General features: G+C 44.4%; 1 long non-coding RNA gene across 2 annotated transcripts; it reads right to left on the bottom strand.

Annotated features, from left to right (window-relative positions):
• Positions 1-38,441: 38,441 nt before the first annotated feature.
• On the bottom strand, positions 38,442-139,992 carry LOC144668187 (uncharacterized). 2 transcript variants are annotated; one of them, XR_013573448.1, is made up of 5 exons: positions 139,887-139,992; positions 128,974-129,120; positions 84,051-84,223; positions 53,330-53,402; positions 38,442-39,248 (listed from the first exon to the last, which is right to left on the bottom strand). It is a non-coding gene; the product is annotated as an uncharacterized LOC144668187 (long non-coding RNA). The 2 variants fall into 2 exon arrangements; XR_013573447.1 differs by lacking the exon at positions 84,051-84,223.
• Positions 139,993-144,179: the final 4,187 nt, after the last annotated feature.

Below are 144,179 nucleotides of genomic sequence, written 5' to 3'. Positions count from 1 at the left end.
TTTACCTGTTAACATTGGAGTTTTCTAAATGTTTGCCGCTCTGCCAAATACCCAGCCTAAAATGCCATGGACCATTTATGCCCTGTTAAACCTTCACGTAAATTGAACACGAATGATATCGTGCCAAGCCCATGATGTCATTTCTGAACAGCAGTAAGTTCAGGTCAGAAGCCGCTCATTACTTTAACGGCTGTAGCCTTTCACTGTTTAATGTTCCTGTCCAGTGCCATGTACCTAGACAACATGCTCCTTTTGCAGAAATGCCTGTGCTGTTTTGGGATACTTTCCTGCACCATTTTAAAGGGAACAAAGCCAGTTTAAATGTCAAATAAATCAGAATTGATGCAACCCTTGTGAAGTAGCACTGATCTAGCATAAACAGGGCTAGCTCCAGGAAAATTAAAAATACCATGACGATATTTAAAGAGATATATAAACAAAGGACGTGGATGGCTTTGCTCTGCCAATAGCAAGTACTTCTCCTGACAAGGAGGCTGTGGTTTCAAAGAACTGAGGTATCTGTCACTGGGATCCACCTCCCTAATTTGGGTGAGTTTTACCAGCTCCCAGCTGGGCTTCTAGATGTAGCATCAAGGAAAATTAGGTGTTCCATCGAAAGAACATAGGCAGGTATGGAACAAGAAAAGGTTAATTGGCTCATCAAACTTGTTCCTTCCACAGACCGCGTACAGTTTGGATTCCATCTGACTTATTTGATCTCTTGAGGCAAGTAACTAACCACAGGTAAAACTTTTGAGATGATAAAGCTGTGTAAAATTCCTCTTCAGCCCCCAAGGTCATCGAATGAAACTGCAAAATATTGATTTAATATGTTTATTCAGCCCTGACTAATTGCATACCGTAGACTGTCCGTGTTCTGAATAGCTCAGATTCCATAGTCTATCAGAATATTTTTGATCATCTGTGTCTGTACTTAGTGACATAGCCTCCAGTACCTCTTAATTAGATATCAATCCAGCTCCTTTCTAAAAGAGTTAATCAGTATAGTAACAGTTACCTTTGACAGGCTCTAGTTCACATATCTATCTATCTATGAGGAAAATAGTGCCATTGGGATGACAATATTTTAAGGTGTGATTCCATGATCCAGTGGCGCATACAGATCCCATTGCAGACAATCACAAGTGGGCAGACTGTAGTCATGTGAAATTTTATTTTATTAAAAAACTATATATTTTATTATAAAATTTAATTTTATCTATTCATTTATTCATTTTAAATGTCACCAGTCCATGGCTGTGTGTGTCCACAATTTCCAATGAGGTAGTCCATGTAGGCTCCGCACTGGGAGTGTCGGACCATGGAATCACCCCTTTTTAAAGGAGGGAAGCATCCTGCTTTTAGCTTTGGTAACTTGCACGATAAAGGTAGGAAATTCAAAGCACAGGTACAATGTCTCAAAAAACTTGCAACCTCAGAACTGAGACCGTGTCAGATTTTGGATCTTGCCGGGTTTCAGGTCGGGTGGTTTGGGCGTGGGGGGGCTGGGGTTCAAACCAAGCCGGGTCGGGTGGGGTCAAGGGTCACCTGGAGTGCGGGAATAGCCTGACATGCAAGGTGGGAAGGGGATAATCAGGCAGGCGTCACACTGCACCAATGCAGTTCCTAGCCAAATTGTCCAGATAAGTTTTTTTTCTACTTTGCTGAATTAAAATTGATACATGGCACATTCTAAAAATGTCCAGCTTTCGGGCAACTCTGCTTTTTGGACAGCCGGATTTGAGATGCTGTACCGGTAGAATCTTAACATTCTTGAGGCTTGTGTGGAGGATAAACACTAACACAGAGCAGCTGGGACTAATGGATGTTTTTGTGCTGTATATAATTCTATCCGACATAGTCACTAATAAGGAATTCAGAAGCAACTTCTTTACCCAGAGAGTGGTTAGAATGTGGAGCTGCTACCATACAAAGTTGAGGCGAATAGCATTGATGCATATAAGGAAAAGATAGATAAATACATGACGCAGAAAGGAATAGAAAAATATGCTGTTAGGGTTAGATGAAGTAGGGTGGGAGGAGGGTGGTTGTGTGAACAACTACGACTGTCCCTGCTAGAATTATTATTACACTGTTCATGCCTAAGAACTATCTGAGCAGTTTACAGACAGGCAGGTGCTTACAGAACAGGAATGGACATGAGACAAAGAGGGATGTGAAGACAAAGTGCATGAGGGAGTTTGTTAGGAAAGTTATGAAGCCAGGAAGGGAAGCAACTGATAAAATCATTCTGGGAAAGAATTCCAGAAAACAGTTCAAGGGGCCTGCACAGGCATGATGGGCTGATAGGCCTCCTTCTACGTTGAAAGATGCTATGATTCTGCGAACAGGAGTAAAGCGACTGAAGGATTTGTTCTCAAAGATGAAACCAGGAGGGTAACAGTCGAAGGAACAGAGGGACAGAGGAAAATCAGTATGATGGCTTATTGCATCTAATCGACATGTAAAGGCTTAAACCATCTCACCTTCTTGGCTGATAGGAAACAGAAAGTGGAAAAGGGAAATTACAGTAACAGTTCCATTGCTGTCTGATTCACTAAAGCCAACAGTGTAATTTTAGTACTAATATATGTAAGTATCAAATGTACTTCTATCTAAATGGTTTGGCTCTCTGCTTTTATCTGATGTTTCCCCTTAATTAGCAATGTAGCTTACCATTTCTAAACTATGCCATAACTTAGTCATATCAATACAGTTGAGGCTGCAGGAGTTGCTACTGTCTGAACAGCATGTTCTTAGCATCTGGGCCCAAATTTTTCGCATAGCAAGAACACCTGAGCATGGGTTTATTTCATCCATCCCATTCTCTCAGTTCCTTCACCTCGGTTGCATCTGTTCTGATGATGCTACCTTCAAAAACAGTTCCTCTGACATGTCCTCCTTCTTCCTTAACCGAGGTTTTCCACCCACGGTCGTTGACAGGGCCCTCAACTGTGTCCGGCCCATCTCCCGCGCATCCGCCCTCACGCCTTCTCCTCCCTCCCAGAAACATGATAGGGTCCCCCCTTGTCCTCACTTATCACCCCACCAGCCTCCGCATTCAAAGGATCATCCTCCGCCATTTCTGCCAACTCCAGCATGATGCCACCACCAAACACATCTTCCCTTCACCCCCCCGGCGGCATTCCATAGGGATCGTTCCCTCTGTGACACCCTGGTCCACTCCTCCATCACCTCCTAGTCCTCAACCCCCACCTACGGCACCTCCCCATGCATACGCAAAATATGCAACACCTGCCCCTTCACTTCCTCTCTCCTCACCGTCCAAGGGCCCAAACACTCCTTTCAAGTGAAGCAGCATTTCACTTGCATTTCCCCCAACTTAGTCTACTACATTCGTTGCTCCCAATGCAGTCTCCTCTACATTGGAGAGACCAAACGCAGACTGGGTGACCGCTTTGCAGAACACCTTCAGTCTGTCCGCAAGCATTACCCAGACCTCCCTGTCACTTGCCATTTTAACACTCCACCCTGCTCTCATGCCCACATGTCTGTCCTTGGCTTGCTGCATTGTTCCAGTGAAGGTCAACGCAAACTGGAGGAACAGCACCTCATCTTCCGACTAGGCACTTTACAGCCTTCCGGACTGAATATTGAGCTCAACAACTTTAGATCTTGAACTCCCTCCTCCATCCCCACCCCGTTTCTGTTTCTTCCCCCTCCCTTTTGATTTTTCCTATAATTTATATAGATTTTTCTTTTCCCACCTATTTCCATTATTTTTAAATCTATACCTTCTATGCCCTTTTAGTCTTGTTTCACCCCACCCCCCACTAGAGCTATCTGTACCTTGCGTGTCCTGCCACCCATTCTTAATTAGCACATTCTTTTAGATAATATCACCACCTTCAACACCTCTTTGATCCTTTTGCCTGTGACATCTTTTGATTATCTGCTCCTATCACTGCTTGCTTGTCCCTACAACCATGCCCCCTCCCCACTTCTCTCCCCCCACCCACCACCTTAAACCAGCTTATATTTCACCCTTCTCCTATTTTTACTTAGTTCTGTTGAAGGGTCATGAGGACTCGAAACGTCAACTTTGTTCTTCTCCGCCGATGCTGCCAGACCTCTGTGTTTTTCCAGGTATTTCTGTTTTTGTTTTGGATTTCCAGAATCCGCAGTTTTTTGTTTTTATCTCTGGGTTTATTTATGCCTGGCAAATGCACAATTGAGGCTCAAGGTCAGTGCTGCAAACACACTGGGGCACAAACACAGTTAGTACTTTTCAAGGGAGAAGCTCATTGCAATTCACCCTCAAGGTAGCTATTCTCAGATTTATTGCATGAGGAGATTTTGATGCTGACACAGGCTAAACCAAACCCTTCATGGTGCAAGCTGAACTGTTCCAACATTAAATAATTAAAAACTTCTCCAGGTTGTAAACAATTAAAAGTGAACTTGTATGCATGACATTACAACAGCCCCAGATTAGACTACAAAACAAGATCAGAAACACTTGTAGTGAAGAGATACCCCCCTGTGAGTATTCCTCTGCAGTGATGGCAGTTGGATCAAATCTGTAGCTTCAGCAACTTGTCTCTTTGACTCTTTGACTGAATTTGAAGTTATTCTGGTGCAGTGCAAAATCAAATGATCTCATTGAAGCATGCAAGATTCTCACAGGGCTTGAAAAGTTAGAGGCAGGAAGGATGTTTCCCCTGGATAGGAGAGTCTAGAACCAGGGGAAACAGTCTCAGAATAAGGGGCAGGCCATTTCGGACTGAGATGAGGAGGGATTTCTTCGCTCAGGGGGTGGCGAGTCTTTGGAATTCTCTACTCAGAGGGCTGTGGACGCTCTGTCATTGAGTATATTCAAGGCAGAGATTGATAGATTTCTTGACGTTAAAGTTATCGAGGGATATGGGGATTACGCAGGGAAAAGGATGTTGAGGTAGAAAATCAACCATGATCTAATTAAATGGCAGAGCAGACTCGAGGGGCCAAATGGCCTACGCCTGCTCTTATATCCTATGTTCCTATGAGTTTTTCCACATAATTCAGAAAATAAAAACATTCTTACTGATTATCACTCTGAAGACCACAACCCACATTGCCCAGTCATTATATGTTTCTCACGCCTTTATATCAGGAACCACATCTGCAGCCCACAAGAACCTGCACTGTTTATACATATAACACTGCAGTTGGGAATGCTTCTTGTCTTTCCATTCATCATGAGCTTGGCCATACAGATCTCCAGTTCTATTTTTGATATTAAACATTCAATGCCTCACATCAATTTCTCTTAAAATATACTTTTGTCTTAAATGAAGCTGAATTGATCAATATCAGAAGAGTAAACTCAGAGGAAGTGAAAACAATGTGAGAACTTAAGCAATGTGGTTTCAGTTTATCAAAGATCAGGCTGTTAAATCCAGGTTCGAGTGCTGAGAAATTCTAACTGAAAGTGAATATATATGTGCAGAGTAAGTGATCTGAACAATGTTTTCAAAATCTAATTTCTGTAACTCAATTCAAATTGATCTCTCTTTTATTTCCCAATAGGTGCTCACTCATAGTAAAGCTTTACAAAGGCTGAAATTTGTAATATCTATCTTTACACTATATGTTTCAATTAATATTTAACCTGGCTTGTTTATCTATCAGTTATCCAGCTAACCATTAATATCAGTTTACTGAGTGATGGCCCTCATGTACCAGTCTGGCACCCCATAAAAGTCAACATTTTTATCAATGCTCTATTGCTATCTGAGCTGCCTATCTGAAAGAAAGTCGGAACTGAAAAGTATGGTGCCCTAGGTGATACAAACATGGTCTTCAGTATTTCTGCATTGATTGATTACTGGCTCTGTTCCTTTCAGTGATAGATCATTTATAGAGATCTCTGTTAGAAGTGAGATGTCTTGACTTAGTTAGATCTTTCTGTGTCCTAGAAAAGACAACTAGACTCAATTACAATGTCAGTGCATCCACCGATTGTCAAATACAACGAAACTCCAGTGATAAATAACTGCTGGTCTCACACTGGGACACGCATGTATAAAGTCAAAGGTTGTTATGGGCGAATGTAGGAGACCAATTTTCTTTCATTTGGAGCATCTGTCAAAAACCGTAAATAGTAATATGGTCTATTTTTGGTGATGTACTACTTTTTGACCAACCTCTCATCTCCCTCTCTCTCCTTGTATCTCTTTATAGCTGAGGCGCATTCATATTTCTCACTTATCCTTTACCAAAACTCCTGTTAGAGTTTGAAATTGGCATCTATATTTGATATTGAATGTTTTTTTCAAAAAAGGTTAAGGAACCCTTTTTGTCTCATTACCAGTTTTTTAATAATAAACATTTATTGCAAATGATTTCGAGCTCATGTACACAACATAAAGTAATTCTCTCCACCTACCATATTGATATTCATCCCGGGAATACAAACCTCAAGTATAAACGTTTAATCTAATTTACAATACTGCATAGGTCAGAGAATATTTTTATTCGTTTTATTATGAGTTGTATTGTCTTTTAATGTAGTTTGATACAGAAAAATCATTGCATTTGATTTTAATAAATGTCTTACAATTCTAGTTGCTTGACAGCAACCAAAGTAACACCTTTAAAGGAATCTTTACAGTCAATCGAGGCAGATAGTGAGGTGCCTTCAAATCTGCCAGTACAGTGTTGAGAACAAAAATTTAAAAAATAAAATATAAAATAAAAAGCATGAAAAGCTCTCAGTCTCTCCCCCCACCCCCCGCCCCCACCCCCCACAACCCCCACCCCCCGCCCCCACTGCACCCCCTTCCCCAGCCCCAATCATTTCTCAAAACAGCCTGGAGCTGGAAAACATCACAAGGAGGTCAAGAAACAGAAAGAACAGGCCAGTGACAGTTTCATTTGTTACTTGAAGCACGTGGCCAACAGTCACCAATCCTCAGCCGCGAATGGAGTCCAGAATGTCACATCTGGAAGGAAGAGACACTCACAGGAAGGCACTGATGTGAATTTATCAGCAAAGACAAACTAGCAAAGGAATGACTTCATGAAAAATGCTCTATCAGGTTAAAGATGAAAATCATTGTATTCTTTTCACTGAGCTGTCCTTGTGACTCCTGCAGTTTGTTACAACCTAATTCTGATGTTTGGGCCAAAGCATGTTAGTTTAGGAAAGGGCATATTCCAGAAAAGAAACTCCTGACTGATTATTTTTAAATATATATGTATACATACGATTATAATGATTTAATTTTCTAACATTTATCTTCCTTTGTTCAATATTCAGTGACTATGTTGTGCATAGAACTCCAATGATATACTATAGTGTGCACTAAAATACTAATATCCCAAACATAGATGCTTATAATATATTGCCCTAAATTTCAATGATAAATACGAATGACAATATTATGAAACATGTTCAGTTTAGGAGTCAGTCTATAAATATGGGATAATAAATAAGAAAGTGTTATAAGGCAGTAATAGATTGAGGGATTCCCATCATATGAATTACAAGTGCAAAGCTTAAGTAGTTTATCATGTCATCTTAACTCTGCTCTGAAATAAGTTCATTTATTTATTCTGCATGATACACACAATAGGAAACAATCTGAAGACTTCCTAGATGGAGTTTGGGAGCAGAGGAGTTTAATGCAGCTACAGTAAAGTAGAATGGAAAAATAGTTGGGGCCCCCTCCTCCCTTGGAACTAGACAGATGCCATACAGCCTAACTCCTCAGGCCTCAGGCCTCGGATCATTGCCCCCCCACCGCCATCCAATCAGCCCGCAAACCAACCCCCCCGCCACCCCCTCCCGCACCCCCAAAACGGCAAGCCAGCAACTGGCCTCATTCATTAAAAAGGGGGAGGCAAGTGAAGCTTGCTTGGTTGCTGGTCTCAGGGCCTGAGGTTATTGCTTGAGATCAGTGGTCAGGAAGCCCCCAAATCCTAGCTTTCAGCAGGATTACCTAAAACTGTCATTACCTGTTTCTGGAGGCTAATCTTCAGCTGGCTGTATGCATCCTTAGACAGTGAGATTTGAAGAGGGTCCTGGGCCCAGTCCCATTACCACTGATTTCTGCTCGTGGCGTCAGGGGGCTCCTGGGCTGAAAGGTAAGGGTGCTATGGTAGGAAAATTGGGATTGTTTCAATGCACTCATTTGCATTCCTATGCTGGACGCCTGATCTGCCCTCGGGTGAAGCTTGCAAGTCCTGCTGGAATGTGATCAGGGTAAAGAGCATGGAGTATTGGTGCGATAAATCTCTGCCCCCTTTTTCCTAACTTAAAGCCTGAAAAATAGGCATTTCTCCAGGGACAAAGGTCAGGAAAATCACTTCCTGTATGTCATAGCGACTCAGGCTGCAGTTGAGCTTTATGGTTCAATGTGAAGTTATATGGAGTATGTTTAACAGTTGAGTAGCCAGAACAAAGTGAATATATTAAATGTGCATGTTGTTACGTAACTGCATTGCAATAAAATTCCAGTGAAGCTCAACACAAACTGGAGGAACAGCACCTCATCTTCCGACTAGGCACTTTACAGCCTTTCGGACTGAATATTGAATTCAACAATTTTAGATCATGATCTTTCTCCTCCATCCCCACCCCCTTTCCGATCCCCCCCTTTTTTCCAATAATTTATATAGATTTTTCTCTTCCCACCTATTTCCATTATTTTTAAATGTATTTCCATCCATTGTTTTATCTCTGCCTTTTAGCCTATTTCGATCCCTTCCCTCCATCCCACCCCCTTTAGGGCTATCTGTACCTTGCTCATCCTGCTTTCTACCCTTAATGTCACCTATTAGCACATTCCTTAGATAATATCGCCACCTTCAACACCTCTTTGTCCTTTTGCCTATGACATCTTTTGGTTATCTCCACCTATCACTGGCCCTCTATCCAGCTCTACCTGTCCCACACCCCCCGCCCCCTTAAACCAGCTTATATTTCACCTCTTTTCTTTTTTTCCTTAGTTCTGTTGAAGAGTCATACAGACTTGAAATATTGACTGTGTTCCTCTCCACAGATGCTGTCAGACCTGCTGAGTTTTTCCAGGTATTTCTGTTTTTGTTTTGCATTGCAATAAAGACTGAAAGAACAATAACTTATTGCATTTATTTTGAGTCTGTCACTGTTGTATTTCACGATGCACTTATCCTGTCCTCTCCATCCTTCAGTGTACTACTGATGAAGGAGCAGACACTGATTAATGCTGTGACTGCAAACTGATTTTATTCCAATAAAGATAGTTCAGGTGTCCTTCCACCTGATGCTTCACTCCTCCATGACCCAGTGGGTCAAGTACTGAAAGAGTTGAAGCTTAAAGATGATGCTGAATGTGCTGCAGTGCTGCAGTGGCACAGCCGGTAGTGCATTGGTACATTTCAGGTTTAGGGGCCACGTAATCTGAGACCCTCCCCCATCACCACCCCCACCCCCGCTTGCATACAGAGGGATGCTCTGATCGTAGTTTGGGTGCCAGCTGGGAGTGTTGAGCGCATGAACTTATAGGTACTGGTGTGTTTCCTTAAAGAGGCACTCGCGTGTTTTAAGGAGAACATGTTTTGTCTTCCTTTGCTGCACATTTCACAGCATCAGAAAGAAGACTGGCATTTTTAGATCCCCCTTCATGGTCTCAGGATGTTTCAAGGTGCTTTACAGCCAATGAAAAACCCTAGAAAGTGCTTCCGCGGCACATCCCAGATGCAGATAACCTGTGTCTGGTTTTCTGACCATTTTCCCATCCCAGGTGCCCAATATGAACCAGCAACATTACCACGCGGAGTTGTAGTTTCACCCTTTTCTTTTACTCACAGAGTTGTAATGGTAAAGTCTGTGTTATATTGTGCAGGCCAACTCTGTCTTTGTGCTCTCCTGAAACTTCAAGGGTGCTCAAGAAAGAAAAGCAGCAGATATTCATTTAAACTCCATACTAAATATTTTGTTGAATCCATGAAATGTCAGGACAACAGGAGTAAGCCAATCAGACAACCAAGACTCCTCTGGTCGTCTACAGCTACACATTGCATCCACGATCTATAAAGCATAATAGGGTCAATTTTAACGGGAGGTGGGATTCCTTTTATTCTTTAATGGGATATGGGCATCACTGGCAAGACCAGCATTTGTTGCCGATCCCTAATTACCCTTGAACTGAGTGGCTTGCTAGGCCATTTCAGAGGTCAGTTAAGAGTCAGCCACATTGCTGTGGGTCTGGGGTAACATGTAGTCCAGACCAGGTAAGGGTGGCAGATTTCCTTCCATAATGGACATCAATCACATGGGTTTTTATAACAATCAATGATAGTTTCATAGTCACCGTTACTAAGACTAGCTTTATATTCCAGATTTTATTAATTGAATTTAAATTTCATCAGCTGCGGTAGTGGGATCTGAACTCAGGCCCCCAGCGCATTAACCTGGGCCACAGGGCTACACCTTTCTCCCCCAAATCAGTGATCAGCACAGGGCAGTTGGCAAAGTGTACATAAAACTAAGTGAGGTCTGGCTGAGCTTAAGTGCGGGAACTCACTTACATGGGGCTGAATTTAATGGCCGTGGCGATTGCCCCATCCTGTATGGAAAACCGATGGAAACCCCATCATAGAAACATAGAAACTAGGAGCAGGAGTAGGCCATTCGGCCCATCGAGCCTGCTCCATCATTCATTATGATCATGGCTGATCATCCAACTCAATAGCCTGCTCCCGCTTTCTCCCCATACCCTTTGATCCCTTTCGCCCCAGGAGCTATATCTAACTCCTTCTTGAAAACATACAATGTTTTGGTCTCAACTACTTCCTGTGGTAACGAATTCCACAGGCTCACCACTCTCTGGGTGAAGAACTTTCTCCTCATCTCGGTCCTAAATGGCCTACCCCATATCCTCAGACTGTGACCCCTGGTTCTGGACTCCCCCACCATCGGGACCACCCTTCCTGCTTCTACCCTGCTCATGTTCGGAAGCCCGAGCAAAATCAAATGTTAGTCAGGCAGTTAGCTGCCTGCCATCGGGGCCTCCGTGCATTGAAGTGTGAAGATTACATCTCAAAGGGCTGCTGGCTACTCAGAGAGCCCCAGGCCATTCAGTATGGAAGACCCCCAAAGTACAGGTAAGTTGGTTGGGCTCACTGGGGACAGTAAGGTCAGTGGGAGTAGTCCTTATCATCAGGGATGGGCCCACTGTGAGCCGATCAGGTGGACCCGATCATTCAGCCCGCAGGGAGGCCACCAGCCTTTACTGGACAGCCTCCTTGGGAGTCTTAGGCCACCCTGGAACTTGGAAATCCTGAAATTCCCTCCCTAACAGCACTGTGGGTATACCTACAACACATAGACTGCAGCGGTTCAAGAAGGCAGCTTACCACCATCTTCTCAAGAGCAATTAAGGATGGACAATAAATGCTGGCCTAGCCAGCGATGCCCACATCCCATAAAATGAACAAAAAATAAATAAATCAGACCACTGGTATTGGTTGGGATGAGGGCCTCTTTTGGCCTCCAGATGGGAAGGCTGTCCTTCATCTTCCCTGCTCCTGACTTAATTGAAGGGAGTCAAGAAGGCGACAGGCGCTCCACCCCCACCCTCTGCCTTCTTTCCTGATCTAATGATCCCCAACTGCCTCCCAGCCCGCTTCTGTTGGGGTTGTGGGGGGGGGAGTGGTGTTTAAATTCCACCCACGAAGTTTACCCGGCTTCCCCGGATGAACAACTGACCTGGGCAGGAATCAGATTTCACGCAGTTGGCAGGCAGTGACAGGAGCTTGAGGGAAGGTTTCCCGGCACTAAGGTAGGTTGATCTGGGGAGCTGCGGGAGTCGCCAATGGCTGCGGTCAAGGGGAGGTGAAAGCCCAGGGAAGGGGAGTCCCAAAGTTTCCTTGTGGGGTTCAGAGGAGCATTCCTGTTCCTCCAAAGGAAACATTCTTTTAAAAACTACTGAAAATTACCTTGCTGGGCCTCATCTGGTGGGCTTTGGCCCAATGGGAAAACCACCATTGGTTTCTCACTCAGGCCTCAGGCGATTATTGCAATTCGACAGTCCTTCCATTCATACATTTAAGGAAGGGCCCCACCAGCCTTAGGCAAGTGCCCTTGCTGTTTCAATTTAAAATTGCAGTCAGCCAGCTTGGCAATCACAGATGTCAGTGGGTAAGTGCCTGCTCTCCAAGGTTCTCCCTCTCTGCCCCACACGCACCCACCACCCCCCAACCCCCTCCCCCCACAAGATATCAGTACCTGCAGCAGGAGTGTTTAAGTCCATCAAAAAACTTTCCTGGGTGGCGGGATGGGGGAGGGTGAGGGGGGGTCATGCCCCAGACCTTGCGAGTAAATAATTCTCATTCCTCACACACTATGTCAGTTAATTTCTAAAGTCACCTACTGCTGGAAAATGATGTATCTGGATACTTAAAACCCATCTCTTTGATAAAGCTCCTGGCTATCTCCCCAAATATCTCCTCAGTGCCAAGTTTTTGCTTTATACTCCTGTGAAGTGCCTTAGGACATTTTCTCCTGTTAAAAGCATTATGTAAATTCAAGTTGTTGTTTCAATGTTATCCCCCGGAATACAAGTTTTCAAATGTTTGGCAAAGTTTAAGTATTGACAAGTTTGTGTCTAGCTGTGTTGTTAGTTTAAAGCCTTGAAGGTAATTTTAATTCCGCTCGCTAGAAAACTTACAGGATTAGTCCGGCTGCCAGTTTCGTACCTTTCCTGATTTTACCTCCCATTGATTTCGATGGGCTGTCTAAGTCAATGCCTAGTGCTTTGTACCATCCTCATAAAGATGCTGGAAATCATGGGAGCACGTGGCCAAATTTGGATTTTAATCCACTTCAACTCTGGGGTTGGTGTAAGAGTGGGTGGTAGACCCACTAAAGGAGTGAGGTTTACGGCCAAGTAATTTAATCAATGCTGAGGTGTTTGACACCAAAAGGGACAGTCTCGGAGTTGTTGTCTCCAATATTTCTACAAGTATTAAGGCATTTTTTTTTTTGTGGGTGTTGCAGCGGACATTGTATTGATACTGGGCCCACCTGGAGTTCTAACATACTCTAGCCCTGGTCCAAATCAATGGGGCTAACCAGTGAAAATTGGTGACAGGTACTGTACTTTTCATAGCTCCAGATGGGGACTAACAAGGACAAGTACAAAGCACCTGGCACTGAAGTTCCATATATTCAACTGGGGAACAGTGGCCATGATGTGGTCAGGGGGATGCAAGTAAATGCACGCCCTCATTTCTTTGTTGAGATGTGCTGCCATTCATGTTGCTCACAAGGAGCCCCTGGTGACGGATGTTTGCTTAGTGAGAGCTCACAGCCACTTTTTATTAGTTGTCCAATGACCAATTGGTGGCTATTAATCCTCACGGATTAATCCTCAGGGAGAAGTCAGCAGGTGAAGTCAAGGTGGCTCCAAGAGAACATAACAAGCGATTCAACCTATTCAACGCTCTTATCAGACCCAATGCTTCGCTTGCTGAACCATGCAATTTTCTAGGTAACTGTTGTTTTCTGACCAGCCAGCCTGGCTTGCTAATCAAACCAGGAAGAATAGTTGTCATGGGCTGGGATTCATTCATCTTGTCTCCTGTGTGGTATTTAATTGTTCAATGCTTGATTATGTATGTATGTTGAGTGTTCACTGTGCGCTGTTAGTCAAGCCTGGGTATGTTTACTGAGAAAAATAAGATAAAAGTAAGCTGGAATATTGTGCTGCAGGCATTTTAACGCACTGAATAAAACCCCTGTTCAGACATAGAAACTGGTGTGTCATCTCTGCATATCTCCAAGGCATAAGACACAACAATTGGCGATGAGATAGAGAATAGTTTAAATTTACCAGCTCCAGTATCTTTCCTTTCTTCACCAGGAGATCCACCTATGCCATGGGATCGATGGACTTTGGGGTTCAAGATCTACTTGTTATGGGAGGTGGACTGATTAAATCTCTATCGTCTACTTCCTACCTGTAGGAAACTCGTTCGAGTTACCAACAGTCACAGATTGCAACTCTTTTCGAGTACAATCACAGTTCTTGGTTTCCGGGAGTGGGACATGAACCCACAACCCTCTGATTCAAAGGCGAGGGTGCTATGAACTGAGCCACAGCTGACAAAGGTACATTACCTGAACGCTTGGCAGTGGTGGGATTCGAACCCACGCCTCTGTAGAGACTGGAGCCTTAATCCCGCACCTTAGACCGCTCGGCCCTGGGAGGTGGACAGTCCAGGTGTAGCAGCAGCCCACAAGAAGGTGAAACTCATCCATTATCTTAGAACTGAAGGTCAGTGGGTATTCAAGCACCTCACAGAAGACATGTCTACATTGGAAACAGCAGTAAGTGCTCTCAAAAAATGCTTTGGGTCAAAGAAAAGTGTAATCGAATTACATGCATTCTGGAATGGGAAATGGTGAGCCCATAAAACAACACATGGCAGCATTGTGACAATAGGCCTCTATGAATAAATTTGGCACATTAGCCAATGAACTAACTCATGACCAATTAATTGAAAATAGTTCATTTTCTAGAATTAGGGAACGCCTCATCATGGAGGATGATGATTCAACCTTCGAAAAATTCATCACCTTGACAGTCCAAATTCCATTTTTGATTCGAAGAAGTTATACAGAAATACACTCTCAGACTTAGGATCAGAGACACAGCTTGCCCAGTTGGCACGAGTGCTTCTTCACCTTTCCTCTAAACTTTCAACATTCATCTTGGTTTTCAATTGTGTTTTCTACCTGACGCCTGTCATGTGCACATGTTTTCTTCTTTATCTTAATTTCTATCTTCTTTGTCAGCTAGGGAGCTCTGGATTTGTTTCCCCTATCTTTCCCTTTCAGAGGAATATAGCTTGATTGTACTCGAATTATCTCTTCTTTGAAGGTAGCCCAATTGCTCAGTTACCATTTTTCTTGCCAACGTTTGACTCCAATTTATTCGGCCCAGATCCGTTCTTGCCGCATTGAAGTTGGCTTTCTCCTGATTAATTTTTCTTACTCAGGACTGTTCTTTGTCCTATGTCACAACAGATACATCACGAAATGCAATTGGAGCTGCACTGTCACAGTATATTGAAGGAAGCGAAAGTCCAATCACTTACGTGTCATGCCCATTGTTGGAAAATAAACACAAGTACTCTGCTGGAGAGTGGGAAGCACTAGCCTCTGGTAGCAAGTTCATTCTCTGCACCAATCACCAAGATCAGGTCATCGACCTGTACACATCCACAGATGATCATATTGTCTTCACCAGTACAATTTTGAGGTCAAGTATCTTGCAGCTCACGCAACCAAGTAACTGACATGCTTAGCCATACTACAATCATGGACAGAGTTGGTGATAGTGAAGCAACTCAGAATTGAACACTAAATAGCCATAGTGAGTTCACAGGTGGCTGTGAATCCTGTTACATGAGAGGAGTTGAAGGCAGAATCGGCAAGACAGCATACTGCAGGAAGTAAGTGAGTACTTAAAAACTGTGTGGCCTGGTGAAATAGAGGAAGAACTCATCCTGTACTACAGAGTACACAATTAACTCACATTGGTTCATGACAACTGTATTGAACACAGAAATCGGGCATCTTGCCCATGAAGGACATTTGGGGGTGTTAAGATGAAACAACGATCCTGTGAAGCAGCCTGGTGAGTGGCAATAGACTGCCACTTAGAAGCATTCATTAGAAACTGCATAGTATGTACACGGTGAAAAATCTGTTAAACCATGTCCCGCACCTCAACAACTGATCCATGGGCCGGAATTTTCCAGCCCCTTGCGTTGGTGGGATCTTCCAGTCCCACCGATGTGAATGAAGATTTCAATGACTCGCCAGTCTACTGCGGGAAAACCCACTGCGGTGGGAGGGGAGGCTGGAGAATTCCAGACATGGCCAACAAAACCATGGCAACAACTGCAGTAGGTATTTTTGAAGATGTGCAAACAGGCCCTAGGCATCATGATTTTTTGCCTGTTGTTCTTGATCTACATAACAAATGGCCAGAAATCACTACAACACTGCTCTTATGAATAGTTTTCCCCCTGGCTAAGTAAGTGGCTGGAAGCTTACCTGTGCTTGTGGGCTACCTGGCTTTAGCAATGGAGTATTTGTGCACACGTTTAAAAGTCACAAAAGTTAAACACTACCGATGTGCATTAAAGCTCTCTGGACCATGTTCCTAAGGGGAAGGAATTTACATTTCATTTTGAGAAACCAGAAATCCAACTGTGTGAATGTTTTAATAGCCTTTTTTTGAAGATGCTTAAATATAGATCGAGAATTTCCTCAGAATTGCTTCCACTTCCCTGCTGTAACTTGGCTGGAAAGTGTAGCAGAAACTCGCAGCACCTCTGCCAAAGTTACGGTGTGCTGAGCAGAAGCAGTTCCAAGAAAATTCTTGTCTGTGGCATTGAGTTTCTGTAAGTCAAATGCCTAAAGAAAAGTTCAGAAAAAGTCCCGCTTGCCAATCATCTGTTTAATCTTTCACAGGTAGATGCAAACAGGGGCAAGCAATTAAGGAAGAACCTTGAACATCATTCAAAATACACATTTCTTTTCAATGATTACACAATGGTAGTTTTTTCTATGACTAGTTTACCCTGTAGATAAGTTCCATTTAGTCCCTGTGATGTCAGTGTTATCAGTCCTTTTAGGAGGGAAAACCATTAAAATTGTTCAGAGAATTTTGTAGCTTGTTTATAATATAAAGGTGGCATTGTAAGGCCAAGAAGCGTAAACCTTTCAGTGCCAGTAGAATAAATCCTAAATGAACCTATACCATAATGACTGAAAATGGATCAATTCAGTTTCTTGATTACCTGAACATGAGATGCTACTTTCCCTCCCATGCAATTCTTTTCATAAGTCACAGTGGGTGGTTAAGGGAATAGGAAAAGGGAATATTTATCATTTTATCAGTGGTAATACCATTTTATCAGTCAAATGGTGCAATCATAAAAAAATAAAGACTTGCATTTATATAACACCTTCTACAACCTTGGGCTTTACCACCAAGGAAGTACTTTTGAAGCATCATCACTTTGTAAAATATATAACGCGCCAGCCAATTTGCACACAGCTAGGTCCCTCTAACAGCCATGTGATTATCTATTTTGCAGGTGTTGGTTGAGGGATAAATATATGCCAGAAACATCGAGAGAGCTCTCCAGCTCTTCTTCAAAATAGTCCATTGGGATCTTTTACAACTACCTAAGAGGATAGCCCCCAATTTAACACTTTATCCAAAAGACAGCACCTCTGACAGTGTGGCACTCCATCAGTACTGCACTGAAGCATCAGCCCAGATTTCATGCTCAAGTCTCTGTAGTGGGACTTGAACTTACAACCTTCTGACCCAGCGATGGGAATACTGCTAACTGAGCCACAGGTACTTACGTTACACTCACAGCCTTAAATGTTTGGAGGCAGTTCTTCAGCCATCCGAAGTTTATTTCCAAATACACATAAACGGTGAGTCTGAGTTTCAATAAGTTGTTGGAACTTGCATTCCTTAACAACTGAATAGAAGAGAAAAAGCTTTTTGTTAAGGTGTCGGATGGGACAAAGAATGAAATGGAGCTGGAGACAAGGATAGCTTTGAGATAGGGTGAGTTGGTGCTGCTGGAGAGTGAGGTTGAGCCTGTATATATGGTGGTGCGTGGCACTGAGTGTAGACCTTAGGATGCGGCGAGAACAGCAGTCCGGGAGCTGCTCACAATGCGGTCTCCTCTACACTGGGGAGACTAAAACACAGATCGGGTGACCACTTTGTGGAACACTTTCGCTCAGTCTGCAAACATGACCCCAACCTTCCTGTCACTTGCCATTTCAGTTCACCATCTTGCTCTCATGCCCACATTTCTGTCCTTGGCCTGCTGTAATGTTCCAGTGAAGAACATCGCAAACTGGAGGAACAGCACCTCATCTTCCGATTAGGCACTTTACAGCCTTCCAGACTTAACATTGAGTTCAGCAACTTCAGACCATGAACTCTATCCTTCATTTTGATCATTTCTATTCATTTTCCAACCCCCTCCCCCTACAGGACCACCTGTAACTTGTTCTTATCTTTTGCTTTCAGAGAGCGCTGACCCTTGATTTGAACCATAGAAAAGTTATGGTGCAGAAAGACACCATTCAGCCCATCGTGTCTGTGCTGTCCAATAAGAGGAAAAAGAAACTAGCCACTCATTTTAATCCCACTTTCCAACACCTGGTCTGTAGCCTTGCAGGTTTCAGCACTTCAGGTGCAGACCCAGGTACCTTTTAAATGAGTTGAGCATTTCAGCCTCAACCACCAACTTAGGCAGCAAATTCCAGACACTCACCACCCACTGAGTGAAGAAGTTTTTCCTCATGTGTCCTCTAATCCTTCTACCAATCATCTTAAATCTATGCCCCCTGGTAATTGATTCCTCATCGAGGAGAAACAAGTCTTTCCTGTCTATCCTATCTAAGCCCCTCATAATTTTGTACAGCTCAATTAGCTCACCTCTTTTTCTATTAACACATTCTACTATCTGACCTTTATGCCACTATTAGCACCTGCCTTAATCTTTAACACTATCTTTACCACTCCCTTTCTCTTGTGTCCATGACATCTTTGTCAACTCTCTCCTGAGCTCCCATTTATACCTGACCTTCTATTTTGCTCTACCTGCTCCACACCCTCTCTTCAATACTATAAAATCCATCACATTTCTACCTCTCTTCAGCTCTGAGGAAGAGTCATATGGACCTGAAATGTTAACTCTGTTTCTCTCTCCACAGATGCTGCCAGACCTGCTGAGTTTTTCCTGCATTTTCTGTTTTTGTTACACATAAACAGAAACTTAAATACGAAGTGTGCTAGGAAAATGGAAATGGACAATTAACAGTAAATCCAACTTAACATCAGAAATATCCAATTGCACCAATAATTAATTCAGTGTAATACAATCTATTATGGTAAAATAAGATTTCTCAAGAATAAATCCCACTTCATATAATTCATATTTCCATTCTGGGAACTATCTTTGTTACACTTTGAAATACTATTTAGCTCCTGTTTAGATTGCAGAGCGTAGGACACGCTTTCCTCTTATGTATCATTATTTTGCTATTTTAATATATGCCAATCCTAAAAGCAGCTGACAGGTATTTTCCTTGTATGTAATTTGTGAAACATAAATTTAATAAGATTAGCAGCAGAAAAGTAGCTAATTGTGACTTGTTTCCACACATCTCAATCACCTAAATTGGCACTTAACCAGGAAAACTGATCAAAATGCCTTAATTCCAGATGTGTAGTGAGTCATGATACAACAAAAAGATGTTGTAAGTTCACAATGACTCCGAAAGTCTACCCTGCTAACCAAAACCGCCTCCTTCTCACTCAACCCAGCAGTTCAGACGTTTGAGTGAATTAACTTAAAGATGATGAACAAACAACTCTTAATAGAGAGAGGCTTGATACATATAATGGATAGAAGTATAAGTGTTAGTGATTTTTAGGATATAAATGAAATCAGTAAAATACTCATACAGCCCAATGAGAAAAATGTGTTCCTTTTCCCTCTGCACATTTTTACACAACTTGCAGTCACACTGTGTAATTTGATTCGAATTTGTCCAAGTAATTTTATATCACTTTGAGCCCTAGTTCCAGGAATCATTTTGGTTTCTTTTGATAAATTCAATGCATCAGCAGCTACTGACGTACTGGTTGTCCAGTACGTCACACAATATCCTTAAAATGGCTTTGTCAATGAGCTAAACAGAGTTGGAAATAATGCTTTGACTTAGAATGAAATGGCGCTCAGTTTGGGTTTTAGCATCCAATTCACCTTGTTGAGAATTTCACACTTCTGTTGAGTGGCTAATAATCATCCAGGACTGAAATCAAGAAGCACTTTTACGTGCCGGGGTAGAAATTTGGAACACCCTCCCCTAACTGGCTGTGGATACTAGGTCAATTGAAACCTTCAAGACTTATGTTAGATAAGGGTATCAAGGACATAGAGCAAAGCTGTGTAAATGAGGCTGAGGTATAGATAAGCCAAAAGCTAATTGAATGTTAGAACAAGCTCGTGGGGCTGAATGGCCAAATTCTGTTCCTATGTAAATCACACCTAAATCCTTTTCTGCTTCTGCTTTTGTGAATGGCCAACATTTATCATAACTGCATCCTTCCCGATGCATTCCACTGGTGTTGGGCTTTGCTTGACCCATAATACAAATGCTAGTTTCAAACCAGGACCCATTCAATTCGGTGGACCAACATAAACATGATTCTTTTTTTTTGCAGCAAGGGAGGGCAACAGATGTAAGTTGATGGGTCTGCATTTAGTCTAATTCTACATTTACCAGCGGACTACAAAATAGGACCCATTCATTGTGTACGCACGTTTTATGTTTCTAGTACCAATGTGCATTACCTTACATTTATCCAGATTGATATCCATCTGCTGTCCTGAGCCTAACTGCTTAATTTATCCAGGTCCCTTTAGATAACATCAATTTCATTAAGTGGACGAATACAGGAATCAGCTTTGTTCCCCCTTTACATTCAATGTTGTTACAAAAACTTATGAAAATCAATTAAAATCAAATGCTATTTAAAAAGGACCTTATTTATTTGATTGATGCTAAATGTTGTAATCACTTTTTCCCTGCCACCCAGGAGACAGTGGGCTCTGGCAGCAGTTCCCATTTATGATGTAATTCGAGTGTAATTTCCTGGTGTTACTGCCAGGGATTTTTCTACACATGGTCTGTACCCAAACTGCCTCTGAGCAGCAGTTTTAAAGCATAAAGCCCCACGAACAAATGATAATTCAGAAGCAGCAATAAGAATCCAGTTTTATAACACTTATGTCAATTAAAAAAAGAACAACTCTTTAAGGTTAGCTTTGCTAAAACATGAACAGGCGAAAAGCGATTCCTCTCTTCTGGATACAGGGAATGAGTCAGACAGTAATGTGATCTTGGGATTCAAATGACATGGATTTATTTATAATGTAAATGGAGTCTTTCAATTGTGTAACTATCTCGTGCTATCCCCTGTACGCTTGTTTATTACTCCCCACTATTTCTTTTTAGAATGACGATGAAAACATTTTTAGCTTGCATCCAGTGTCGATACTTGATACAATGATATGAGGCTTGGCACAGGGCAGCAGCTGTGCCATCTTCATTTTCCTGATAATTACTTCTACCCCAGCCTCAGAAGAGTGCTCTTTAGATTCAACCGTTATTGCACAAACCTTCATAAAACCCTGAGTCGACAAATCGTTTCCAGGGACCCAGTACTTTTGCAGCAATTTTAAGGATTAATTTCCTCAGAATGTCAAAAATCTCATGTGGTTTTGGTTTCTCGGTGCAAGATTAGAGAACTGTGGCAGCGACAAAGAGGACAATGATTACCTTCTCTCATCCCACTGAGGAGCAAGGTCTAGGGTATGGACTCTGGGGAAACGAGTCAACTGCCAAATGTTATTTTTCCCTTTACTTTCAAATTCTGCTGTCAAATATATGTAGTGATTAGTTTACCAGCCTCCTTGCAGTGATTTCCCCCCATCTATGCTACCTCTCCTTACCTTACAATGCTAGAGTATGTACCATCTATAGGATGCAGTAACTCATCAGGCTTACTTCAACAGCACCTCCCTGCCTACTTTATCACCAAGAACAGTAATATCATGGGAACATGATGCAATATCATGGGAACATGATCATCATCAAGTCACACACCATCCTGCATCATTGGTAGTTCATCATTGCTTGATCAAAATCCAAGAGTACCCTACCTCATATCTTTGTGGGACCTCCATTACTACAAAGACTTCAGTGGTTCAAGATGGAGGGCCACCATTTATTGAGGGGAAACTAGAAATGGGCAATAATTGAAAATGCTGGAAAAACTCAGCAGGTCTAACAGCATCTGTGGAGAGAAAAAACACAGTTAACGTTTCGAGTCCAAATGAGCTCTTCTTCAGAGCTCAAATCCCATTACAGTAGCTGGGGAATTTATATTCAATTAATTAAATAAATCTGGAAATAAAAACTAGCCTCAGTAATGGTGAGCTTGAAATTACAGAATTATCATTAAAAACCCATCCAGTTCACTGATGTCCATAGGGGATGGAAATCTGCCATCCTTACCTAATCTAGCCTATATGTGACTCCAGACCCACCACAATATGGTGGACTCTTAATTGCCCTCTGAAATAGCCTATTAAATCACGAGGTTGTATTTAAGAAGGTCTGTGTTGGGCGAGCTGGGTGGGAGTGGGCAGGGGAGGGCGCGGAGTCGAATGCCGCTGTGATCGGCCATGCGCCGCCATTTTACGTGGGCGGGCCAATTAAGGCCTGCCCAGCATGATGCACAGTCGGTAGCGCCTTTGCGGGCGGGGGGAAGAGGGAGAGCCGGGGTCCGCGCTCTTTCGCGCACAGAGCTGCCTCAGGCAGATCAAGTGGATAGTACAAATTTTTAATAAAGGAGGAGAAAAATTATTTAAACATGTCCAATCATGTGACAATGTCACATGAGCTGGGACATGTTTGTGAATTGCGCAAAAATTTAATTCATTATTTTATAAAAACCTTCAGGAAACCTCATCCCACCCGTGGATGAGGTTTCCTGAAAAACGTGAAGGCCGCTTGGGCTCTTCACCTGCCCGCCCACCTTCAGGTTGGATGAGGCAGCATTGCTAGCAACTTTAATTGTTTTTTTTAATGGTCTTAATAGGATGCTGACAGTTCGGTGGGTGTGCAGCCGCCCTTGGTGCGCGCCCGCTGAACAAAATATCTAAATGATGCGCGATGACGTTGGGACACACGCCCGATGTCATCGCGCGTCATTTTGCGCGTCAACGTGTTGGGCCCGCCCTCGCACGCCGATGGCAATATTTTGGCCACAGTAATCCTCAGCCTGAAAACTCACCTATTGTATTTCCAAAATACATCACACATTTAGACCATAAGACCATAAGACATAGCAGCAGAAATTAAGCCATTCAGCCCATCGAGCCTGCTCCGCCATTCAATCATGGCTGATAAATTTCTCAACCCCATTCTCCCGCCTTCTCCCCATAACCTTTGCTCCCCTTACCATTCAAGAACCTATCTATCTCAGTCTTAAATACACTCAATGACCTGGCCTCCACAGCCTTTTGTGGCAATGAATTCCATAGATTCACCACTCACTGGCTAAATAAGTTTCTCCTCATCTCTGTTCTAAAAGGTCTTCCCTTTACTCTGAGGCTGTGCCTTCAGGTCCTAGTCTCTCCTACTAATGGAAACATCTTCCCCACGTCCACTATCCAGGCCTTTCAGTATTCTGTAAGTTTCAATCAGATCCCCTCTCATTCTTCTAAACTCCACCGAGTATGGACCCAGAGTCCTCAAACGTTCCTTATATATTAAGTCTTTCATTCCTGGGGTCATTCTCGTGAACCTCCTCTGGACCCACTCCAGGGCCAGCACATTCTTCCTGAGATATGGGGCCCAAAATTGCTCACAATATTCTAAATGTGGTCTGACCAGAGCCTTATAAAGCCTCAGCAGTACATCCCTGCTTTTATATTCTAGTCCTCTCAAAATAAATGCCAACATTGCATTTTCCTTCCTAACTACCGACTCAACCTGTAAGTTAACCTTAAGAGAATCCTGGACTAGGACTCCCAAGTCCCTTTGCACTCCAGATTTCTGAATTCTCTTCCCATTTAGAAAATAGTCTATGCCTCTATTCTTCCTACCAAAGTGCATGACCTCACACTTCCCCACATTGTATTCCATCTGCCACTTCTTTGCCCATTCTCCTAATCTGTCCAAATCCTTCTGCAGCCTCCCCGCCTCCTCAATACTACCTGTCCCTCCACCTATCTTTGTATCATCTGCAAACTTATCTAGAATGCCCTCAGTTCCTTCATCTAGCATCTAGATCATTAATGTATAAAGTGAAAAGTTGTGGTCCCAATACTGACCCTTGCGGCACTCCACTAGTTACCGGCCGCCATCCTGAGAAGGACCCCCTTATCCCCACTCTCTGCCTCCTGCCAGGCAGCCAATCTTCTATCCATGCTAGTACCTTGCCTCTAACACCATGGGCTCTTATCTTACTGAGCAGCCTCCTGTGCGGCACCTTGTCAAAGGCCTTCTGGAAGTCCAAGTAGATAACATCCATTGGCTCTCCTTTGTCTAACCTGCTCATTACCTCTTCAAAGAATTCTAACAGATTTAACAGGCATGACCTCCTCTTGATGAAACCATGCTGACTTTGCCCTATTTTACCATGCACTTCCAAGAATTCTGAAAACTCATCCTTAATAATAGACTCTAAAGTCTTATCAACGACTGAGGTCAGGCTAATCGGCCTGTAATTTCCCGTCTTTTGCCTCACTCCCTTCTTAAACAGGGGGGTTACATTAGCGATTTTCCAGTCCTCTGGGACCCTCCCGGACTCTTAAGGAGTTGTCCATTCTATAACGACATAAAACAAAAACACAATGGCACTATGGAAACTAATTCTTGAGATCCACTGGAAACATTTTTTTTTGAGGGCAAAAATTTATGGCACTTTGGCAGCAGTCTATGAGGGTGTTTTGCTTAGATGTTGAACATAGGACAAACTGTACTTACCGGATTATAGGAATCTGTCAGAAACTAAAGCACAAAAAAATAACTCAGGAAGCTTTCTGTTCTAAAACCATCACTAAACAGTTAAGGAACCTTAAAATGATGACAGGAGCTTGTAGAGTAATTTCCATGATGTCAAGGGCACATTAATGATTAAATGTGCATTAGGCCCTACTTGCACATTCTGTGCCTGTAACTCAGTGACATAAATTGGCAGGCAACACCTAGTATTGGCAAACTTTCACTGACAAGTCATGGAGATTCAAGGTGGTAGCAAAATGATACATTCTCACAGACCTGGCTATGTGGAAATCCTCTTTTTAGGGTGTAGAAGAATAGCAAAAAAAAAAAGAAATTACCACAAGGTATTGTATAGCAATTGAAAAAAAAAGGAAGAGGTGTAACTGAAGTAAATATAATAAAAGCTTGGTTGATGAACCACAGCTGGATTTGTCCCTCACAATTTACCAGAAATCATTGATTGTTGTGGACATAACCTGGGATATGAAAACAGGCCGGTTGTAGGAACCTAACAGAGCAAAAATGGGTTTACAGTAAAAGAGGAAACAGCTGGATATAAATTCAGGGGAGGCTGGGCAACACAGCTTCATCAGGAATGGGAAACATCGGCCGAGAGGAGGACTGGTGGGAAGGCAGCCATGACTGATGGGAAAACAAAGAATCATTAAAAAAAATGAAAAATGGAAAGTTCTAGAAAGCCAAAGAAAACAAGTGATAAATAGATTAGGAAAAAGCAAAGGAAATGTGAAGCAGGGACAGGAAAAAGGATGCATGAATACACTCAAAAAGATAAATGCAAGTTAATGTAAATCTGATCAAAAAATTCACTGAAGAGATGTGGAGGTCACAGTCAGCTAAGATTTAGTGTTGTTCTTAATTAAGGAACTGTTTGGCAGCAAATGGCAACATGTGTTGGGATGTTTAGCTCCAGCCAAAAATGTTTCTTATTAAACTTTGAACTGCTTGAGCAGCCTGATCCCGAAATGCTTTGTTCAGATATTATGGAAAGGAAAAAAAACCCTGTAATAATTCATCTTGAGCAAGAGCTGTATGACTTTCTGAAGTCCTGTTCAATGAATAGTTCTGTAAGTATTCTTGCAGGGCTCTTTGGAAACTTTATAAATCCCCCACCCCACTACAAAAGTTGACAAGTTTGAGATCATAATGATGCACTGTCTCTTCTGATGCATGCGAATCTTGCAATTATTCACAACTGTATTCATCAGGTTAATATGTGCAAAATCATATTTTCCAAGAAGATTCTTAAGTAAACGCATAAATAGGCCAGGGCTTTATCCTCTTATACAACCATCAGCTCAATAAAGAACAAACTTGCATTTATAAAGCACCTTTCCTGACCTCAGGAAGTCCCAAAGCACTTTACAGCCAATGAAAATGGCATTCTCAAAGCCATACTTTTTGCACCAAGAATGGAATTAAGGGGTGTATGTAATACAACAAAGTGGGAATTTAAAAATTAAATTGTAAAATAATTTGAAAAAAAAGACAACTTATTTTTTAAATGGTTTCAGTTGTATTTAGGGAAATGCTGCAACAATGAGATGTTCAACCATTTGAAATACAGCTTATTCTGTCAAAAGGATCCCAGAAAAATTGCACTCAATGAGGTTTAAGCTGTAACATGCTAGTGAAATGGTAATTTAATAAGCACGCAAATGACAAATGCTTTATTTCAATGGTTAAACTATTGATATATATCATATTACTTTATTACGCCAGTAATTCTGTTGTATGGAATTGAATTAATAGTGTTTACATTTCCTTTCATATTTCTGTGGATATGTTGTAATCTTATTCACAATGCTATTTACAATATCGCCATTTAGATCCTTAAGGGAGCAGCTTTTTAAAGTTTAATATCATCTAAGTTTATTTCACTGCCAACTATATGTAAGAAAAATCTAGCAAAGTTGCCAAGATTATAAACTAAGATTTAAAATATTTCCACTTCTATCTAGACTGTGTGCAGTTGCATATTCAAATCTCCTCCTCTAGATACCATGCCCTAAGAAGGCATTGACATCCATTGGACTGGTCCATGATTATGCTTGGCAAAGTACTGTAGTGGTTTGCCATTGCCTTCTGCAGTATGGCTGATCCAGAAAACTCTCCCACTCTTATCACGTGCGATCAGGCAAACTGGAAGGACTTGTGAGCCATGTTATGAATGAACACATGTTCCATGGCATCTGTAAGGACAAGAATGATGACATGACTTGCAATTGAGAATTATTTCTCAACAGGTTCCGGAACTAATTGGAAGCACAATCAAAATTGTAAAGCAATGTGAGCTACACAATCAACGTTGGATCCACGAAAGTGTCTTCAAGACAAGATTCAGAGAATGTTGTAAACAATGAGATTTGGATCTCTCAGAACCACAGAATTGTTACCATAAGACCATAAACCATAAGATGTAGGAGCAGAAGTAGGCCATTTGGCCCATCGAGTCTGCTCCGCCACTCTATGGTATCATGGCTGATCTGATAAATCCTCAACTCTACTTTCCTGCCTTTTCCCCATATCCCTTGATTCCCTTACTGATTAATGGTGCAGAAGGAGGCCATTTGACCTATTGGCCCGGATTTCCTGTGCCCGCTGGCGTCGGACGTGTTCGCTGGTGTGAGCGGACAATATGGCGAGAAGCCCAGAATGCGACTGTCCACTCATCCCATCGATGGCTGGTCGCGTTCCCTGCCATCGGATGTTGGGAACCTCATTGCAATACATCACCATATCATTATAAGGCCAGCCCACCGGACTCAACCCCCCTGCTGGATAGTCTGCCCACGTCGGCAGGAAAACACACCGAGGTGTTTCACAACAGCATATATAAGGCTGCACTTGATGGGTACTTGGCAGGCTGCACTTCACTCAGGACTTCAAGGTTTGTTTGCCTAACTTACTTCGGTCAGCACTCGCAGTCATGGGTGCAAGGCTTCACAGACAGCACCACATTGCTTTTAGGGGGGTTCACAAAAGGTCTCTACCTACCAGATCAGCCATATGTGGGTGGCTTTTCAATGGCTGCAGGGTTAGGGCTTGCTTAGGGAAAGGGGAGAAGTGACCTCAGGCAAGGGAAGGGCTGCAGGATGAGGGCAGTACTCGGGAAGGCGGGTATAAGGGTGTGTGTGGTGCCACATGTCGATCTCTGCAAGTGGCCTCAAGATGGTGTTGGCTGAGGAGGCAGTCTCCAGAGGAGATGAGGCCAGATGGACATGTAAGGGCGTGTGTGTGAGAGAATGAGTGGCGATGTCCCTTGAGCTGGCAGTGAGTGAGATGCCATTGAATATGTGATGGGCTTGAGTTCATGAGTTTAGAGTGATGAGATGGTTGCCATACCCTAGCTTCACGGCTGAGTTCATTGATCCTCTATCTGCATTGGATGGCCAACCTCTTCTGTGCAGCATTGGTACTGATCACCACTTCCATCGCCTACCAAGCCGGAGTGGTAATGTTGCTGCCCCTCCTGTGGCCAGAGTGGGGCTAGAGGACATAACAGCCAGCCTCCACAACGTCCAAATGGCGCTTGAGGGCTGCAGTCTTCTTACCTTTTGGGGCCTTGTCTTCTTTGCTGCAGTCCTGGGCTGGAAGCACTGAGCACAGCTGTACTTTAAATGTGGTGCCTGGCATGATGAAGTGGCGAGGTGACGAATTGGAGCCTGCCCTCCATTGAAATGGCGTGTGTCCTGGGAGTGCATAGTGAATGCAGCAACTTTGGGATGATACAGTGTGAAAAGCCACCATGGCGGCCTACAGGAAAAACATTGTTTTTCCCGCCCAGTACCGCACATGTCATCTGAAAGCAGCGTGCAAATGCATTTATGCGCCTTCTTATTGCGAGGGTGAGCCATGCTCTCACTCAGTGATCGCCTTCCTTTGTGAGCTTCACATTGATGTGACGGTGACTCATGATAGTTACTCGACCCTTGTGTTAAGTTAAGGAGATGTGTCAAACTCTTTATTGGAAGTGTTCGCAAAATGTGTTAGTAACCTCTACTCCCTAACAAGACAGTTAGGTGTGCTCACTAGCTTGGGAGGGTTAGCTGTAATTGCCTCTCAAAATGAGATGGCTGTCTTCATTGATAAAACCAATGCAAAAGACCTGCAGCCATGATAGTCTCTCTAACCATGCGCGCAGTGTCCGCTAGACGTTTCTCACTAAGGTGGTGACAACAGCATCAAGCCCTTTGACTCAGCATTTGTGCCATTGTGCTGACTTTCACTTCTCAGAGCGCACAGATACAGGGTTCACCGCTGAGCTTCCCAAAGATTAGGGCCTGGTGAATCATGAGGGTTGAAGGTGCAAGTCAGAATGTTGAATTTGATCTCGATGTCACAGGTTGTAAAGACCTTTCAGTGCACTGGCCTGGCACTAAGGGGCATGTCGTGTTGCCTCCTCCTCCTGGAATCTTGTGGCTGTCAGTGTGGTGGGGGCACATCTACCATGTCGTACTTCTTTGATGGCATCCTCATGTGGAAGCTAACCCTCATCTCCTCCTTTAGGTCCCTGCCCTTCCTGCTCTTCATCACCCAAGGAATTCTCAGCCTCCTCCATGTTTCTCTCTGGCAAGGTATCCCCCCTTTAAAGCTCAGAGTTCTGAAGGGCACAACAGACCATGATTATCTGGGACACCCTCTGTGGAGAGCACTGCAGAGTCCCAGCTGAGTGGTCCAAACATCAGAAGCGCATCTTCAGGATGCCAATGGCCTGCTCAATGATGGATCGTGTTGAGCTTTGCGCCATGTTGTATCTCTCCTCTGAGGCACTCTGAGGATGATGCACGGGTGTCATGAGCCATCATTTGAGTGGGTACCCCTTATCCCCAAGCAGCCAGCCCTGTATTCGTTGAGGACCTTCTAATATGTGAGGCACCTGGGAGGTGCTCAGGATGTATGAATCATATGAACTCCCAGGGTACCTGGCACAAATGTGCATGATGTGCTTCCGATGACTGCACACCAGTTGAACGTTCAGGGAGTGGAACCCTTCCCTGTTAATGACCATCAGGGGCTGCTGCCATGGAGCTCGCAAAGCCACATGTGTGCAACTGATTGCACCCTGTGCTCTAGGGAAGCTTGAGATAGCTGCAAACTCCAGAAATCTAGCAGCCAGGCTAGCTTCATCCACTGTGAACTTCACACATAAAAACAAACACCTATTCACTAACTGCATCAAAGGCAGCTAATTCTTTAATAGCCTCTTAAAACTCAATCAAAATGCGAACTCAGCCACCACCACCCCGTGCCCCCAAACCCCCTCCCCCCACAACACCGCCTCGAGGTAAGTAGCTTTGGAGCTTTTAAAACTCATTCCTAATGGACTCCGATGTAATAAAAGCCCTTGGGCTCTTCCTGTACCTTATTTAATATTGAATTCAACCGCTTTAATTTAGACTTCTCTCTCAGCCCTTGTGCTGCTAATTTTACAATTCTTCAATTTGATTTTGGTTAAGGAGATACTGAATCGCCTGCCTTGTTCACTCAGGTCCCAGATGCCTGATTTCCCTCACTGCCCCATTACCAGTTTGCCCTTTCTGCAACTAGTGGTGCAAAGGTTTAAAAAAACCTAAACACGCAAGAGCAAGTGTAACTAATGGCAGATGCCATTGGATGCCCTGTCACAGCAAATTTCGGCTCAATACTTGCCGATAATTTTGCAGTTGAACTTTTCAGGGTAAACGTCCATCACAATTTGCGACTCATTCACAATTAATGGAAGCTGAAAAAACTGGGAACTGAAAAGGTTTAGAAACTTAAGACCAAGCGCTTAGGATTGGAAATCCAACGCAGGCAGATTTGATTGGTGCAAAACCGAGGTAAAGGTGTCATCATCCGCTGGTAACTATTCCCCAGACTATTTCTCGAAAATATCTCGGAAATTGATTGACTTGCCTCGTTTCCTGGCCTGTGTTTCCATTGTTATTTATTTATTGTCTCTGATGACAAGAACAGACTGTCATAAATACCACTAAACAGCCTAATTTGATTGGATGACCACACCTGCGCAATGCTGACAAACATTTAACAGTTTTACACCAGTTGCCTAACATGGGAAGGTCAAAAGTCAATTGTTTGTTTGCCTTTTGTTTGGAGAAAGGAATCTGACAAAAAGTTGTTGTGCCCTTTTTGTGTTTGGGTTATTCTGACCTTATGTCATTCGTATCTCCTCCGTTAGAGAATGTTCCAGCTTGCTTTTCACCGTGCTTCATTTGGAGTGATACCTATTTTTGCATGTTCGCTGTCATATTGGACCACATTTTTATACATTCCCTGGAATGACCTCAGTGAACCTTACATTTGGACTTTGCAATCGTGTACTTTGTGAGATCTGAGATAGGAGAGTCGGTTTAGTTCAAACATCGTGAGCTCGTGATGCTGCCTTTTTTTTGGCTCCCCACCCACATCCAATTTCACCTCCATGTGATTTTTAAAATTACACCAATTTGTTGGTGGGTAGAACACAAGGGGCAGAATCTTTCATATGGTGAGCGGGCTCGGTGGGAGAGGGCGGGGGTAGGCGGGCAGCCGATCACGGGTGGTGATTGGCTGCGTGCCACCATTTTATGTGGGTGGGCCAATTAAGGCCTGCCCAGTGTAATACATGGCCGGTAGTGCTCAGGGCTACCTGTGCGGGCGGGGGGGAGGAGGAGAGAGTCAGGGCCAGCGCTCTTTCGCACGTGCGCGTGAAAGAGCGCTTCAATCTCCCTGAGGCACGGAGTCACAGGCTGGTGGAGGAATACCTGAAATTAAGGTTCTCACAGACTTTGAAAATAGGGTCACCCAGCTGGCCTGCTGGTCCTGTGCTGACGGTGAGGTCGGTGGTGCCCAACAAAGTGAGGATCCAGCAGTCCAACATCTATCAGACAGCCATGCCCTGAGTCAGTTCCCGTGTTTCGCTGTCCCCTGCCGTGCACTAATTATCTCTCCTTGCTTCCTTAGTCACATCTGGGAAGCAGCCGAGTGGGTCCATGACCCAGGCCCTTGACTCAAGTCCCGAAGACACCTCAGAAGAAGAATCTGATGACGCCCTAATTGAAGACCTGTCACAGCGCTCACCCACACCCTCCACCAGCGCAGAGACACACACCTCGGGACCTATTTCAAGAGTACCCTCAGGGTCACAATCTGGTGAGCACATCACATTGTCTGATCCACAGCAGGCGGCTGCAGGGACTTCCCAGGTTTCCAGCACTCGGAGGATTGCTGGAGGCTAGAACGTTGCTGAGTCCGAGCCAGATGAGGAGCCTCTGGATTCGGTCATGTCCCAGTTGCTGGAGCTGCAAATGCAAGCTCGGGAACATCAGGAAGGGGTGTCCGCTGCACTCCTCAGATTGCAAGGCATGATGGAGAAGTCTGTCCGCCTTCAGGCTGAGGTGATAGCGCTGGCATGCCAACGCACCAAGGTCAACACTGGTAGGATGGCGGCTTCCATGGAAACCTTAATCCAGGACATCGGTCCTGCACTGCTGCGTGAGCTGAACTCCATCGCAGACACCATAGTTGGCATCCAACAGTGTCAACACAAGAGAGGAGCAGGGCAGGTCGATCTCACTCCTGCTTCAACTTCCCCTCAAGGAGTCAGCCAGGGGCCCTCGGGCACCCGTAGGGAGGAGGATCATCCAGGTAGCTCCGGGAGTGTCTGGCCCGTCCGAATCCCCTCTTCCTGTAACCCCAGCAGCTCCAGCTCCACAGGCCGAGGAGGATGCCACTGTCACACAGCAGGATCCTAAAAGTAGGCCGGGGCCCTCCAGGTCTCGGCCCTCCAGAGGACAGCATCACAGACAGGGCGTAGCAGTCAGCAGGCTGCCTCCATCTCCACTGTGGATGTCAGGGGAGCGCCAAGATGTATTGGCAGGTTTAGGAAGGTCGAGAAAACATAGTTTCACTGCCTGGGCTCGGGCTTTAATAAATTGTACATAATGTTGACGATTATAACTGAACTGCCAACAATGTCAGCCTGTCTATGGCTCCTTGTTATGATGAGCAGCGTTTATGTCACTCAGATGTGAAACCTTGGTTCCTGCACAAGATAAAGGCTGGTCTCTCAGTCCAGGGCCTCTTCCCTGTGCTTTGTGCAATCTCTCCAGCGCGCTGATGGTGCATCTTCACAGACACTGAACACATCACTCTCTCTGTGTACTCTCAGCACCTTTAAGGTGTGGCTGGTCCCCCATCTCATCAGCACCTGTGTCCGGTGACCCGTGTGGTCCTGAGGGGTTCAGCTAACGAAGGATGCCATAGGATCAGGAGAAGTTAAAGTTTCCTCGCTGCACATCCATGATATGACTCTGTTCACAGAGTAGAAGTGAGCTGCCATCAGCCAGACAGGAGTCAGACATTCACATAAGCTGTGTGAGGATCTACGGAGTGTCCCCACTGCATGTTATCATCATCCTCCTGGAATGTAGGGATGATGGGAGTCCACTGCATCTCCATGAAAGGAGCCTTATCACAAGAGGATATGTGCGTTGCAACAGCCAGACAGGAGTCCAACGTTAAATGACGCTATGTGAGAATGCACAGAGTCCCCTCACTGCATTTTGCCATCATCCTCCATGAAACTGGCTGCTATGAAGGCCTCCTGAGTACACCTGTCTCATTTGGATAACATGTTGGCCTCATTGCCGTCATCCTCACCTTCAAGGATCTCATGACTCTCATCCCCGTCGATGTCCTCCTCATTGGAGAAGACATGCAGCCCCTCCATTACCTCCTCAGGCAGGTCCCCTTCCCCCGCTCCAGGCGATGATGATGTGTGACACTCTCTGTGGACCATATTGCAGGGCTCCACCAGACTGGTTCAGGCACCGAACCTCATTTTCAACATTCCAATTATTTGCTCCACCAAACTGTGAGTTGCAGCATCAGCCTCGTTGTACCTTCACTCTGCTGCAGTCTGAGGCTGCCGCATGGGCGTCATGAGCCCCATCCTCTGTGGGTAGCCCTTGCCCCCAAGGAGCCAAACATGCAGCCTCTCTGGACCCTGGAAGACGTCAGGGGTCTGAGACCTACTGAGAATGTAGGAGTTGTGTGCACTCTCTGGGAATCATGTGCAGACCTATAGGATGTGTTTGTGGTGCTCGCAGACCAGCTGAACATTCAGCAAGTGGGAGCCTTTGAAGAAGATGTAGTCTGTATACCTCAGGTCTAGCCAAGTGCTGACCCACAGCAGCTCACTATGGCTCTTCAGCAGCATGCGCGGGAGCCCCAGCCGCTCTTTCTGCCTGAGGGTACTACTCCTCCCTCTGCCCAACCAGGTGCATCTGTCGCTAACTTCTCCTTTGTCTCCCCTCCCTGTAGGCCATGAGACATACAGCTAGGTCACCTGGCTCCATGCTTCTGATTTACTCCTCCTGCAGGATGAAAGAGAAAGACGTGTGGGTTAGTATTAGTCTCCTAGGGACCTCACGTGCTTATGTGCGTGGCCTCATCTCCGTCTCAAGGCCCCTTAACACATGCCAGAGAGTGCTGGCTATCACTTGGATGGCCAGAGATTAGTGTGATGAATGGCTGCCCAAAACCCCATCCACCTCCACCTACTACACCTGACCAATTCACAGCAGTTTTGCCCACTGGACTGCAAGCTATGCTCTCAGCTCAGGCGCAGGCATTCTCCTAACCCACACTCCAAGGCTGTGCTGTTAGCTTGAACTATGGGGGAGGCTGGTCCAAAACCTAATGAAGACATTGCAAGAGGCTATGAGTGCCTGCAACAGTGACTGCTCCATGACCAGCTTTCACAAGGAGATTGCCCAGTTGTCCAATTGTTCTACAGCCCCCTAAAACACTTATTAATTTGCAGTCTGTGCCCAAGGCGTGCAAAGTTCAGGTTCTTCAAATGCTGGAATTGGAATTAAAGGTGCCAGCTTAATTACTGCTTGTAGTTTCCCTATCACCTGACATGTGCGACATGTTCTACAGAATCTGACTACACTCCCTATGCAACCCAGGCTAAAAAAAAAATATTTGTATCTTTGCCTGTGCCTTTCTACTCCCTAAATGTCCTCCCATTGGAATTTCATGAGCTATCCTCAGAATCTCATTTCTATATCCAAATGGTATTAAAATCTGATGCACCCCCCCTCCAGCTTTCATTTGCTGAAGCATGATATGGCATCTGTTTTCTTATTAAAATATTATCCTTAAGGTAATAACATTCTGGAATATATTTTGCCCCTATTTCTGAGTAGGCTGCTTGATATAAATGTTATATGTGCAAATCCTTTTTCTGTAACTCCATTAACCTCCTTGAGTTAAAAGCTTCAGCTGAATTGTCTTCCAGTCTTTCTTCCTGAACAACCGTATCAAACACAGTGTCAGCTAATTTGATTTGCAGAAATTCTCTCTGCCTTTGAACTCCCTGTTGTTCTTCTTTTGACCTAGGAGCCTGTGATCTCATTAACACACAATCTGGATGAAATACAGGATGCTTTCTCTGTTGAAGAACACTTCTGTTGAAAACACTTCTACAGGCTGCTCAACCACCATAGGCATCACCCACATCTATGATCCAGCTATATCATTACCCTGAATAAATTGAACCCCTGCAATTTTTCCATTACTCCAACAATCACCTCACCTGTTTTCTACTTACTCTTTAAACTAACCTTCCACAATAGAATAGATTTAGCATCTACATGAACCCCACATATTATCACCTGCTCCTGCAGTACTCTCTCTGAACAACAAATGTCACTATCCCACAACATTAAGGATTGACTAGCCCCCGTGTCTCTTAAGGTTTTAACATCTTTACCTACTCCACCCTGTACACATGGAAAGAATTTCCTTTCACATACAAAATCTTTAAACTTTTCTGCAACCTGCTCCTCAGAATTCTCTTGGGTAAATTGTGAACACATTCCCACTTTTTAACTTATCACTGATTCTCCCTCTTTTATCTGTACACAAACCATTAGTTTTTCTTCAGCCTGAACCTCAGAACTCACAGTACTCTTACTTCCAGTACTTTTCTGCACCCCTATAAGTCTAACAGATTTTCCCTGCAATTTCCAGCACACTGACTTTGTATGTCCAACTTTATTACCATAAAAACACCTCAATTTTCGAATGTCACTTCTACCCTCAGCAAGTCTCTTTTTATCCTGAGGAAAAAAAACTTCCTGCAAATTTCCACCTACCCCTTCTCTTCCCTGATCACCCACCTTCCTTTCACCTTCCCACTTTCTATCCTTTTCTGATTTAAAAGGGTGATGAAAAAAAAGGTTTAGCTCCATGAACTAACTCATAATCATCAGCTATCTCTGCTGCTTGTCTTCCTGTTTGAATCCTCTGTTCCTCCACATGAGTTCTCACTACCGAAAGAATTGAATCTTTAAATTCTTCCAAAAGCATTATCTCTTTAAGAGCTGCATGTGTTGTCTCTATCTTTAATGCCCGTATCCACCGGTCAAAATTACTTTGTTTTACTTTTTCAAACTCAATATAAGTTTGCTCAGGCTGTTTTCTCATATTCCGAAATTTCTGCCTGTAGGCCTCAGGAACCAACTCCTATGCACTCAAAACAACCTTTTTTACCACATCATCGTCAGGATTTTCCGCACCCACCAGCGTTGCGATCTTCTGGTCCCGCCGCAAGTCAATGGGCTTCCGGCTGGGGCACCGCCTCACCCACAGCGGGTCTCGCCCAGGACAGGGGCCAGAAAATCGCAGCCCATAGCTCACCGACGTTTCTTCTGACAGTGAAGCGTAAACCTCAAACCTTGCGTGCCAGCTTGTCCTGCATGAGTACAGATGGAGACTGTATAAGCAGGACACCCGCCAAACCAGATGATAAGTATGCATGGCATGTGTCCGTGCTGAGTGGTCCCACGGACGGGTTAAGGACTATAAGGTGTGTGCGACAGAGTGAATGGTGATGTCCGTTGAACTGGCAGTGTGTGAGATCCCTGTGGATGTGTGATGTGCTTGTGAGTGTGTGAGTTGAGAGTGATGAGAAGAGTGACTTACCCTGGTGGAACATAGGAGATCATTCATCCTCTTGTGGCACTGGGTGGCTGTCCTCTTTTGCAGGGTGTAGGCGCTGACCACCGCAGCCACCGCTTCAGAAGCTGGAGTGGTGACCTTGCTTTCTGGTCTTCGCCCAGACCAGGGGTAGAGGACGTTGTGGGGGGGCTCCCAGTGCACCCAGAGGGCACCTGAGAGAGGCGTCGCTGAATTTGGAGGCAGCACGCTCCCTCCCTTTGGCAGCCATGACTTTCCAGCAGCTTCCAATTACTGAAGGCCTGAGGTGACAGTGAAGCGGGCAATTCACAAGCCACCCCGCCAGCGATCCGACATATTTCCTGGGAATGTTTCCTGCCTGCTACCACACTTAGTGCAAATCTTGGACGATTCCGCCAATAGATTTAAACCCATCATCATTATTTTGCTACACAAAGTTGTCTAAGACCCCAAACTTTCCTTTGTATGTTTTCAATAAATTGCTTATTTAAATTTTTTGAGTGAATGACACAGGCATATTCTTTATATTGGAAAATTTCTAGTTTTCTAAGAAATTATGTATCTGTGAGACCAGAAAGCATCTCATTGTTTAATGGCAAGTTCCTGCACATCTGGATCATATGCAAAAATCACATAAGGAGCTCAAGCTGGATTTCAATTTGCTTTGCTCAGGTCTGCCAGCCCTTTTATAGATCTGAGGGGTACCTCTATTCACAGCATTGTATTTTATGTGCTCACTTCTTTAAACTCTTCAGTTTAAAAAAAGTCCTGTAAATTATGCAGATTGGATAATAGGGCCATAGGGAACCATACAGAGAGTATGGCTTAATAAAGGTCACGGTACAGATAGAGAGTCATGTAGAAACTTTGTGCTGAATTTTAGCACACATAAGTGGGTGAGTTGCAGTCTGGACAGATGTTACAATTTTAAAAATCGGAAACCTGGCCCCAACTTTCCCCAATCCACCCCCTTTTGGTATTTAGAAAGGGGTTCAAGAATTGGGCAGTCACTACTCCCAAGTGATGTGTTGGCAATTTAAATATTTTATTGAGTCTGGCAGCCTATGTTTTAACCTGGTTTGCACATTTTATAGTGGGTGGCTGGGAAACCCAGCAAATGAAATAAGGTGAGGAGAGCTTTGGGGAGAGGGTTGATGCCTGCTCAGCCCTTCTTGTGTGCCAACAGGAGCAGGAATGTACACCCCACGGTATCCCAAGCTCCTCCCTCCACATTAGATCCTCCCACCACAAAAGCTCCCAAAATCAGGGAAAGGACACCCCCTTGGGGGTCAGGGATCAGAAACCCCTACACACTTTCTTGCATTAAGGATAGAATCCCATCCTCCCACCCCAGGATCGGAACCCTGCCAGTGTTTGGGATTAGGTTGTCCACATCCAACAACTCCACCCCCAGGATCTGACCCCCAGCGTCAGTGTTCCGGCATCTCCCCACTGCCCCCCAGACCCCAACATAGGGTTTGCACCCAACCCCGCCCCCCAGAACTGGACTTCAGGTCATGGATCAGACCTACCTGGTAGAGCGGCCTTCTCTAGAGTCTGCCCTGCCTGACTGGAAGCCAAGCCTATGATTCCGGATCTGGGGACCTACTAAAGCCAAAAGTCAGATGCTGTGGAATGAAAACAAACAGCATGCATGGTAACCGGAATCTGGTTTTGCACCTGAAACCCCACACAACCCCTCATCCTGGCAGTCCACACCTGTTAATATCCAGGCCTTTGGCACTGAAATAGCCATTCATAGTACTTGTTCTATCTGCAATTATGGCACATTGTCATATGTTAAAGCTAGCTTGTGAAAGGGTCAGGCACGGTGTCACTGTGCTGATGATTCATGTTTTAATGTCCAGGTAGAAAATAGCGACTTTACATTAATGACCAATGAGCTCTCAATCTATAAAGTGTTCCTTCAGCCACCAGAGGGAAAGGGATAGCAGTGGCCAGATATTACCTCAATGGAAAGAAGTAAAAGTCAAAGGGTAAATCACCCATGGGTCATACATTCTTACACAAGGATCCATTCTCTGCAAACAAAAGGAATATGTTCAAGCCTTGCACTTTTTTTGAATTATACATGGGCTTGGGGAGCCTGTAATTCCCTGTTGCTTTCTTCATGGCAACACTTCGGTCAATCAGCTTCGACTTGCCAACCAATCAGCAGCCTTTTCTCCTGTGGTGTAAATTGTTGTGATCATTTGAAATTTGGCATTCTTGCGTTTGTCCTGATGAGAGCAAGACAAAAGCTTTGGCAACATGTCTCTCTTTTCAGCAATAATATGTTTCACTTGTTACACAGATTAATTGTTCATTTTACAAAATAAGGAAAAGAATTTAATGAAAATGCAACATGTTGCATAGTTCACAATGCGAAGAAGGACCTAGCTGAATATGTTATGAAAAATACTGTAATAGTGAAATTTTTCACCACCAGGTGATGCCATTGGTGCTTCGCCGTGCAATGCATTCTGGGAGATATGATGTTTCTGTGGACAGCTTAAACGTGTGAGCTACAATGTCCATCTGAATTTTTGTTCATAACATGGTCTTTTGCTGACAAACGACAGATCTCAGACATCTTATGTTACTCCCTCAGGAATGAAAAAAAAGAGGTTTACCCGAGGCCCTGATGATGAAAAATAAAATATATTAAATTATGCAATTTGACGCACATAGGAATGCTGAAGCCTGTCAACATGGTAGTTTACAGCAATTCAAACATATTTCACGAGTGTTCGGTAAATCAACATAATGGACTAAGAATTGCAATTGTCAGACACTAAACAATCACGTCAGTCATTAAAGCAAACTGGGGTTAATTTTAGATATAACTTGGTGAGCCCTCTGAATACAGCTGATTTCGGTATCACTAGATGGCTTAGGAGTCGATACGGGAGGCGCCTTGTTGCAGTGAGCCTGCCCTACTTTGTGATAAGAAGCTCAAGGTTACCTCCCTGGCTGGAACATTGTTTACATTCAGAAGGCGGGATAAAGCCAGCTAATGAGATTGCCACTCCATGACATTTTCTGCAGTGTGTTCTGTCTAAATGAGTTAAAGGTGGTATTCATTTCTCCTAGTTTCGGAAAAGAAATGCTTGCTGCTTTCAGCTCCTTCATGTGGCTGCTGTCCAATAGACTAGCCTTCACCTTTCTTGGCAATTTGATCTAGGATAGGTCTCCATTTTTCTCACTTTGTCATCTTAATTAAGCAATAACTTCAGCCTAAACTAAAAGGAAACATCACTTAATGCTGTATCCTGTATTGTTTAAAGCACAGAGGATGCCAGTGGATATCTGTCATTTTTGCTGTAGTGCTGTCTTGTGTATTCAAATTCTTGCAGGTGTAAATCTATTTCTTTCATCATTTGCATCAACAAAAAAATACATTGGATCTGATTTTACTCCTCTTCTGGGGATACTCCATTTTCTGTTTGTTTTGAACAGATACGTCTCAGCATTCTTCAACAGCAGTTTGACTTTCCTTTCCAGAGGAGAGGGTCAGGCAAATTTTTATCTTCACTGTTTGGGCAGTGATCTGACAGAGTCGACCATTTGCCCATTATGGCAACCACATGACTTTAAGTCATCAAAACGAGTAGAATGAAAATTGGGCAGCTTCTAGACCAGCAAGGCCAACAACTTTACCAGATCACCATCCGGGCAGTGAAGATGATCGCCCCCGGCATGTCAATGCATTCTTTCCAATTCATCAGGACAAAGATAGACAATGTAAAACTGGCAGGATGTGTCGCCCAGGTATTACACCATAGAAGAATGATTGTTAAGTGAGGAGCTGGATTTTGAGTGCCCATCAGTGGCATTTAAAAAAAATAAGTACAAAGAAGAAGGAGAATCGGGTAGCAGAGAAATCATTGTTCTTTCACACCACATAGTTAGGCCCATTCATAACCTATGTTGGGAGAACAGAAGCCTTTTCCCAACAGAGTACTATGTCAGAAAGTTGGCTTCAACCAATGGTTTAGCAGGTATAAATCCTGATCACTGAACTCCCTAAAATATGGCATTAAAATTGATGCTAAATCATTAATAGCTCTAAGGTCATTAGGGTGGACGGTGTTGGAAATTAAATTGTGGAACAGTATTAAAAGTACAGAATAAGCTTTATGTTGCTTGCACTCTGTGCTACACTGAGACTGAGAGCATTTGAACTGTCAGAGCCATGAAGCAGAGAAATATTTCAATCTTTGTTGTGGACTTACTTCACTTTGATAGACATTAAATATTAACTTCAAAGAAGCAGGCAGTGACCCTTGTGTTTAGCAATTTATCTGTTGATTCATGCCTACATATTCTGGAGGTAATTTTAACTACAGGCAATAGTGGAAAATGGGGGCACATAACTTGGCTTCCGATAATATACCCTCTTCACTTTTTTCTTCCATTGATTTCAATAGTTCGATACTGCTTTAAGTTAAAATGATCACCTCTGAGTGACACAAGCTGAATCTAATGTACATGCAGGGTTTGCAGTGCTATGTGGGACATTGGAGAACTGGATAAGGTTAACAATCTTTTGCTGGAGCAGACACTTGCACTCAGGCTTTGCATTTATTGGTCCAGGTTGTAATGAAGGTCAATATCGACATTTCGGCACTGCATGGGAAAATGACAATGGGCCGTCAAATAATACTAAACAAACTTGAGGATCGCGATGTAAAATAGGAACAAAGTGCTACAGTCAGTGCAGAGCCAACAAAGGCTATTATTTTTAAAACCTATACTAATGTTTAATGGAAATGACAAATTTCAGTGCCATGTGTCTAAAGTTTTATCCAATATTGGCTAATTTTTACTTCTTGCTTCAGCACTGTGGCAAAAAGCATTAAGTTACTTTTCCACATTTAGGAGACATTAAAATATGCAGAACATGACTCATTTTGTTAGTGTTGCAGTACACTTCTAATATTCCTGATATCATTCAAAATATTTGATTAATCAAATGAGTTCTTGAATGAAGAGTTTTAGTCCAAGAATTGAATTTTTCATCTCATTTATTCAGTGAGCCTATACATTGTCCTTAATCTGCTCAAATAATAGCAAACTGGTTATTGAATATAATGAGTATTTTGCAATTATGGCCTGGATTTGAACCCGCAGGCGAGCTCTCTGAGGAGGAGCTGTAGTAAGGCCGGAAACCTGGAAATATGGGTATCCCAAATGTCCTGCAGAATTTAACTGTAGGGCTTCTTACAGTGGGGTCCCTACCCACTGGCAGCCTGATTAAGAAGCTGAAGGCTTTTGGGAGGCCTGCTTCAGCAGGCCAAACCCTACGAGAGCAGTTAGATATGCTAGGAAAGTGAGAGAAGATCTTAGGGGGCTTGAGGGGAGAGGAGGCCTGATCCCGGGGAGATAGGCTGCCTAGATGCACAGCTAGTGGAGGAAGGGGGTGAAGCATGGGGCATGTGGAGTGTCAGTCAGGAGCTCCCGATTGAGAGGCGTGGTGCAATGGTGGTTACAGGGATTCTGTTTGCAGGGCGGGGTGGTGAGGAGGTTGGGGAGGGGGGTTGTGTAGGATATTGGTCAGGAGGAGCAGACGGTGGTTGATGGAAAGATGGCGTTCGAGGGGAAGATGGTGGACCATAGTGTTGGCGGGGAGGGGAGGTCCGATGGTTGTCGGTGGGGTACACATGAGACAGTAGATGGTGGTTGGGGGCGCAGAGAGATCACAGGGGATGTACGTGGGCCTGGATGAAATGCTCCTGCCCACAAACAAAACCATTTACTTCATGGATTCAGCCCTTCTCACCTTCTTTCAACTGGCGGCTTGTCTAAAGCCTCGGAGTCCGAGCAGCTGTGTTTAAAAATGGAATGACTATTACAATAAAGGCAGGCAGCCTTAGTACGGATAAAAGCAAAATTCTGCGGATGCTGGAAATCTGAAATGAAAACAGAAAATGCTGAAAAATCTCAGCAGGTCTGGCAGCACCTGTGGGGAGAGAAACAGAGTTAATGTTTCGAAGCCATGTGACTCTTATTCAGAGCTCTGAAGCAGTCATATGGACTCGAAACGTTAACTCTGTTTCTCTCTCCACACATGCAGCCAGACCTGCTGAGTTTTTCCAGCATTTTCTGTTTTCATTTCAGCCTTATTATTGTGTTTAAATGATCCACTCGCTTTCTTGGGGCAGATTAGTCACCCACCCTCTAACCTGCCTCCACTAGAACCGAAACTGGACGGGTTTGAGGCAGGTTTGGTTCCTGTTCCAGGTTTTTTTTGCATTTTAACCTCTGACACAACCCCAACCCGCCAATTTCTGGGGGGGGGTTAAGGTTCAGTCCTATGTATCTCTAAAGGACCGTGTAACATTCTCAGCCACACTGCTGGCTCAAAGACTGAGCTGCCTATTGTAATAATCATAATCCATACTGATTTATTAGCTGGTATGGCTATTAAATGTCCTCCCCTTTACCCATTCATATCAGTAAAAGTTGCTGACATTCTGCAGTTCAACCAGATGTTCAAATTAGGGACGAGGCTGAGTGAAAAAGTCCAAACACATTTCACAGCTAACAGCTGAACTTTGTACAATTTGGGTGGCAAAAACAGACAGCAGGTTTCAGGAGTAAACATTGGTGAAGATAAGCAGGAAAAATGCTTCAAACAAAACTTATCATTGACCCTTTGTGCACTGCAATGGTAACATAATAGTGGAAATTAAGTAAACCTGCAGTAGTTTTATACGTGTATTGTATTACATGATGATGAAGTGATAAGGCTTGTTAACTGAAAACAAGGGACTCAAACTGAATCATTAACAGTGTAGAGAACTAATACAAGATCATCGCAAACATAACTGACCATGGTTTATGAAACTCTCCCAGTAACTCATCAAGTTTATCCAGTGATAGGTGAGTTAAGGTGGGCCAAATTGTCTTCCTCATCCATAATTATCTTGAGAACAGATGAACCACACAGGCCAGGAAAGTCTAATGTTCGATCATCTGACTAGGTTGAACTAGTTGATGTCAACTGTAAGATAATATCACTCTTGGATTAGCATAAGGTTGCCAACTGTGATTAAACATATTCCTGGAGGTTTCATCACATGACTTGCCCCTATGCTCCAGCCAATCCTCGGCCAACACATCCATCCTTGTGATGTACTGTCTTCCTACACCAATTGGAAAGCTAAAAGACTCATTACCCAATTGGATGCTGCTTGACAGTCAGCCAAATAGCTTTCCCCCCACCCCATTATTATAAATATTTTTATATCTGGTAAAGAGAAATGTTCAAAGAAAATGTTAATTAACTGTTTTTCTTAATGTCCCTATGATTTTTCTCCAGGGTAGCAAACAGCGCTGTCCTGGTGATTGATCTTCAATTCCTGAAGAGTTGGCAACACTAGATTAGTGAGGGGGAAACCAGCTATGACTCCTGATTGGCTCCAAATAAAAGGTGTGGCTATGGGTACCCGCATGGGCCCCAGCTATGCCTGTCTCTTTATGGGGTATGTGGAACATTCCTTGTTCCAGTCCTACTCCGGCCCCCTCCCACAACTCTTTCTCCGGTACATCGATGATTACTTCGGTGCTGCTTCATGCTCTCGTCGGGACCTGGAAAAATTTATTAATTTTGCTTCCAATCTCCACCCCTCCATCATTTTCACATGGTCCATCTCTGACACTTCCCTTCCTTGACCTCTCTGTCTCAATTTCTGATGATAGACTGTCCACCAATATCCATTACAAGCCTACCGACTCCCACAGCTACCTCGACTACAGCTCCTCACACCCCGCTTCCTGTAAGGACTCCATCCCATTCTTTCAGTTCCTTCGCCTCCGTCGCATCTGTTCTGATGACGCTACCTTCAAAAACAGCTCCTCTGACATGTCCTCCTTCTTCCTTAACCGAGGTTTTCCACCCACGGTCGTTGACAGGGCCCTCAACCGTGTCCGGCCCATATCCTGCGCATCCTCCCTCACGCCTTCTCCTCCTTCCCAGAAACATGATAGGGTCCCCCTTGTCCTCACTTATCACCCCACCAGCCTCCGCATTCAAAGGATCATCCTCTGCCATTTCCGCCAACTCCAGCATGATGCCACCACCAAACACATCTTCCCTTCACCCCCCCTGATGGCATTCTGTAGGGATCATTCCCTCCGGGACACCCTGGTCCACTCCTCCATCACCCCCTACTCCTTAACCCCCACCTATGGCACCTCCCCATGGCCACGCAGAAGATGCAACACCTGCCCCTTCACTTCCTCTCTCCTCACCGTCCAAGGGCCCAAACACTCCTTTCAAGTGAAGCAGCATTTCACTTGCATTTCCCCTAACTTAGTCTACTGCATTCGTTGCTCCCAATGCGGTCTCCTCTACATTGGAGAGACCAAACGCAAACTGGGTGACCGTTTTGCGGAACACCTGCGGTCTGTCCGCAAGAAAGACCCAAACCTCCCTGTCGCTTGCCATTTTAACACTCCACCCTGTTCTCTTGCCCACATGTCTGTCCTTGGCTTGCTGCATTGTTCCAGTGAAGCCCAACGCAAACTGGAGGAACAGCACCTCATCTTCCAACTAGGCACTTTACAGCCTTCCGGGCTGAATATTGAATTCAACAACTTTAGATCTTAAACTCCCCCTCCCCCCATCCCCACCCCGTTTCTCCCCCCTCCCTTTTTTTTTCAATAATTTATATAGATTCTTCTTTTCCCACCTATTTCCATTATTTTTAAATCTAAAACTAAAACTTTGTTAGTCTTTCCACCCCATCCCCACTAGAGCTGTACCTTGAGTGTCCTGTTTTCCATTCTTAATTAGCACTTTTCTTAGACAATATCACCACCTTCAACACCTCTTTGATCCTTTTGTCTGTGACATCTTTTGATTATCTGCTCCTATCACTGCTTGCTTATCTCCACAATCACCACACCCTCAACTTCTCTCTCCCCACCCCACCCCCCACCTTAAACCAGCTTATATTTCACCTTTCTCCTAACTATGCTCCAGTTCTGCCAAAGGGTCATGAAGACTCGAAACGTTAACTGATTTCTTCTCCACCGATGCTGCCAGACCTGCTGAGTTTTTCCAGGTAATTCTGTTTTTGTTATGGCTCCTGATTGCTATTTAGTGTTTCCTGCTGGAATGTGCTTTTGGTAGATGCCAAATGAAGACAGAGTTGGGTTCAACTTGATTCGGATCTGCCCCTCAGGGCACATAAATGAATCATGCACTTGGGCAACATTCTCCACCTTAGAATTGTACACCAGGAAGGAGTCAACACCTTTAGGAGACATAGGGGAAAGAAAAATTGGCAAATGAATAAAAAGACCCATTACATAAATTGATGCCAGAAACATGACATAGTCATGAAGGCTGTTGTGTTTGCAAATGAAGCATGATTTCACCTATTTGTCATTTGCAGTAGATCAAACCATATGCATTGTCTAAATTCCTTTCCTAATGTATTTTTCCCACCAAACTACATGAGGAATGTTTTGTTTATGAAATCTGGTTTAACAAGTTCAACTACAGGCTGTGCTGAAGGTGCAAGCAAATTAGCTGTAGGGTAGTTTCAAACACAGGTCCTCTCCTGAGCTGAAACAATTTAGACAGTTTAGCAGAACCTTTTCTTGATTAAACTGTTTTACGAAATCCAAGGCTGGCAACATTTTTCAAGCGAATCTTAGAATGAGGCGTTTAACGAACCTGTAAAATATTTGTGTTGAAATGAAAAAAAAGGCTATTCCATGCAGTAAAGCACAGTGTTTAGTAATAACTCAGTAAAAACACAAATGAATAATTCTCCAATTACAGCTCCCTTTATTACTGGGTTCATTCTTCTGAATCTTTATGCAAAGAAGGAACATGTGTTAACTATTTCCATGAACTTTTTGTTGTCCAACTTTATACAAGCAGTTAATCCGGTCCTTGGAGTTTGCTATACAGAGAAAAATGGATGGCTGGAAGTGATTATAGGACAGCAAGGTTTATTTGGGGGATTTGGACAATGTCAAAAAGTCATCTGAATTTCCCTATCTGAATATAGTTATTATTTAATGTTTGTGACTTTCTATAACATATACTGTTCCATCCTTCCATTCTTATATATTGTATATAGGCAGATATACATCTTTATCTATATATACATATAACCATTCATGTACACATGCTATGGGAGAGAGGTTTCAGTCGTTCAGCTTACAGCAACTATTAATGCTGATGCTAGCTATCAATGAGTTCCATTTTCATGCACAATGACTTTCAGGCCTCAATTCTCCTCTTCTCACTCAAGGAGGTGTCACGATAGGAATTTCACTTCCAACCAACCGAACAATGACTCAATCCATTTTTCAGGTTTATGGATTATTATGGAGGTGGGATTCCTGCTGCACCACCAGATGTTGTCACTTACAGGGCAGAAGCCAATCTTTTTTTACAGGCCTTCAGTTAAGAGGAATCACCCGAAATGGAAGGAGATTTGCAGCTATTAGGCCTTTTTCCCTCGATTAAGAGACTTTCAGGCATTCTAGCCATTATTTCAGTAACTACTGCTTGGCTTCTCTTGGCAGCCCCAGGACGTGAGTACAAAAGGGGTAGACAGCCATGAGACCTTTGCCAAGCCTCTTTCCCTTCGGGACTTACCTTCCAGTCAAGTCTTGATCCTGGCAGGTGGCTATTGGGCCTCCCACTCTTCATATTTCCCTCTTGTTTCCATTTCTGTACTAATGGCATTAACATTTGGTGGGCTATGTTTCCATGGGTTTTGGCGATCATCCAGTACCTTGCTCAAGGGAACATTCTTGGTTTGTAAGGTCAACCACTGAATTTCAGCAAACTATTCAAATGCAAAAGACATCACAGACAAGCACATTCCTTTTCTCCTCTAACAGGAATTCTCAGTATGGACCATTGGATATAATTGTAGAATAATAGTGTAGGAAGAAATCATTTGCCTTATCAAGTTGTGCTGGTATTTTTTCTCTTCATTAGCCACAAAGTCAGCTCCTACTCTATTGCTTGTTTTCTGTATCTTTTACCATTTTGCTTTCTCATGCAAATATTTTATTTGCTTCTGAATAGTACGGATTCTTCCTTAATAATGGCTTGCGACAGATTGATTCAGTTTCTCATCACCCTCTGTGTAAAGAGTTGTACCCATTCATTATTTTATGATTATTTATCTTAAATTTTTGCACTGTCATAGCTGTCTCACTGACCAATGGAAAAAAATCCATCATAACCAACGCTATCAAAAATTGCTGGAGTCTTGAAAATCCCGATTCTCCCTATGAAACCTAGGAGTCAATTTGCCTATTTGTGGTCTTATATGCTTGCACTGCCACATTTATTGTCCTATCTCTTAACTTCTGGTCCTACTTCCTACTCTTCCTAAGTACATTTCTCACTGATCCTTTCCCTCTTGAGGAGCCTTTGTACCTGCTCTGTTAGCTCCCCTATCCTCATTCCTGAGAAGCAATTCATCATTTAAGAATCCTCTTTACATTACCATCACTAGCATAGCATTCCAGTAGTTAGTTTTTGCTGCTGTGGTTACCACTTACTGGAAGATGATTACTCAATTTGTTTGACCTGCACCACTCTTCATCTTTCATGGTGTGGAATCAGCTTCTCACAATGTACATTTAACAGTTCTTCCTTGTATATCATGCAAATTGTCTCTTATTGTTTCTCAAGCTCAATGGCTGGGTTGAGTCCGCCTGGAAATGTTTCTCGTACTTGTGGTTGGATTGAATGCTCATGAGGGTCGGTTTTCAACTTGCCACCTGGACATAAAACTGGCAATGTGGATCGCTCATTCGTTATAGAAAGCATCCGGTTTTAATTTCCATTAAGAAACACCAGTTCTGTACATGGATGGCAAGTTGAAGATCTAACTCTCCGAATTTCCAGATATCCATACATCACGATCATTTAACAAATGACTAGTTTCCAGCATTCCAACATTATGGATGGACTCGCAGCAACTCAAGTAACATAAAAGTGTTTCAAGGCTAATGTAAAAAAACAAAGACTTGCATTTATATCGCACCTTCTACGACCTCAAGATATCCCAAAGTGCTTTACAGCTAACAAAGTTGCACAATCAGCAACGTGTTAATAGCCAGAAAATTTGTTTGCAGTTAACTGAGGAATAAATATTAACCCAGAACACTGGGAATAACTCCCCTATTCTTCTTCAAAATAGTGCCATGGGATCTTTTACATCCACCTGATAGGGCAGATGGGGCAGAAGCACTAACAGTGCATCCCTCCTTTGGTTATGTACTGGAATGTCAACCTAGACTTTGTGCTCAAGTCTCTGGACTGAGACTCGAACCCACAATCTTCTAACTCAGAGGTGAGAGGGTTACCAATTGAACCAGAGCTGACAGATGGCGATCAGCGCCAAATACCAGTTCAGGGCAAACTCCTTGTGCTCAGTCGTTGGCCTCGCAGAACTCAGTAAATCAGGTCTGGGAATCCTGACTGATCTTTCTGTCTGTCAGGCTCAGAATGCTGAGACCACGCTGGTCTGCAAAATATATATTTAGAGACCGACAGCTTTCAAAAGAAAGAAATTCGAACTTCCAGTTGATAGCTGAAAGGATGACACGACAAGGGGCAGAAGTTCCCGTGCCCGCTGGCGGCGGGCGTGTTCAGCGGCGTGAGCGGACAATATGGCGAGAAGGCCAAAAATCAGTTTCACGACGTCGTGAAGCCAGTTTGCGATTGTCCGCTCAGCCCATCGATGGTCCCGCCATCGGACTGCGGGAACCTCATTGTAACACATCTGCATATCATTATAAGGCTCAGCCTTCCGGAATCATCCCCCACCGCCCCCCACCACCTCCCGGCTGGATCGTCTGCCCACATCAGCGGGAAAACACGCCGGAGTAGAACACAAAAACAAAAATACCTGGAAAAACTCAGCAGGTCTGGCAGCATCTACAGAGAGGAACATAGTTAACGTTTCGAGTCCGAATGACCCTTCAACAGAACTAAGTAAAAATAGAAGAGAGGTGAAATATAAGCTGGTTTAAGGTGGGGTGGGACAAGAAGAGCTGGATAGAGGGCCAGTGATAGCTGGAGATAACCAAAAGATGTCACAGGAAAAAGGACAAAGAGGTGTTGAAGGTGGTGATATTATCTAAAGGAATGTGCTAATTAAGGGTAGAAAGCAGGACGAGCAAGGTACAGATAGCCCTAGTGGAGGTGGGGGGAAAGGGATCGAAATAGGCTAAAAGGTAGAGATTAAACAATGGATGGAAATACACTTAAAAATAATGGAAGTAGGTGGGAAAAGAAAAATCTATATAAATTATTGGAAAAAACAAAAAGGAGGGGGAAAATCGGAAAGGGGGTGGGGATGGAGGAAAGAGTTCATGATATAAAATTGTTGAACTCAATATTCAGTCCGGAAGGCTGTAAAGTGCCTAGTCGGAAGATGAGGTGCTGTTCCTCCAGTTTGCGTTGAGCTTCACTGGAACAATGCAGCAGGCCAAGGACTGACATGTGGGCATGAGAGCAGGGTGGAGTGTTGAAATGGCAAGCGAAAATGTGTTCACCCATGCAACGAACTGTGATCAGAATTTCATAATTTTTGAACACCTTAACTTCTAGTTGCTGCCCTGATAGCAGGGGTGGAGACACCCTATGCAATGGTTGGCCCTGTTGCCTCTGGTGCCTTTGGCATGGGTTCTCTGGAGGGCTGAGGCCGTGGGGGCCCCGGCTTGCTCTGGCTGTCCTCCTGTGGGCCAGCTGCTCTCTCTGCAGTGACAGAGGATGAGGTTGAGGGGGACACAGGCAAAGGGGACTTGGAGGTAGTGGACAACCTCTGAAACCCCCGAATGGATAACCCAGGGATGTCCAGCTGCAGCTCCCCCTCCCTTCGGGTGCCCGAGGGCCCTGGTCTGACTTCTTGAGGGGAAGGAGCACCTGGGGGGGGTGTCGAGGTGCCCTATTTCCCTCTTGTGCCGCCACTGCAGGAACTCACCCATGGCTTCCGCAATGGAGTGCAGGTCTGCACACATCTCCGCATTCTGCTGTTTCAGGGTCTCCATGGCATCCACCATCCTTCCCATGGAGATCTCCGTACAAGCACATGTGGGCACCACTCCATCAGAGAGCAGGCAGACACACTCCTCCAACTCAAGTGCCATTCTGTTGAGGGCTGCCAACAGCTCTGCGTGATGTTCCCCCTCTTCTGCTGACTCTCCATGATGAGTTGGAAGGCCAAATCCAGAGGATCATCATCTGACTCAAACTTCACAGATGCCTCCTCCTCAGCAGTCCTCCAAGTGCTGGGGATCTTGACAAAGCCTGCCCCCTCCTGCTGCTGACATGTGTCCGTGCGGTGACCACCAGATTGTGAACCCAAGCCTGCTCTAGATCTAGCTCCCACTGAGATGTGTGTCTCTGCGCTGGTGGAGGGTGTGGGTAAGCGCTGTGATGGATCTCCCAGGCTGCTTATTACCACCTCTTCAATGGAGGAGTTACCTTAGCTGGAGGTGAGGATATGGATGGAGCTGAGGGACTGGCTGACTAAGGGTGTCGGTCGCTTTGCAGAGCTCCCTTTGAACCAAAGTAGAGATAATTAGTGTATGGCAGTACAGTCATAGCAGGTAGAGAGCACTCACAGTTGCATTGAGAGAGGGATGATGTCGTGCAGGATCCTCACGAGGGTGTTCGCCACCGACCTCACCGTCACTGCAGGCACAGTCCACATCCTCACCAGTCAGCACAAAGGCATAATCCTCAAAGTGAGTGAGGGGCCTAATGTGGGCCACTCCACTCCCAGCCTGGGACCTCTCCTTGCTGATGTGAGCAGGCTTCTCCTGCATGAAAACAGATGGGGAGAGTGTGAGCAGGACACATGGCACTGTGTGGAATGTTTGCGTGGTGAGCGGAGACATGGTCGGGATGAGGATGTGAGTCTGAGGAAAATGTGAGGGTGTGTGTGAGAGTTAGTGGTGTTGCCCCTTGAGGTGTGCGATCCCTGTGGATGTGCGATGGGTTTATGAGTGTGTGAGTGGAGAGTGATGAGAAGTGTGATTTACCCTGGTGGAATGGAGGAGATCATTCATCCTTTTACAGCACATTTGTCAAAAGTGTCAACACTTTTCTGGGACTTTGGAGACTCACAGTCTATCTTCTGTTGGCACACAGGCTGCTGCCATTGTCTCCACATGTGAACACCTTGCACCTTCTTCCCAATAAAACAGTCTGGACCCCCTTTAATCTCTAATAATCAAACTACAGAGGCTTGCTCTCAGGCAGACTTCAGGTCACATGAACCCCTTCATTTTACCTCAAATTAAAGACACAGTCCCAAAACATAACAATCTTATAAACCTCATAATTGTAACAGTATTTTTGAAAACATTGGCTCAATTTTTAGCTTGGGGCAGAAATCGAGGTCAAGGTCAGAGACAGATGGTAAACTATAGTAAGGAGAAATTCAGATAAATATTTGAGAGGCGGTTCAGGGTGGGAAGTGGAGGAGCGTTGGTGTGCAGGTGAGTGGATGGGCTGAATGGGGTTATGAGAAGCTAGGAGCAGGGGAGGCCTAAATTTTTTTTCACAGGCCTAGGAAGAGCATGATCCTGGATGCAAGATAAATAAAAATTAAATCAATGTATCATTTTGGGCCTCTTCTGGCTCCAGTTCCTCTACCCACTTAACTGCGGCTTTTGATGACATCAATCAAAGCCTGGTCTTCATATTTAAAGAAGGACTCTTCTGGCTTCCAGCAGCAGTGCCCCTCACCTGGTCAGGGAGCAGATTAAGATTGGAAGCTAGGGAACAGCATCAGGGTCAATGTGGTTAAATATCAATGGCCATTTTAACTGCCTGCATGGTTCCTGCATGGGCAGGGTCAAAATCGGCCCTTATATATAACTAGAGAGAGGCAAATGGTTGTAGGGGAAGCAATGGCGAATTAGCACAGAAAACTACAAACCACAGATACACCCATGTCTCAAAACTCAAGTTTTATTTCACAGCTTGATACCAGATTATTGAGTGCCTGTATACATATGAGAATGCTATATCCCTGGGGCTTTGTTGATATGGTAAAAGGCAGTATTAATCAGTTTTGACAAAGATTTTAATCCACACAAGTACTGGAAGGAAGGATTATATTCTGATACAGAACAGTGCACTGTGAAACCACACAGCAGTGGCTGCATCTAAAAAACAGAGCAACATACGTGACATCATTGCACAGTGTCACCCAGCCACTATAAGATTTCAGTCATGCTGTTTTACTTTACTTCTACATCTGGAAGTTAAAGAAAAGCATGTTATGGCTCTTTTTTATGCAATCTGACTTTCATCTGAGCATAGCTTTAATAAAAAGGTTAGAAGAATGGTAATTCAGCATTCAATATTTAATTAATTGCAACTATGTTTTCCCAGGAACAGCTTTCAAAGATGATCCATGTTGGTTGCCCATGTCATAAAACAATGTAGATTAACTCTTTGAGTGCCAGACCTCTCAAGGCATACATATATTTTCAATTTTAAACTGTTAACCAATGACAAAATTGTACAGAATCAAATAAGATCATTCTTTAAGTAGTTTAAATATCTAAAGTGCTATTATTTCCAGTATTCAAAAGGATGGGAAAATTGAGTTGAAAAATAGGGATTTTGAGTTGAAATATTAGTTCTGCTGTTTCTGCAGCAATAAAATATTATCCATGTAGGAAAATGCTTGCACAGTTACAGGTTACACTCACCCTGTTACTTGTTTATGAAATGGCTGTGTTTGAATGCTTTCTTTTCACTTTCTTATCCTCAGTCTCCCCAAATCTGGAAACAAGGAGAGAGGACAGATGAGTTTTTAACATGTTCTTACTTACCTTTATGTTAAAGTCAATAATATCCCCTGTGCAGTGACTTTTCATCGTTTACTGAGTGGTTGCAATGGTTGTGCAGAGTGGAGCTAGGCATATCGCCACAGAGAAAGAGGGAGAGTTGGTCAGTAATTCCCCCAGGAATTTTTACATGCCTTCCTGTGGCGGTTTCAGGACCGGCATTGGAAGAACCTTGACCATGAGGTAACCTCATGGAGTTTATTTTCTGTTCTCAGGTGTTGAGGTTGCCTCATGCAGCCTAAAATAGAAGGGAGGAAGCCAAATAAGAAAGAATATAAGCCATCCAACAAGGCTTTGCAATTTATAGATGCCGCCTCCAAAATCATAAAAAGACCAATCATTTTTAACTAATTTGGCACAGCTTTCAGAATACATCTAAAACTATTTAACTGCCATATCACATAAAGGCAGCTTCTTGTGATGGAATTTCAAGATGGAAACCATGGGCGGGATTTTCCCCCTCAGGGCACTAAGTGCGGTGGGGGGTGTGAAAATCGGCATTTTATCCGCTGGCTGCAATGGCGGGTTTCAAATTGTATCTTCTGCTTCCTGCCCCATTAAATATACATGCCCGGGAAACATGCCTGGTCGCTGGCAGACAGCCTCTGATTCACCCATCCTGCCGTAAGCTTACTGCTTCCTCACTCCGGGCACCACATTTAAAGTGCAGCCGCACACAACATTCTCAATGTCTGCAGCCCAGCGCTGCTCTACTGATGACAAGGCCCCGAAAACCAAGAAGACAGCAGCCCCCACATTCAGTGATGTTTCACTGGGACGCTATTGGATGCAATCGAGACCTGGTGCGATGTACTCTACTCTCCCTCTGGCCGTAAGAGATCCAGCAAGCTAACCAATCCAGCTTGGGAGGCGGTGTCAGTGGTGGTCAGTGCCAACACTGCACAGGAGAGGTCAGGCACCCAGTGCAGGAAGAGGATGAATGATCCCATCCGTACCTCCAGGGTAAGTCAACCATCCCATCACACTCAGCTCACACACTCACAAGCCCATCACACATTCACTGGCATCTCACTCACTGCCAGCTCAAGGGACAATACCACTCAGTCTCACACACACACACCCTCACATCTCCACCTAAGCCCACCTCCTCTGGAGATCATGTCCTCATCCCATCAATGGCTCCCCTCACACATGCCAGGCATCCTTATTATCTTTCCTGGCATGCATCTTGCTGACACTTTCTCCTTCTGTTTTTATGCAGGACAAGATTGCACACAATCACAGCGAAAGGCCCCAGGCCGGTGGTTCCGGGGGTTGGGCGGGGGTGGTGGTGGTGGGTGGAGTGTCAAAACTCAAGGTCCTCTCACAGCTTGAAAATGGGGCCATTGAGTTGGTCGGGCATGGATATGGTGCTTGTGGTGATGTTGAGGTTGGCAGTACACAGTGACATGAGGATCCTGCACCAGCTCATCCCTCAGACAACCACACTGTGAGTGCATTGTCCTGTTTTACACCTGCCTGCCATGCACTAATTATCTCTACTTTCTTTCATAGGAAGCCAAGCACTCGATGGCCCAGCTAGGCTTTTGGCTCAAGCCTGGACTTTGGATGAGGATCCTGAGGACACCACATCAGGAGACCCGGCACAGCACTCAGCTACATCCCCCACCAGCACAGAGACACACACCTCAGTGGGACCTAGTTATAGAGCAGGCTTGGGGTCACAATCTGGTGAGCACAGCACACAACCTGGCAGAGGCAGGGACATCCGAGGTTGCCGGCACTTGGAGGACCGCTGGAGGCCAGGATTCTGCTGAGTCTGAGACAGATGATGAGCCTCTGGACTCGGTCCTAAGTCAGTTGCTGGAGCATCAGCGACAATCACAGGAACATCAGGGAGGAATGTCAGCTGCACTCCTCAGATTGTAATGGACGATGGAGGAGGCCCTCCTCATTCAGTCTGAGGTGATAGTGCCAGCATGCCAACACAGAGGTCAATACTGGTAGGATGGTGGTGGCCATGGAGACCTTGATCCAGGGCATCGGGCCTGCACTTATGTTGTTCTGTAACCAACTCTCTCCCCATCCTGGCACTGAGGACATTTCCCCACAGCTCCCCTCCTTTCCCCAGTCATGCGTCTGAGTGCAACCTTCCCAACTCTTATTCCGCAGTGGAGCCCTCATCCTGCAGCCCCTTCCCATGCCTCAGGCCAGCTTCCTCCCATCCCCAGTGGAGCCCTTACCCTGCAGCACATTAAAAGCCACTCCTGCCACACTGCTGGTCTGGTAGGCAGAGACTTGTCTCTGACACCCTTCCCCAGCAAGCCTGGCGCTGAACCTGAGTTCCTGTGAACACTGTATGATGCAAGGTAAGCAAACGAACCTCGACGTCAGAGTGAAGTGCAGGTTGCCAGGCGCGCATCACCTATGTACCGTTGTGAAATACGTCAGTCTAATTGCGCTGATATGCCCTCCTGATCCAGCGTGGGGGGAATGATTCCGACAAGCAGCCCTTACGGTGAGATGCAAATGTATTAAAATGACTTTCCCAACGTGCTACAGTGGGAAAGGTGGCCCGCCATTGACAGCTGGAGCTGCTTTTACAACAGCGGTAAACTCATTGTTCTGATCTCACGATATTTTCCACTCCAGCCCGTCCTGGGCGAGACCAGAAAATCCCACCTCCCATGTTTCTTTCAACATATCTGTGGAAACAAGTTGAACTCAGGAATTGTAATTGGATAACTCACTGTGACTATCCCATTGACGCCAAATGCATAGTACAACTGAACAGTATCTATTTAGGATAACTTAAAAAGTGACATTCGGAATTGGGATCAATCTGAACTCGGCCAGTCCCGTATCTCTCAAGAAGAGGTTCAAATTTCGGCTGAATCGGATGTGCCTATCCCTGTGACCTGTTTATAATAGTGCAGTTGACAAAGCTGCCATTCTGCTTGTCTGGTCTGCACTGTAGGTTCTTGTCTTAATAGCTGGAACAGAATGGCTGTCAGCATGTAATTCTTCCTCTTCATTCCATTTTGTGCTGATTCATCCATCTGACCCAGCATGATTCACTCAGATTTTGAATTGTTCTTAAGCACCTATTTATGTATTTATGGTAGTTTAGAAACTCTAAAGGCAGAAATTAGCGCTGAGCGAGCAGCCGCACAACTGCTGACTATTAAGAGGTCTATTAAGGCCCTTAAGTAATTAATTAAGCAGCATTTTTGCTGCCCGCTCAACCGTCCGGTTGGCGGGCGGGCGAATAGGCCAGGCGGCCTTTGCATTTATAACAAAACCTCATCCACGGGCGGGATGAGGTTTCCGACGGTCACTAAAAAAACAAAAAATCAATAAAAATTTCTTCACATCCTTTTTTACATGTTCCTCTTCACGTGGCTGAGTCACATCTGGGGACATGTTTATATAATATGTAAAACGTTTATTGTTCATTTTAAAATCCTTCAGCTCCCTGAGGTAGCTCTGTGCCTTCAGGGAGCTGTCAGTGCGCGCTCCCCCATGCATGCGCACACTTCAACGCTCGCGCTCCTCCTGCCCCCACCCCGGCAGCGCTGAGGCTCTTAGTGCGTGTGTCACGTTGGCCGACCGTTAATTAGCCAGCCAGCGTGAAATCGCGGTCGGGGGTTGGTCTCACGGCCATTTCCGGGCTCGTTCACCGTGCCGGCCCGACGAGGGGAAAATCTTGTCCTAAGATTATTTGAATGTAAAGAGAGCAGAGAGATTATTTCCTCTTAAAAAAAAAATCTGGCAGTCATGGCAACTATCCATCTAAGGTGTTTTGAGCCTGTGGTATTGAGGATATGAGTTTCAGCCACTTTTTTTTTCTAACAGCTGATGTGAAGCTTGTTTCATGACCTTGTGAACCGTTATTTTGTTATTGGCCAATCTGAATTCTGACTGGTCCATGTCTGAAGTCTGAAGTAAAATGACAACTCACCTCTGCTGTTCTTTGTTAGTCACTTAGAGCTTCACTTCTGTTCCAACTCCACCTCCAGTGGAACAGAAGATTACTTGGAAACAATGCTCACCGGGTCATCCAGTTGAATATTCTTTCTAGCTGCTGTAATTAAAAAATAATTACATCTGTCGCATTTGTAGTTGTTAATCTGATGGATTTGCCTCAACATTCTTGAGAATGAAATACAATTGAACATGTGCATACTTGTATGGTGTACATGTGTGTATCACACATTCGTACACTAACTAATCACTTTGTAGATGAACCAGAGCAGACTGCCATGTTTTCTCAAATTTTATGAGGTACTAGTATCAAATTTTACATACAAATAAAATCTAAAAATAATGGTACAGGCTGAAAGCATTCTAATTCAACCCAAGCAGCCTTGAAACTAGTGCACCCAGACCATTTATGCATCCTACATAGAAAATTCCAGTATACCAACACTAATGTAATTTTCCCCAACTGACAGAGATGTGTGTTCAGATAAATTTAGACATCACATTTTTGAATATCCACAGAGAAAGGGAACAAAGCTGATTCCTTCTGACAATCAAGACTGGGCTCAAACCATTTGTCGTCAGCCACCATCATCTCTAAAAAGAAAAGACGGGTTAACATTTATACACACTCAAAAATTTAACTGACTTTTTCTTTACAGATGCCAGCTGAAGTTTTTACTTCATATTTCACATATTTATTTTCACTCTTAGTGGCTTACTTCTTTATGAAGTGGAACAAAGATGAGTAAATGGAGAACAGCCATGATTTAAGTGAATGGTGGAACAAGCTCAAGGGGCTGTAATGTGTATTCCTGTTCCGATGTATACATTCATGCTACATGAAGACTGAAAGTGATTGTGTTAGTCAAAGTGCTTTTCAACAGCATAATAGGCTATCATTCATTTCTGAAAAGTTGCCCAGTTTGATAATTGGTTCTGACATCAACAGAGGACAATAGTGTTGAGATCTAGCAAAGTAGTCCTTCATTGTCTGGACCTTAGTAAATTAAGCTGATACTCATTGTTGTTCTCTGATTGTTCAATATGGGCATTGCGAAGCAATGGTAAATTGTAACTAACTTATGAACACTAAGTTTTATTTATGAACCTTCAAGGATATAAATGGTGTGATTTGCCCAACAATATCTTGACCATAGCTGCAACAAGAAAAATGTTTGGGTCCTTCTAGAATTCAAAAGAATTTTCATCTAGAGTACAGAGTTGAGGTAGCATCTTTAAAGAATCTTGAGGCTTTCACTGAAAGTTTTACTGTGGCTGGTCTATCAAATGGTCTTCTGTCTCATTGCATGGAAACACATTGGTCTAGGAATTCAGCTCTGTAGCACCCAGGGTTCCATGCACTTCAAACACACACTTCTGGTGCAGGTCACACCAGACCCCATTTTTGTAAGGGCACTACAATAGGCGTCCTTCACCCACATCAGAAACAGCTGTTAAGGCAGTACGTATTTATGGTGGTTTAGAAACTCCAAGGGCAGAATTTTACAGCCTTGTCGCCGCGGGAGAGGGACCGTAAAAGGCAATGAGTCATTAAAAAATGCCCATTGACTTCGGTGGGACTGTAAAATCCCGCCAGCGTAAAATTCTGCCCGAAGAATATTTTAAGTTTTAAAGAGGCTATTTCCTCTTTAAAAAATCTGGCAGTCATGGTGACTATCCACCTAAAGCGTTTTGAGCCTGTGGTGTTGAGGTTATGAGTTTCAGCCACTTTTTTTTTCTAACAGCTGATGTAAAGCTTCTTTCATGACCTTGTGAACCGTTATTTTGTTATTGGCCAATCTGAATTCTGACTGGTCCATGTCTGAAGCCCGAATTAAAATGACAACTCACTTCTGCTGTTCTTTGTTAGTCACTTAGAGCTTCACTTCTGTTCAAACTCCACCTCCAGTAGAACAGAAGATTACTTGGAAACAATGCTCACCGGGTCATCCAGTTGAATATTCTTTCTAGTTACTGTAATTAAAAAATAATTACATCTGTCGCATTTACAGTGGTTAATCTGATGGATTTGCCTCAACATTCTTGAGAATGAAATACAATTGAACATGTGCATACTTGTAGGGTGCCCATGGGGCTAAGTTTTACATCTCGCGGCCGGGCGCGTGCCCGACCCGATTGGGCGTTAAATCCCACGAGGTGACGTTGGGCGAGTGTCCCAATGTCATCGTGCACTCGCTCGATATTTCACTCAGTGGGTGCGTGCAAAAGTCAGAAACGCGCCTGCCGGCAATTAAGAGGGCAATTAAGTCCATTAACGGCGCAATTGGCTCCGACTTTTCGTGGCCCGTCCAACCTTACGGTTGGCGGACGGGCGAATCGGCCAGGCGGCCTTTACACTTATCCCGAAACCTCATCCAAGGGCGGGATGAAGTCTCTGTTATGAAATGAAATAAAAATGAATATCTGCGGACAACATTTTTATGAGGTATGTTTTCAGGTGCTCGATTGTGATACATGGACATCCTTTTGCAGACATTTAAACCTTCATTTCAACATTTGAATCGCGGCAGCTCCCAGCTACAGTGAAGGATATATTTCCAAGTCAGGATGGTGAGTGACTTCGAGGGGAACTTCCAGGTGGTGGTGTTCCCACCCATCTGCTGCCCTTGTCCTTCTAGATGGTAGCGGTTATGGGTTTGGAAGGTGCTGCCTAAGGAGCATTACTGAGTTTCTACAGTGCATCTTGTAGATGGTACACACTGCTGCCACTGTTTGTCAGTGGTGGAGGGAATAAACGTTTGTGCGTATGTCCTGTCCCACCAACTGGACATACCCAAGTGGATCGCAGTGGAGTACAGTCGAGAGGGAGTGGCCCTGGGAATCCTCAACATCAACTCCGGACCACATGCAGTCTCATGGTATCAGGTCAAACCTGGGCAAGGAAACCTCCTGCTGGTTACCACCTACCGCCCACCTTCAGCTGATGAATCAGCACTCCTCCATATTGAACACCACTTGGAAGAAGCACTGGGGTTGTCAAGAGCACAGAATGTACTTTGGGCGGGGGACTTCAGTGTCTATCACCAAGGGTGGCTCAGAAGCACCATAATTGGCTGGGTTGGCCGAGTCCTAAAGGACGTAGCTGCTTGACTGGGTCCTTGGCAGGTGGTGAGGGAACCAACAAGAGGGAAAAACCTTCCTGACCTCGTCCTCACCAATCCACCAGTCACAGATGCATCTCCCAATGACAGTATTGGTAGGAGTGACAATCACACAGTCCTTTTGGAAACAAAGTCCCGCCTTCACACTGAGGATACTCTCCATTGTGTTGTGTGGCACTACCGCCATGCTAAATGGGATAGATTTCAAACAGGTCTAGCAATTCAAAACTGGGCATCCATGAGGCACTGTGGACCATTAACAGCAGCATAATTGTATGCAACCACAATCTGTGACCTCATAGCCCAGCATATCCACAACTATACTGTTATTGCCAAACCAGGGGATCAACCCTGGTTCAATGAAGAGTGCAGGAGGTCATGCCTAAAAATGAGGTATCAATCTGGTGAAGCTATAACACAGGACTACTTGCGTGCCAAACAGCATAAGCAGCATGCGATAGACAGAGCTAAGTGATCCCACAATCAATGGATCAGATCTAACCTGCCACATCCAGTCGTGAATGGTGGTGGACAATTAAACAACTCATTGGAGGATGAGGCTCCACAAATATCTGCATCAATAATGGAGGAGCCCAGCACAGCAGTGCTAAAGATAAGGCTGAAGAATTTGCAACAATCTTCAGCCAGAAGTGCCAAATAGATGATCCATCTCGGCCTCCTCCGGAGGTCCCCAGCATTACAGATCCAGTCTTTAGCCAATTCTATTCACTCCATGTGATATCAAGAAATGGCTGAAGGCAATGGATACTGCAAAGGCTATGGGTCCTGACAATATTCCTGAAATAATACTTGTAATCAAGACTTGTGATCAAGAGCTTGCCGTACCCCTAGCCAAGCTTTTCCAACACAGCTACAACACTGGCATCTGCCCGGCAATTGGAAAATTGCCCAGGTATGTTCTGTCCACAGAAAGAAGGAAAAATCCAAACCTGTCAATTACTGCAACATCAGTCTACTCTCAACCATCAGCAAATTGATTGCAGGCGCTGTTGACAGTGCTATCAAGTGGCACTTATTCAGCAATAACCTGCTCACTGATGCTTAGTTTGGGTTCCACCAGAGCCACTCAGCTCCTGGCCTCATCACAGCCTTGGTCCAAACATAGACAAAAGAGCTGAACTCAAGAAGTGAGGTGAGAGTAACTGACGTCAAGACAGCACTTGACTGAGTGTAGCATCAAAGAACCCTAGCAAAACTGGAGTCAGTGAGAATAATTGGGAAAACTCACCATTGGTTGACGTCTTACTGAGCACAAAGCAAGATTGTTGTGGTTGTCGGAAGTCAATCATCTCAGTTCCAGGACATTGCTGCAGGAGTTCCTCAAGGTAGTATCTTAGGCCAACCATCTTCAGCTGCTTCATCAATGACCTCCCCTCCATCATAAGGTCAGGAGTGGGGATGTTCGCTGATGATTGCACAATGCTCAGCACCATTTGCGACTCCACAGATACTGAAGCAATACGCAGCAGACAACATTCAGGTTTGGGCTGATAAGTGGCAAGTAACACTTGCACCACACAAGTGCCAGGCAATGACCATCTCCAACAAGACAGAATCCACTCCTTGGCATTCAATGGCATTACCATCACTGCATTCTCCACTATCAACATCCTGGGGGTTACTATTGACCAGAAACTGAACTGGACTAGCCATGTAAATACTGTGGCTACAAGGGCAGGTCAGATGCTGGGAATTCTGTGGTGAGTAACTCACCTCCTGACTCTCACAGCCTATCCACTATCTACAAGGCACAAGTCAGTAATGTGAAGGAATACTCTCCACGTGCCTGGATGAGTGCAGCCCCACAACACGCAAGAGGCTCCACACCATCCAGGAAAAAGCAGCCCGCTTGATTGGCACCCCATCCACCACCTTAAACATTCACTCCGTCCACCACCGATGCACAGTGGCAGCAGTGTGTACCATCTACAAGATGCACTGCAGCAATTCGTCAAGGCTGCTACGACAGCACTTTCCAAACCCATGACCTCTATCGCCTAGAAGGACAAGGGCAGCAGATGCATGGGAATGCCACCTCCTACAAGCTCCCCTGCAAGCCACTCACCAACCTGCCTTGGAAATATATCGCCATTCCCGGGCAGAGGCTGTGGCCCACTATTCCCGGCATGACTGAGAGTTCCAGTGCAAGCACAGAGTGCAGCGGGGAACAGGCCACACATGCTCAGTTTCTGGCATTCTTTTGGGAGGTGCAGGGATTGCTCACCACTTACGTGGTGGTGTGGCGTGAAACAACGACCATGGGGCACTTGTGCAATGCAAAAGTGGTCCCATTTGACAAAGCCCATCGGGAGCTGAAGTGGTGGCAGCTGAACTGCTACCATTACCTCTGTGTGCACCTGGGGTTGAGAAAAGCCCAGCCATAGCTGATATCTCCATGTTGTTTGAGAGTTGTGCCTCTGGGAAGGACAGGAGAAGTCATTGCTTGGTGCAGATGGTGGATGGGGCTCAGGGAAGCCCAGGAGCTGTGGTGTTCTGCTCAGAGCAGCAAGTAGGTTGGGATTCTGCCTGTGATTAGATGCTGGGTTGTAGCTTTGTGAATCCAGTGGGATGCAATCTCGGGAGAGGAGATTGAGCAACTGGGAGGTGAGCATTCATTGGGGCAGTCTGTATTGAAGCAGCTGTTGAGGGAAATCAGGATCTATATCCTCAATGGAGAAGAGCTGAAATCTCTCTTGAGGGAGACAGAGCTTTATAGCACTTTTTTGGGACTAACAGTGATCACTGATGTCTGGGTAGGTTGATATGAAAATTTATGGGATCTGTCTTGGTTGTGTCTTTAATATGCAGTTTGTAGTTTATGCTTGACCACAATTTGATTGTTAATTCATGTTTACATCATGTTAATTCTGCATCACAGATCACAGAATCACATAACCTTTACAGTGCAGAAGGAGGCCATTTGGCCCACAGAGTCTGCACTGGCTCTCTGAAAGAGCATTCTACCTAGTCTCACGCCCCTGCTTTATCCTCATTACCTTGTACATTCTTTCTTTTCAGATAGCAATCCAATTCCCTTTTGAATACCTCGATTGAACCTGCCTCCCCAACCCTCTCAGGAAGTTTGTTCCAGACTCCAATCACCCTTTGGGTGAAAACATATTTCCTCCCATCACATTTCCTCCTTTTGCCAATTATTTTAAACCTGTGCCCTCCAGTGCTTGATGCTCTTGAGGTGGAGCAGCTTCTCACTATTTACCCTGTCCATACCCCTCAGGATCTTGAATACCTCTGCCAAGTCTCCTCTCAGCCTTCTTTTCTCCAAGGAAAACAGTGCCAACCTCTCCAATCTATTCTCATAGCTACAGTTCTTTATCTCTGGAATTATTCTTGTGAATCTCCTCTGTACTCTCTCCATTGCTTTCACATCCTTCCTCAAGTATGGCACCCAGAACTAGATGCAATACTCAAGATAAGGCCTAACTAGTGTCTTATACAAGTTTAACATCAGCTCCTTACTCTTGTACTCAATGACCCTATTAATAAAGCCTAAAATATTATATGCATTATTAACTCTCAACATGCCCTGCCATTTTTAATGACTTACGTACATATATACCAAGGTTAAGTTATAAGATAGATGGTTTTGACTGTTTGCTTTTTTGACTCTTGTATAGTAAAAATTTTTCTGCTTGTTTAAAACCGTGGAATCTTGTCGTTTTATTCTCTCAGTAAGTAACTGGGGTTTCAAACTTCACCTACTTCAAATGAAAAGTTACTGGTCCCTAATTGGATCATAAAAATTTTGTGGGTCTCGTCTGGGACTGTAACACCTGACTCTGATCTATGTGCTAGTACCGCATCCTCCCCCTGGCTCTGGTCCTGACCTCCTAGTACTGTGCGCCCAATCCCAATTCCGCTCCAAGGCCTGGCCAACAACACCGCAAGTTCCCACGATGTTTGTTCCTGACCTCCTAGACTCCACCTGATCCCACCCTAAGGCCGAGCTGTTCCACCACCAGGCCCTTGTAAACTTACCCAAAGAACGTGCAAGAACCTGCGCAAGTTCCTTCCTCTGCGCATTCAATATAATAATGTGGTCCAAGGCCCAAAATCCCAGGCTTCTTGGACCTCCAAGAAGAATTGATGGATTAAGAAATGAAGGCTCATCTTCATCAGACTGTTTCTAAAAAAAATTCTGGTCAATCAAAACTTTCTTCAGCAGAGCACGGCTGTGAAATCACTAAAGTAAAGGAAGTTCTAGTGAGTGTGTTTATTATCATTAGTGAAGTGCTTACAGCATGAAATAAAACAAGACCGATATAAAGTACAATGTCTGGTAATGAGATGTTATTTGCCACATAGATTTGTACTTTTGCTTTTGTGTCTCTTTTCTCACCTCCTTTGTGTGCCCAGGATGACTGACATGGCAAACCTGTGGTCCCGTGCTCAGCCTGCTGAGAAGAGGAATGCCAGCACCGCCCACTAAATGCCCAACTGCTCTTTTGTCATGCGAATACGGGGTCCTAATTACAAATAGTGGCATCCCTGCATCTCACTGTCTTCTGTCCAATGTACACACAATAACACTGACACCGACTTAAAAGGCAGGAAAGAGGAGACCCCGAGACTTAATGAATCCAATCTAAACACCTCTCACTAGAAATGTCAAACATATCCCTTCAGACAAAACAGGGCTTAAAGAATATTGTTCTCTTGTTCATTGTCCAACTCCTTTAGCAGAGAGGGGATTTTTAAAGGAGCGTACACCACAGTGAATAAGACAACAAACAAGCTTTCTATGCACAAAAGGACTTTTAAGAGGGAAAATGTATGAATAAAATACTAGACTCTTCAAAAGCAGAGATAGATAGCTAGCTTTGTTTTCAAATGAAATCAAAATAACTACATTCAAACCTTCATAGAAATGTGTTAATATTGTTGATTGAATTAGTTGGTGCAGCTGATTTAGAACTTTGAGTTTCTAGTGCGACAATTGTGGACTTTTGACTGTACGCCAAAACCGAAGAACAGTATTTAATGAAAAAGTAAATCAGCTCAAGGTTTCATCTATGATCCAGTGTGGATTTATAATATTTGATTGTTCCAGAGGCTGTGAGGCATCATGTGACTTTATAAGGACTTCTACGCCAAAGTTTTGCAATGGTGATTTGTTAGGACTGAGTAATAGAACTCAATAACCCAACATTAAAGGGAAATATTTAAATCCTATCCTTCCGTATAAACCAGACACATTGTTGCTATTGTGCTTCAAATGTCACAAATTAAGAGCATCTGAAATACATATAATTGTGAGATTTCATTCAACTCAAGTATGCTGGTTCTGTTTTATTTGCTGTGAATTTCCAGAGCTGTATCCTTTGCAGAGTTGTCCGTGGAAGGGGCCTTTAGGTTTGTTGTCACAGCCCAGCCTGTGCACTGTTAGCAATATACTCAAGTTTGGTATAGGTCTCAGTGGTTTGGCTTGGTTGGTAGGGACAAGACATTATAAGGTCAAAGGATCAAAAGATCAGACCTGCTGAGTTTTTCCAGCTATTTTTGTTTTTATTTCAGATTTCCAGCATCCGCAGTATTTTGCTTTTATAAGATCAAAGGATTCAAGCTACATTCACTAGTGGTCTAACTAGCTAGGCTCATTGAAGTGTGTTAATTAAACATAACATTGAAAGAAAGAAAGACTTGCATTTATATAGTCCCTTTCACAACCTTAGGACATCCCAAAGGACTTTCCAGCCAATGAAGTACTTTGGAAAGTACTCTTGTAATGTAGAAAGCATTGCAGCCTATTGGGCACAGCAAATAGACCCATAGAACAAGTGTGATAATGATTTGTTGATCTGTTTTCAGTGATGTTGGTTGAGAGGTAAACATTGGAGATTGACAATAAGCTCCGCCTCAACAAAAAAACATTGCTCACAGTAGGAATAGAAAAACTTTCAGTGACACAGTTAAAACAAAGGATTACAAATGTAGCTCTTGAAGAGGAGGAAATGTTCCAATGCTGTAATCTTCTGTTTCAACCAAAATGATCTTGTGTCCTAACAGAAAACATGCCGTAGAATGCTTAGCACCACTTATTATGGATGAGTGATCAGCAATGTATAGTTGGGCATTGTCACAACCCAGTGGCTTCCTATACTCCATGTCAATAATCGCAATTGCAAATCTATAAATGCCAAGATCTTTATTGCCAGAGGGTCAATAATCAGCAGAGGAGAAAACAGTCCATGAGTAAAAACAAAATTGGTGGAGTGATGGCCATTGTAGCCATCCAATCCTTGGAGTACGAGACATCTGATTCTTACATGGAATCCATGATACAGGAGTTCATGAAGGTGAGTGACCAGAGCACTGAGATCTGGTGGCACCCCTAACAACCCAATTTCCAGGAGTCCCGAAGGAATGAAGTTCCTAATCGGCAGTGGGAAACCGGCCGGGTTACTAAATTGCCGTGCTTGCCAGTGTTGGACGGATATCCTACCCCCGACAGCTGCCAGCCAATCAGAGGTCAGCAGCTTTGCAGGTCCAGCAGCGCCACTGGGAGCAGTGACCACTGCTGATATTGCACAGGGACCCACCCAGAGTCTCAGCAATGGATCCTCCAGAGACAGGTGTGTAGGGCGGGATGGAGTTCCCAAGGAGGGTGGTGCCAACCAGGGAGAGGAGGGGGGGCGGGGTGTTGACAGTGGTTGGCATCCTGTGGGTGCTCGCCAACCACCCACCCCCCCCCTCCCTCGCTCCACCTTTCCTGATGCTCGGTACCTCAATTGGGCGCAGAGTTCCTTTGAACAAGGAGCACCCTTCCCCTGCCACCCCACCCCCACCCCCCTTCACATGGAGGCTGGAGGCAAACCCAATAGGATTTGCAGGGTAGTCTCCAAACATGGTGAGTCCCCCACCCAGCGCTGATTGAATACCAGTGTCTGTGATGTGGCCATTAAGTGGCCCTTAAGGGCCTCAACTGGCCTCCGGGGGTGAAGGCCACCTGCAAGCCTTCGCACCCCCGACTTATGGCAGAGTTGGGGGGAGGTGGAAATGTGGGACAATCTCCACCCTACATCTTCCCACCCAATCACACAACCTTTCTGCCTCCAAGCTCATCTCTTGGTGGGGGTGGGGTGTCACGGCATTTAATTCCACCTATAGTCTCTCCGCTTATGCAAATGAGTTTGAATGAAAACTTGAACCATAATTTCACTAGCGCAATGTTTGCCTGGATAGCCAATTGCACTCTCCCCCTCACGTATAACTAATGGAATCTTTACTTAAATTTCAATTAAAAATGACAATTGGCAGTTAAAAAAGCGGCGGGCTCTGTTCACTGTTTCCATAAAATTTGTTTAGGCGACAAAGTAATCTTAACAAAGTAGAAGCCTGCTGAATTGTATAATATACTTGAGACAGTAATGTTATACAACAGTGGCAAACATTGGCAAAAACTGTAATTAAAACAGTCCAGTTCATTTCCAGCTATCTAGAATCATTTCATATTTTTTATCTTCTGCCCACAATGGATTAACATTGTTAAGAATTCCCTTATATCATTAAAGTTGAAAAAGGAATTCAGCCGTTTGACTGATAAGAGTTTCAATGGGCCATTGGTTCCAATCTGTTGAAATGAAAAGTTGAATACACAGACATTTCAAATTACAGAATGCTCTATGGTCACTTAATAGATTAAAGACGGAAGCTATTTTCCAGGTGTTGAGCTGAAAGGTTTTATACACTTTGAGGGACAAACAGAATCTAACAACTTTATCCAGAAAATCTTTCTGAGAATTCTCTAAGTGACGTAAGGCATTCTCACCGCATTCTTTTGTACTCATTCAAATTCACTTTCTCGCTCGATATAAACCTTTACAATTGGCATTTTATTGCTCTTTACAGACAGTAAATGCCATTGAAATAAAAACACATGTAGAAACTAAAGTGCACATGTATTGTAGTTAAAATTTTTGATGAAACAATTCAATAAAATAAAACATAATTTTCTAGGCAGAAAATTACCTCAATCTCCATAATGTAGATCTTGTTGGAAACAGAAGTAATAAGAAATAATATTTGCCACTGAGACCTTTTGGGATTCTTGGCAGAGCACACAAGAGTAAGGAAGTTATGCTAAACCTCTTATAAATTCACTAATTAGGCCTAATTCTGAGGGCCACACTTTAGGAAGGGTATCAAGATGTCAAGAGGAGATTTACCAGAATGGTAGCCAGGGGTGAGGGATTTCAGTTATGTGAAACGACAAGAGAAAATGGACTTGCTCTGCTTTGAGCAGAAACTTTCAAAGGGAGATTTAATAGAGACATTCAACATTATGGAGGTTTGATAAAATAAGTGAGGAGACACACAGTTCACTAAAATAAAAAGTCATGCACTAGTGATTTTACCTTCCTATCTGCAAAAGTAATCTTTTGCCCATAGTACAAGTTCATCTACAATTTTACTACCTGCTTACATATTTTTCCAACACATTTAGTAATTTCATACTTGTCTCCTCCAAATCATAGGGCCATAGAATTTATGGCACAGATGGAGTCCAATTGGAAAGATCTGCCCAATTTGCCCACTGTCATAATTTAGTGGTATTGGCAAATTTGCAATGAGTTTGTGAAGCCAAGTCATTAATCTGAATTAGAAACAGTATTGGATCCAACATTGATTCCTGGGGTACCTCACTCAGTACTACATCCCATCTCAACATAGAAACTCTAACAAGTTGATGATTGTTTCTGAAAAAAGACACATGTTGTTGAAGCTTTTTGTCTTGCACTCATCAGGACAGTTCGCAAGAATACCAAATGTAAAGGGAACAACAATTTATTGTGCCTTTTTCAACCAAACAAAATGGGCAACAGCCATTCCCTGGCTCATTCCCCAGGGCGATGGCTTGATCAAACAGAGTCAACTTGCCTGGTTTGAATTTAAACAAAGCTTGGCAGTTAACTGTTAGTCATCAGTTAACTGGTGCATTTTCCATGGCAGTGTCTCTATCAATTAGAGTTCACTTGCCAACCAATCAGCACTTTCTTCTCATGCAGTATAAATCGTTGTTCCCTTTACATTTGGTATTCTTGCAAATAGTCCTGATGAGTGCAAGATGAAAAGCTTCGACAATGTATGTCTTTTTCCAGCAATACTCAAGTTCTGTACTGCCAAGTGACAGGTTGATGATTATTTATAAATAAAAAGAGACATTTCTAATAATTCTTTGGATTTGTTTTTACATCATTTTACAATTGTTTTTACATTTTAGATGGGTGCTCAGTGCTCCTGAACTGTCGTGTTTGTAAAATTATCTGTCACAGATGTTGTACATGTTCTTTACCTGATTCTCTGATCTGCAACATGGAAATTCCTTTAGGTTTGGTTTTTGGCCAGAAATGGTCTCTATGCATGGTCTATGAATCTCAACCAGGAGGCTCCAGTTCATCCCAGACTTGAGCTCCAGGCCTCATTAAAGTTATTCGGGCAAACTGGTGGCATCTGTCCCATCTTCACTGATGACTCGATCATTTTCATAAAAATCACTATCAGGCCACTTGCTTCACCCGCTGGGAGCTAGAGATAAAGCTCAGAGGTAAAAGAGATTGGGATGGGGCCCAATCATAGGCCAACACTGACCCTCGGGATGACTAGAGGCAGGAGGCTCATTCCTGCTCTGTAGCAAACTAAAAATAAACTTTTTTGTGGAAGCTGTTATCTTGACCACATTCCCATGATGGAAACCTGAGTGGAGCAGGCTGATCTCTAAGATTTTCTGGAAAAGATATTGGGAACATAGGGACAGGAAGAGGCCTATTCTGCCATTCACTTAGATCATACTTGATCTGTGTCTTAACTACATTTACACTGTATCCCTTAATATCTTTGCCTAACAAAAATCTATCAATGTCAATTTTGAAATTTTCAATTGATTGAACCTCAGAAGTTGTTTGGGGGAAGAGAGTACCAGATTTTCACTATTATTTGTATGAAGAAGTGCTACCTCACATCACCCCTGAATGGCCTAGCTTGCATTTTAAGGTTATGCCTCCTTATTCTGGATTACTCTCCAAAGGAAAGTGTCTATCTATCCTGCCATATCCTTTAATCATCTGCATATTAGCATAAACTCATTAGTAAACACATGAAGCCTAATGCCCATTTTAGGTGGCCTCCCAGATGCCTGAGTAATGGCTTGACCCAATGTCAGGTCAGATATCTTTCAAGCATCCTTGGGATGCAAGACATTGGCCCATTTTGCACATATTCTACACCTGGAAAACAGGTTCAATGAGGTCTAATTTCGACTCCTACCCTTATCCACCTGAAGTAGCATGCTATGTGACCTAATTAATGTGGCTTGCGCCAGGCAGTTTGGATTTTACCATTTCAGAAATATAAATTATTTGTTCCACCTGTAAATTTCCACTTGCATGTTTTTCATAGATGTTCATTCCAACTAGCACAGTGATACAATTATATTGACAAGATTTATGTTAAGAAATTGTAGCACTCAGCATTGCATGAAAGGGTGATTGGTTTCTCACTATAATTGTTTAGAATGGAAAAATAATGTGGCATTTTGCATCGTAAATCTAACGTTCAATTTCAAGGTGTTTCACAGGCTGTGCATTTTCCGACCCAGTCTAATTGAGCTATAATTTGGCACCTGGCGCAGGTCTGTAGACATATTCAAAGATCATACTGGGGGTTGGTTTTCTCTCTGCTTTACAGCTAACACATGCACCAATTATGGGTTCAGGTGGCGCAAATGTGTTTGCACTAATACAGTGGGTGCCAACTTTTGTAGGCACTTCTGAAATGGCCCCTGGGGGTAAACAGGTGTGAGGGTAAATCCAGTAAGGTTACGCTCTCCTGCTCAGCTGCACTCAACAGGAGTGCAGATCAGAGATAAATGTCTTACTGGAGAATCAGAAGTGCTGTAAATTGGGCATGCAGATCTCTACATCCCATTCTCACATCTGCACTGCCATCAAGTGAGGCTGTGTGTAGCCTCGCTGAATTGACTCTAAAACATGCATTAACTAACTACATGTTTTCGATCTACCCTTTGCTTGTTAAGTGCTTATTAAACAGCAAACACACAGACTCACATGATTCACACCTGTTGTTAGTTTTATACAATTGGAGTCGATGTAACAGGATCAAAGAAAGGTAGCAGGTTTGAAGAGAAGTAGTCAGTGGAATGGTTTGGGAAACAATACAGCAAGGCCGTGACATAACAGCTTGGTTTACTAGCAGCTTTGAAGGAGGGGTGTCAAGATCAGAAGACAATCGGAGACCCACACCTATAGAAAATGGACCTCAGGACTCAGTGCTAAATGTTGCCAGCAAGCTACCTATTTACACCTTAGTAAGAAACTGTGCATGTGAAGACTGTGCCTTGACACAAATGCAATTTCTGAACAGTGCCAACTTCTGAAACCAGAACTGCAGCAAATGAACAACTCGATCGCACTCTCACTAGGCGATCACTACACTAAAGTTCAAATTGGACATTGTCTTCTGCATATCCTTCCAGGTATAACAGGTGATGAATACCACATTTACTTCTGGCACAAATGCCTGCTTAACTTGCAGGTCTCTGTGTTCAGTATGAAGTAATGCCTTCAAATCATAAAGAAAATCCCCTCACATGGCCCCCAATTGATAGTCAGGATCATATCTGTAAAGCAGGCTCTTGGGGATCTCCTGGCTCCAACCATGAGTGCCCAAGTTTGTATGTTATACAGCTGCCTTGGCTCAATGAGTATCCTTAAAAGTACTCGCATACTTGTGGGTGGATGGGAATTGGAGGGGTGTAATTCAGTGTTTATTGCAGGCGAAGGATCATTGCTCAGTTGTGTGCTTGTTGTAAGCGACATAACTGCCAAATAAGCATGTTGAAGAAAAGTCCTCCTTTCTGTGAGTCCATTAAAAGGGAAAGAAAAATACAAGTCTTGCAATTATATAGCATCTTTCATGAACACAAGATGACCCTACGCACTTTACAACCAATGAAGTACTTTTGTAGCATACTCACTGTTATAACTTTCCTCTTCTTCTTAGGCAGTCCCTTGGGATTGAGGATGACTTTCTTCCACTCCGATTTGATGGGATCTGAGATGGCTGCTAAGTCACGACCTGCAGACCCTGCCACATAGGGACAGTTGGTGCTTGGAAAATCGGGTGGGTGAGGTGTTCAGAGGTTTATGCACTCCCCCTGACACCTCCACTTCACCTCTGCATGCTCCTGACGAAGTCTCTTGATGTGTTCAGCGCCTTTCCAAGTAAACTTTCTCCATTTTGGTCAGTCAGAAGCCAGGGGCTCCCATGAGCCGGCAGGAGTGTATGACCTCTTCATAGGTGCTTTGAGGACAGCCTAAAGTGTTTCCGCTGTTCTCCTGGCTGTCCCTTGCCATGATCAAGTTCCATGTAGAAAAGTTCCTTCTGGTGTCAGGCATACAAACAAAATGTCCTTCCCAGCGGATCTGCTTTTGAGTGATTAGCGCCCCAATGATGGGCATGTTGGTTTGGGAGAGTACGCTACTATTGGACCACCCCTCTTGCCACCAGATTTGGAAAATCTTGTGAAGGCACCACTGGTGGTACTTCCTGTGCTTTGACGTGCCTGCTGTAGGTTGTCCAAATCTCCGAAGCATATAGGAGCACGAGGAGCACTGCTGCCCGGTAAACCATGACCTTAGGTTCAGGTTTGAGATCCTGGTCCTCAACTATTCTTTTCCTCAGTCGATCGAAGGCTGAGCTGGCATATTGGAGCGATGATGAATTTGGTCAGAAGTACGGCAGCCAATTTGCATACAGCAAGCTCCCACAAATAACAATGTTATGAGCAGATGATACTTTTAGTGATGGTGATAAAAAGGAGCTCATAACGAACTCTCCTGTAATACACAATGGGGGTCATTTAACTTTTAGTTAAGGTGTAAATTGGGTGATCAGATCGATCGCTCATTATACACCCTTAGAAATTTTCAGTACTGTCAAATACATTGACAAGGAAAATCAGATGGGATTTACAATGGATGGCTGATCCATATTTTGCACTATTGCTGGAAGTTAAATGGCCCCAAAACATTGCACAGTGAGTAAATGAAATCCCGTTGTGCTTAAAGTTAAATATATGCTTTTAGGCACCGTGCAATAGACTTCTCCCATTCAGAAAAATAAAAAAAATTTAAAATTTGAGCTGCTGGAAAATTGGCCAAGATTCCAATTTTCCATCTGGCAGAAGTTGAGCGAATAATTTACTGACATTTCAAAAATAGACACATTGTGTATATTGAAATTTATTAACCAAAGGGTCCCACTTGGATAAACTGGCATGTATAAAGAAATTACATTTGGAATTAATAAATAGCATGTCAAAAGTCACATATACCATTCTGATGTTACTTACCTCTGTCTCAATGCCACCACCAGTATATCATCACATTTCATGCAGCAAAAATTCACTCAGGTGGACCATTGCCTATTTAATTGGTCACCTAATGTCACCAATCACAAATTCCCACCCACGCCTAGTTTTGCTGTGCTCTTTGTTGTCTACCAATCTAAGTGAATTCTAGGGATCAAGATAAAATAAAATGTTTCAATCCTTAAACACACATCTTTCCGACTGCAGGCACAGCCTTGACAGAAAACCCATAGAAATAAATTTTAAAAAAAGACATTGGGGAAACAATTCAGGGTTGCTTCATTCCTTTATCCTGACAAAGCAAGATCCTTACCCATTGATCAACACTGAGTGTGTACATGAGTAATTTTATAATCTCAACATACTGCCATTGGGAATAGTGCCAAAAAATCAGCAACCTACATTTATGCACCAGCTGTCAATGGAGAAGAACATCTCCGAGTGTTCAGCAAAGGGCAGAGGAGAAGTGCTGACCAGGAGTCTGGGAAACAATTAAGGGAATGGGGAATTGTAAGCATGGTTGAAGAGACAAAATATTTCAGCTGGAGAGGAGGAACTCCTGCTACACTGTGGTGGTCAGTTGTGCAACTAAACAGAAATTAAGGGAGTCTTTGGCAAGCTAGCTGTCTTGCGCTATGATGAAAACAGTTCCACTTGAGAGATTTGGACCATGTCATTCCCTGAATCAGGGACATGCGACAGTTGTACATGGTGCAAAGATGGTATTACCTCACTCTGGACTGAGAAACAGCAATGTCGTCAACAGACTTTTCGTCAATGATTTATTCTTTTGAATCTGCTGGTAACAAAGCAATGGCCATTCATGCCGAATGATTACAAATGATTCAAAAGCCTACACAAGGCATCAGAAATGAACAAGGAAATGGTTAGCACCACATGCTTCTTGTTCCAAAAGCCAGAAAGACAGACAAAGCTTTCCAGTGCCCACAAGAAAATTCCTCAGGAGATGAGACAATTAGTGTGGGGGCGTAATTCAAATGATATCCTGTTTTCCATCCTGCGAGTTTAGCCCATGCATGCCAACCTAACAAATTGACTAAAGCCGATGGGCAGTTTCAAAAAAAGCTGAGAGGGCACCAAGTAACTGACAGAATAGCGGTTTTGGAAATGGGCCCACGAACACTTAAAAAGCAGGAGTTATAATGAAAGTGCAGTAGGACATTGACTTGTCATAACTTATTCTGTGGCTAAACCCAACAGTCCATTACTTTTATTGAAACAGAAGAAAACCTAAAGTATGTAGCAGTGCGACTTGCAGCAGAAGTGGATTTAGAACTGACTGAAGAAAGATCCCGGTCTGAAGGCATTGTATTTATTTCTTAAGAGGGCCTAGATTATGATTTTGACATTTTATTTAGTTCATTTTGCAGCAATTTGAAGTCTACTGCTATTTCTGCCTTTCAAGGCAAAACATATTTCTATCTGAAGGTGACAGCTACTTTAAATATCAAAACAAAAGTGATTATTGGTGCTTTAAAAGGTGTGGCTGGCATGGAACTTCACCACTTCATCAGTCAAATGCTACGATTATAAACAAAAAAAAAAAGGATTTGCATTTATATAGCACCTTTCACAACCTCAGTCACGCTTTAGGGCAAATGAAGCGCTTTTGGATGAGTTGTAATGTGGGAAGTGCAGCAATTAATTTGTGCCGGCAATGTGCCATAATGACCAGATAATCTGTTTCAATGGTGTTAGTTGAGGGATGAATATTGACCAGGAGGGCAGGGAGAAATTCCCTGCTCTTGTTCAAAATAGTACCCTGTAATCTTATATGTTCACCTGAGAGGGGAAACGGAGTCTATACGCCCATGAACAGAAGCTTACAGGCCCCTGAAGATGACAAGCGAGATGAGGAGCTAAGACCAGCTTTGGGATCTGAACCCCTGAAGATGGGATTGGAGCTGTTTTCCCTTTTCAAAGTTGTCAAAACTCTCCTGACACTAATCAGATCTTCCAGTCTCTTGGGGGGGGGGGATCCCCAGTGAAGCTATTTTTATTCAGAGATTCCAGGATCCTTGATTGGGTGTCAAAGATATAGGGCTGAATTTTCGAGCTGCCCCTGAGGTTGGGAACGGAGCTGGTGGGGGTGGCCGAAATACTGACACAGGCTGCCCTGTCAGTTTCAGGACATCATTCTCGATGTTACACATTTTAGGGGAGGCAAGTTTGTGGCGGCCCAGCCCCCCCACCCCCGAGGCAGTGGGCAATTAGGCTCGTTAAGAACCTTATTAAAGATAAGTTTAGGAGGCTGACTGCGATTTTCCAATCGGCCTCCAGTTTCCTGATGTGACGGGTGCATGGAGGTGGGCACCTTATGTCAGGCCAGGGTACCAGTGCTACTGGCAGCCTACAGGGCCTTTTACCTGCCTGGTTAGGGACGGAGTCGAAGGTCACCCGGTAGAAGGGTCAAACCCCTCCCCTCCCTCCCCACAGTGGTGGCCTGGCTGCTTTTACTGCTTTTTAATTAAAGCTTTTTAAAAAATAGTTGAGCGGGCCCCTTCTGGTGAAGTACCCTCCCGGTTACCAACTTTTCACTCTATGTAGTTGGGTGCTTTTCTGAAGCTAGAATGCGTCTGATTGGCCCTCCGATTTTGAGAGCTTACCCACCGCCCGTAACTGGGCAGAAAACCCGTCTCCACACTAATTAAGTGCCCGCTCACTTTAATCAATTTCCTACAGAAGAGGGTTCCTAACCCGAAACCCGCCCCACCCCCCCCAAGCTCCTGGTTCCTGCCTCAATGGTGAAAATTCAGCCTGTACACTCCTGTGTTGACAGAGGCATTCACCTGGTCGGTGGTGGAGTTCTGAAGTAGCTATGGTCCTGCTGTATCTTTTCAGAGCCATCAAGTTAATCTGTGAGCCAGTAGTTTGGTAACAAAAAAACGACAATAATCCCAGAAATTATGCATTCCACGAGCATGAAACCAAAACTGTGTGATTACCACATCTGCCTCGACCCGATTCCACTGGTAGCCCACAGGCAGGCACGATCTTACACAAATTGAGGGTATGCAATTTCACTGTTTTAAATAAATAACTTCTAATTTTAAGCAGTTTCAAGAGAAATAAAGACAAGTCGGTGTCATTGAAACAAAACCTTTGCACCAAGTCCTGATGGGCTTTAATCTGTTCCCTCTTAGATGGAGATCAATTTGTTCTATATTTCAATCATTTCCTAATGCAAGGCTGGAAATTACTGTTCGTGATGATAGCAGATGAATGGTTACCATGCTTGTACAACATTCCAATGTCCATTTTTTAACAGTGGCGGTAGCACATTTAAAATAGATGGACTAATGACCTTCCTCTTTTAAAAAACAATTGTCATTAAGATAGCATCAGAATATGTTGAGTCTTGACTTGCTATTATAACAGTAATTCCCAGCCTATATTGCTCCATAGTGTCACAGAATCACATAATAGTTACAGCGCAGAAGGAAGCCATTCAGCCCATCATGTCTGCACAGGCTCTGCAAATGAGCAATTCACACAATGGCCATTGCCCTGCCTTTTCCTCGTAACCCAGCACATTCTCCCTTTTCAGATAAGTCTAATTCCCCTTTGAATGCCTTGATTGGAATCTCCCTCCACCACACTCTCAGGCAGTGCATTCCAGACCTTAACCACTGCATGAAAAGGATTTTCCTCATGTCGCTTTTGTTTTTTTTACCAATTGCTTTAAAGCTGTACCCTCTCGTTCTTGATCCTTTCATGAGTGAGAACATTCCTCCTGCCTACCCTGTCCAGACCACTCATGATCTTGAATACCTCTTTCAAATCTCCTCTCGGCCTAATCTTCTCTGAGGACAACAGCTCTGACTTCTCCAATCTATCTTCATAACTGAAGTTCCTCATCCCTGGAACCATTCTCATGAATCTTTTCTGCACTGTCTCCAATGCCTTCATCTGGTCCCTAAAGTGGGGCGCCCAGAACTGGACACAATAGTTTTAGCTTTTGAGCTGGAAATAAAAATCATTGCACATTACAATTATTAACAAAGCCTAAGATGCATAAAAGCCTAGTATGGTAATGGGAAGAGGTTGAATTTTGTCCTCTCAGGTGGACTCGAGTTATTCCCTCCAGATTCAGTTTGCAAATGCCCTTATAAATACATTTTATTGATCACATCTCCCTGTAGACGATGATTGCTCTCAACTGTCAGTTCAAAAGACCTTGGGTTCAAACTCCGCTTCATGAGACTTGGCCACATAACTGAGGACTTTCAGTGTAGTACTGAGAGAGTTCTCCACTGTTGCAGTTCCCGTCTTTCAGGGGAGATGTTAAACTAAAGCCCTGCCTACAGGCTCAGCTGGACATAAAATATCACATGGCATTATTTGAAGGAGAGCAAAGGAGTTCTCCTGGTATCCTGGCCAAGGCTTGACAGTCAAGTAAAACCACTAAAACAGATGATCCAGTTGCAGAAATTGCAGTTGCAGTGTGCAAGGCCAGAATATAAATGCTCGTCAAGTGGGCACGCGCCCAACCCAACCGAACATAAAATGATGCGCGATGACGTTGGGCGAATGTCCATGGGCGGGATGAGGTTTCCAACAGCAAATAAAAATAAAATACAAATTTTAACATTTCGTTAATTACATGTCCCTGCTCATGTGACAGAGTCACATGAGGGGACATGTTTCATAACATTTTAAGAATCTTTATTTTTAATGCTCCAAACTCTTCATCTCCCTGAGGCAGCTTTTCCAGTGCACACCTGCACACATGCGTGAACTTGTACTCTCACCCTCCTCCCCACTAGCCCCCCCCTCCCCGCCCCACACAGGGAGCGCTGAGCGCTGCCACGCGTGTTTCACACGGGGAGGGCCTTAATTAGCCCACCAGCGTGAAATCGCTGTCCGGCCCCGATTGCAGGCGGTGGTCGGCTTCCTGACCGCTCCCACCCACCCCCGCGCAGCCTGCCTGACGAGGGAAAAATGCTCCCCCAGGTGTTTTTTTTGTTCATTCATGGGATTTGGGCATCGCTGGCTAGGCCAGCATTTATTGCCCATCCCTAATTGTCCTTGAGAAGGTGGTGGTGAGCTGCCTTCTTGAACTGCTGCAGTCCATTTGGTGTAGGTACACCCACAGTGCTGTTAGGGAGGGAGTTCCAGTATTTTGACCCAGGGACAAGGAAGGAACGGTGATATATTTCCAAGTCAAGATGGTGAGTAGCTTGGAGGGGAACTTCCAGGTGGTGGTGGTTTTCCCATCTATCTGCTGCCCTTGTCCTTCTAGATGGTAACGGTCATGGGTTTGGAAGGTGCTGTTTAAGGAGCCTTGGTGAGTTCCTGTGATACATCTTGTAGATGGTGCACACTGCTGCTACTGTGCGTCAGTGGTGGAGGAAGTGAATGTTTGTGGATCGTGTGCCAATCAAATGGGCTGCTTTGTCCTGGATGGTGTTAAGCTTCTTGAGTATTGTTGGAGCTGCACTCATCCAGGCAAGTGGAGAGTATCCCATCATACTCCCAATTTGTGCCTTGTAGATTGTGGACAGGCTCTGGGGAGTCAGGAGATAAGTTGCTTGCCACACAATTCCTAACCTCTAACCTGCTCTTGTAGCCACAGTATTTATATGGCTAATCCAGCTCAGTTTATGGTCAATGGTAACCCCCAGGATGTTAATAGCTACCTTGATTCCTCACATAACAACAGTGATTATACTTGGAAAGTATATTATGGGCTGGGAAGAGCTTTGGGATCTCCTGAGGAAGTGTAAGTTACTATATAAATGCAGGTTACATCTTTCTGCCCTGAACAAATACGATGGCAGCCAAGCAATTTTCAAAGTGTTTCCGGGAGCAACTTCCGTCCCCTTCTGCTCCTTGCTATTGACATTTTGGATTGGTAATTTTGTAATTTATGTTTTGGCTATCTTGGTTGCTAAATTTGGAAAGGTATCTCCCATGTTATTCTGCTGTTTCTATTTATGAATATGACATTTCACCTGATCAAACGTGGTACAGAAATCTGCATGAGTTACAAATGAGCTGTCCCAGATACACATGGAGTGACACAAAACTGTATACTAGAAAATGAGGATGTGACATATGCACTGCAGTTTATGGGGCACACGTCTTATTGGCCCAGGTTGTTTGGTTGCAATGATGGTGTAACTGTCAGCATTCTTCATTATTACTCTGTGCGACTGACAGCAACTTCTAGATTTCTACAGTTAGCTGCGCATGCACAGACCCCAGAAGCTGTTGTCAGTCTCACACTTAAATTGATGAGCATTTCTACTTTTTACTCTATGAAGCATCCCTTGTAAAAGTTATGCTTTGCTGAATGAGATGTAGTCAGGTACTTATCAGCATACTAATTTATTAATACACTGAACATCCTCCCTGGCCCCAATTTGTGGAATTGCCAACTTTCTCCATTTTGCTAAAAAATAATGCATAGATTTTTAAAAACTAAGAACTTTTTAAAAAAAAGTTTCTTTATGATATTTCAACTTCTCATGTCCATGTCTCAATCTTGCTTTTGCTCTCTGTAAATGATCAAAAAGTGAAGGATAATCAATTTGTTTTACTTCCTGCTTTACTGTCTGTGAGAATTCTTCAACGTGATTAGCTGCTTAATTGAAAAGCCGAATACCAAGGATGCTGGAGATCTGAAATTAACATTGAATGCTGGAAATAGTCAGCAGGTCTGGCAGCATCTGTGGAGAGAACAGAGTTTGACCTTTCATCAGGTTAATTAATTAATTAGTGTTCCATTAACTTCTAAGCCTGCTTGTTGACATCGCTGTTGCTGAACACCAGAGATCCCCTGTAGCCAACCCCAGAATGAAATTAACATCAGGAAAGGTGAAATCCACACTACAAAGATGGCCAAATCTTCAAGGGTAGCTTTCTTCTCTGCTGACTGCAAAACCTGGGCCATTTGTTTCCCCTCGTGGAGCTGAAAATATACTGGAAGCAACTGTCTGAAGATGCACACATCTGGAAATCAGTGAGAATCTTCAGTAGTGGAATTGGCTGGAGAGGTGACAGGGATTAGTTAAGAATGTTAAATCAAGTCCTTATGTTCTTAAAAACTTCTGGCAGTATCGACAGATTCAGAATCATTATTTAAATGGGTGAAGGCATGCATTGTTTCATTTCTGAATGAACATAGTGTACAAACGGAGAACTGGGTTTCCCTCTCAAACAGTGTTAGAGCACAGTTCTGTAAAATTGCCAGCACACAGTGATATTTTCGCCACTTAGTTGACCCCAATTTAAATGGACCAACTCATTACACTGCAGGAAAAAAAAAGGTTAAACCCTTTTGTTATCAAAAATGGCTGTACTATCCTGCATTCCTGAGTATACAGTACATTTTGTTTATGCATACGTAATAAATATTTATGCCACACATCTTGTGGTTTACACATGGGATTTTTTTTTTGCTTCAAACTCTATTGTGGAATCCTCCATAATCACTAGCAACGCTACTTGATTTCAATTTTCATGGAAAATGTACATAATCCTAGAGAAAAACCCCTATACTCCACTGTCAAGAAGGAAAGACAAATTCTAGCTATTCAGTCACCACAAGCCAATGTCCCTGAAAACTTTGAGGGAGGCAGTGGCATAGTGGTATTGTCACTGGGCTAGTATTCCAGAGACCCTGGGTAAAGCTCTGGGGACCTGGGTTCAAATCCAACTATGACAGATGGTGACATTTAAATTCAACAAAAATCTGGAATTAAAAAGTCTGATGATGACCACAAAATTGCTGATTGTTGTAAACAATCATCTAACCATCTGGTTCACTAATATCCCCTAGGGAAGGAAATCTGCTGTCCTTACCTGGTCTGGGCATGCCACATGTGACTTCAGCCACAACAATGTGAGTTCAGCCACAACAATGTGACTCAATATGGCTGGCTCTTAAATGCCCTCTGATGGGCAATAAATGCCTACATCCATGAATGAATACAAAAAAAATGATAGACATGACCCAGAAATGTTGAATGACAACATATCCTTTGTAATTCCAAATATTTCATTGATGCATCTTACAAAAATGGGGAAGGGCTGATGGGTATTGGCAATATTTGCTATTGGCTGATTGCCTTGTTTGAACAGGAGAAATTGGTTAATTATGATGGGCCCCATCTCTTACTAGGTACTGGCAGTGAAGTCTTGGAGTTTCCATTTATTGAAAGCAATGGATGGGAAATCACTCGCTGCATTCCCACAATCTCCTGCTGAGCAAGATTTCCCTATGGGAGTGCCAGATCATGAAATTCTTCAGGGTTGTTAGTGTCACTGAAACCATTCTGTGTTGCAAACATTATGATAGAAATCAAAAATAAACTAGTAAAAACATATCCTGACACTAAGAATGAAGAGGATCCTTTGTACTCTTCAGGTCATGTCACTCAGGATGCCACTGGTAGTAATATCAGTTTTCAACAGGCCTTTTGCTGAAAAGTATTCATCCTTACTGTAGCACACAGTTGATTAACCCAAGTGTAATCAGATGAATAGTGTCTCAGATGTTATATTGATGTATAAATTCACAGGTTAGCCTTGTGGTTTTTCCACTAAAAACTTGTTTAAAGTGTATGAACATTGGCTAGAGTTCATCATCAGAGTATCCATTAAAAAAAAACTTTTAGAGAGTAGAGATTGGTAGTTTTCCTGTGAAGCCAGATGATACAGATGCTTCCCTGCAGATAGGCATTTCTAACCGATGCTGCTTTAATGTCTAAGGTTAACTGACAACAGGGTGAAAATTACAAGGGTGGCAGTTCTGGAGAAAATAGTAGTGGTTATGATACTTCTGGTTGGAAGTCTCTAGTATCAACTGTGATAGTAACAAGATACTCCACAGGCCCTGTGACAGAACAATCAACTTATGCATGCTGAGCAGAATTGGCAGTGAAGAGATAGGGAAGGAATTTTGATTTTGTTTGCTGCACATGACTAGGATTGTGAGAATCTTCAACAGTCAAGTGGCTGAAGAAGTGTTGGACATAAGGAAAGGATGCTCAGTCAGGTTATTATATTCTTAAGGTTTCTCCTGTTTTTATCTTAAGGGCGAGATTGCAGAGGAGAAATTCTCTCCCTTAAATCTTAATTAAAGAGAATATGAAAGGAGTTACATTTTAAACTAACCAGCTAACCCTCCTTGTCCAAAGCATCAGGTCAAAAGCATCCTTCCCTGTCAAAGGTCGTAATATGTTTATGGTGGCTGAGTATGACATCTCAGTCACAGATGATCTGATTAGCATACACCTCCTCATGTATTGCTAAAAGCAAAATACTGCAGATGCTGGAAATCTGAAAGAAAAACAAAAATTGCTAGAAAAACTCAGCAGGTCTGACAGCATCTGTGGAGAGAAAGACAGAGTTAACATTTCAAGTCCGAATGGCTCTTCTTCAGAACTAAAGAGAAGTAGAAATGTGGTGAAACATGTACTGTTTAAGGGGGGGGGGGGGGGGGGGGTGGGACAGGTGAAGTTGGATAGAAGGCCAGTGATAGGTGGAGGCAAAGGAGAGATTGCAAAAGATGTCATAAACAAAAGGTCGAAGGGGTGTTGGTGGTGGTGATACTGGCTAAAGGAGGTGCTAACCTTAAACAGTGTATATTTCAACACATTTCTACTTCTCTTTAGTCTGAAGAAGAGTCATATGGACTCGAAACGTTAACTCTGTCTTTCTCTCCACAGATGTTGTCAGACCTGCTGAGTTTTTCCAGCAATTTTTGTTTTTGTCTCATGTATTGCTACTCTGTCATACCCAGGTAGTTAACTGTTGCAGGACACTCCCCACCTGTTTTGATTCCAGCTATAAATCATCCACTTTCTATGGCCTCTGTAGTCTTGGACCATTCTGTACTCTTTGATGTACCTAACCTTCTGTAGACAAATAAAACCTCTGTGAACTATCCTCTTTTTTTCCCCAGTGGTCCTTCTAAATCATCATATTTATTAAACTCCCTCAGGCTAGATCTGACCCAAAGTAAAATAGTCACTTTTCCATTTGACTTTGCAGCTGTGGACATACCACACACATTCACCAGCTGTTACCTGACTGTAGCTTTAAGATGTGAAAAAAGAATTACCTTTTCAATTACGTTTTTGTTCACGACTGTAAATCCAATCTTGAGGAAGGAAACTGTCAGCACCAAACATGGACGCATTGTCCTTAGCACTTTCTACTGACATTGCAGCTCTTTTCACACATGGCTCTTTATCGCAAAGATTGTTGACCTCAGAAAAATATTACTCCAAAGCCCTAATTCACAGTTGAAAAGAGAGTTGGGCAATGCTAATTGACATGTTATTAAACTCACCACAAAAATAAACAACAGGTCTCATAGCCATTGAGATATCAAACTTGCCAACAGGTCATCTGGTAGCACAAATGTCTGGAATCCCCATAAAATATATATTGTAATACATCAATCCTTAAAGAATGTGAAAAGCAACATTCAGGGGGTGAAAATTCCTGTGGCAATCGCATGAGGTTATACAGTTCACTGACTCTGGTCGTACCTGATTGAAGTACAATTTGCACGTTTGACATTGGCAGATCCAATATCCTTCCCCTCCCCCATTCACTCCTTACCACCACCCCGCCCCCCCCAACCCGACCCTTTAAACCACCACCATTCCCCTTTAAAAGTATAATCACGGTCACTTTGACATTTTAAAGAGAAAAGCACAGTTTAGGTCTGAATTTAAATCCTCCAAATTGACTCAGTTTGGATCTTCAGTCATCTTTATAACTTTCACATCAAAATTGAATGTAGATTCGGGGGGTGGGGGGAAGGAATTGGATTCTCACACCCGAGTTTGAAAATGAGATAAAGTGTTAGCAGCTCCATTTCTTGTGTACTCAGGACTGAAATGTCTGGCCTCCGGAGAAGCTGTGAAGGAATTAATCCTATCTCCAGTTAATCCATCAGGGAACATCCTTCATTATGATGTTAAAAGCTAGGCTCAGTGCTCAGGACATTAACAATAGAGAGCTAGGCCCTTTGAAATACACACATTTTTCCCAGGTTGCAAACTTGAATTATTTGCCTTTAGCTCAGATTAGAAGAACCCATTTGTGACTCACCCCACTGCCTTCAATTTCCTTTCGGGCTACCACTTCTTCTGGAAAATAATGCCTGCTTTCTTCTTAAAAGTGGCAATTCTTGTGAAGCTGCTACCATCACCTCGAAAGTGCGATCATAAGCAAATCCATTTTCTTTCAGTTTGTAACTATTTATTGTAAGTATGGTAAAGCATTATCCCAACAGTCCAATTATCACAAGATCTTTTATTGAAAATTAAAGCATTGAAAAAGACTTATTGATGAATCATAATGAATAAACAATGGAAACAAAACTAAGAAGAAATATTCCTACTAGTACTTAAATTTCAGTGTATTAGGTTCCAAATGGTTTCCACCATTTCTTTTGTTGTGATAATTGACTTTCTGATCCATGCAGGCAAGCTTTAACAATTGAACTCCTTACATATCTCATCATGTCCGACAATGCACAGCAACGTGACAATTGAGCGACAGGATAAGAATGTGTCAGATGCAAGAAGACAACTTATTTTTAAGGGCCTAAAAGTGACATTTGTTGCTTCAGAACTTTTATGTCTTGAGCCTCTGAGTTCACTAGTCCAGTAAACTCGAATTGCACGCCTTCATATACACTTGCTTGTTGATGCACGCTAGCAATAACGGAGACTGACATAAGAACAAACTGTGATCGTCTATTGCAACAGAAAGCAGAGCACTAAATCCTTGCATGGTCCCCAAACCACCTCCAGCTCTAGACTTACAGTTAACCAGTAGCGCGTGCTATACAGTAATTGGTCAGCACTGTCACATGGTTAGTCCACTTGCATCCTCTTAAAGGTACATGGTACTCCACTTTACCACTAACTGGTTCCATTTTTACAGTAGTCACTCAGGGAGTATTTAAAAAAAGATGTTCCAGGGCTTCAAACACGACAAGTGTCCTTCCTAAACCCAGTCACGGACAGCGCCAGATAGATGCGCCAGGAGGTGGCACCACAGTGTCCCTCCCATGTACCATGTATCTAACAACCCAAAGAATCACGATGAGCATCAAAACAATCTGCCTGAAAGTAAAAGGGGCTCAAGCACCCCAGTAACAACAACAACTTATATTTATATAGCACCTTTAACATAATAAAACACCCCAAGGAGCTTCGCAGGAGCATTATAAACAAAATATGACACCAAGCCATATTTAGAGATAAGATAACCAAAAACCTGGGCAAAGTGGTAGGGTTTTAGGAAGTATCTTAACTGAGCAAAGCAAGACAGAGAAGCATAGAGGTATAAGGAGGAAATTTCAGAATTTAGGATTTAGGCAACTGAAAGAATGGCCACCAATGATGGAGTGGTTAAAATCAGGGATGCTTAAAAGGCCAGAATTAGAGAAGTGCAGATATCTCGGAGGGTTATAGGGATGAGGGAGATTACTGAGATAGGGAGGGGAGAGGCCATGGAGGGATTTGAAAACCGGGATGAGAATTTTAAAATCACGACGTTGCTTGACTGGGAACCAATGTAGGTCAGCGAGCACAGAGGTTGTAGCTGAATGCGATTTGGCGTGAATGAGGGCACAGGCAGCACAATTTTGAATAATCTCAAGTTTGCAGAGAGTAGGACATTGGAGACCAGTCAGGAGCGCATTGGAATAGTCAAGACTTGAGGTAACAGAGGCCTAAATGAACAGATAAACTGAGGCAGAGGCAAAGACAGGGGATTCTACAGATGTGGAAATGATTGTCTTAGTGACAGTGTGAATTTATAGTTGGAAACTCATCTTAGGGTTAAATATGACAGCAACATTGCGAGCAGTCTGGTTTAGTCTCAAACAGTTGCCAAGGAGAGGGATGGAGTTTGGAGCAGGGGCCAAAAAAGAGATCTTCCTAATGTTTAATTGGAGGAAATTTCTGCTCATCCAGTACTGGAGGATAGATAAACAATCTGATAATTTAGCAACAGTGGAAGAGTGGAGAAAGTTGGTGGTGAGGCACAGCTGAAGTACAGAAGTGAAAACTAATGCTTTAGTTTTGGAAGATGATGCGAAGGGGCAGTATCCAGGTGAGAAATAGGACAGAGCCAGGATAGATCCTTGGAGGATATCAGAGGTAATGTTGCAGCAGCAGAAAGTGAAGCCACTGCAAATGATTCCTAGGCTAAATTTAAATCATTAAGAATGGAACCAGACAGAGGTGTCAGCTGTGGCTCAGTTCATAGCACCCTCGCCTTTGAATCAGAGGGTTGTGGGTTCATGTCCCACTCCCGGAAACCAAGAACTGTGATTGTACTCAAAAGAGTTGCAATCTGTGACTGTTGATAACTCGAAAGAGTTTCACCCAGCTGGACCACAATGGAGAGGTGTTGGAGGAGAATGACCAACCATGTTAAAGGCTACAGACAGGTCGAGAAGGACAAGGAGGGATAGTTTATCCTTATTGCAGTTACAGAGGTTGTCATTTGTGAATTTGTAAGAGCCGCAGTAAAAGAAAGAGAATGTTGGCCTATCTTAAAGGATCAGGCAGGCTATGCATTCCTACAGGAGATAATCTTTCACAACGCAGGAAGGGCATGCAAATCAATTCTAGTGCTTTCACACTGGAAGAGCAAGAACAATCATTATAATTATTAAACATCTCCTTCATCTGGAGATCACGGTCCCAGGTAATGATGGGCTTACTGTCCTGATAAAGGAGCATAAGACCGGGAAGCAGCTTGAAATGCTGTTTTTTTTAGTGTTTCCAAAATCAGATGGATCTGAAGGATAAACACAAGACAACAGGTCAGACAGAACTGAAAGGTTTCTAATTCAAGCTACAGTTGAATGAACATATACCCTGACATACCTTCTGATATAATTCTGACAGGATCCCAGGGAAGCTGGAAGTTTCTGTGATTACTTGTAAGGTGCGGAACTTCTGTCTAGCCCTTTAAAAGGCAATTGATGGCTAGGGAGACTCCCTAAGCCAGGGGTCTCATTCATGACCCTCAGCTGAGACCAAGCTTTGCTGTGGTGATCGCTATGTGGAGATGTGCCAGTTGCCTCAAAGAAGAATGTAGGTCCGGTGGAGGAATATCCAACCAGGGTCCTTGAAGATCCCTTACTTGGGGGCTAATTGGAGTTTTAACTGGTCAGCAGTCAGGGTAGGAGGGCACCAGAGGTCTACCTGGACTGCCTTTTGTGCTCAGTTGCTCCAGAACCCCGGTATAACCCTGTCAAATTTGTTTTCCATCCCATGAAGTGCCTTGCACTTATATAGTTAAAGGGGCTCTATAAATATAAGAAGTTGTTGAAATCCATTGTAGTTCTTATCTAGTGGATTCAACTCCTCCCTTATTTCACAGTTTTGGAGATATCCCTAATTGTCGCTGTGTGGAAAATTCTTTTGGTGGATATCCATTTTTTACTTGTAGCCAATATATAATGATTTTTATAGCATAAGTCAGGTATTAAAAGAGGCTTGTAATCTATAAGCAATTATAGTTACATGTTAAGGTTTGATGCAATGGTTTTGCACCCATATTAAAAAAAAGTTATAATTATTTTAAAGTTTCCTTAACTCATAATTCCCATTAATATTTATGAATCAACATCCTTTTAAAATATATTGCACTTCATCCTAGACCGCGCCCAATTTCAACCCTTTCAAATCTCATGTACTTGGGCCCTGCTCTCATGCTCGTGATATTGATAGAAACTGTGCTAAATACTTAAAAGACTCATTCTAGGACTATTCAAACTATGTTCACAGTTTGCGCAGCTTATAAAGTTTCTGCACCCTTCCGTAAGATTGCTTCATAAAAGAGTAAATACAATGCAGTTTTACACACCAAAAAAAATTGATGCACTCAGCATTTACAGACTACAATAAAAGAATTGGAGTGTAAATTCCAAAGTGTGTGAAAGGACACCGGAAAATTCGGCACTCGGAGAGTTAATTATACAGGAGGATTGAAATTGCAAGTCACATGATAAGCAAAACTTAATTTGATAAATCTATTAATTGATTGCATCAGGCAACCACCACTAGAGTTAGAAAGGAATTTTTATTTGTATTATGTTTAACACTATAATACTCCTATCAAGGATACACTTAATCTGCTAGATCTGACATTGCCAGGAGTGTGGAAGCACTGGATGTCATTGATGTCACATTTTGGAGGCTGTGGGTCAACTTTATTCTGGAGAAGTGCCAGCTTCCATTGTACAGACGTATGGATTGGAAATTTGCTCTTTAAGGGAGTGAGTCACAGCTAGTACAGAGTGAGAGGAGGAGGTGTTCTGTTCAAATCATGTAATATCCATGTCCAACAAACAGTTCTTTCTGACATGGAGGATGTCAGTTCAATCATATCAATGAAAAAAGTCAAAAATTATACTGCATTGTCTTTGTTGAACTGGGATACAGTTTTGCAACACTCAGGGAGTTGTTTCACTCAATTTTCACATCTGCACTTGAACTATTAGTCAATGACAGTTAAACTTATAGACATAGCACATTAGGCTGGCAGGAATCCATGTGGTGAGAGATTGACTTTCCAGCACCTCTTCTGGTATTCATAACTTACTCTGTATGATCTATGAACATAGACAGCAGGGAATCGGTCCTGAAGTACTCTATTCCAAGGCCTTTATTTAGCCAAATTCTTCTCCTCAGAGTCAGTGATTCTCCATCATCATTTCCAGAGCTGGGGCACAATGCTAATGGAGATAAGTCTGTGTGATTTAAAAGGCTGAACTGTATAAATACCTTCAACTAATGACACTGGTGCAAGTTGATATGTTTTTGTGGTGACTGGCTTAATTGCTTTATTACAGTAGTCCAAGGAGAGCAGCTGTTGCAGTTTTTTTTTTAAACTGCTTAAAGATTAAAGTTAAAGGGACATTGAAGTCTCGTGAAGTGTCTTTTAGATTGCAGTTAATGATGTGGTGCCATGATATCAAAGATCATGCTTGTTCCAGCAAAATGAAAGACATTCAACTGAAAATAAGGAAGATGTATTATATGTATATTTAAATAATGCTCAGTTTATTCGATTAGTTCATCTAACTTTAATGGATGTCTTTGCAGACTGTTTCTTCCTGGCTGTTTCAGGAATCTAATCTGCCTGAACATTCCTCGATGACTTTACCTCATTAAATCATTGAAGATGTCTCAGCCATTTTGATTTTGGCATGATCACCTACTTATCTCCCAGTTCTCCTACATTCATACTTGCCCTGGTCAACGGTTAAGTGAATGAAATTCATCTTCAATTTTCATTTGATTTCAATGAAAATAAAATTAGGCCCATTGTAAAAGAGGATGCTGATTTGTTATCAGTTGTTTCATGCTGCTGGCCAAGATCAATTTCACCTATAAGATTTCCAGCGATTTCTTTTTCAACAAATGTTTTTTATTAACTGCCTTAATCACCTCCAGATCTGACCATTCCAGTGCTCCCCAGGCCAGCATTCCTTCCTTTAACCTCCGAAAACTTTAACTCATCCAAAATCCTTCTTCCCAGATCTTTTCCCACACCAGTTCCTGGTGACCCGCCACTCTTGGCCTCGCTGACCTACATTGAGGCACTGGGTGGAGGGGCGGGGGGCGGGGGGTGGGTGCGGAAATCAAGCTGAAAATTCTTACCCTCATTGATAAATCCCTTTGAGGCCTGGCTCCATCTCATCTCTGACCTCCTTCACTATAATCCCTTCCCTCCCACACTCTCTGTTGCTCTGACTGAGGCCTCATGTGTATCCGCCCTCCTTTCATCCCACTGTTGAGAAACAAGCCTTCGGCCACATAGGCTTTACAGTCTGAAATTCTCTCCCTAACATGTCCACCCTCCACCTCTCTCTTCCCTTAAGACCTACCTAAAATCCCACCTCGTTGACCAAGATTTTAGTGAAATAATGTCTCGTTCTATGGTTCATCCTTCATTTTTTGATTATGCCTTTATGAAGTACCTTATTTTGGAAGCTCTTGATACATTGCTATTATTGTTATTCTAGTTATTAATAATAATTAAACAAACTCAACCACCAAAGTGACCTGATTGTTTTTTATAATTCATTCATGGGATGTGGACATCGCTGGCTAGGCTAGCACTTATTGCCCATCCCTAATTGCCCTCGAGAAGGTGGTGGTGAGCTGCCTTCTTGAACCGCTGCAGTCCATGTACACCCACGGTGCTGTTAGGGAGGGAGTTCCAGGATTTGGACTCAGCGACAGTGAAGGAGCGTTAATTAGCTTAAAACCGGAGAGAAATATTTGGTGAAGACTGTTGTTTTTCCAATTATTTTAATCTATGAAGAAGTTTGAGCTGTAATTAAATTAACCAGAATTACTTTACATAAAACATTCAGTGATAGTTTATCAAATTCAGGTTTAACATGAAAGCTATTACAAGTAAGTAGTTACTTGGTTAGTGAAGGTCTCTTCGAATGTTGGGATGCCCAATGCTAAAGTAACAAAATGTACAAGGAAATATTCTATGGTGTAGTTAGAGGAAAATCTCTGAAGATTGCGCTAATATCATCATTCAGCCAAGAATCAAATTAAGGTTGTCCATTTTTAAAATTTTATCCTGTATATCCTTATATAGGTTTCATATACTCTCATTGCAACCACACAGTTTGATGTTTACAATAGAGAAATACATTTTTAGATCCCCAGGGACCACTGAAGCATTTATTTTAACCTAGCACCATAGAATGTTACAGCCAAGAACATGAATGCTCAACCCATTATCCTTGTGCTGACTAGAAAGAGCTACCTACTTAATTCCTTTCTCCTACCACCTGGATCTAATCATCTAATAGGGAAGTATTTTAGATTTTCACTAAATCAGGTGTAAGTATCAAATTGGTGGTTTTATCATCAAAATCCTAACTGAAATGTAGAAGAGGTCACAAAAAGCCAACGTTTTGAGAGAAACAATGTTAATCTACCCAACAAACCTTTTCCATACATTTTAAATGGTCGTGCGTGGGAAATTGGGATCATTTGCATCAGTTTTTTGGGCAATGTGTGTGTCCTTAGACCTTCAAAATGGCATTCAGCAGTACACGCACTTATTTTGGACAAGTTGCGCTGGACACCATATTTGTGAAGGCATTAGCACCCACGCGTGTAATGCTGATTTGATGCCATCATTGTCATTTTGGGGCTGAATGATTCAGCTAACAGTCTCTCTTAGCCTCACACAGCTGAAAACGTCTGAATCAGCAGGAAAGGACCTGAAACTGTTGGGTCAGGAATGACTTGCACGTTAGTTGCCAGTTGATTTTGTTTGGCTGTGTCTGTGCTTCTACAAGTGTTTGGTGATTTCTATAGCCATTTAAAGTTGGAAATGTCTACAGGTGGCAGGTGCTGACTTCTGCACATACTAATTTGTCCCAGACATGGGTGCGCTCCCCCTCATGTGCGGGATTCCCCCTTGGAATATAAACTGATTTGGAGAATGAACAGACAGGACACAGAACAGGACAAGTTATTGGAAGAGAGAGGAGGAAGAGGGGGAGGAGGACTCTCAGCAGGTATTCAGAGGACACCCAGGGTATTCAGAGAGCAATTCTCCTATCTGAACCTCAATGAGGAACATTGCATGAGATGTCTTCAATAAGGATATTCCCACTGAAATCTGCCAACTGCTGCAGCCACAACTGCAGCCACAGAGCAGGGCATGGACCACATTGTCAGTCAGTGAAGGTAACTTTGGTGATGAACTTTTATGCATCCGACTCTTTCCAAGTGGAACTGGAGATAATTGAAATATTACACAGTTACTGTTCACTGTTGTCTAAGGGAGGTCACTGATATTCTCTGCTCATTGAGACCCAGCTACATTTCATTCTCTCTTGCCAGAGACCAGCAGGTAGAATGAGGATGTGACTTCACTAGGATTGCAGGCTTCTCCATGTTGCAGGATTCCACATATCGCATTGCGAACACCAATAGAGCATTCAACTCTACTCTATACAGGAACAAAAAGGGATTCCACTCCCTCAGATTCCAGCTGGTGTGTGACCATAGGCAGGCAATTGTGCCTATGGTCAATGCTGGGTATCCTGGCAGCAGCCATGATGCCTTCATTCTGCATTAGTTCAGTGCACCAGCTGCGCTCTCCTTAGGGGTCATTAACCACGAGTCATCCAGAAGCTGGTCCAACTCCATGAAAATTGCAGGCAGCTAGGAGGTGCCTGACTTTGTAATGGAACTGATCAGGTTGGGAGCACAAGGTACAAGCTCATTACCCGCACCCTTTTCCCGCAGAGGGGAAAATTGGGGGTGCTGGGAATAGGGGGTGAGAATCCCAGAATTGGGTCCCACCTGCCATTTTTAAATGGCTCCAGGGTCATTCCAACTCTGCGGAAATCTAGGCCAATGTCTGGAAGACCTGCTGGTCTTCTGCAGATATGGGATATCTCTGCACCTTTCCACCTCCTCCATTAAGGTCTCCAGTGCAGCATTGGAAACCTTTGATGCACGCTGTCTCCTATGTTGTGTCATTATTAAACGTTTCACAGGTTACTTTCACTTCCTTCATGACTGTCGGCACCTGCTGCAGCCACAATGCAGCTCCCCTTTGAGCAGGGCAGACTAGCTCTGAGCAAGGCAGACTAGCTCTGAGTAGTGCAGACTGGCTCTGAGCAGGGCAGACTGGCTCTGAGCAGTGCAGACTAGCTCTGAGCAGTGCAGACTAGCTCTGAGCAGGGCAGACTAGCTCTGAGCAGTGCAGACTAGCTCTGAGCAAGGCAGACTAGCTCTGAGCAGTGCAGACTGGCTCTGAGCAAGGCAGACTAGCTCTGAGCAAGGCAGACTAGCTCTGAGCAGGGCAGACTGGCTCTGAGCAGTGCAGACTAGCTCTGAGCAGTGCAGACTAGCTCTGAGCAGGGCAGACTAGCTCTGAGCAGGGCAGACTGGCTCTGAGCAAGGCAGACTAGCTCTGAGTAGTGCAGACTAGCTCTGAGCAGGGCAGACTGGCCCTGAGCAGTGCAGACTAGCTCTGAGCAGGGCAGACTAGCTCTGAGCAGGGCAGACTGGCTCTGAGCAGGGCAGACTGGCTCTGAGCAGGGCAGACTGGCTCTGAGCAGGGCAGACTAGCTCTGAGCAGGGCAGACTGGCTCTGAGCAGGGCAGACTGGCTCTGAGCAGGGCAGACTAGCTCTGAGCAGGGCAGACTGGCTCTGAGCAGTGCAGACTGGCTCTGAGCAGGGCAGACTGGCTCTGAGCAGGGCAGACTGGCTCTGAGCAGGGCAGACTAGCTCTGAGCAGGGCAGACTAGCTCTGAGCAGGGCAGACTGGCTCTGAGCAGGGCAGACTAGCTCTGAGCAGGGCAGACTAGCTCTGAGCAGGGCAGACTGGCTCTGAGCAGTGCAGACTAGCTCTGAGCAGGGCAGACTAGCTCTGAGCAGGGCAGACTGGCTCTGAGCAGTGCAGACTAGCTCTGAGCAGGGCAGACTGGCTCTGAGCAGTGCAGACTGGCTCTGAGCAGGGCAGACTAGCTCTGAGCAGGGCAGACTGGCTCTGAGCAGTGCAGACTGGCTCTAAGCAGTGCAGACTGGCTTGAACCCATGCTAGCCACTCACAACCTTGGTCCCTGCTGAAATGACCAGAGAGGTTAACACTGTCCGGGCACAGAAGCCATTTAAAACAACAGATAGCCCAAAATTGGCATGTTGCCTATATTGAACAGGTGTGGATTAAATGTGCATCATGATCGCTGCCCCTGGTTTTGGGAGCTATCAAATTTAGTCCCCGTGGTCTGTGCCCAGGCCGCTTGTTTTCTGTGTGAGTCAACAAACAGTAAACGCATGAAGAGGAACCTTTACACCAAAGGCAATTAAATGAAATCTTGGGATATTAATTGAAAAATAAAGCCTACACTATTCAAACGTGCCTAACAGCATTCCACAGGTGACACATCCATGAACAATGATATCTTGCATTACTGCACTGTAACCTGCATACTGTACTGTTCCTTTTCATTATCAGAAACCATCATTGCTTTGTTTGAGTCGACAGTTTTGGACAGAAGAGTCAGGGTGACATCATTTGTTAACTGTTTTATCAGGAAGAGTATGGGCTGCTGGGAGCTTTTCATGTTGACACGTGGTATTTCTTCATCCTCAACCAGTAATCCAATTCAGTGATTACTTCAAGCTTTGGCAAATTCTCACTTTCGTTAACAGCAAAGGGATGAACTTTAGCCTTGTCTGTGGTTAAAATAGTAGCTGAAGAATGTAATTACACTAATCAGGCTATGTTCCAGGAATAAATATGACTGAAACGCACAGATGTGATGACCTCAAAGCATCATCATCAGCTGTAAATCACGATTACAAACCTTAATTTTACTAACTAGTTGTCATTAATAAGAATAATAATTAAAAGATAAAAGCTTATAGCAGAAGGTATAAGGAAAAGGCTTCTCCTTCATTGATAATTGTTAGAGTTGCTAAACTTTGATTTGGTTTCGTGTTAAGTGTGCAGCTGATTTAAAGGGGCACTGACATCTCGCTGAAATATCGTGGTTATGTCAGGCTGTCTGGGATGATGTAATTGTGTCAGCAACTGTGAAAATGAGGATCGTTTTTCAAAATCTAATTATGATGAAAACAGATTTTGGAGGAAAAAAAAAACACTAGGGAAAGGATTACTCCGGACCAGACAGAGCATCTGCTGCAGCAAACTTCCTTCCAAAAAAGTAAAATGAAAGCTTTGTGAGACAGACTCTTCTTCATTGTTCAGGAACTGATCTTACAAGCACAACTGTCAGAAGGTGACAGAACCCATCTTAAGTGTTTTCTTCCCAAAAAAAGAACCCTTCATTCTGCACAATCATGCAATTTATAAATAATGAAAACTCTTTGAGTGTCCCGTGGTTTCCAGGCTATTGCTCTATTTCTAATACTGTAAATGTTAATCTCATGATAGTTAATCTAGTTAGTACAACAATCTAGCTGATTAAGAGGGCCATTATCATTTGGTACTGTATCTTGTCAATAGCTTATTGATATTTTGAGCAGGTTGTATAGTCAGATACCATTTTACTGCATAGACAATAAAGGATGTTACTGTAAGTTACTTAGCTAAAAATGAACTTACCCCTCAAAACAACAGCAACAATAACAGCTTGCATTTATATAGTGCCTTTAACATAATAAAATATCCCAAGGTGCTTCACAGGGGCATTATCAAACAAAATTTTGACACTTAGGACAGATTGATCAAAGAAGTGGGTGTTAAAGAACATCCTAAAGGAGAAGGAAGAGGTGCAGGCATGGAGAGGTTAAGGGAGGTCAATCCAAAGCTTTGGGCCTGGGCAGTTGAAGGCACGTCTGCCAAAGGTGGAACGATATCGCTGGAAAGTTGGCACCACACTGAGAACTTTCTCTTACAGGAACACAACAGTGTCTGTTGCGCTGTGGGCAAATGTGGCACACATTAAAATAATGGCTGCACTTCAAAAGTACTTCATTGGTTGTCAAGTGCTTTGGGACATCCTGAGGTTGTAAAAGATGCTGTACAAATTAAAGTTATCTCTTTTCTTTTTTATGTACCAGCAATTTTCCACAAGCAGCAATAATGTAAATGATAATATTATCTGTTTTTGGTGGTCTCGGTTAATGGAAGAATGCCGCACAGGACAGGGGGGAATGCCTTGCGTTTGCTTCCTATGCAATATCATGTGATCCTGTAATAACTATTGATATAGAGCACACAGATTGCAGCTTAACATTTCAGCGAATGGACCAAACACTCATGTGTCGTCTTAGATTATACTCCCAAGATTTCCCATGTGCCATAAACCTACAATTTTCTGATACTTATCAATTAAGCTGATATTGCACCAAGAGTTCGTGTTATTTAGGTGTCTGTCTTGGCAAAATTGTTAGCATTTCCACCTCTAAGTTAGAAGGTTGTGGTTTCAAGTCCCACTCCAGAAACTTGAACACATATTTTAAGCTGACATTCCAGTGTAGTCCTGAGGCAGTGCTAACTATTGGATGGACTGACTTTTGGTTGAGACATTAAACCAAGGACCCACCTGCACTGCCAAGTGGACATAAAAGATCTCATGGTGTTTTTTTAAGGAAGACCAGAAGAGTTCTCCCTGGTGTCCTGGCCAAAATTTATCCCCCAACCACTATTACTAAAGCGGGTTATCCAGTCCTTATTTCTGTTTGGGGGAACTTGTTGAGTTCTAACTGGCCACATTACAACAGTGACTACACTTCAAGAGTACTTCATTGTTGTAAAGTGCTTTAGAACATCCTGAGGTTGTGAAAGGCATTATTAAGATACAAGTCCTTGTTTCCCTCTCAAAGAATTGCTGAGGTGTACAGACCAGGAAGGACCCATGTTCAATACCTGCTCAGTGCTTAGTTAGGCAAACTGAGCTAAGGCTGCAGTAAGGCTGCTATAATTGGCTCTGGAAGAGGAATGATTGGCAGAGTGCCCAGACCTATCTAATATTTGCTGTTTGAGGTGCCAGTGAGTGAAGATCAGTTAAAGACAGGACCAAGATTGACCATGATCCCCATGATATAATAGCCTACCAATGTTTACTACCATCACCTCACACATGAATAATAGGCACACGACCAGGTGCCAGATAGTGGAACTCTAGCCCAGTGAGGAGTCAAAGTCTTCAGGAGAAAGAGACGAAATTGGAAGGGGACAAATCGCAACTGTGATAACCAGAGGGATAAGAACTACAGACTCTTGTTGGGATATTTGCAATATTTGGCCTGGAAATTTAATTATATTTGAAGAAACTATGATTCAAATTCAAAAGCTAAAGAACAAATATTGTATTTACCATAAAATGAATAAGGAAACAAAATGCCTTTGGATTATTAACACACAAACAAAATATCTTGCAAAATTTTCTAACTTATGAAGGATTTCAGTTTGTGGCATTAAATTTTTTTTGGCTGTTGAGGGATAGTTTTGCTTCTTCGTCAATGCTTTATGGGTAATGTGACAACCTTTCTCTCTGTAGCTGGATTGAATGACTCCTCACAGAATGTCCTAAGAAAATGCAACAATCTCTCAATGCTTCCTTACTTAGCAGAAAGCTTGACTGAAAGAAAGGGAATTGAAATTTATCCAGTGCAGTATCACTGGTAATCCACAGCCTTGTGACCACAGTGAATGTGAGGAGGGAGGAGAGGGGGGTGTTGAGCTGGATTTGGAAGGCAGGCGGCGGGGAAGGAAGGGACGTGATTCCTTGAGGGGTATACCCCCAGTGCGCACAGGGCATGCCCCAAATGAAGTGCCCCTTTCCTTCTTACTGCTTTTAATCTAGACCACAAAAAAATGGCTTGCCATTCCTGCCCGCCTGCCTACATTGTATCATCCTGATAAACAGGCTTGCTTTCAAGCCCAATTGACCTTTAATTATTCATTTAAATATGGTGGTTGGGCAGCCAATTTGGACACCCGCCTAACTAGTGAACAGCTCAGGGGTGGGTGGGAAGGTGGTCGGTTAGCCGCCCGACCTTTTACATGCCCCCTGTCAAAAACATGTCCGGCTGGGGGTCTGTGGGGGAGGCGTAAAATCTAGGCCCGAGGCTCAGTTCACTACTTGCTGTGTACATGTGTCAAAATCGGTAACTAATCCAAAGATGCAGTCAATGCTCTTTGACATTTTCGTATATTGATTCCTGGTTTCATTAAAAGGTACAACTGGGACAGCTGGGGAGAAGAAAAATAAGAATGGAGTTCCTCAATAAGGTCACATAGCATCAGATGAGACATGTTGGGCAGGAGGGGAAAGTATGGGGGTGTAAGGCAGCAGTCAGTGGCAGAACAAAGGGACATGGAGAAGACGATATTGCAGTCTGATCCTTCTTGTTTCCTTTTTAAAGAAGTTAAACGACTCCAGATTAAGGTTCACTATTCAATGGTTTAAAGTGTTGGTCAGCAAAATTGCCATTGGGCACAATTTTAACCTAATGTGCCCGACTTTCATTGAAGCTGATTGAGAGTAAAATTAGGCAGGGTGTAAAATAAATGTCCAACTTAAACCTGCCTGATTCCCACCCGTCAGGTTAGATTAAAAAAACCTACCATTTCCATGCATGGGAAAAAATCAGTTCAGCGATCAATTCTGAGGGTTGTCCCACCACATGCTGCAGTTAAAATGAGACAAACTGCATTCATCTTCCTTTTCTTATGTGAAATAATTTAAAACAGTTGCCTTTGTTACGAGTAGACACGTTTGATGCCATCTGGCTAGTCTTGAAAATCTTTCTCTTGGGCACTTTAGGAATATATCACGTACAATTGATTCAGAATGGATGAATAATTCTCCAGGAGTTAAAACATCTTTCCTAATATTTGAATAATTTTCCTAATATTTGAATAATTTCACACCTCTTTTAATAATGATGAGTATGAATGGATTTTGATCTCCATTATATTACTGCTGCAAGCTTGCAATATTGTCTAACAGCTTTTTGATCCAACAATCAAAGAGGAGCTCTAATGGCCTATTATCTAGTATTGAAGTGATACTGATGATGCAAAGACCTCACACTCTATTTGTATGGAATTTTTTGATCCTGTATCAGCTTCTTTACTGGCAGGATATAGACTATTAAATTCTTAAAACACATGTGGGAAAAAGTGTATGTATCATCCAGTGCTAATTTACACACCTCATTAAATATTTGACAAGAAACAGAGGAAACTGGCCACATTTATTTGTAGACAGGATCCACTAATGTTTGAATATAGCTTTTACAAATATAGGCAGGGCATAATTTTAAAAAGGAATGAATCAAAACAGCTTGCTTTCCTTTCTTAATTTCACTTTTCAAACATTTTTGACAAGAGTATTGTTATACATGGAATGATACTGTCAAAGGGGGTCAAAGGGTTCAGAAAGACCGGGATGGTGAGAAGAGTTGAGATGCTCTTCACCCACAAAAAGTTCCATGTGTCTCAAACTCCCACTGCCTGGCCCTATGTGCTGCTCCTTGTTTAGAACTGTGGACAGAGGTGTGAAGGCAAGTCTTTGGTGCCTCTAAACCAGGCCGCTTCGGGTTGGTAGGGCTTGTCAGCCTTAATTGGCAGTCTACTGAGGAAAAAGTAACTCTGATTTCAAAACCCCAGCTATGGGTTAACTGGCAAGGTATACATTGGCTGACAGTGCAGAAGATCACAAATAGTGCCAATGGACTGGATGGTAAGGTCAAGGGTAGATGAGGCTCTTCAGCCTGCTCAGCAGCTCACCTAGGAGAAGGGCAACTCCAAAATCAAACCTCTGCTATTCCTGTGGCACGCATTGCACCAGTGGAGCATCAGCTGCCTTGGATGAGGGAGTGAGAGAGGCTCTGCACAAACCCCACTCACTTAAATATATTCAATATGCAGGTTGTTCAGCAAGTCATCGACCAAACCATTAGATGTACCAAGCCCTGTGCCAATGAGGAAGTGGTAGAGGGTGCTACTGGCAGTCTTCAGTCATAACCCTGTGCAAAGGCAGCCTCAGTGCGATAGTCGCTCTCCACAGATTGGGGACAATGTGGAGTTTGTATCCTCCTTGGGCGGCACAGCAGACCTTTACAGTCTGAAGTAGGGTAAGAAAAGGAAGCCTAAACACAGTTTACTCTCCCTGCACCTGCTAGGTTAGTGCTCCTAGCTGGTCACCTATCCGCCGCATTCAAAATATAAAGAACAAGTTGACTAGTCATCGCATGAAGTTTGGCTCCTGGAATGTCAGAACACTTCTAGGCCACAATATGTGACAAGAGCATAGAACAGCCCTCATAGCCAGAATGCTGGGCAGTAACAGCATCGACATAGCTAAGCGAAACAAGGCTTGTTGAGGAGTCTCAACTTGAGGAGGTTGATGCAGGCTACACATTCCACTGGATTGGCAAGTCCAAGAACCAGCCTTGGCAGTCAGGCGTGGGCTTTGCCTGGCCATCTGATATGGCATGCAAGCTTGACTCACCTCCTCTGGGGATTAGTGATCAACTTTTGTTTCCTAGTTTAAGTCCTGCCAGTAACCAGCATGCAATACTCATTAGCGCCTATGCTCCAATAATGACACATACAGATGAGGTCAAAGAAACATTCTATGATGAGCTCAGAAAGATAGTTAGGGGAGTACCCTACCAGCACAAACTCATTATACTTGGTGATTTTAGTGCCTGAATTGGCACAGATTGTAATACATGGAGAGCAACACTAAGATACCTCCAATGGCCAGCTCCTTCTCTCTAAGTTCAGTGGGCTTGACCTAACTATCACAAACACAGTCTTCCAACAAGCAGAAAAACTGAAAGTAATGTGGATGTACCCAACATCCAAACACTGGCACATGTTGGACAATATTGCTGTAAAACAGAGAGATCTCAAGGACGTGCGCTTTACTCATTCCCTTCGAGGTGCAGAATGCTGATCTGACCATCAGCTAGTCAGGGGCACTGTATCGTGTCTTTGAAAATAAAATCTAAGGTGCTTTGGCACAGAGTCAAGCCACAAAGGAAGTTTGATGTAACTGTTCTTAAAGACATGGCCAAGGGACAAGAACTGGAACACAAACTAGCCACAGGAATTGCTGATTTCCTGGAGAAAATATTGCCATTGAAGATTCATGGAAAAAGTTAAAGGATGTTACTTACAGCATGGCATCTAAAGACCTAGGAGTCATTAAACGGAAGCACCAAGAATAATTTGACAACAACAACCAAGGTATAGGCGATCTGCTAGATTAAGTGCACGACGCTCACAGATCTTACATATCTGACAAGGAATCACTAGCAAGGAATACCAGATATCATTGTGCAAAGTACATGCTGCCAGCCAAACTAAGAGAGATGAGGAATGATGGTGGGAAAACAAGGCTGATAAGCTTCAAGCAGCTGCCGGTAGAAGCAACCTGGAGGCTCTGCATGAGGGTCTGAGATCAGTCTTTGGGCCCAAAACCAACAGTGTGACACCCATCCTCTCAGCAGATGGCAATCAGCTCCTAACAAATAGGCATGAGATTCTCTCCCGTTGGGCAGAGTGCTTCAGTAATCTCCTAAACGACAATCTACATTGTGTAATGATACCACTGAGTCACTTGCACAGCACCACACTCTAAAAGAGCTTGCTCTCGAAGGCCATAAAGCAGCTTTCTATCGGCAAGCCGCTGGGAGCTGATGGCATGGGAATTACATGGTTAGGAAACTCACTAGTCTCTTTTGGAACCAGGACAACTATGAAGACAACAAGGACACCTCCATAACTTACTTCTACAGACGGAAAGGGAGCAAGTCCACCTGTGACAATCACCGTGGAATATCATTTCTTTCCACAACAGGGAAAATTCTTGCAAGGGTTATTCTTAACCAGATTGTCATTCACCTCATTGGCTCTAAATGTCCAGAATCACAGTGTGGCTTCTGTGCAGGATGGGGAACAATGGACATGATCTTTGCAGCATGTTATCAGCTTGCAAAGGCTCAATGCTTGCACAGAGGTGACTGAATATCCACTGAGTGAACTCTTGTTTGCAGATGACTGCGCTCTCAGAGCTCATACTTCCGAGGACATTCAGCTGCTTGTTGATAGCTTTGCCCTAGTTTCGGAACACTTTGGCCTAACAATAAGTCTGAATAAGACACTGATCTTGTATCAACCCAGCCCTGGCCATGTACTCCAAGGCCCCACAGTCACTATCAAAAACACACTGCTCTGTTCAGCACAGAAACTTTGTTATATTGGGAATATCCTCTCCATTGACACTGTGCTGGATGATGAAATAAACCATGCCTGGAAATGGCAAGTTCAGGGTTTGGCAGACTTTGGAAAGAGCACGGAGTTTGGCTCAGAACAAAGATCAAAGTCTATCAGGCAGTGATTCTTACATCCCTTCTTTATGGGTGTGTGAGACTTGGACAGCCTACCAGCATCACATAAAGCAACTCGACACATTTCACCTTCGCTGTCTGAGATCTATTTGCAACATCAGGTGGCAGGACAAAACCCCCAACTCTGACGTTCTTGCAAAGTGCTGTGTACCTGGCATTGAGAACATGCTCATCAGAGCTCAGTTTCACTGTTGGTCACGTGGTTCAGAGGATTCCCCCTTAGCAAAGGCAGTACTCCACCGCCAGCTGAGCAGGGGCACCTGCACCCCAGGACTTCCCAAACTTAGATATAAAGACAATCTGAGAGCTTCGGTTCTGAAGAAGAGTCATTTTGGATTTGAAACGGTAACCCTCTTTCTCTCTCCATAGATGCTGCCAGACTTGCCTAATTTTTTCAGGACTTTCTGTTTTTATTTCAGATCTCCAGAATCTGCAGTATTTTGCTTTTGTCTCAAAGCTTCCCAGCTGCATCCCACATGGGAAAAAAACATGCTTGAACAGACTCAAATGGAGAAGCAACTCCAACGTTTGAGGAGAACAGAGTCAAGTGCCTTCAGGAGAAGCCAACATGGCCTCAAAACCAATCCATCCCTCCAACGTTGACTTCCTATGCAATAGTTGCAATCAGATATGCAAATTGAAATTTGGCCTAATGTCACACATGAGACAGCATCAGCCTAGAGTGTAAACCAGTCTTTTCTTTTTTGCTGATCCATCAAAGAGATGGGAGAACCCATTATCACTGTCAAGAAATCGAATCAATATAAAGTTTGGCACTTCGCCAGAGCGATAGGTGCCATGGACAATCCAATAGCTTCTGCTAGACTTTATTGTGATTCCTCAAAGCACTAGTCGAAAACATCATGATCTAGAAATTTGTTGATGTGGGTTTTGTTTTTATAGGGGTAAAATGGGTATTTAACCATTCACATAGTACATTCAGGAATCTTATTTTATTAAATATAGAAGGGTCCAACATTAGTTATAGATCCTGTTGTGAAATGGTCTTCCCCAGCGCATGACCCTCCATGTGATAAACTCACTCAGCAACCCATGATGCTAATGGGTAGCAAGGACTCTTCAGCTGTGCTATTTATAGAGCTCTTTCACTACATACATATTAGTTGCTCATCTGTCCTTTTAGGCTGCTGGTTCTTAACTTCTGGGAATTACTAGGCTTATTTAGGTGTCAGCCTTGGCACAGTTGGCAGCATTCTAGCCTCTAAGTCAGAAGACTGGGGTTCAAGTTCCACTCAGGGCTTGAGCACAAAAATCTATGCTGATACCACAGTGCGGTACTGACAGAGTGATGTACTGTTGAAGGTGTTGTCTTTCTGATGAAAAATTGAGGCCCAGTCAGCTCTCTCAGTTAGACATTGAGATCCCATGGCACTATTTCAAAAAAGAGGAGGGAAGTTATCCCTTGTGCCAATATTTATCCTTCAATCAACATCACTGAAATAGATTGGTCATTGTCACTTGTTATTTGTAGAAGCTTGTTGTACTTAAATCGGCTACCATGTTCTCTGTATTACAACAGGTACTGCAATTCACCAGTGCTTCATTGGCTGTAGACTGCTGTGAAATATCTGGTGGTCATGAGAGATGCTGTATAAATGCAAATCCCTCTCTCTATTTTCAAACTTCTATGATTAGTTCTGACTGCTGATTAGACCTTCACTGGCTCCAGGCTGCTTTTGGCTGTCTTGAACACAGTGTTCGGACAGTTATGTGTGGTGTTTTAAGGTTGTCTTTGGAGGATAAGGGAAAACAGCCAAGAAATCAGGAGGGAGTCAAGAACAGTTGGAAGAAGAGGCATTTGGAAGGCACTGCAATGGACCCGCAGTGAATCTTCAGGGGACATTTCTCCTACCTGAACTTCATGGAGGAGCAATGTCTCAGGTGCCTTCACTTCATGAAGGATGTGATGACCAAACTATTTCACTAGCTGCAACCTCAGCTTTGAACGAGGGCAAGGAAAGCACTACCTATTACTATCATGGTCACAGTGGCTCTTAATTCTATGCAATAGGGTCCTTCCAGGATGCAGCATGAGGCATCCACATGCAGTCAACCATAGTATCAGAATGTCACCACCAGGAAGAGCAACAATATCTCTTTCCCAATGGACAGAGTGAAGCAAGATGAGAGAGAGAGATAGAGCACTAAGTATTGGAAAAAACTGAAGCCATTGCCTTCAGTTCCTACAGATTCCATTCTCTACCCACCAACTTCTTCCCTCTCCCTGGCAACTATCTGAGGCTGTGCCAGGTTGTTCGCAACCTTGGTATCATATTTGATCTCAAGATGAGTTTCTGGCCACACATCCACAACATGACTAAGACTATCTATTTCTACCGTGGTAACATCACCCAAATCCTCTGCTCCTTCAAGCTTAATTCATCTGCCCTAATATTTCCTTATGTGGCTTAGTGTGAAAATCTGTTAGCTAATGCTCCCATGGAGGGCCTTGGGATGTTACTGTAATGTTTGATGTTGATTATTTGTGTCTGTTGATGTTGATTGCTCACTGTGTATGATTAGTTAAGCCTAGGTATTGTCACTTCGATAGAGAAAGAGACTGAACTGAGGCTAGCTTCATTTAAGCATGGGAGCAGACATTTTAAAAGCATTGTAAATAAAGCTCCTGTACACATATAACCTGGTGTGTAACATCTCTGCATATCTCCGAGGTACATATTACAACAGTCACTACATTAAAGGTGCTATATAAATACATGTTATTGTTACTGTAACACTGCACTGCAGGCTGCCGCAGGCTCACAAGGCGCTATAGAATGGGCCCATCTTGCCTAGCATGCTTCCCATCAACATCCTGAATAAACGCACCAGCCCCTCAAAGTCCAGTTTGGCTGTGACCACAGGCAACACATCATGCAAGTCTATGCTTGGTTTGCTAGCAGCAGACATGATTCATTCATCCCTTGTCAGCACTACTCTGTGCCTTTATTCCAACCAGGTCATCAACTCACAAACTGGCTACTGGGCTTACAAGGGGGTAATCCCTTCCAGACACGGCTCATGACTCCTGTCAGGAATCCGGGTACAGCTGCAGAAGTGGCCTCCAGAGTGTTGTAAAAACACAACTGGTCCACTAATGTCCTTCAGCTCTTACCCAGCCTGGCCCACACATGATTTTAGTCCGCACTGCATGCTTTCCTTTTAATGTCCCCTGAAGTCGTCTATACAACCATTCAGCCAGAAGGGCAATTGTATAGAGTGTCTATCACCACCTTGTCAGGACAACGTATACAGTCTTGTCAGTGGCACCAACACCCTGGGGATGAATGCATACTACATTTGCTGTATGAAATGCATGTAAAGCTTGTTCAAAAGATTTATTGGAATTACTGTGTGGAGACAGTGTACTGGATCAGGCCCAGAGCGTACAGGGAAATCTAACCAATTGTTTGCATCGCTCTGATATGCAAAGTTGGGCCTCACTCTGCTTGGCCTGTTCAGCCTTGTCGTGGGGCTCTGAAGTTTTATTGTGCAAGTGGGAGAAGGTTGGCATTTCCGGCACTTGAAATCATATTTATCCAATTTCAGCATTTTCCCCTTTTTTCCTTCAGTGCAGCACAGCTATTAAATTATAACCCCTGAAGAAAATGGACAAGATGAGAACACAGCAAAATGGACTCCTGCCAGATTAAAGAAACACTGACAAGTAGACATGTTGATGAGACACAGCTTGCTCACTTGCAAACTCCAAAGTTAAACAGATACGTCAGCTTTTTGCAATATACTTAATAAGATGACATTTACAAAGCAATCTATACAACATTGGATGCAACCTCCTACAGAATTCTTAAATCGCTTTTCGCAAACTGTCACTTTATTATTCATAGGCACTTTCTGCAAGTTTGCAAATAACCATGACAGTCACCTGTTGTATTTTTATTATTCAACCTGATTTAATTGAACAAGCAAAAATGTCTTTGAGCTAAAATTTTGGGACGCGTCCTATTTTCTCTCTTAGGAAGGGGCTGAATGTCACTCTCATCTTGTCTACCCTGTGTAGCTGATGTGAGATTGCTCACCTCTCTTTGCTTATTAAGTGATCTGTTTTTCCTCTATGTTTGAAATAGAGCTCTTCTCAATCCTGACGAGACTCTGTGCGAGGGATCTGTGCCATGAATTCCAGAGGTGACATTTCCAGTCCTCAGCCCTTGAGCAGTGGGACCATTGCGCAGTTAGCTATGTCTCACACAAATTAGAAAGAGAGCGACTGTCAAACCTTCTGGGTGGGCCTGATTGCATAAGCATGACGAGCTCCCAGTGTGGAGTGGACCTCATGTAGAGAACTTCCCAAGAGATGTTCCCAAGAGCTGGGGCAAAGGTTGATAGTATATCTGCAACATTACAAGCCCTTACGTGCTACATTAGAGATTAAAAGGGATCTGGACATGTAAAGGCAAGTGGCTGCACGTAAAGACATCATTTTTTTGGAAGCCTTTCCGTAGGGTGTATGGGGCAAAAGAAATGAGTGACAGAAGCCAGACAATGGCGAAATAAATGTAAAGACAGGTAACTGAGCCTGGGATAACAATGAAGCAGCACAACACCTCACCACCAGTGCCCCCAGCCCCACCCCCACCCTGCCCACTCCACCGGGTGCCCGTGCACAAGCTCAGTGCTGGATGGTTTCCCTTTTTGTCACTCTAGTGCTTCCAACCCAGAAGGCAGCAGAGTCACGTGCCTGACAGGACATAGCAGTCCGTGCCAATTCTGTGACCTAGCAACAGATAGCAGACCTTATGAAGCTTATGCAATCATAACACATCTAATAGATTACTCAAATATGCATGTAAAGTGTTGCCCGCCTATCTACTATGCTGGAACATACCCATTAATGATTCGCCGCATTTGGAAAACCACAGAAATATAGGGCTGAATTTTGTTTGGCAGGGGGTGGGGGCAGAGTGGGTGCGGGAGCTAGCAGGGGCAGGCATGGACCCGAGCGCTGCTCGCGATCAAGTCCGCGTCGCCATTTTACGCGGGCGGGCCAATTAGGGCCTGCCCAGCGTAATGCCCGACTCCCGAGGATAGCGAGAGTGGGCGGGCGGCGGCAGGAGTGCATTGTCGCTGGGCCCAATGGCGACCCGGCAGCCTGTTTATCAGAAGGGCTGGCAGCCTTTGCAAGGCCGCTCACAATGTCAAGTGGAAGGGCTCACCAGAGGGCTTCTGGTGAGCAGGCCCAGCCGTAGCGTAGGCCAGCGGAGCAGGCCAGGCCGGAGGGTATGGGGGAGGGGGGGCCAATATGCCCCTTGTTTTTTGGATGACTGCCTTTCTGCCCTCCTCGAGGAGGTGGCAACACGGCGGGAGGTGTTGGCTCCCCAGGATGGGAGGAGGAGGCCCCCCCCGGCATGATGAAACGTGCCTGGGAGGAGGTGGTGAGCTCCCGCGACATGGTGCAATGCACCTGGATCCAGTGTCGCAAGCATTTCAACGACTTGTTGCGCTCTGGCAGGGTGAGGACAATGTTGGCATCGGTCATTTAACCCAGCGGGTCAGCTTATCCTCCTGCTGCCCCTCCCACTCCAAGTCTGAGTGTAGTGGCTGCATTGAATCATTGACGGCATGTGTCCTTTGCTGGGTGGGCCAGCAGATACTGCCCATGCTGAGGTCACCCTGAGAGGGTAATGAAGAGATGTGTATTGCCCCCGCAGCATGTGTTATGCTGAGTCCCACATGACTGGTGTGGGGACAACCTGGGGGAGCTGCACCTGGGCGCTGTGTTTGAACTCCAGGACATGTCAAAGTCAGAGTGATGAGATGCTGGGAGGGGAGCTTCAAGGTGGCGTGACAACGAACCATCTGCTGCCCTCTGCGCTCCACGTGCTTGGGCCTCCTTGTTATGGAAAGATATACCGTGTGGTGCCTAGTGTGATGTAGGCAGCATGTGGCCAAAGGGGGTTGCGAGGGTGGGGTGCAGGCCTAGCATCTTTGTGTGAGTGTTCGGCAGCAGCGGGGTGAGGAGGCTCTGGAGCCCTGATATGTCCCACTCTGGTTAGGGTGGGCTGTGCGCGAAGAGAGTCCATGTGCAATTTTCACTCATCTCTCATTTTCAGGAGAAGAATACTCATAACGCGGCAGAGCGTGTGAGGACTGGCGGCGGCCAGGCACAAATTGCCATTCTTAGCCGCTTCGAGCAGGAGGCCCTGGCCATGCGCCCAGGTCCACTGGTGTCGGTGAGGCTGGGGTGCCACGGCCAGGTATTTATACCCAACAGTGAGGTCAGCATTGTTCTCCCAACAGCCATAGCACTGCTGAATGTTCAGTGATTTAATATTGCAACATGGCTTCACCATTGCTTATGGTAGGATGAGCGCATGATGATCCAGGGGACAGGGATGCACTTTGACATTGTCTCCACGTTAACTGATCCACTGTCCTTGTTCTTCCTTTCAGCATCAGCGGAGCAGGGCCGGGAGGAGAAGCAGCAGAGGCCCCCTCTCACACCTGAGGGCCCTGAAGTCTCACCAGCGTCACACCATCTCTGCCAGGCAGGCACCAGCGCAGATATTAGCACCTCGGTTGGAATTCGAACATCGGCTAGTGTCCTGGGGCACAGGTAAGGGCACTTCACAGTTGCTGGAGGAACTGGCAGAGATAGAGAGTGCCCATGGCGCCAGCAGTCGGAGGGCTGCAGGGGACCAGGCACATGCTCAGTTGGTGCCTGATGATGTGTCTCTGGAGTCGTCCGTGATGCAGCAAGTGCAGGAAATGCGGCCGGGTGTGCAGGAGCATCTGGGGGGGGATACATTCGCCATGCGTCCTCCATGGAGAGAGTGGCGTCTCTCGTAGAGAGGCTCCTCCAGGAGACCCGTCAGGGCTTCCTGAGGATGCGCTCTGACCAGCAAGCCCTCACATCGGCATTGACCTCAGTTCGTCAGTGCCAGTGTGGGAGATGGTTTGGGCATCAACTTGCCCAGCTCGGTGACCATCCATCCACGGTGAGCAGGGAGTGACCTCGTGTCAGCGCAGCAGCTGCCTGTCATCTCTGCGGGCTCCTCTCAGGGTGCTCCGGATGAGGGCAGCAGCTCCTCCGCCTCTCTCCCAGTGGCTGTAACATCCGGTGAGGCTGTGACGACTGGGGAGATGCCAGCTGTGGAACTGGCAGCTCCCTCCCAGGCGGGGCCAGCACCAGGCTCCACGGGCCAGAGGACGACCGTCAAGGTCATCGAGGCCAACAGGACAGCACAGTCAGGAGGCTGTCTCAGATACCACTCCCTGCGATGGGGCAGCACCAAGACGTCGCACCTGGATACGAAAACTTGAGGCACCTTAGGCACACCATGAGTTTATCACTGGTGCTTTTGTGTTGGCCTGAGATGAGGTCTTTATGATTTGTTTTGTTTGGTAACACTATCCTCTTTTTTTTGGAATAAGTTGGTTTGCTTGACAGAATAAATTGAGATATGTCACCATGGCTGAGAGTTATCTCTTTTCTTCTGCATGTGTGTGGTTTCCAAAACTGTAATCAGTGTTTGGTTGGACATTCAGCTTTATTAACGAGGCTTTAGTTACTGTTGCTAACCTGGCAAATTTTGCACTTAGGTGTCGAGTATCGAGCCTACAGCCCAGGCTTGTCCTGGTGATCCATCTGTGGTTTGCTAGCTGGAGTTTCATTGGATTAAAGCCTCTCGGGTGTCCCTACCTCCCTGGAGTATGCTCGGGTCAGCGTCTACCCCCTCAGCATTTCCCTGTGCGTGCTCATCCTCGGACTCACTGCTGGACTCATTGTGTGCAGCCGCAGCCACTGCATTGATGTCTTCATCGTCCACTGCATCCCCCCTTTCCAGCGCAAGATTGTGGAGAGCGCAGCATACAACCAATATCACTGAGACATGATCTGGGGATATTGGAGAGTGCCCCCTGAGCGGTCCAGGCATCGGAAGCGCATCTTGAGAAGACCAATGGTTCTCTCCACCACAGCCCTTGTAGTGCCCTGGCTCCTATTGTACCGCTGCTCAGCTTCTGTTCTTGGAGGTCAGAGAAGCATCATGAGCCACCAGGGGATAGCCCTTGTCACCCAGCAGCCATCCATCCAGCCGGGCTGGAGCACTGAAGAGCCCCGGCACCTGGGAGTGTCTGAGGATGTAGGCGTCGTGGGAGCTGGCTGGGTACCTTGCACAGACATGTAGAATCTGCATCCTGTGAACACACACTATCTGCACGTTCATGGAGTGGAAGCCCTTCCTGTTGACGAAGGCACCGGGCTCACCTGCTGGCGCCTTGATGGCCACATGTGTACAGTCTATAGCACCCTGGACACGGGGGAAGCCAGCAATGGCCGCGAAGCCTCTGGCTCACTGTGTCTGGCTTGCCTGGTCTCAACGGAAGTGGATGAAGGTTTATGCACGCCTGAACAGAGCGCCTGTAACCTGCTTGACACAAGTGTGGACAGCTGATTGGTAGACACTGCAAAGATCACCCACCTACCCCTGGAAGGAGCCAGAGACATAGTTGAGGGCAGCTGTGACCTTCAGAGCCACTGGCATGGGGTGTCCACCCACACAGTTCGCGGAGATCTCAGGCCCAATCATCTGACAGATATAGTTGACTGTCTCCCTTGAGAGACGGAGCCTCCTTCGGCACCGCACCTCAGTCATATTGCTGTAGCTGCTTCGCCGCCTGTAAACCCTGGCAGCAGGATAGTGGCGTCTTCTGCGGCCCCTTCTGCCTTGGTCTACCTCTTGGCCCTGCCCACCTTGTGCCTGCGCCTGTCCTCCCAAAGGTGGCTCCCCTGGAGGCTGAATGTGCACTCCTGGCCTCCTCCCCCTTCTAGCACCCCCCCTTCCTCCTCAAAGAAGCTGCCTCCAGTGGACAGTTCAGCTCCCATTCCCAGGCTAAGGGAAGGCTTCCTGAAACCTGTAGGCCCAGAAAAGATTCCTCACTGCAGAGTGCTGACCTGAAGGTTAAGAGTCCAGAAAAAGCAGCTGGGATGCGTTTTGAAGTACTGGAGATCACACAGGCAAGTTTCAAAAACGTTCGGAAATAGATGCTTGACTGTGCACACTCGCGACCCCACTGAGTCCTCTTATCCCGCCTGTGGATGAGGTTTATACAAATGTGTCCTACTTGCCTGCCTGTTGAGCCCGTGCGCCGAGCCAAAGACTGCACGGGTGCTGAAAAATCGGCGTCGATTGGCGGCTCAAAGGCCTTAAGCAGCCCGTTAATTAATGGCGGATGCTCGCCCGACATCACCGCACGTCCGACCAGCGAAATATCGTGATGGCGCATGGTGACGTCAGGACGCTTGCCCAACATGACAGTGCGTCATTTTACACGCGGACGTGCGGGACCCGCCCCCACACGCCAAAGGGAAATTCAGCCCACAGTGAAATTGGGAACTTGTGCTGCCGATTTTATTCAATGGGAACGGAGGAAATGCAAAGCAAGAAATGCTGGCCTTGCTGGCACAAGCATCAGTTTTACCTGTTTTATGCAAGTGTGGGACAGAACATTGACTAATACTTTGGATACCTGGAGACAGCTACAGGAAAGTTACAGAAAGTGGGGCAGAGATGAAGCTGAAAATGGGCGCGAATGCAAAATGAGGCAGAATCAGAATTGGCCACCTGCTAGAGAACACACCATATGCTTTGCTTCTGTTGAAGTCCATGGGACTGAACATTGATTGGAACATAGAACTGGTGACCAAAGCGAGACCGCTTGTTTCGCATCCCTTCCCATGTCGAATTCTATCCCCATAACCTTCACTGACATTGTCAATGCTACCTGTATAAGGACAGATTGGCAGGAGGCATCTTTATAACAGATGGCACAGTTCTGCAATTGTGTGTCTGTGTCTGTGCACTATACCCTGACCTAAAGGGCCATCTGGAAGATTGAATATTAAATGCTAGGATATGGTAAATGGAACCACTCCCTTGTTTGCCAGCCCTCGTATTAAAATTCCATATACTAGAAACATGCTCCATTCAGACTATGGAGGATCCCAATGGGTGCAACATAGGTACAATGGAGGGTATTTAATGGATGCAAGGCAAGTCTCCTCTACTGGTTAGATAGCCGGAGAGAGCTCTCTGCCATCTAAGTGACACTTCAGGCACTTAACAGGGCAGCAGTAGGCCTTCCCTCGGATCAAGGACCCCGGAGGTGGAAGTCCCGCCTGCCAAGTCTGCTGACCAATCAGAGGCAGGCAGCTCTTCAGTGCTCGGCGGTGCCACTGTGGAGGCAGCGGCTGCTGCCAGTGCTATAGCCACCTGAGGCCTAAGGTCATAGATGGACCCAAGACCCAGGCACGGGTGAGCGATGGCGAGGGGGTCTTGGAGGAGGGTGGGAAGAAGGGTCGGCAGCACAGGCAGGGGGCTGGCTCTCAGTGGGCCCCCCACCCTTCCCAGCGCTGGGTTCCTCGGTCAGGCCTTTGAATGATGGACCCCCCATTGGTCACCTGCAAGCTGAAACCCTGACAGGATTTGCTTTTCAAGCTTCCCACATGGTGAGGTGACTGCCCGCCACTGGGTGAATACCAGCAACAGTGAAATGAGGCCCTTAAATGGGCATTAGTTTTCCACTTAAGGGCGTCAATTGACAGATTTAATTGAGGCAGTGCTGGGAAGGCAATGGGTTTCTCACCCGTCACTCTCCCACCTGATTAAATGTCCCCCGCTACCAAACTCACCATGGGGGAGGACATTAAATTCCACCCAATAAGTGGACCAGAATAATGAATGAATAATTTGCTGTTGTGTGAGGTCCATATTTGTTTCTAAAATGTATCCAAGTAGATATTGCAACATCTTTGGAAAGCACAACTGTGTATTATATAGACAATTATATCTGAACACCCAGAGTAACAACAGATTGATGGAGGTTTTGCCAACTGAGTATTTACACCAGGGTCACTGGTATGAAATGCCAGGCTCTGGAGGGGAGGCTGTAGAGGAATGCCAAGTAGAAGGACAATATCAGATTGGTGCCACCCTCTCTGGTGGGTTTACATTAATCACACATTTATGATAGATTGGGCTTCAATGCAGCACATCCTCATATCAGCATTCCACATTCCAACAAGTTCAATTTGTCCGAGATGACAGGGAGTGTATCTTCACCTGAGCTCTCTCTCTCTCTCTAAGCTCCACTGGCTCTCCACGCCCTAATATTTCAATTCAAAATATTTTTGTTCTCAGATCATTTTCACCCTATTTTGATGACCGTTCTGGTGACTTTCCTCACACCTACTTCTCCCCGAAAACTGGAATTCTATAACTCTATCCACCCTACTATCTGCAACTGCTGGGTTCAGCTTTTACATTCCTGCCCTCTGGAATCATTTACCAATTTACTCCATGGGGGGACATTTTCCCCACATCGGGGGGGTGGGGATAGGGGGAAGTGCGCGAGCAGGCGCCGGTGGCCGGCCTTCTGATTGGCGCCCCTGGTCAGAGGGGGGCGGGGCGCTGCCATTTTATGTGGGTGGACCGATTAAGCGCTATGCGCTCCCTATGCGGACGGGGGGGGAATTCCCTCAACCAGGAGTGCGTTGTTTTGCACTTGCACGCGCAAGAGCGCATAGATCCCCCTGAGGCAAAGTGCTGCCTCAGGGAGATCGGCTCTGAATAAAATGTTGACAGAAAGGCAATAAAAAAGTTTCCCTGACATGTCCCCTCATGTGACACTGTCACCCGAGTTGGGACATGTCCATAACTTTTATTTAAACATTTGATAAACATTTAAAAGCCCTCATGAAGCCTCATGCATGAGGTTTGATGCTTTTTCTAAGGCCTGCCTGGGCTCCTGGTCTGCCTGCCAACCATAAGGCTGGACGGGCAGGTCCATCAATCAAGTTAATTAGTTTTTCAATAGGCCGTTGACAGTTCGGAGGGTGCGCAGCCGATTTGGCTGCGCACCCACAGAACTGGAAATCTAAATGACACGGGGTGACGTCGGGATGCATGCCCAACATATCCCCGCGTCATTAGACGCATCGGCAAGCGGGCCCCGCCCCCACTCGCTGACTGGAAAAACCTGCCCCATCTTATCACATACTTTCAAAAAATCTCCTTAAACCCTCATCCTATACCATTCCTTTCATTCACTATCTTAACATCTCCAATGTTCTCCCCTCTCCTCATTCTCAGGATCCAATATGTGCCTCCCCTCCTCGTTGTAAAATGCTCTAAGCCATTTTCTGCAGATGAGAAGCACTCTAAAAATGTTTTTTTTGTTAATGGGGCAAGAAAATAAAGATTTGAAAACTTATTTTCCAATTAAGTACAATAGTTGTGCTTAATTCTGGGGCGTTTTAGCGTTGCTGTTATCACAAGCTCAGCCTATGGAAACCAGAACTGGCAGAAGTACAATTGTAACTCCAATTTCTGACCATTGTGTTTTCTTTTTTAAAGTTCAGAGAGATCATTAAATTAAGAGGGTGCACTCATGTGCTACATTTCTCATGACCAGTTGTGTGCCTTAGCTGTGAAATATATTGCAGGATATATTAACTTCAGATAGTTTTGCATTAGCGTAGCATTTTTTGAAACCTATTCCAGCTTGATCCATCATTGCTGGCACAGCCTCCTGTGCTGCTGCCAAATGTCTTACATTGATTCTTAGACCATATTGTCAGGAAGTAAAAGCATGGCCACAGTTTCCTCCCGCTTTGCTGAACACATCATAAGCTTAAGTATTGGAGAGGATGAAGCAATAATCTCTTTTGATATTACATCCATGTATATAAACAGTCCAACACAGGAAGCCATTTCAGTGATAGAAGCAATACTCAGAACAGACACAGGAATTCCAACAAATGTTCACTTCCCTTTCAGTACCACTGTAAAGCCTTAGCCTGTCTACTAACCACATCTCATTTAACAATGACAGTTATGAACAAACTTAATGCTTTAGGAATGGGCTTGCCAAGCTCAACTCCAGTGTCTCCAACACTTTGAAAGCATCAGGAAAACTGTTCCCATTAAACCAAAAAGTTGGCAGCTGTACGAGGATGGCACGCATGTAGTCATTCATCCTGATGATATAAACCATTTCCACAGAAACGTTAATGACAGATTCACAATTAAATTCACAACTGAGGAAGAAAAAGGTGGATGCCTTCTTTTCCTTTGGCGTTTGATGACGAGATTAGGAATATTAGTGTATTGTAAAGCAAGAAAACAATGTTTTCAGTAAAACTCCAAGGTGTCTATTAAGACAAATCACTGCATTGTACCCAGTACTGTTTAATTTATTTGCCATAACACAGTAAGCTTTCAAATTACATCCGATTTCCTGAGGAGAAATATACACTTGTCTCCACCCACTTCCCCCTGAAAAATAATAAAAGTGAACACCCAAAACAGAGGCAATTCTTTCACCCGTCTCCTGACTACTGACACATTAGGGACAGTTTTTTGAGTTCACATAGCTGGCACTGAACCTTGCCTGTCAACCACACATACCGAGAAATCACTGGCACGCTACCCACTATTTTTCAACCACAGTTTTTTAGTATGTGTGGCCATCAGGCAAGACTCCCTGTCAGCATCACAAACTCAGGAAGTTTCTTTAGATCACCAGGGTCATCCTTCCAAAAAAAAACCTGTACAATTGGCCTTGTCAATGACTCTTTTTGATTTATTTAATCTCTTAAGCGAGACAAAATTTTACAGATTTTCTCTTGACCCTCAAAGGCAGTCAAGTCCAATGCATCAAGCTAACATTATCACAGGGGGAGCTTTATTCATCCCTGATACTTATCTCACTATTTATTCAAGGGATTAACTAAGGAGCAAAGAAAAAAAATCTAGCAGAGGAAATTGAGGGCGTAGTTGTAAAATTGGGTCACATACACAAATTATAATCAATTATCAGGCATTCAATGGAAAGCAATTGTGTGTATAAAACATTGGGCTGAACAATACGGGGGAGTGGATGGCTTGCCCATCCCCGCCCCCCACCCCCCACCCTACCCCCCACCCTGCCCCACCCCAACGTCCACGGAAGCAAAGTTGGTGTGGAGTCGACATGCTCCACACCGACCCGCCCCACAACCATAAAACATTGCAGGGCGGCTAAACGAAGGCTGAGTGGGACTTCTGTCCCTCACTGGCAAGGAAGTCCCACCTTCTGGAGCCGCCGGCCAATCTGATTGGCCTACAGCTCCATCCGTCCTGGCAGCGCCAAGAGCGCCTTAGTGGCATCCCCGCTGGGACTGCAGGAGAAGAAGGAAGGAGGCCCATGGATCCCCAGAGCAGCTAAGCCTGGAGTCTTGGGCAGGGCGGGTTTGAGTATGTCAGGGAGGGGGAGGGGGAGAGGGTGAGGGTAGGGGGTGGGTTTAAGGCTACGGGCAGGTTGGAATGAAAGGTGGCGTTCGATCTTAGGGGACCTGCCCCGTGATCAGCAAAGGGTAGCCCCGGAAGAGTGAGCTCCCCCTTCCTTCCAAATGTTTGTAGTGTGGGCAGTGCATTATCAGGGTCAATTGCCTTGATAACAAGCCTAATTGTCCCTTAGTTACATATTTGAATATGGTGGGTGGGCTGCCAGTTTTAGCATGCAGTATGAAGGTGAGCTTGGGGCTAAGTGGGAAGGTGGTGATGTGGGCATGTGCCCAATTAACATGCTCCCCTCCCAAAACACACCCAGCGGGGGCATGTAAAAAACAGCCCATTGTGTGTAGATTGTCAAACTATATACATGGAAGAAACAGAATGCGAGATATTCATCCAATTAGACCAGGATAGAATGTGTTGAACATAAGAAATAAGAACAGAAGTAGGCCATTTATCCCCTTGAGCTTGCTCCGACAGTCAATAAGATCATATCTGATCGATGTGGCCTTAACTTCAGTTCCCTGCCTGTTCCCTATAACCCTGGACTCCCTTGTCAATCAAAAATCTGTCTAACTCACTGCTGAATATATTCAATGACCCAGTTTCCACTGCTCATTGGGAGAGGGAATTCTAAATACTAACAACCCCCTGAGAGAAGCAATTCCTCCTCACCTCCATCTTAAATGGGAGACCCCTTATTTTGAAACTTTGCCCCTAGTTCTGGACTGCCCCATGAGAGGAAACATCCTCTCAGCGTCGACCTTGTCAAGCCCTCTCAGAACCTTACATGACAAATAAGGTCACCACTCATTCTTTTAAACGGCAGTGAGTACAGGCCCAACCTGCTCAACCTTTCCTCATAAGCCAACCCCTCCATCCCAGGAATCACATGCCTAGTGAACCTTCTCTGAACTGCTTCCAATACAAGTCCGTCCCTCCTTAAGTAAGGTGATGAAAACTGTACACAATGCTCTAGATGTGGTTTCACCAATGCCCTTTACAGCTGTAGCAAGAATCCCCTACTTTTATACTCCATCCCCCTTGCAATAAAGGCCAACATTCTATTCGCCTTCTTGATTACTTGTTGTACCCTGTGCGCTGACTTTTGTGATTCATGTGCGAAGACACCCAGGACCCCCTGTCCTGCAACATTCACAAATATCTCTGGCTCTTAAATCACTAAATGTGTCCTGGACAACAGGCATACAACTGATTTTAAAACATCTCCAATAATCCGGTGCATAGTCACGCCAACTGAGGACTCTTCCAAGTGGTTTGCTAAACAGATGTTAAGTGGAGCTCCTTGAATACTCTACTATATGTAGATTGACCTCAAAGAAATGGCACAGCCTAAATATCAAGAAACATAATAATGTCCAAGTATAAACCAAAATAGGTAGAGCTTTGCCACATGGAATGGTTGAGGCAGAGACCTTTACATCTTTTAATGGAAAATCAGACATAGGAAGATACAGGGCTAGGGAGAAAGAGTAGGACAGTGGAATTATTTTTGGATTGCTTGAGCAAGGAACCAGCACAAGCAGGATGGACCAAATAGTTTCCTTCTGCTCTGTAAACTTTGATAATCCTAACTTCCACTAAGAAATATTTGATTAAAGAAGAAAAGATTACTGTAGAATTCAAAATCTCCTCTACAACAAATGCCACAGATTCTTCTGTGCAATGTTGAACATACTGTTATTTAGAAATCCTGAGACATCATCCTCTGGTTCAGACATGTACAGTTGCTTAGGAAAAGTGAAATTTAATTAATGCAGAAGCATGAAGCGATGGATTCAAATTTCATAATTTTCCGCCTCGGTGTCACTTATTTTATTAGCATGGAATACGGCTAACGTTACATTGCACTTCTGCATGTTGCTGATCTGCTTTGAGTGTGCACTCACACAAAGGTGGCAAAAAACAAACTAGGGAGTTACTTTCACTGGAGCATGCTAAAGCCAAAGGCTATGAAATTTCTCCAAGAATCCATCTTTCACTGTCTGGACTTCACAGCTGCCTGGTACATCTAGTCTTATCTTGAACTTTATTGAAGGTTCTTTGTAACAACATTGAATGAAGACATGAATAATAACAGCTTGCCCTCTGATAACAAACTTCATCTCCTTGTACCCTGTCTTGAGTAGACTACTTCAAACTCTTTCCCTAATTGCAACATTGCCAGATATTGCGTGTTGATGTAATTTCTCTGCCTTACATATTCTAATTGAGGTGACCCACTGACCCACCTCCATCAATTTCCATTGAACAAGCTTTTTGGCCAGAGGGCTGTATGGAAATAATATAGGCGGGGCCATAATTGCTCAAGGAATGAACAATTCAGATAACAATAAAGATAAATTTTGGTAGAAATAGTCATGAAACCTTTATTATTATGATAATTATACCATCATAATGATGCATTACAATAACTAAAACTAAGTGCATTAAAATACTGACTGATTAAAAAACTGACTGGTGCTTAAGTTTACCAGATATAGAAGCACTTCAGGGTTAGCAGAGAAGCCTAGCAAGGAACAGATCAGTGTCATTCTTTACTCCATAGGCAGGAGTGTAGACAACATAATGGTCGGACAGGGCATGAACGAAGAGACAGCGACATACGAAGAGGTTATAAAGACCTTTGATATATATTACAGCCTTAGAAGGAACACCATCATAGAGTGAAATTCAACCAAAGACATACCCAAAGACCAGAGGAGAGCATAGATTCCTTCATTAACGATGTATATTGACTAGCTGAGAATTACAAATATCGAGCCCTGAACGATGAATTAATTTTGGATTTTGTTGTTGTAGGACTCTTAGAGGCGACTTTATCAGATTTTCTACAGTCGAGGGAGGATTTAATGCGATTGAAGGCTTTGCAGTTAGCAAGACAGGCAGAAGTGAGAACGTAGAATTGTGTATTTATTCGCGGTGATAGGGAGATTTTGTGGAGAGAAAAACTGACACTGTGCATTTTATAGGACACAGAAGTAGCAGCACACCTACTCAAAAACAGGAATAGAGCGAAAAGGGTGCAGTAGCCGGCATTACTCAGTGTTCTCACTATGGCAGGGAAAGGCTACAAGCCGCGTGAGGAATGGCCCACCAAAAATGCAGAGTACCATTCTGGCAAGACGAGAGGACATTTTAACTCTGTATGGCGCACTATTGCGGCACAGATATCATGGTCAACAGACATAAAACAAACTGCAAATTAGGCACTGGAGCAGGAGTTTCCTTTCTTTCAGACACAGAACGGTGGCTGAAGTAAGACTTCTGTCAGCCATTGAACATACGACTCCATAGTCCAGGAGGCATTCGACTGAAGTTCGAGGACAGTTCACTGTTCAACTTCAGTACAAAAGAAGACAAATCACAGAAACTTGGCATGTGATTCAAAACCAAGAGGGTTCACTGTTAAGTCAAAAAGCTTGTACAGATCTACAACTCATCTATAAAGTAAATTAATTGGGAAGACAAGAAAAATCACAAGAATTCAGGACAAGATTTCCAAACTTATTTAGAGGTCTTGGGAAGACTGAAACAAGTGCGGCGAAGTGGGAGCATTAGACCCAAATAAAACCACGTGAAAAGCCTTGAGAAAATCAGGCAGAAGATTTCCCATGAACTGCAGGTGAAGGAACCACAAGTTCATTACCTGGAAGGACAACTTGCACCAAGCAAGAAACAAATGGACAAACTTAATGTGTCTGCTGTTGTTTGTTGTTTTCCTTGTTTGTCACACATTCCTTGAAAATCCTGAAGAAGAGGAATAGATTTCATCCAAGTTGTGAAGTCCCACACCCCATTGACCACAAAATGTCTACCAGCAACAACACAGGGGCTAGATAAAGGCACAGCAAGCAGACAAAGAATGTGCTAAAATTCAGCAATGCTGCATCAATGGGTGGCCAGAATATAATCTCATTCTGAAGCAATGCTTTGAGCAATGAAGGTATCTCAGTGTCATGGATGACTTGCTGATTTATGATGAGAGATTGGTCATACCTAGAGTCCTCAGACTTGGGATCCTTCAGAGAATACATCAGAGACTCCTGGGCATTACAAAGTGCCGTGCTAGAGTGCAAAATTCCATTTGGTGCCTTGGGATCTCAAAATCATTAGAGGAAATAATTTCAAGCTGAATAACCTGGGCAATCCATTGCCAGGAGCAAAGGGAACCACTGATGGCATCCTCATTTCTGTCCAGACCTTGGGAATGTCTCCGAATGGATCTTTTCCAGCTCAAGAGGAAGACATTCCTCGTAGTTATTGATTATTCTACAGATGGATTGAAGTTAAATGTCTTCATGGTACAACCTCTAAAACAGCCATTAATTCGCTCGAAGATTTTTTTTGCCAGACATGGCGTTCCAGATTTAGTCATTTCAGACGATGACCCATAGTTTGCAAACAGGTGTTTTAAGCAATTCACAGAAGCTGATGGATTTGTTCACATGACTAGTGCGTCCAGACACCCACAAGCTAAAGGAGAGGCCAAAAGAGGAGTAAGGACGGTGAAAGCTTTGCTGAAGAAAAATGACTGTCGAGCTACCATTCCGCACCACTCCAGAATGGTTTGGCTCCATCCGGAACTTCTGAATGGGAAGATGACTGTAGACTCAACTTCCTGTTCTTCCACACATGCATATGCTATGTCTCAAAGCAGCAGATATAGAGAGAGTAAGAAGGAGGATGAGTATCATGCAAATCAAACCAAAAACTACAATCAGCGCCATAGAGTGCACCAGAACTCCAGCCAGGGGAATTAGTATGGATGATGACCAGAATCGCAAAAGCTGTGTTTTGGGAAAAACACTACATCTGTGATCTAATCTTGCAGAGACTGAAAATGGAATACTGGGAACAAACAGAAGCACGCTTGTATCTACAAGAAGACGACTATCAATGGAATGGACCAATGACCCAGACAATCAGCTGGTAGTCTCTGATGATATCTCTACCGAGCTTGAGAGAGAACATGGAGAACTTTAATTCAGCACAGCCTCTGAGACAGCTGAAAACAGGGTCAGGGACATCGATGAAACCACCACAAAGCTTATCTCTGTGAACCAGGAATGAAGGAAGAGACTTTGGGGAGATGTAGTGTAAAGGGTTAATGTGAAATACGTAAATAGTCTACGTCATCAGTGATGTAATATCACATGATTACAGATTATGCTGAGAGATAGCTCTAGGTGAAACCTTGTTCTAAGAAATGTACTGTACATAGTTAGTAGAATGTTCATTATAAGGTAAAGTTTACCAACAGCCTTGCCTCCAGCAGCCTCTATCATTCCAGGCCAAGGACAACCTCATCTAAGACCTACAACAATGTTAACAGAGTATTGAAGGATTTATGCTTCTATATTTCAATCCCTTATCCACAAGTAGAATTGTAGATCAAGGCATAGATTTTTGGATAGAGAACCGTTCCATCTGCACACAAATGCCGGCAGCCACCTGCATCTGGAAATGCTGCCCTCAAACCCAGACTCCGTCATTTCCGCAAGGGGGAATGGGGTGTGTTCTTTTTTTTTATTCATTCAAGGAATGTGGGCTTCACAGGCTGGGCCAGCGTTTATTGCCCATCCCTAGTTGCCCTTGAGAAGGCCGTGGTGAGCTGCCTTCTTGAACCACTGTGGTCCATCTGGTGTAGGTACACCCACAGTGCTGTTAGGGTGCAATTTCCAGGATTTTGACCCAGCAACAGTGAAGGATCAGCAGCAATATATTTGCAAGTCAGGATGGTGGTTGGCTTGAAGGAGAACTTCCAGCTGGTGGTATTCCTATACATCTGCTGCCCTTGTCTTTCTAGGTGGTAGTGGTCATGGGTTTGGAAGGTGCTCTCTAAGGAGACTTGGTGACTTTCTGCAGTGTATCTTGTAGATGGTACACACTGCTGCTACTGTGCATCAGTGGTGGAGGGAGTGAATGTTAGTGGATATGGTGCCAATCAAGCGGGCTGCTTTGTCCTAGACGTTATCCAGCTTCTTGGGTGTTGTTGGAGTTGCACTCATCCAGGTAAGTGGAGAGTATTCCATCACACTCCTGACTTGTGCCTTGTCGATTGTGGACAGGCTTTGGAGAGTCGGGAGGTGAGTTACTCGCCGCAGGATTCCTAGCCTCTGATCTGCTCTTGTAGCCACAATGTTTATGTGGCTAGTCCAGTTCAGTTTCTGGTTAATGGTAACCCCCAGGATGTTAATAGTGTGGGATTAAGCGATGGTAATGCCATTGAAAGTCAAGGAGCGATGGTTAGATTCTCTCTTGTTGGAGATGGTCATTGCCTGGCACTTGTGTGGCGCGAATGTTACTTGCCGCTTGCCAGCCCAAGCCTGGATATTGTCCAGGTCTTGCTGCATTTGGACATGGACTGCTTCAGTATCTGAGAAGTCGCGAATGGTGCTGAACATTGTGCAATCATCAGCGAATTCCCCACTTCTGACCTTATGACGGAAACAAGGTCATTGATGAAGCTGCTGAAGATAACTTCAACAAAGTGCCGGGGCATCAAGGCAGGTCTTCCTGCCAGCCTGCCTCTGCTCCCGGCAACCTCTGCACTCGTTGGGGGGGGCGGTGGGCCTGACTTCAGCCCACCACCACCAGCCCCTCCCTAGAATGAAAACCTGACCATCCAGGCCTCTTTTTCCCACGTCGGGTTTGTGGGTGTGGGAAGTGTCACAACTCTCCGCACCCAGCTCGGGAGTGAAAATCCAGCAAGTTTTTACTGGGCCCACAAATCTGCAACCCTCTGGTTAATTTGCCAATTGACTTAAATCTGTGCCCTTTGGTTACTGACCTTCTGCTGCCAGAAACAGTTTCTCCTTATTTACCTAATCAATACCTTTCATGATTTTGAACACCTCTATTAAATTTACACTTAACCTTCTCTGCTCCAAGGACAATGACCCCAGCTTCTCTTATCTTCCCATTTAATTGAAGTTCCTCATACCAGGTACCATTATAAATGTGGCTATAAAACTTCACAGTGCAAAAAGATGACAGAGCATATACATAGAAGCAAGATTGTTTAATACGTTATAGATATCTAACCATTCTAGTGGGTATAGACACTCTTCAGTGTATTACAATGCAAATGCAGACCTGAAGGTCCCGGGATCAAATCGTATGTTGATAATCAGCCAATCTGAACCAGAACTGCAGCTTGTGCTGTATTGCTTTCCTCGGCATCATTTGAGGGTCAGGGAAGAAAGGAATGGTTGTTACACCATCTCGAAAATGGACAGGGCATGGCTGGCGATGGTGCCAACCTTCCTGCCGATGTTCACTGTGCACGACTGCATATGAAGAGTAACTGCTTGGAAAAGGTTCCGAAGGACTGTCAGCGCTGATGGCACCGGGCCTCAGCAAGAATCAGCCCCTTCAGGTGACAAAATGAGAAGAATGGGGAAACAAAACCTTTGTAAGGGTTGACTTGATTTTTCAAAAAGAGTGCTAAAACCTAAGTGAAAAAATAAGTTGAAGTTTTGAAATTCCAGTGGAAAACCAAGATGCAAATCAAAACTGCAGTAATCTCGTTAAGAAATTTTGAACGCACGCTTCCCTTGTGCTGCTCTCTGTGCTTCTCCACATGCGTTCGCCTCCTCTAACATGGTGGCTGCACTCCCCTAGAAACACCCACCGCTGATGATCGATCATTGGCCACCAACCTACCTTGAAGTACTTCCCTTGGAATCCCTGGAGCAGTCGTTGTCTGGGTCAGAATTTCTTATGGGCTGTAGTTTGCCCGGGACTGTCATACACCATACTTATGATGGGGAATGTGTATAAGGAGATTGAATACCTACTATAAGGTAAAGGATCTGACGGAGTGAGAGAGGGACTATATGTGAGTTATAGGCTTTTGAAAGATCTGTATCACTAGTGGGGTACAAATTTAAGAAATTGTAGAGAATGACAAAGGCAAGCTTGTATAACTTTAAGAAATCTTTAAAGGTAATTAATCAAGAAGCATTTCCAGCCTGGAAGAATAAAAGGCAGAGAAATTGTTTAGTTGGGAACGGGCCATGGAGGAACGAGCCAAGAATGAGATTCTGCATGCTGGAAGGTAATCCCTATTACTATTTTGTTTGTCTCTGCGTTTAAATACACAATCATTGGGGGTCATTTGTATTGAGAATGAAGTTTGAAGGCAGAATTTTACCAGCCCAGGGGTGGCGGGTTGGGAAGCAGGGGGCTGGTAAATAGCTGGCAGTCATGTCGATCCAGTGGCAGGGCAACCACTCGCCACGTGTGGAAGCCACCAGCTTCAAGGAGGCTGGCTTCTTGCCCCAGCCTGGGTGGGGTGGTGGTGGGGGATGTGGGGGGCATTGGAGCCAAAGGGTCCATGCCCCAGATCAGGGCCAAAGAGGGGAGCTGCGGGGAGGAAAGGCATCCCCCGCAGCCTAATGCTCCAACAAGAGGGGGGTTTCCTTTCCTTCCCACGGAGCCTTCCCCTTTTGCCAGTCGGAATATTAAGTTAAAAGGTCCGCTCCAAGTCTGCCTCCATTTCAAGGCCCCCTTGTGTTCTCCGAGCTGCCTCAGGACTGTCCAGCTCTCCCAGTGGGGTTGCCGAGAATTCAGAACTGCCAGGTCTCTGACTGGGCCAGCAGCATCTACATCCCGCCACCCTCCTGGATGGAATAGCAAGTGTGGCGGAGGCAGATTAGGAGGGCTCCTCTGGGAATATGGCTGAATTGGTACCCACTTCCGGCAAGAGCACGCTCAGGATCTCGGTTTGGACACAACGTCCGGGTCCCGAAACCCACGGGAAAATCCAGCCCTTAATTTCTGTGTCTCATTGACACCGGGCCCTGGACCTGCTTCAGCTTGTTACAGGATGTAAGAAATGAAGAAGGAACAGGCCTCGACACTCCCATCAAGTCGTGAGCTAAGCCAGAATACTTTTAACGTTCATCCAGATGCAGGGGACAGTTAAACTACAATCAAAATAAAGCAGCATTTACACATCATTAACTCCACCCCCACCAAGAAAAATGATGGCTTGGAAACCGGTATACTTAACTTGGAAACCGGTATACTTAACTTGGAAACCGGTATACTTAGGCAGGTGCGGAGCAAACAGGGGAAAGTTTGGGCGTGTATCGGACTGTGGACTGCTGGCTTCGTGGCTGAAGCTTGCCCTGTCCTTGCAAAGCACAAGCCAAAGCTGAACCAGATGTGCAGATTCACAGCCAAGTCTAAAAGCATTTACTGTAACTGTGGTGGTGAGTAGTTACACACCTCTGTTTGCCCAGCCAAGAGTGCTTGCTGTCAGAAATGCTGGAAGGTCAACTCGTCTGCAAAGGTTTGACGATCCAGTGGCACCCAACCAAAGAAAAGCACAGGATCATCCAGCACTCCATAAATCAAATCCAACCCAATGATTCAGACGATGGCAGCGCATATGGTTTAACAATATATTTTTAGTGAACCAGAGGAGCCAAAACATTCAGCCTAGCCTAAACAGACAGGTTTGCTACTAGGACATCCACTAGAAGTCCAAGTTGCACTGGTGCATTAGAAGTGATGGTCAAAACACTTACAAAGTACCGCTTGAAATCTTGACTTAAGGCCGATGCCTATGATCCCCTCGACCTATGCCAAAGCATGGAAAGTTCCAGCCTTAGTGTTTATCCAGATGCATAAATAACACCTTGAATGTAGAGCTAAAAGGCAAAGGTTGTAAATTGTGGATCCTTTATTAATAAATCTGCACTGAACAGGTATTATATTCTACACAAAAACAGAATTACCTGGAAAAACTCAGCAGGTCTGGCAGCATCGGTGGAGAAGAAAAGAGTTGATGTTTCGAGTCCTTATGACCCTTCAGCTGAAGGGTCATAAGGACTCGAAACGTCAACTCTTTTCTTCTCCGCCGATGCTGCCAGACCTGCTGAGTTTTTCCAGGTAATTATGTTTTTGTTTTGGATTTCCAGCATCCGCAGTAGTTTTTTGTTATTATATTCTACATTGGGACTACAATGTCTAAGGTTAACTTACATCCAGGTTTTGCTCAATAGGACCCGGAGTAGCTCATTCAGCCCTTCGAACCTGTTCTGTCATTCAGCAACAACAACTTCAACATAGCACCCATAGCGAGATGTTCCAGGGCACTTTACTGGCGTGTTATAAAACAAAATGTGACAATTAACAATTATATTAACTCCATCTACTCACCATGGCTCTGTAATCCTTAATACCCATGCCTAACAGAAATCCATCAATCTCAGTTTTGAAATTTTCAAATGACCACCCCTCCTCGCCCCCACCGGCCGCAACAGCTTTTCTGCGGGAGGACCGCAGCCATCAATATCAAAGGTTCTCAAAGTGCCACTTTCAAAAAGTGAAGCGTAGCTGGATGGGCGCAGAGAACACGGCAACAATTAGGAGAAATGCTAGGCTTGCTGCACATCTGCCAGCTCCAATTTCCACGGATTGTTGATGCTGTAACAACTCACTGAAACATCCCAGTCTGTGGCAAAGCTATCGCTGAAAGACTTTAAAAATAAAGTACCAGCGTTAACAAAGCTAAAATGGCAGGTCTGCTATTGTGCTGCGCATTAGCCAAAAGGAGATTTCATGGCTCAGTTGAGGAGCCATCTTTGGAGAGGGTAAGAATGCCCACAAATCCTGTTAGGAAAGCTACAAAGAAAGAACTACCACAGAGGTTAGCAGTCAAATGCCTTGAAATCGCACCGTGTAATATTTGTAATGGGCACATTGCCGTATCCAGATGAAATTCCTTTGTCCTCAGTGTGATTTCAAGGCAAAAGTAGCTTTAGTGTGTAAACATCAGATTAGATCCACAGTGACGTTAGCCCCAAGAATCCTAGAACCTCTTTTTGTTAGCTTGTTGGTTTTGCTAGGAGTAACGATTTCAGGAGGGTTCGGTTGTATTGGGTTCGAGTAATTGTTATCATAAAATAGTATTAATACAAGCATGTTCTAAATCATTGTTCTTGACGATTAAAGTTCAACGCTATAATTAAGTAGAACATCCTGTAAAATTATGACCCAGAAAAGCTGTTAATCTTCCTGTCCCAAGTGCCATAACATACTACTCAATATATTTATGATACATTAATAGTGAAAACAAATATGCACATGTGAAAGTAACATCTGGGCCATTCACTACCCTCGGTCCGTTAAAGTTGCTATGTGAGTGATTCACTTCACAAAGTTGAGCATTCCTCCACGCATTTCTAACAGAAGCTTGATGATACAAATTGCACAGCAGATTCTGAACTCTCACCATCATGCAGTTTTTTTTAATAAGTAGGGGTTTTAAAACAACATCTGGAGCCTTGACTCGCTGTGGGTTAGAGGCAAGAAGATGCATCCAAAAGAGTAAGAAAAATATATGGAAATCTCTCTCTCTCTCTATATATATATATATATATTTGTATATATATATTTATATATATGTGTATGTTGTTAACTGCTTTTCCCCACGATTGTTTATTTGTAACTTTAATGTGTTCACTTTCAGCAATAAATTAACCAGAGTTTACACAAACCGCATGACCAAGCTGACGTTTTGCAAAGTAATTGGATTGAAGTCGTTTAATAACTAAACTAGAGGAACAAGTCAGAACTGACAAACATGTGTTGCATATCCTTATTTATTATTCCTGACATCACTGATGTCACCTGGGGGTATGCTGATGATTTAAGCTTCCCACGAATAATTTTTTCTCAAGCATTACATGCAGTGATTTCCTGTTTTTATGCCTGCTTAGTTTTGGACCCTGCCCTTTTCGAAGGGCATCACCTACTCACTCTGTTGTAAAGTGCTGCTCCTTCCCATTGTTAGCATAGCTTGATTTAGATTTGTCTCTTCCTCCCCACCAACTCCTTTCATTTCAAAGTACCTTCCGAAATCCTCCCACTTCCTCCAGGGAAACGACTGTGAATTGTGCCAAGTACCTGAGTGAAAAGAAAGATTGCTCAAGTAACGCTCTAACAAAATGAAGTATAATTTATGTATTTAATATCAGTTCAGCTCTGAAATGGCTACAGCAGCAGGTGAAATGGTACAAAAGCATAAGGAGGTACAAAGTTCATCAGTTGATTCTCTATTGGACCTTTATTGCATTAAAAATCCTTCTAAATTATTAACAAAACTAATCCTTTTAATTGGTCATTGTGATATCAGACGCATTCACATTAAGCCAACTACATTTATGTAGGAAATCCTATTTAATTAGATGTGTGTGTTGTTTAATTTTTATTAACATTTGTATCTGAGACGTATATTTGTATTAATCAATTCATTTAGAGAGGAAGGTACTATCTCGTGTGCTAACAAAAAACAAATGAGCCTTATTGCACCCTATCACAGGCCTTCCGTTTTCTTCTTTCAGCCCTCTCCCATTTCCTTGCCTCTGTACTTGCTTAAAATCTGTCATATCTCTTAACTTATTCCAGCTCTGGCAAAACGTTAGTGATCTGAAAAATGTGGCTGGATTATCTGTCGGGTGTTTGGTCCCAAATTTCTGGCCCGTTGTTGGGGTCCCAAGCCGGCCTATGTCATCAATGTGTTTCCCACAGTGCAGCCTGCCGGAAGGAGGCCTCCTAATTGGCCACCCCTGTGCTGGCTGCCCTATTAAGGACAGTGAGCAGCCGCTCAAAGCTGCAGGCCCAGTTAGAGGCCCTTGGCTGCCGGCATTGAAATTATAAGTTAATGAGGCCCAAAGTCAGTGCAGCCACCGGGCAGGCTTATTCATGGATCGGACTGCAGCCTTTCATCCGTGCAGCCCTGTCACTAGGCCATGGAGCCTCTGACTCTGATGGTCCTAGGTCTGCTGCTGGGAGGCCTGATTGAACTGACAGCCTCTACTCACAGTAGGGGGCCATGCTGGCATGTGTAAAATACTGGGCGCTGGCACTAAACTGGGACTTAATTAGATGAATAGGGTGCCTGCCTATTGTCATGGAGCGGGTGGCCAAATCGGATCCCAGTTTGCTCCTGGGGAAGTGTCCCTGGAGGCAGGAATGAGTCCTGAAATGGCTCCCCCTATTTTCCCTGCACCCCACTACCACTCCACACTACCACCAGCACCCCCACTCCCCCGGCCTCTAACCGTGTCACCATGGGCCGGCAAAATACCGTGCCCCATGGTAACAGCCCTACCTGCCTCTGGGTTAATGCCAGCGGTGGTAGGATGAAGCTTTTAAATGGCTATTAATTGGCCAAGTAAGGTCTTTAATTGGCAGCGGGGCTGGAAGCTCGATTGTCGGCCTTCCCGCCCATAACTTAGCTCTGGCAGGGGCGGGAAGGTAGCGGGGTTCCAGTAGACCTCCATCCCACCTAACTAAATGCACTTCCGCTGGCGAGAGAAGAAGATTCTGCCCATTATCCCTATTTCTCTCTCCCCGGATTTACTGAATATTTCCAGCATCTTCTGTTTTTATTCCAGATTTCTGGCATCTGCAGATTTTACTTTAGAGCAATTGAGTCAAATTGTTGAAATTAAGATTTTGTCTAACTAAGGAAGATCTTAAATTGATTAACAATTGCAAGTGAGAGGTAAATAGGACACTGGGGGTGGGATGTCTAAAGGCAAGGCAAAGGGGGAAATTTTACGCTAGGCGAGTTGATGACGTTGGCAGAAGTGGAAGTGGGTGGCAAGCCCACTTCTGCCTAGTGCTGTGGTCCTGCCGCCATTATGTGCTGGAGGGCCAATTAACAGCCAAACAGCAGGACTGCTGGCAAATCGGAGGCCCAGCTCAGGAAGTAAGGTGGCAAATGGGCCAGGCGACAGGCATGGAGGAGCTGACCTCAAGCAGTTTAAAGGTCTATCAGCGATGAGCAGCTGGCCCAGAGAGGGCAGCATCAGGAGCACAATGAGCATTGCAAGTGCACTGAGTGAGTGATTGCTTCAGACAGAGGGGCCATTGCCATCCTTGACAACCCAAGTCCCCATGAGGTGCTCACCATGACTGTTGGCTGTCTCCAGTTCTTCAACCACCAGTCCAGATAGCGAAAAGGCTGTACGAGTGTCAACTTGGAGCCAGTGCAGAGGTACAGGCATGGGTGGACCACGATTCAATGATGATTCTCTGTGTGCTCTCCTCCAGGCTGTGACCGAATGGTGGAGACAACTGTTTGAATATCAGTAAACTGGGCATTGGTCTCTTGACTCTCATGGTGCTTTTACACTTTTTGCGCTTGTTGTTCAGCAAGGGGACAGTGATATACATGGACTTGCTCCCTGAACTTGCATAGAATTTACAGCCCAGATGTAGGCCATTCAGCCCAGCAGATATATGCCAATGTTTATGCTCCACAGGAGCCTCATTTCACCTTACTTCAGCTCATCCAATCAACCTATCCCTTCTCCCTCACATACCTAACTAGGGTTCCCTGAAATGCATCACTACTATTCCCCTCAACAACTCTGAGGCCGAGAGTTACACATTCTCATCAGTCCAGCACTAAAATTCCCTTCCTTTTTCTTCATAGCCCCTGAGGGATACAGAAGTGCCCATGTAAAGCACCTTCAGATCACCAACCCAACACTCTAATTTTGGAGCTATTGGACTCCTTAGAAACTAGATTTGTAAGATCAAATGAATTTAATAAACACCTAATTTCACTGTGATAAGTGATGCATCTTGTGTATGGGCAATTTTGTTTACAATAGAATGGGCATGTGCCACCCAAAGACCATACAGCAGTGCTCAAGCCACATCAAAGTGGCACTGCCACCACCAAAGTGGCGTCCCTGTTACTTCAATACAAGCTGTCGGCTTCAAATGGTGAATTCAGGGGGAATGTCTTTGGATTCATTCCAAAGTGAAACAGCTGGAGTGGAAATTCTACTGAAGGAGGGTCTGCATCAGGCATTTTACACCAAAGTTCAATCAAAAGCTAATGCAAATGCGACTTCTGTGCAGTAGACTGGTTATACAACAACAACAACGCAGTGCTTAAATAATCCCAACTGGTAGGTAAAAAAACCTCCCAGAAATGCAACAGAGGCAATTTCTATATAACGCTCTTTAATTTGTGTCCTGAAGGTTAACAGCTGATTAGAACAGCTGTCTTGTTTGTAACTGAGGCTGTTCAATTTGTACACGGCTTTCCAGTGTGGGGATAAACTGGCTGCCATTATAAAACCCAACGGGAAAGCAGCATATTAATGAGCCATTTACTCTTTCCATAGATTCAGGCAGGGAAATTGTTTGTTTCCCACCTTCCTGTCATGAAGCCCTTACCACAGACAGGATTGCAGTTAGAGTGCTTTGTGGATTTCTGAAGGTAGAATCAGAAGTGATGACCAGGTGAACGACTGTATTGTGCCAGTTCATGTACAGCTTACTTGCCTGTCTAGTCACTGCATAATCGACACAGGATAGGCCCAATGCAGCACCACATCATAATATTCCCCATTTCCTGATAATTACGTGATTTGGAAGCTTCCACCAGCACATTTTTTTTTGATACTACTGTCTTCTGTCTGACATTTATAAAGTACAAAGAATATAATCTTATTTTCAATAGGATATGATGTACAGGAAATATGCCCGACAGTCTTCCTTTAACATTAAACCACAAAACCTTAGTTAAAAATACGCCTGGACAGTATTTGACTTTTATAAAGCAGGGGTGTGGGACACCTGAACCCTGACATTGTGGTCTTTTTTGCCCAGGCAACCAAGTCATACTTGCGCTTATTTCTTATTGGCTATTTGTGTTCCTTTTGACGTCTGTGACCTGGTGGTTTGCAAACAGCACACCTTAATGCTGTTGCCTCATTAGCCGAAAATTTGAGATCAGAGGGCGATGGTCTGCTGGGAAAAGCAACTCACGATATTTAGAAAGTAATGGAAAGGTGAGCTCTATCTCATTTGGTAACACTCTCACCTTGAGTCAGAAGGTTGAGCACAGAATTCAGGCTGACACAGCACTGAGGGAGTGCTGCACTGTCGGAGGTTCCATCTTTAGGATCAGACATTAAACATAGGCCCCTGCTACCCTCTCAGGTACATGTGGCCATGGTTACCAGGCATTTTGCTGATTTTGACAGACAGCAAGGGAGACTTCCTCCATAGTCCCTCCATGGGCCAATATTTATCCCCTAATCACCATCACTAAAAAACTGAGTTATCTGCACAGCTGTTGTTTGTGGCCTAGATTTTGCTGCCTTTTCTTGCCCCTATTCGAACAGGATAGTAGTGGAGGTAAAGGTGAAAATCGGGTGCCAAATCCCACCATTGTCTCCCCTGCTCCAAATTTAATTTCTCTTCCTGGTTGCCTGTCCACTGGGTGGAATTTTCCATTCTGGAGTCTAAGTGCAGTGGCAGGCAGGGATGTTGGAGTGATTCCTGCTGAGAAGTGGGAGGCCTGAACACGCGCGATCTTCCACTGTTCAGCTCATTCATGAAGCAGCCATGGGGAGCTCGGTGAATTATGTGGTGGGGCGGGCAGGAGGTCACCCGCCCCACTGTTACCTCATGGGGGCGAAGGCTCTGGCTCCACATTTAAACGGCACGCAGACGGACATTCATTCACTGCAGGACAAGAGATCAGCATTACTCCTCCAGAGCCCTTGCGGCTGCAGCTTGCCCTGGAGAAGCTGGTAGATGTGAGCAACCACATCCTGAGACATCTGAAGGCACCTCCGGCATTGCTTCTCACTTGTTTCTATACAAGAGCACCGCTGGTGATACACCCATGGTCAGGCCAACGCTCACCGCTGCAGTGTAACCTGTTCACCAGCATCTTGACCTTATAGAGGCCCCACTGCCTCTTGCTGCTCAGGCCCTTGCTCCTCCTGGCCCTGTGCCAAGCTGTGATGGGGCCTCCTTCTGCTCACTGGATGTGAGCCAGTACCAAAGCAGAGTTGCCTGCAGCCTGTATCATTTATACATCAGTGGTCCTGTGAACAAGTTGAAGTGATAGATTAAGTGAGCGTGTCCTTTACAGGTTTTCCTCCATCTCAAAGCCAGCAGGTCATTGCTAAGCCCTTTGCCTGGCTTCCACCTAGGCATGGCACCCCCAATGCACCCCTTCCAGGTGAAGGACATCCTGGAGGACTGTGTTCCTCCCGTTCACACATGAATGCATACGGAGACATTGCTCTTTGAACAGGGAGACAAGAGCCATGTACAAGAAGCCTCACTCTGACACTTTTCCGTTTGTCTCCACCACCCTCGAGGCTCAATAGAGAGACTATTGCCTTGGCAGCATAGAAAGACTAGCCACATGACCCCTTGTCAGCCATGACCATTCACCTGGGAGGATGGAGGTTTGAGGTTTGGAGTTGTGAGTTGGCTGCCCTCCATTAACTCTGCCCCTTGGAGGCATCTACCCACCCACCCACCTGCCTTCCTCCCCCCCAGCTCCTTCATCCCTGCCTCTGACTGCAGCCGATGGCAAATCACACAGAACGAACGGCAGCTCCACACCTTGCTGGGACCTCGATGTTATGAGACCCATGAGTCAGGAACAAACCTGCTGCAATGTGGGCTTCACCCTAGAGAGGAGAACACAACTGAACATGGTTGACATCCAGTTGCCTCATAATTATTGGGGTTTAGTCGACCACCTTGAACTCCATCCACCCAAAAAAAACCCTCCTTCCATTTCAAGGGATCTCACTTACTAACTAACAGCGTGGTAAAGGTCAGATTTGAAAAACGATGTGCATCACTTTCCAAAATCGATCCACCAACTTTTACCCTCCTTCTGTCACCCACCAACTTCCCCCCATCACCCTCAGCCTGCCCAATAACACCATTCCTCTCCCCTCTGTCACCTTTGAACCTTCACCCTGTTACCCTGGACCCTATTACAATCCACCTTCACATGCCTTTCCTCCCCTCAGAGCTGACACCCATTACCATCCCCATGCCCACTCCAGCCCTGCCCCCTCACTCTCACCCTGGACCTCCCACCGTACGCATCCCACAACACCCCTACCCCATCCTCTGACTGTGACTGTTCCCTCCTATTGTCAGTACCCTGAGTTCACCCAGGACCCCGTCGACACCGCCCTCTAAATGACACTCTCTACTCCCAGCAGCCCCCATCCCCCCCAACTTCCTCAGAGACTCTCCTCCCTCTCTCCGCCGCCATTCCCTGCTTAGCCTGCCTCCCCTCTCCAGCCTTCACTCAACCCTGCACCTTCTTCCAGCTTTCGCCTTCTTCCTGTGTCCAGGTTTGAGACAGATTTTGCTACCAGCACTCAATATGAGTGAAGTTATGAGCATTCCCCGAGGAGGCGAAAGCAGCATCTACTGTCCTCAAACATATATATATATCTAAATTCTCGCTGGCGGGGAACTTAATTTGGAGGGTAAACTCAATTCCGGCAAGGTGGCCTTTTAATGAGCATGCATGACATGCTAATGCATGCAAATAGGGTTCCTGACATAGTTCGTCAGGAAGCTTGATCTGCCTTTTATCCGCCTTAAAAGTTGGGAGATCAAAATTCCAACAGTTCATCCCGCTGTGAGGAAACAGATTTTTTGCCCTCCGCCATATTAAGTGTCCCCGTCTGCCACAATTCCCACTGCTGGCGGGACCAGAAGATTCTGCCCACTGTACACAAATACCAATGGGGATGCAGTGCCCAGCATCCTGGTGCATTTTCCTACTGTCTGCTATTTTTCTCAGTGCTTTCTGGGACAACCAAATGAAGCTGGGTGATAATCCCTGCAGAAGCAGTGGAAAGGCCCTGCAACATTTCCATGGAGAGAGTCTTTTAGAGATCATCCATCTCCAGAGCTTAGCCAAAGCCTTCAGTGCGCCACTGCAGGTATTTTCCGCTGGTTCATTGTGGGTTTCCGCTTTGTGTCTGGAATCCCACTGGGAGCTCCAAATGGCCCCTATCTCAGGAAAATGGGTTAGGGTGAGGGTGGAATTGGAGCTGTGAGCAGAAGTCCCACTCTTCAAAATAATGCCATGGGATCTTTTACATCCACCTGAGAGGGCAGAAGGGCCCTCCATCTAACATCTCATCTGAAAGATATTACCTCTGTCAGTGCAACCAAAAAGCTCCATAAACTCATATCAACGTACCAACATCTTGGGGGGAGAAACATTTAGAAATTTTCAGACCAATCTTGCAATATTAAGAATATTATTTACCTCTCCTTACATTTTGGCACTCAAAGGTCTAGAGTGGAACTTGAACCCACAACCTTCTGACTCAGAGGTGAGCATGCACCCATTGACGCCTCATATTGCTCTGCTTCTCCGCATCCATATATACACAGTGCCATCCATGGTCATGTAACAGCAGATGTAAAGGGCTTGTTCATCAGATTTCATTTGACTATATTTTTACACATAGCAAAGTGAGCTAGCAACTATTTCCCTTTCCACATGTAATCTATCTCATGTTACCAGGCAAACATATTGGGCCAAATCTTCCAGTTTCGGAATCATTGGAGACTGGACATTTAAACGAAGATGCGCATTTAGACCCTGTGGAATCCCTGATGTGCGGGCCTTCGAGGGAATTGCCTGGAAAGATTCGACTAAAGGTTGGACAATTCCCCTGCTCCCCGGGACCCTCTGCGAATGTCTCCGGCTCTGAGTCAGAGTCAGAGACTCCAGACTGCTCCCTGGTACTTACCTGGATAGTTACCCAGGAAACGTTAGACAGATGACAACCTAGTAACCTAGTCTAACATCTGGGTAACCACACAACTGACACCCCTGACTACTCCCAACCTGACTGCCCCACCTGTCACCTCCAACTACCTCCCCTGACCTGACTATCCCCCAAGGTGCACCACCAACCCCCCTGTGACTACCCCACTGACCATCTAACTGCCCCTCCTGACCACCCAACCCCCACCCCCAACCAGAACTGACTTGACTACACTCCAACGTGACTATCCTCCCGACCCAACCCAGGTACCCCTCTGACCACTTGACTACTCCTCCCGGCCGCCTGACTATCCAACTCAGCCACCTACCCACCTAATCCATTTGTCCACCTGCCCAGATAGTCCACTTACCTCTCTGCCTATTGACCCACCTTATCCACCTAACTCCCCACCTACGTAGCTACCTACCTCAAGCGCCCCACCCACTTACCCATCTTACCCACTTACTCACGTCACCCACCTAACCCCTATCTACTTACCCACTTATCCACCTCACCCACCTACTCACTTACGCACCTACAACCCCCACCCCTACCCACTTACCGAACTCACACCCCTACCCCCCTACTGCTTACCTACTTACCCATCCACCCATTCACTCACTCACCCACTCATCCAATCCCCAACATTAACACTGCTCCTTTAAGTTACCAGATGGAACTAGTGCCATTAAAAGAGGGGCATGCCCTGTCTTCCCCTGCCTCTACCCTGCTCCAATAGATTTCCTTGAGGGATGCTGCGCTGTACATTTCTCTGAAAGCCGGGCTTGGGAGACACTGGCAAAAATGTGGAGCAGCAAAAAGTCAGGGGAATTTGAGTGCAGCAGCTGCTCGGAATATCCGGGCCATTATTTTGTTGTAAAAGTTCCACATCATCTCACATCCTCAAGTCTGCAGCCAAAGCCTTGGGTCTGATTTTATCATATTCAAAACTCATGGGATGAACTTAATCCAGATGATGGGGGTCTTGCACATCAACTGGAGAGCCAGCAAGAGACCCGCGTCGCCTCATTTGGGGAAGACCCACCGTGTTAACTGCCAGTCAGGCGCTTAAGTTGCCAGTGGTGAGCCCCCCATCATGCGGGGGGGCAGAAATCCAACTCCCCCTGCCATCCCGCCACCATCCAAACACTTGCCGAGACCTTCAAGCAATGCACCCACCAGAGGCTCAGGGTCAGCGAGGAATCCAGGCCATAGGTGAGTGAGGGCAGGAAGGCGTTCGCGGAGAGGGGGTCACCAGCTGTGAGGGGGGGTGGGGTCGGCACAGGATCAGGAGGGCAGGAGGTTGGCTCTCAAAGGGCCCACCACTCCCCCACCTTTCCTGATGCCAGGTCCCTCAATCTGGCACTGAGTGATTTTGAGCAAGGCAGCCTGCAAGCAAACGCAACAGGGTTTTAAATTTCAGGCTCCCCGCAAGGTGACTGCCCCACCTGCCATTGGTTGAATACCTGCCATGGTGGGATGAGGCCCAGAATTGGGAATTAATTGCCCACTTAAGGGCCTAAATTGGTTGCTCAGCAGGAAGGCTGTCAACAAGTCTTCCCGCCCTGGACATAATCAGGGCAGAGGCAGGAGGATGGCAGGGTGCCCACTCGCCACCCTGATTAAATGCTCCCTGCCACCTCTGGGAAGAGCATTAAATTCACCCCCTTGTGTCTGACTCTAACCATTGTGATTTTAATCTATTTGCAATTAATGATGCCCACCTTTAGTTCCATTTCTTCTGAATGAATGTTCTAAGTGTGTTCCAACTCTCACCCATATAGATGACCTAGCCTTCTCCAGCCTCTCAACTCTCTGTAAATGGGGCTATTGGGACATAACTGGAATCAAGCTCTTCTCAAGACTAAGATTGAATTGACAGGAAGTGACTGTTTTCCTCCATACGTCCATACACTGAGGTGTTACACACTACACTATCGTTTACAGACGCACGTTCCTGTCAACTGCATAATACAATGAAAGGAAAATGACACCGATTTTGTCGTTAAGCCTGCTCACTCTGACAGTTTAAGGCAAATAACCTGGCAGCAGCGAGCATCTTTCCCGATTGGGGAAACTGGGCATGTTGTAAATGGGCTACTTTCACCAACAACAGGCGGTATCTCTGAATACTGAAGCATGGTTTCTGCCTACAGTTTTGACCAATGATATTAGTTCAAAAAGAGACAAGTGGAGGAAGACAAAGAGGAATGGTAGGTGAGGATAAAAATAACTTTTTTTTGTTCAGCACACAACCTCAGGGATATCCCAAAGGGCTTTTAAAATGACTGTTGTAATGTAGAGGGGTGCAATATTAAATTTGTGCACAGCAAAGTCACCCAAACAGCAATAATTAAGTAAATTGCATTTTTAGTGATGTTGATTGAGCTGAAGTGAAGGGCCAAAGATTAATGGCTTAGGCGTATCAAAATATCCATGCGTGGGATATAAGAACACAAGAAATAGGAGGAGTGTGGACCACATGGCCTGTCACGCCTACTCCATCAGTCAATACCATCTTCAACTCTACTTTCCCTCCCGCCCCCCCCACCAATTTCCATTAAATCCCTGAGAGACCAAAATTCTGTCTTTCCCAGCTGTAAATGTATTCAACAATGGAGCATGCACAACTCTGTGGCATAGAGAATTCCAAAGATTCACAACCCTCTGAGTGAAGAAATTTCTCCTCACCTCAGTCTTAAATGATTGACCCCTTATCCTGAGACTCTGCCCCCATGTTTTAGATTCCCCAACCAGCTCAAACAATCTCTATGTCTACCCTATCTGTAGTGACTGAAGATGTAGCTTCTCCTACTGCCAATTAGTGGTCACATGATTGTTCTTGACAAATGAGCCCTTAACGCGGGTAATCCAGGGGGGCGGAACTTTCTATTTGTGGACCTGGTTCAAGCATGGAGCTTCTAAAAGAGCTCTGTAATAAAGTTAACTGTTTCAAGTAGAAACCTGTCCGGTATTTCAAGTCATTGCATTTGATGGCAAGAGTGGGATAACTCCGATGCTGCACCTTGCCTTGTGAATGTGAACACATCAGTTCTTAAGCAAAAAAAAAAAGAGAAGTATACCCACCAGTCAGGCCACTCTTCGACAAAATCGACCCTTATGACCTGTCCGTGGGGGACTGGAGCCAGTATATAGAGCGCCTGGTTTTTTTATTTTGAAGTGAATGAAATAACCGTGGAGGAGAAGCAGAAAGCAATTTTTTTGAGAGTCTGTGGTAGCAGAGCATATAACCTCGTCCGCAGTCTGATGGCCCTGAACGCGCCCAATTCTAAATTTTTTAGCAAATTTGTAGACCTTGTGAAGATGCATTTTCAGCCGAAGCCATTGGTAATGATGCAGAGGTTTAAGTTAAACTCCAGAGTAAGGGCCCCGGGAGAGTCCATCGCAGCTTATATAGCTAAGTTGAAGCAATTGATTGAGAACCTTGGAGATACATTCAATGACATGTTGTGGGACTGGTTAGTTTGAGCCATTCAGAATGACGCTATTCAATGCCGTTTACTTGCGGAGCTGAACATTGATTTGAAGTGTGCCATGGAAATAGTGCTAGCCATGGACAGTGCTGCGAGGGACTGGCAGGCTGTGCAGAGTGTGTAACATGGTGCCGTTCTTCAGTTGGGGCGGGAACCTACCGCTAGGTGTGGCGTGAAAACCAGAGAGACAGCAGCGAAGTGGGAGACAGTCTCTGCTGCTCGAAAAATGAAAAGGTCCAGTGGAAGCATTTCAGCAGCGACTCCGAAGTTAATCTGTTACAGATGTGGGGTGACCACATATTGGACATCTGCTGATTCAAGGAGGCAGAATGCCAGTACTGCCACAAGAAAGGGCACGTTTAAAAAGCAACACAGGGCGAAGCCAAGCAGACCAAGATGATTGAAGTGAAGAATATAACAGAACCAGAAGCTGCTGATACTGATATCTATTCCCTAAACAATGTCAAAGCTGTAAAAACTGAACCAATAACCGTCACCGTTCAAGTGAATGGGAAGCCTCAAGTCATGGAGGTAGCTGTGGGAGCTTCAATCACAGTGGTGGGGGAACACACATTTAAATACCTGAATGAAGGTATTTAAATACCCAGCCACTGAATCTGGATCAAACCATGGCTCAACTGAAGACGTACACTGGAGAGTCAATACAGGAAAAGGGCATTGCCACAGTATCTGTGTCCTATAGGCAACAGACAGCCCAGCTTCCAGTGATCATAGTGACAAGTGAAAGGCTTAGTCTTCTGGGCCAGGACTCATTGCAAAAAATTAAGCTCAACTGGTCAGAAATATTCCAAGTGAGAACAGGAGGAGTCCCTGAGCTGTTAAGGAAATACGACTGTATTTTGTGACGAATTGGGAAATTTAAAAGGCTTACAAGCAAAAATATATGTAGATTCGCAGGTGATGTCCCAGTTCTTTAAGGCCAAATCAATGCCTTATGCCCTAAAGGAGAAGGTGGATGCAGAATTGTGCCACTCAGAGAAGTTAGGCATCATCCAACCAGTCCAGTATTCAAAATGGGCAGCACCTATAGTCCCTGTGATGAAACATGATCAATCTATTCACATTTGTAGGGAATACAAATTGACCGTGAACAAGGCAGCCAAACTAACAAATCCTACGCCAAACTGAACATGAGTCATGCATGCCAACAGCTAGAGCTGGACAGCACATCTAGAGGGGATGTAACCATCAACACGTACAAGGGCCTGTACCAATATACACACCTACCCTTTGGAGTATCATCCATCTGTTCAATCTTCTAAAGGACTGTGGAAAGTCTATTGCAAGGACTTCTCTAAGTAGTAGTGTACCTAGATGACGTCCTGATCATTGAGTCAGAGAACATTTGGCCAACCTGGAAGAGGCTTTTAAAAGATTTTTGGAAGCCGGTGTATGATTAAATAAAGAGAAATGTACATTCCAAGTGCCAGGGGTCACTTACTTGGGTCACCGAGTAGATGCCAAGGGGTTGCATCCAGCAGAGCAGAAAGTCAGGGCAATCAAAGAGACACTCTCTACTTCCAGTCTCACTGAACTCAAGTTTTTTTTGGGCATGATTAATTATTATAGTCACTCCTTGCCAAACCTGTCAACAGTGTTAGTACCATTACACTTGTTATTGAAAAAGAGTCATCGTTGGTCATGGAATTCACAACAACAAGAAGCTTTTGTGGAAGTCAAGAAGCTATCAGATTCATCATGTCTACTGGTACATTATGACCTATCAAAAGAATTAATATTAACCTGTGATGTATTTCCTTACGGTATGGGAGCGGTGTTATCACACAGGATGGAACATGATTTTGAAAGGCCAATCAGCTATGTCTCCAGAACCCTCTCTGCAGCCGAGAAGGGTTATTCACAACTTGAAAGGAAGTTTTAGCAGTAATATTTGGAGTGAAGAAATTCCTCCTGTATCTGCATGGACGACATTTCACCATAGTGTCATGCCATAAACCATTAGTGGGTTTATTTAGTGAGGATAAAGCCATTCCACCAATAGCCTCAGCAAGAATTCAACATTGGGCTTTGATATTATCTGCATATGAGAATACCTTTATTCACTGTCCTGGCTGGCATATTACAAATGTTGTCTTCCATTACCAGATAGCATCGTACATGCTCCAATGCCACAAGAAGTTGTGCTTCTGCTGAATTTCTTGGACTCTTCACCTATGTGTGCGAAGCAAATAAGGAATTGTACAAACAGGGATCCAATTTTGTCAGAAGTCCGAGACCAGGTATTGCAAGGATGGTCGAATTCACCAGTGTCTGAAGAGATAAGACCAGTCCATACCCGTAAAACAGAGTTAAGTTGTCAAGCTGGAATCTCGATGTGGGGAGCAAAAGTCATCGTCCCTTTGCAAGGAAGAGAACCGCTCTTGACAGAGTTTCACAGTGTGCACCAAGGCATATCAAAGATGAAGATGCTTGTGTGAAGCTGTGTCTGGTGGCCAGGCATAGACAGTGAGATTGAAAGAATGGGCAAGCACTGTCTCCAGTGTCAGCAACAACAGAATTTGCCCATTTCAGCTCCACTGCATCCGTGGGAGTGGCTTGATTGACCCTGGATTAGACTACGTATAGATTATGTAGGTCCATTCTTAGGTACCATGTTTTTATTGATCGTCGATGTGCATTCTAAGTGGATGGATGTGTATGAAGTTAGATCATTGACATCAAGGACAACTATTGAAAAGCTGCACTAATGTTTTAATATACATGGCCTACCGGAAGTCATTGAGCAGAATCTTCAGCTCGTCGAGCAGAGGCGGGGCCCGCTCGCCGAGGCATAAAATTACACGTGGGTGTGCGTCCCGATGTCACCGGGCGCCATTTAGATTTTCGGTTTGGCAGGAGCGCAGCTGACTTAGCTGCGCGCCCTCTGAACTGTCAAAGGCCTATTAAGACCTCTGTGCCTCAGGGAGATTTCTGCACTCTTTTGTATGCATGCGCGAAAGAGTACACTCCCAACTCAGGGAACCCCCACCCCCTTAATTGGCCTGCCCACGTAAAATGGCAGCATGGACCCGACCGGGGACGCCGATCATGTCCGCGCCTGCCCGCGCCCGCTCCTGCACAACCGCCCCAATGGGGGGAAAATTCTACCCATTGTTTCAGATAATGGTACAGCCTTTACTAGCACAGAATTTCAGAGATTCACGAGTTTAAATGGAATCAAACATATTAAATCAGTACCATATCATCCCTCATCAAATTGGTTAGCTGAAACAGCAGTGCAAACTTTCAAATCAGGAATGAAGAGGTTATTTGAAGGTCCTCTAGAAACTCGACTTTGACATTTTCTTCTTAATTATTGTACAACTCCTCATGCAACTATGGGTTCAACTCCACCTGAATTATAGATGAAACACTGTCTTCATATAAGGTTAAGTTTCCAAACTTAAAGGGTAGAGAAGAATCAGAGTAATCAAAAATTGAATCACAATATTCATAGCAAAGCTTGAAGATTTACTGTAGGAGATGCAGTTTTTATGTAGAATTTTGGAAGTTGACCTTGTTGGGCTCCTGGTATAATTGTCTCAAAAACTGGACCCTTGTTCATTCCAAGTGGGAGTGGAGGACCGGATTGTTCAAAAACATGTGGATCATCTAAGGAGTAGACAGGCATTCGAGCAATCAGCTATGCCATGCGTGATTAACATCGAACCATTAATCCCTGAGGTGACAGATTGACCTAGAATAGGCATACCTGATGCCTCTATAAAATTGCCTAATTCCTGAACTGCTACTTTCTAATGATGTGCCTGATGCTGCAGTTCCTGATCATGTCGATCCAGTGGGCGAATCTCAAGTGGTAGAGATATGCCACTCTAACCAAACAAGGAAACCACCTCAGAGACTT

Source organism: Cetorhinus maximus, chromosome 26, assembly GCF_964194155.1.
Source record: "Cetorhinus maximus chromosome 26, sCetMax3.hap1.1, whole genome shotgun sequence".
Lineage (NCBI taxonomy): Eukaryota > Metazoa > Chordata > Chondrichthyes > Lamniformes > Cetorhinidae > Cetorhinus > Cetorhinus maximus.
The sequence above is the reverse complement of the archived record's forward strand: the minus strand, read 5'-3'. Positions and strand labels throughout refer to the sequence as shown.